General features: G+C 46.2%; 3 protein-coding genes across 4 annotated transcripts; 1 reads left to right on the forward strand and 2 right to left on the reverse strand.

Moving 5' to 3' along the window:
- Nucleotides 1–37,836: 37,836 nt before the first annotated feature.
- On the reverse strand, nt 37,837–66,976 carry LOC8024811 (splicing factor, proline- and glutamine-rich). 2 transcript variants are annotated; one of them, XM_029978686.4, is made up of 4 exons: nt 66,811–66,976; nt 60,977–61,002; nt 56,595–56,761; nt 37,837–40,030 (listed from the first exon to the last, which is right to left on the reverse strand). In XM_029978686.4, exon 4 carries the CDS (start codon nt 40,002–40,004, stop codon nt 37,992–37,994), a length of 2,013 nt encoding a protein of 670 aa, XP_029834546.1. In that variant the 5' UTR covers nt 40,005–40,030; nt 56,595–56,761; nt 60,977–61,002; nt 66,811–66,976; the 3' UTR covers nt 37,837–37,991. The 2 variants fall into 2 exon arrangements, with proteins under 2 accessions (XP_029834546.1, XP_042144068.1); XM_042288134.1 differs by lacking the exons at nt 60,977–61,002; nt 66,811–66,976 and having other exon boundaries at nt 56,595–56,768.
- On the reverse strand, nt 56,844–58,169 carry LOC120835933 (splicing factor, proline- and glutamine-rich-like). Its single transcript, XM_040208404.2, has one exon. The coding sequence runs from the start codon at nt 58,167–58,169 to the stop codon at nt 56,916–56,918; it is 1,254 nt and encodes a 417-aa protein (XP_040064338.1). The 3' UTR covers nt 56,844–56,915.
- A 185-nt stretch (nt 66,977–67,161) lies between the features above and the next one.
- Nucleotides 67,162–106,662, forward strand: LOC115318922 (UDP-N-acetylglucosamine--dolichyl-phosphate N-acetylglucosaminephosphotransferase). The gene is made up of 8 exons (XM_029978691.4): nt 67,162–67,462; nt 68,843–68,957; nt 71,144–71,357; nt 73,948–74,094; nt 78,793–78,877; nt 88,556–88,744; nt 102,141–102,384; nt 106,538–106,662. The coding sequence occupies exons 1-8, from the start codon at nt 67,314–67,316 to the stop codon at nt 106,601–106,603; spliced, it is 1,209 nt and encodes a 402-aa protein (XP_029834551.3). The 5' UTR covers nt 67,162–67,313; the 3' UTR covers nt 106,604–106,662.
- Nucleotides 106,663–144,179: the final 37,517 nt, after the last annotated feature.

Below are 144,179 nucleotides of genomic sequence, written 5' to 3' on the forward strand. Positions count from 1 at the left end.
CTTTCGGTTCCGAAACACATCGTGGCAGACGAACCCTCGTCGTCTGCTCCCGCTCCTCGCCGGAGCGAGGCATGACGGGATTGCAGTTTGGCGCACTCCCGATTTCCTCGGTGCAGCGAGTGCATGCACGCGTGGTGTGCCAGCGCTGAAACGAACTCGGAGTGCAACCACTCGTGGAGTGCCGGCTGAAACGAGCTGAAACGAACCCGCTCCACGCTGCGAGTGGGCCCGCGTGGGCACGAGTGCCGTGAAACGAACTCGCTATTATAGATCAACAGAGGGCACAGATAGCTGCGTGTCAGCCGTCAATTTATCTGCACAAAACCGAGATAGAAGTACTTTGATAAATGATAAATCGCAACGTGTGTGCTTGCTTGGTCAGTTTATTTTTTTCTTCAAAAGTGTTTTGTTTCGTCGGCGTTGGTCCCGCTCCTTCCATGAGGCGCCGTTCACACTCTTATTGCGACCGAAAGACCAGACCGGTTTTTAAGCCTTTAGCGACTTAGGACTGGATACGCCGCAGCGGAGCTGGTCAGATCGCAAGAGGCTTAAAAAGCGGCCTGGTCTCTCTCGGTCGTAAGATGTGAACGGGCCTTTAAGGGGCCCTGCAACAACTTTTTGAGTGGTTTTTAACTTGCACCGAACCTGAGCGCACTGAACGAAGTAACTTAAAGAAACTTTTTCTCAAATTTCGCTTTATTTTAAAAGTTATAGGCAAATTAGAATTACAAAAAGCAAGCAAAAAATAACCTCCTTCATGACGTCGTAGGTCCTGGCTTGAGTGGCCGTGAACTAGGGGAGGGATAGTGAGCTCATCGAGCGCTCACGGCTGCCGCGCTCCGTGTCGACGGCTCGAGAGGGCGCCACTAAAGCACGTGTTGGATAGGCTGTATGAAGAGGGCGGCTCGCATTGCTTTTGCTGCGCGATTAGACTAATTCGGCATAGCACTTCATCGGCCACAAACAACAGCAAACACGGGGTAAAGATCAGTTCAGAACTGGAGTCACTTCGCGCTGCTATACCGCCAAATGGCCAAACCGCCAGCCAAGCCCGCGCCGAAAGCCTTCGGAACGCTCGGAACCGGTCGGATCCTCGAGCCGGTGTATGACCGCAGCGCCACCGCGTACATCCGGGACCTTTCTACGATCGCCGTTCGTTGGCGACTCATCCCACTACCCTTCTAGTATGCGCCATTTTTTCCGCCGCTTGGTGGCGGGTTTGTCGACGGGTCTTTTCTTGTTTCCGTACCTTATAAACTGTATTTCTTTCTTCTTTTGATATAAAATACTGAACAAAATCTACTTTCATAAATAATTGAAACGGTTCGCGCCACTTATATTTTGTATCTCGACTATATATATATATATATATATATATATAAAAAAAAAAAAAAAAGCTTTTAGCGGCCCTGACCATTAATAAACCCAGGGCCAAAGACGTCACATATCGCGCGCTTTCGGCAATGCGGACCGCCCTCGTCGGTGGAGGAGGTTTCCGCGTCGTCCGGTTAAAATATGACGCACTGATATTGAGTCACTCTCTCCGTGCCCCAACCCCGAGACGTGGAAACCGCAAAAAGGGTAGACGCTTAAATATGATTGCAGGACCCCTTTAAAGCCCGTTCACACTTGTGCAACCGAGTACGACCGAGAGACAAGACGGTTCTTAAGCCCCTTGCGACGTCTTAGGACCGGGTGCGCTGCTGCGGAGCTCGTCCCAAGACGCCGTTAGAGGTTTAAAAACCAGTCTTCTCTGTCTCGGTCGTACTCGGTTGCACAAGTGTGAACGGGCCTTTACAGACATTGACAGAATGAGAAGGGCAGGGAGGTCTTTCAGCTTCCTACCTTCGACAACGCTTCGACATCTCGGGAGCACGAGCGTGCGCTTGCAGCCAAAGGGAACAAGCCGGAAGTTCGAGGCGCTCTGCCGTTCTCGACCGAGTCTCTTGCATGCTGTTCCTACATTCCAGTCGGACTTCGCAGTTCCCAGAGGGCCTATTTGCACTCTCTCCTTCATCCCTGATGCAACGTACAGAAATGGAGGGAGCCAGAACTATTTACCGCATCGCATATATTAAAATTTTCAAGCCCCCCCCCCCCCCCCACACACACACACACACAAAAAAAAAAGAAAAAAAAGCATGCGATATAAAGAGGTGCGACGTGATTAATTCTCATAGCCGTCGACACTTTGCAGAGATTTCGATTTCGTAGATTGTCGTCGCCGCTACGGAAAACCCGCTCTTGGCGCGAGGCCAGGGAAGTCGGGTGTTCCCGTCGGCCGTCCGGGCAGCGTATTCCGCCAGTAACGACGCAACGAGTCTTCCGCATCGTCTGGTTGAGACTTGTTTTCAAACATTACTCGCTCTATGCAAAATCCCACTTTGGCTGCATCCAGCTACTAGGGGTAATGTTTTATGGTTTTAGAAACTTCCATGATGCTTACTCGCTTCACGGATCACCGAGCGCCGGTCGCGGTCGTCAGTGGCACGCACGACGCCAATCTCGGCTGTGAGAATTAAACACAGTGCACCTCCGTCTTTTTTTTTTTTTCTTATCGTGTAACTTACTTCCAATACCACATGTAACGATGTAGCGCTTTCAATTATCAGTTTATAAGCTTCTAGACTAGAAACGACGATAACCGGTTATAATTGTAACGCTTCCTATCGGTTCAGTTTTAAACAAGCCTCAACTGCATGCTCGGAACCCTACACTGAACTGTCGAGAAAAAGAAAACGCGCTCACACACACAGGCAACGTTTCATTTGTCGAGGTTGCCGTGTTAAAGGAATAAAAAATCGTCAACACGGACGGAGTCAGTCTCGTTAGCCTCTTATGCGGCTCAGTAGTTTCCCATTGTTGGTGCACTTGATGCTGCAATGGCATGGACGAAATGCGCTACACGAATGAGGGCCCGCAACTTGTACTGGCGAAAATATCACCACCCCAGAGGATCGAATTCAGCCTCGATATATACATGTAGGCGAAAGAGCCCCTTGCAGGCTTCTACTTTCTCGAGGCTTGTAGGTTTTCTTTGCCCAAAGAATGTTATCCGCGGTTTCCCTGCCAAACAAGAACTCTTTCCGGTACAACAGAGACTTCAGCGTTCTTTACTGTTTTAGGGGCAGCACTTCTGGCCAGATGGAACGTTCTAAACAACCTTTACTAACGTGAAGAACCATTTTCTCCCAGACTGGTCTTTCATCCAAGAGTAGTTTGCTCCCGTAATACAATCGCTGATGAACTTCAGAGTCCCCACGAATATCCGCATCCAATCCGCAAAATCCGATTCATTTCTATCCGAATTCGCCAGTTTACTACGGATATCCGCGTATATACAGTGCTCTACCGGTTAGCTCAGAACTCCAAAGACCATTTGAGGCCAACTTCGAGGTACTTGTGTCAAAGTAAAGGGGCGCACTATAATTCAATATATAATGTGTTGAACCGCTTTCCTACGCGTAGTTTTAAGGAAATCTTACCGTCTTGGATCCACGTTGTAGTCATGGCGCTCGAGTCGCTTCGTCGAATGGGCGCTTGAACTCACCTGTCTGCAGATTCGAGCGGGCCGAACGCAACTATTGACGCAGCGACACTGTTCGCGTTCATGAATCAATTCAATGAAACAAAGAAGTCCGCAGGTTGAGTCGGGCGTGATGGTCGTAGAACTGCGGGTTCTTCCACGTGCTGTAGAGCTAGCCAGCGGATATCAAATGGTCTCATGGTCCCACGTCGAGGTGATGGTCACGTGGTACGACTAACGAAAGGAAAGCGTGTCCCAACCGATGCCCTCCTGGAGCTGACCCTAAAACGGAGAAATCATCTGGTAGTAAGGTGCTTGGGGAGAGGCGAATGACGTTCGATAAGTCGCGACCTCTGGAATGAAGTAACCGTGTTAGGGCCGCCCTACTATTAAAGGCAATTTGTCGACCAAATGGAGTTTTCTCATTTCCTTCCAACTCCACGTTCACAGCTCGGCCGATGGTTTATCAAGAAAAAATAACCACTAAAACATGTAATGCAGATATATATATATTTTTTTTTTTCAAGAACCACACGCATAAGCAGGAAGGCCGGCCAATCTCGTGTCTTCGAACGTCCCGATTGGCCCCAGATACAAATGCCTCTCAGCGCTGTGGGAACTATCCGCTGAAGACCCGCAAAATAAAAACATTGTACCAATGTCCCAGAAAAGCAGTAGAGACAACCGGCAAACTGGGGGCTTTTATTTCTTCGTCGCAAATATCGCCGATGATGGCGACTGCAGTGCTGAAAAATAAGGGTCTCCAAATTTCGAAGGGACAGTACCGACCTAAAAACGGGTCCAGTAAAGGCTGTCCAAGATGCTCCCCCCAAGCGTGTCAACATGAACTCGGGGGGAGGGGGGGGGGGGGGGGGGGGGGTAGAATAGTCGACTGAATAATAAACGAGTCATGTAATTATTATGGAAAAGAAATTTGGATGGGAGAACTCGACAGAACTGCCCACACGAGACAAGGGGGAAACCGCGAAGACGTCACGTCTTCTGCTGATGCTCGCAAGGGAAGAGGTGATAGCAGTGGGAGAGGACCTCAGAGGAGCAGCACGCAAAGCCATGCAAGGCAAAGCCACCGCGTCGATCGCTCCTTCGACGAGCACGTAAAGTACACACAGGACCTTAAAAGTTAGAACGTGCAGTTTCGGCCCTAGCCGTACCGGCAGTACGAAGAAGGCGTAGCCGGGATTTCATTTGTATTAAATCAAGCTAATAATCATTACGTGGAGGGGATTTCATACATTCCTAAGATACACCACCACTGTCACGTCTGTCGGGTATGGCAACTTGCAGCCAATCTATTTGCCTTTCATGACGAGACATTTTTTTTTCTAAAAAAAAACATTCTGGTTTTTCCGACACACAACCTGCTGAAAGTGGAATGATGGACAGCGCTGCACGAATTACTTCGCCTCTGCACAGTAAGACAGCGGCATTGCACCAGTTGCTAGTTACAGAACTCCGAGTTAACACACCATCCCTCATGTCACGTCCAGCCCACATCTGCGGTCAAATGAGATGGAACTCGTTGTCCAATCGCCTCATATACATGATACTTCATGGCCCGCCGGCCGAATCATGCAGCGGAACGCTCAGAATTCCGCGGTTTCGGTACTTCGCGAGTACTTAACCACCTCCTTGACCATATCACGTTGCCTACGAGCTCCTTCGCTTCTCGCGCGGCGCACATCATGTGGTGCCAGCCAAGTTAAAAAGCGAATATGAACCGCCTCACAAGTACATAGCTCCCAAACTTCGCGAGCAATCTCTCTCATCACCCACTTCATGTCCAGTCTGCATCAGTCAAATCTGATAGTACAGATAAAAGTGCAAAAAAAACAAGAAAAAAAGTTATAAATAAAAAAAGTTAGAATTTTTAAAGCTTTTGCGACATCTTTCTTGAACACCCGACGTCTTGTAGGGACGGCTACCTGAAGTCTCCAGTACAGAAGAGCAACAACTGGGCTGTGAACGGACACGGCATTCACTACTCGAATAGCAGAACCTTTCCAAGTTTGAGATCGCCTGGCGTCTGCCACGTAGTCTCGCGCAAGCACTGTATGGCGAGCACGAACTCTTCATTTCTTTTTCACCGTCAAAACTTGGGCGACCAGAAGCAGCTTCGAGTTATGCTGCGATCTCCGGGTCGACCAAGTCGACCGAGCCACTGCACTCGAACCCCCAGGCATTCCTTGACACCGGGGACGCAGAGGAGAAGTACTAGACCGCACGGAAGTCACCTGCTAGCCTCAGAATCCCCGGAAGATTCCGTCTTTAGGACTGGCAAGGGCTCGGAAAACTGCTGCACCATGCTGTTAGACGTCCGCGGCTCTAAAAATATACCGGTTATATCAACGAATGCCTGCCAATATTTTCCTAACTATACGCATTCCACTAATGATCCCGTACGCGTCATCGCCAAGGGGCCTAGTTGGGCAGGTACACAGCTATCAGGCAATTCATTTGCCGAATTACCTTTCGGGGCATCCCCGAAATGCCAATAAAAATACAAAGAAAATTTAGGATCGCGGGGGGGGGGGGGCACAGAGGTGCCCGAAAGTTGCTTCCTGAATTACTAAGGGGTGAGGCTCACGGTGCGAAAACGCAGATAATAGGAAAAACTGCGCAGGCGATTCGTTGGAAGCATATTCGAGACCCAGGAAAACTATGCACGCGCAATGTTTCAAAAAAAAAAAAAAAAAAAATGGTGGTTAATGACGACCGGCAAGCTTCTAGTTAGAACTGCGTATTTTGACTAAATAAAAACAAAATTGGACAAAGCTAATTATACTTACCATAAATGCCACGCACTTCAATAAATAATCCGACCAATTGGTAATCATTGATTTTTATAAAATTTTCATCCGTATGCTTACGCAATATTCAATAAAAAAAATTCGTTGTTTTTCGAAAACAATTAATTTTGAAGCTTTCCGCGCACGCCTCCGCATCACTTGCTGCCGCTCTACTGGCAACAAGCAGGGGGACTCGCTAAGTCAAATACTGTACCCGAGAGCAGACGACGCTCCCTACTCCACAGCGTTGTTTGTGGGCGATAGCACAAGCGTCTGTTGTTTAGTGAACTGCGTCCGGTTTAGGCTGTTTAGGCGGCATGCGATGGAGGGTGGGGGCAATCGGTGATGGGCTGTGGGGTGCAAAAACACCATTAAGAAATGTACTACAATAACACCACAGCGGGGTGCAATAACACCAGAAAGAAATGTAGCAGAGTGGCGTCTTGGTTTCCGACCGAGAAGTTTCTGCGACGGAAGTAGGTCCGAGCAGTCCGATGCGAACGCTGGCTTTTAGCGTTCGCGTCGTGCTAGCAAACAGTTCACACCTCACTAGAAAATAAAACACCTTTCACGCCATTCTGCTTCGAAGAGGCATCTGGGTCCATGTCGACGGATGGCGAATGCAGCCCCCCACGGGAGGTCCCCTCGGAGGCGATGTCGGCGGATTGAATCCGAACGACGAAGTCTAAAATCTCGTGCTTAAAATAGTAAAAAATTTGCTGGTTACTGCTTGAGAGAATCGTAGTCTTATTTCCCAAGGATGATAGCGGCGGCCTTCGGACTGCTTCTGACGCTGGGAGAAACAGGCTCAAGCTGCCCATGCGCTGATGCTTATACATCTGACGTCAGTAACAACAAGATGGCAGACCAGGAAAGTTTCAGGTTAGGTTCGGTTATATCGTATTTCTACGATTAAAAATCATTTACAAGGTTTTTAGGAAAATTTACCTGCTGCTCTAGGCTGTTTCTTGTGCTCTTTCAGAAACTATGTTTAGTTCAAAAAGTTCAAATTGACGACGGAGCTCCCCTTTCACTTCTGTGCGACGCGTACTTCTTACACGAAACATCACTGCATAATCTGACGTGGAATCGTCCATCAGAGCATCCTCGCCCTGACGTTCAGTTGCAGAAGCAAATGACTCCTTTCAAATTTCCCGACTTCCACGGGTTTTCCCTTGCTATTTGAATTAAACTTTCACTAAAGGGAATAAAAAATGAAAGCCGCTTACAACTCCCTGTAACGCCGAATTAGAGCGCAGCTCTTGAGGAGGAGGAGGGAAGGGCACTGGGGGGGGGGGGGGGTTAAACTAACCAGGGGGGGGGGTCACGTTACCTTGGGGGTCACGTGACCCCCAATGCCGATGATGTCATCACTGACGTCACTGATGACGTCATCAGTGACGATGACGATGCGGGTACCGATGACGTCATTAGTGACGTCACTGATGACTTCACCAGTGATGATGACGATGACGATGCGAATGTCGGTGACGTCATCAGTGACGTCGCTGATGACGTCATCAGTGATGATAACGATGACGATGCGGATGCCGGTGACGACATCAGTGACGTCACTGATGACGTCATCAGTGATGATGACGATGACAATGCGGATGTCGGTGACGTCATCAGTGATGATGACGATGACGATGTGGATGCCGGTGACGTCATCAGTGATGATGACGATGACGATGTGGATGCCGGTGACGTCATCAGTGATGATGACGATGACAATGTGGATGCCGGTGACGTCATCAGTGATGATGACGATGACGATACGGATGCCGGTGACGTCATCAGTGATGATGACGATGACGATGTGGATGCCGGTGACGTCATCAGTGATGATGACGATGACGATGTGGATGCCGGTGACGTCATCAGTGATGATGACGATGACGATGCGGATGCCGGTGACGTCATCAGTGATGACGATGACGATGCCGGTGACGTCATCAGTGATGATGACGATGACGATGTGGATGCCGGTGACGTCATCAGTGATGATGACGATGTGGATGCCGGTGACGTCATCAGTGACGATAACGTCATCGGGGGGTCACGCGACATCGGCGGGGGTCACGTGACCTCGAGGAGGGGGCCACGTGACCTCAGGGGAGTCACGTGACTTCGGGGGGTCACGTGACCCCCCACGAGGTCACGTGACCTTGGTGGGGGGCTCGCGCGGTGCATTATGGGACATTTCCCATGATGCACCGCGCGGTTACGCCGACGGCGACGGCGACGGCGACGCCGCTCAAGCCGGAAACGGGCCCCTAAGAGCTGCGCTCTAAAACTGGCAACTACTTCCAAAGCATGACATGTAGACTTTTCACAATGTAAAACAATTTACTGAGATTCTAAGGACCAGGAATAAAACACTGCAGCTCGAGCAGTCTTGGCCATGGTTTCGAAAACCTGCTGTTGTCTGCACGGGTTGTTTGCCTCACGGCAATGCAGCTGTGGTAAGCGGCTCCTTTATGAGTAAGGAATGCCTGCTGAGAACCCAAGAACAAATATCTTATGGAACGAGTACTCTTAGGACGGGGTGTCCGCAGTAATTGTGGTATGGCCAAGGTTGGCCTTACGAACACGATAATAAAAATTGAGATGCTCATATCCGATGAAAGGAGGAGTGGAGAGTCAAGTACTGGATGCACCGGAAACCAGAAATTACCGCTCCTGCAAACGAGCTCCAACAAAAAGACAGTAAAACATTACTCTAACTTCTAGAAAAAAAAAAGTTAAACAATTGGTTATAGTTTTTAGCGCTCGCTTCATGTAGTTAATATATCTATACTTTTTAAAGGTTGTAAATGATCATTAGATTTTATTTTAGCAAAAAAAACCTTTCACTGGCTGCATTTGGTCACAGACTGTCTTCTGGACAGTCCTGTAAAAGGAACCATCGGCCCCTTGTTTTTGCTGGGCGTTCTACAGGCACAGCCAAGTCTAAACGAAGAACCCCAAAAACTCGAGATCAGTGCTTTAAAAACCGAGGAACTACGGAAGTTTCGGTAAAGTAAAATTCATCCGCACGACGTAGAAGCACGGCCTTGAAAAGCTGGTGGCAGCAGCTGCAGCTACATTTGGGGGTTGCTTCTAGGGACGACTGATCATAACATCGTAATCAGCTATGACACACCAGCAAGACTCGGCACCAGCTTCTCTCGACCCGGTGAAAGTACAGCAGCCCCTTGATCGCTCCATCCGCGGGAGCGGCCTGCCGATTCTAGAGGGGCCTGGTACAGGCGTTAAGCGGGCAGAGCCGGGCGAACAGTTCCCTTTCTATTGCCAATTATAACGAGCGTACCGGCAATAGCTGTGACATAAATAACTCGGGCCTTCGCTGGACCAAAAGAGAAATCGGCAGGCCTCTCCTGCGGGACGGGAGGAATCGAGTGGCAGTAGACGCTGATGTGGAGCAAAAAGATCGAGCCATAAGGCTCAAACGCCATCTGATCTCGGAGCTTGAGGATGGTGTTCAGTATATAAAAGTCACCCATCGACGTCTTCAGAGTAAGCGCGGCGACGGAACGTGGTACTACTGTTTGTGGTAGCAGAGTGCAGTTGGAAGACACGAACGCACGCGCGCACATACGCCGATTAAAAGCGCAAGGTGAAGGCGCACTGTGTTCATTGAAGGAGCCGGTAATGCCACACACAACAAAGCCGACAAACAGAAACGTTGGTCTTTCGACGTTGACTGAGTGGACCTATTGGCTCGTAAGCATAGATTCGAACGAAACATTTCTTGCCGCAGTCACATTCGTTGCAGACTCGAAAAACGACAAGACTTTGTTTGGGGAGCGCTTTGCAGCGACTTAATAGCGGTCCAATGTTTCTTTACTATAATAATAATAATAAAAAAAAAAAAAAATTAAAAGAGAAAAAAAAGAAAGGAAAAGTCACCGTTTACATGCAGCAAGTTGTGAAAGCAAGGCTATCCGATTGTTTAGCACAATACTAACCCAACTAACGTATTCGGAAATGTCCGGGTTGGTCCAGTTCAGAGGTATGAAACATTTCTTCGACAGTGAGATTGCTACCGCTCAATATAAAGGGTACAGTTACTAGCATCCATCTCTGCATACATCCAATAATCCACCTATCGCATCAAAAATACATCTACAAAAAATAAAAAATTTAACCCAAAAACAAGCACACCGCAGACACAGACGGCCGAAAGTACCGAAAGTGCGGTACACTCGTTCGACAAACCAATAGCCAAAAGAGGAAAATGTGTGTCGTGTTGCAAGAGGATAAAGGCCCGTTCACTCTCTTGCGACCTCTTAAAACCCCTTACAACGAGAGGGTACACTGGCGCCATCTATTGGGTAGCAGTGTAAACTTGGCGGTCCGGCATATTTTCAATTTCTCTCGAGCATTATCCTTTCTTGGCTCGAAAAACTTTTGTCAACGTTATAAACGAGCATTTCTTATATTACGCATATTTGACCTCGGGAATACCGCAAAACCTTCGCTCTTGTGAAATGCAGTTCCAGGGTCACACCATAGATGGCGCCAGCGTGTTCTCTCGTTCCAAGAAATTTTAAGACGTATTAACAAGTCTCGGTTTCTCTCGGTCGTACTCGGTTGCAAGAGCGTGAACGGGCCTTAAGAGTACAGCTGAAGTCCCTTGATGAACTTAACGCTGTTAGGTACAACGGTTGTTTAACTCAGTGCGATACCCGCCGGGGCAGTCGATCGATACGCGTCAACGAGCCGCTTTCATCTGCAATGTTTCTTGTTTAACCAGGTTTTGATGGTTGTATGTGTAGGTAGAGTCACTAGATCCTGGGAAAGTAGCGCTAAGCTCTACGAATGGTCGCCATCTTGGACCGTAAAATGAGCAATTTTTCCTTGACCCCTCCGTTCCTGGTGAGCCCATCTAAACTCGCTGGTGACGGGTAGCTTTTTGGAGACTTATTTTGCATACCGAGATTTTACTATCCACGCACCGGCGAAACAAGGGTACATCTTCGCACGTACCGCCACCACACGCAGTGTCCGTGCTAAAAGACAGTGAAATTTTACTGTTTTGAAATACGCGAGAACAATATAATTGCAAGAGGTCCGTGGAGATGGGCCTGACTGATAAGTTGATTGCATATACAGTGTCAAAGAAAAAATCGTAAGGGTTCAGGCGAACTGGTGAATATTAACCGTGTTGAAAGTAACCTGAGACTGGGGTAGAGAAGAAACATCAAAACATAGAAGGGACAGGAAATAGACAGGACGACGTCGTCCTGTCTATTTCTTGTCCCTTCTACGTTTTGATGTTTCTTCTCTACCCCAGTCTCAGGGTAATTTCAACACAGTGCCAAAGACGCTTATATTGGCGAGGAACGCTTCCAGTACGATGATGCTCCATGGTAAAATCTTGGCGCGACTGGTTTAGAACGACCCTCTGGAAGCTTTGAAGATTTAAATAGACCGAGATGGCGACTTCCATGGCAACGTAGACAGATTAGCCAATCGCCTTGCGAGGTTTCGGTAGTCTGAATGTTAGTACCTGTTTGTGTCCGGCTAGCAGGTAGGGAAAGCAATGGCGCTATTTTCCCAGGATCCATACTTTCGGTGTAGGACGCTTCGGTGCACGAGCATTTCGGCGCACAGTCGGCAACGTTCGTGCTCACGGTCTCGCTGTTGGCGATTCAGGACGAACCCTAGGGTAGGAGCCACAAGAACTGTGACGGCTGATAATACATTTAAGTTTTATTGGCTTTTCACTTAAAGCTGTTTCCATCTCGGGAATGACGCATAACAAATCGTAAAACACAACGGTGTCACGTTTGCTCGACTTGCTCAAAAACAACGTCTCCTGAAAAAAGCCCGGCCGAAGTTATACTGCTCCTTTGCTCTGGTACATTAAGAAAAGGTCAATGGACCTCCTCCTCGAGTACGAGCAATACCACCAAGAAGACAAGGCGTGCGCGTTTCCTCCTCAAAACGTGAACACTAGTAGATCCCCTCGGCGTCCCCTAGGTAGCCCGGATGAGCAACATTGCCTGCTCCACCGTCTGCTTCAGTGGTCATGCTCAGAACGAGCTCACAATAATAGGCTGCCAAGACCGGCAATCTTGACTGCCATGCACGTTGCCAATGAACTGTGGAAGCTCGCTATCAGCTCGTGCTTGGCTCGCGGTCAGCAGTGGAGGCCGGACGTGGCCCACACTCTCGTCATGCTACAGCCTGGTTTTCGATGGGGTCGGGGATCTACTAACGAAACGTCAAGAGGAGGCCTTGTCTTCCAAGTGGTATTGGCATGGGACGCTATTTTCACGTGCCACACTCCTCGAACGATAGCTTTGGCTGCGCTTTATTTCCGGAGACTATCTAGGAAGTTGATTAAACTTGCTCACAAAGGAAGTGCCGAGCGTGGATGGCTCGGAAAACCGTCGCACGATTTGCGCGTGCGCGAGCAGCCCGCGTAAGCTTGGAACTGCCCACCCAAGTTAGTGCGCACGCCCGCCACGTACTGCAGAAAAGGTTCACGGTGTTATTGGCGAGTACACATCTCATCGTTCGTCGGCATCAGGATGTAAAGCTGCCTACGCTTGAACAGACCGTTTTGCTCTATGGAGATTGACGCTTTCAGCTCGCACCCAACCGGAGGCACCAATAGTGACCTTTCGTCTTGCAAAGATGCGCAGCTACTGAGGATGGCGACGACGAATCAAGGCAGATTGCGTCATGTCATTAGAACACCACGCCGTCAAGAAGGGCAATAGCAACTCATGTAATTGAGGTGATAAAAATGACCGGAATAAGAAAAAATATAACCGGGTCAGTCATGGCAACCTTGCCCAAAATAACCAGAGCCCGTGCACTAGCACTTGAACGTCATCACAGTGCAGACAGATATTGGATACGAATAGTGCGTGAGCGTTCGACCGGGCGTCGTGCCGAATCAAGACGTCGGGCTCAGGCCCAATGTCCGAGTTGGTGTCATGCGAGTGTTATGACGTAACGCGGGGTAGAGCAGTAGCAGGGGTGGAACTCATGAAATGTGCTTGGGAGCAGCCACGGGAGCAGCTAAAACAGCTGTTTTGGAGCAGGTTGGGAGCAGCTAAAACTACACTCTGGAGCAGGCTAGGAGCAGCTCAGATCAGTTTTCATTGCACTCCAGCTTGTGTCTTAGACAAGCACGGGAGCAATTTCAGTTGTGCTTAGCAGCCCAGATAAACATGAGTGGTTAGGGACCTAGGCAGATGGGATAACAGTGTAACAGATGCGAAAACTTGGAACTTTGTGAGCCTTGATATTTTCTGAGTGGCTTTCAGCTGCTCAAAATGCAAACCAGCACCGCTTATCGCACAGTCCACACGTCCTCGACAGAGTGATTTTATGTGCGAACCACATGACGTGCGTAAGCAACGAACGTGCAGTTGCGCGGAAGAACAGTGAAACAAATTTCGAGTTTCTCATATTGCGCAACTCAATATCGCAACAAAATTCGAGTTTATCCTATTGTGCAACTCAATATCGAAGCAGCAGACTACGATTAACGGAGTTATCGTATTCGAAGCGATAAGCAGGAGCAAGGTTAACGTATGCCGAGCAGATCTACCGCTCGCGTGAGAGCTGCTGGCCGGCAAGGTTTCGGATCGGACTGCGTTTCAGATCTATCAAATCATGATTTATCTAGCGGGATTGCGGTTCCAACTTCTAACGATGAAGTGCTCAAAGGAATCTTTTGCTCATTTGTTTTCAACTGACTGACGTCCGGATCCCGGGCTTCGGAGCTTCAGGCAATCTGACGCTTAACGACTCGACCTTACCTCGACCGACTTGTTTAACCGCTTATGGTTGAAGAATAACAATCCAGAGGCAGATGGTGTAGCGCTTGGAATCCGAACCCCGAGTTTTTTTCGCACACTTCCTACTCGGGATACACAGGGAGAATAAAGAGAAAAAAAGGATTGCAAGGCCGACCAAGCTAAACGCGATCATTGTTGCCAATCGAGTCGATAGAAACCGAAACCAAGACAAAATACAATTTTTTTTGGCGCACGTTTTCCAATTTGGTGCATAATGGCGCGAGGTATTGACTGTGGCGCAGTTTCCGAAACATGGCGCAGGATGGCGCAGACAAATGCGTCTGGCGCAAAATGGCGCAAATGGCGCAGCCGTTCCACCCCTGAGTAGGCTGTTCATAGGCCCCATTGTAACCCCAAGTAAAAAAAAAGAAAATGAAGTTGTGCGCATTGTTTATACGCCGCGCGAAGCAGTTCCTACATTTGATTGTCGGAGGAAGCGATGCGTTTGGCGTTCGCAACGTCCACGTCTTAAAGGGGCACTGACACATCAAAATCATATTTTTTTTTTATTATCCGAAACGATTGAAAACGATGCCGGGACATTACCCTCAAAATTTGAGATTTGGGAATTCAGTATTCGTGAAGTAAAAAAACAATTTCCAAATGCCGAATTCGAAGTTCCCGCGCGATCGGCGCCGGTGCCTTGACGTCAAAAATCGCGGAGACCTGAGAGTCGACTTCCTTTCACCACTCCCTGCTGTTGCCATGGCGACCCAAAGCGAGGAGGAAAGGAGCGAGCGCCCGGCGTTGCGGCGGACCGGTTTTGAGCGGTGTCGCCTGTTTTCCGTTGGAGGATACAAATCCAGGAGACGGCACGACAACGAACTCCCGGTTTTTGGTATTTCAAAAAGAAGGGCCGTAGTGCATTCGCAATTGCGTTAAAAAACATGTTTTAGGATTGCCGTAATTAAATGTTATAGAGATGTCGCCTATAAAGCTTCTAAATTTCCTGATTTTTGACGTCACCGATCAAAAGAAGCGAGGAGGCGAGACGCGGGAAAATCAAACACCAAAAATAAAAAGGCGCGCGCGCGCGCGGGAAAATTTTTTTTCGCGATGCGGTTTTTTTTTTGCGTGTCTATGACTGCAACGTGCATCGTTTTAGACAATAAAAATAAATACGACCTTTGGGGTGTCAGTGCCCCTTTAATAAACAGGTCTAATCTATAATGAGCCTGCACTTCGCTTAATTCTCCACATAAAAAGGGAAATTACTAAAGCTCCGTAGGGAGCCGGACTTTTTTTCTTTTTTCTAACGTTCTTAGGCAAAAACAAGTATAGACGTGTTTTTTTTTTCTTCTTGTTTTTAGTCACGGGGGTTCCGTATTGGTATGCGAGAAGAAAAAAAGATAAAACATTTCAACCTGGAATATGCGAGAAAATATACGCGAGACAAAACAACAACAATGTGACAATCTCGCATTGTTCGTAAACACCTTCCAGCGGCGTGGAGAAATCAAAACGATGTTTTACCGCATACCAGAAGTAATGACATTCAAGATGGCTGCACCCTTGTAGAAAAGGTGTTCATGGGCGCCTCCATAACCGACCGTCCGTTTGTTTCCTCTTACTGCGTTCGCTTACTTCATCATTGCCGCAGCAGGACAGGTTATTGCTTGCTATGTTCGGTGCTACTGTGTCCCTCTCCCGAGCATAGGCCATTGCAGAGGCTCGGCAACTCGGTAAAACAAGAGAGGGTTGGTAATGGCGGATAAATCTGGCGCGCATTAAAAGAGTCTATAGATGGTGTTGGTGACGGCCGCATAAGTAACGGTATAATAGCTTGTCTACTTAGCAAAGGGCCAAGCTGCGGCCCCCATCAGACAATTAGAGTGGCAGAGAGGTGCACGCAACGTCACAGTGACGGCACGTTCTCGGGGGCTTCCGATCCAACGCTCTCACTGGGCCGCAACTTTCGACCTTTGCAGTATGCTGAAAGGGACTCTACCAGTGGTGACTTTTACGCATGATGGCACATTAGTAGGGTTCTGTGTTTTTAGGGTTTAATTTTCTTCGAGTTCAGGGGTGGTTATTGAGGGGAAGGGGGGGGGGGGGGGGGGAGTTTTTTCGTTTCTTCTTTCTCCGGACAAAAGAAATCATCTGGGTTCAAGTTGAATCGCACATGTATCACAAGTGCATGGGATTCCCCAACCTCTGGGGAAGATATGTCACCAATACAGAGATGACGGTAATAACATTACTGTCATGAAATTACTTTGAGGTAATGCAATGAATTACATTTCTACGCTGACAATTCAGTAATACAATGAATTACTTTCAGGCAGCATTTCGAGAAAACTGCTCATTTCTTTTGTCCCAAATAAAAAAGTTTGCTAACTTGTATATAAAAAAAAATATTCTGCATATTGAAATTTAGTGAACGAAACATCAGAGAAAATAAACGACGGCCATCTGAGCGCGAAACCTCGCACGAAGAACTCTACGGACGCAGAAAGGCGGGCTGGAAAGAAAAAGGAGCAAAGCTTACGTGTAAAGACTTCGCTTGGAGGCCACGGATCACGAACTCCAGGAAATACAGATTCACGGCGTCACGTAATCACGACGAGTGTACTTCGTTTATCCCTAAGCTGACAGTGCGATGGGAGCTACAAGCTCACCATAATCAATCAACCACTTTCATCACCTGACCAACTTTCTCTGCGCGTTAATATGAAGATAGACCTGCGACTGTTCCAACGAGCACGTAGCTTCCACTCCACTGTCAGGTTAGGGATGAACGGCTCATGCCCGTGTTCCCACAGACAGAAACAAACGACAGCGAAAAGCCTCAGACCAGAGTCTTTCGCAATTTGAGAGGTTTTGTAGAATAAAGGAGGCTATGCTCAAACACGAGCATCATGCACGCGAAGGTACTTTGGCAGTCTTGCAATCGCTCGTGCAATCTTTACGAGCACCGAGCGACTGCCAAAGGTACCATTGCGTGCATGCTGTATGGGTTTGAGGCTTGTCGCTGTCTTTTGTTTCTGTCTGTCGCCCTAGTGGGACACGGGCATAATATAGGCTAGAAGGCGAAGGGTACAAGGTCAACACATTTTAAAACCCGAGAGAACAGGAGAAACAGATCCCCATCCTTCTTGCTCTTTCGAACAGCAAGGTCAAATCGTAAGCTTCGATCATTAGAAGCAACGAACGATCGGAGTAAATAATTATTCCCAAATGCCATGCCAAGGCCCCAGACCATTTCGTGCGTATCCTTAACATTTTTAAAAACTTTTTTTTTTTTTTTTTTTTTTGTAGTCAGAAAAGACGGGAATCCAGCAAAGCAGGTGCCGCTCGCGGTACGCCCGCTGCCTTTTTTGGGGAAGTTTATTCGGTGATAGAATTTTAGAATAGGGGGCCCCAACGTCTGGGTTTCTCTAAGAAATTGGGGGACACAAACGCAACACGACTGGCGTCGACAGCTTATACAATAGGGGTTGCGCAACGCAGCGCGGCGCGCTTACGTTTCCCGCTTGCAGCGCCAATGCGGTTGACGAGCGCAATTTAGCAAGCACTTTGTTTACAAATAATAGCTAAGGTAAATCCAAATCAATTCGGCTAAACCAAGAGAAATCTAAAATCAGTATAAATGTTGGCTGTATTCGGCAAAAATAATCCAATCTGTAGCGCTCCAATTTGGCGCTCGTTCTCAGATTTTGTGGGCGTTCGTGTGCGCTCTGACCGTCTGTCGCCGAAAATTTAGGCCTTCAACTATGCCGTGAGACGAACGCGAGCGAGCGTACTCTGCGAGCAGCCGCTTTATTTAGATCTGAGCTGCAGCGCTTGGATGCCTTGTTTTTCAGCTAGAGGTAACATGCCAGAAACGAAATCCCCTCGGAGCCACGGAGTAGCGATAAGTTGCCATGTCAACGGTTACCGCGTCCCTTTGGGCTTAGGAACGGCCAGAATCGGGGACGATCTTTAAAATGGGGCGAGCACACCGCCCATTCTTTGTGACTTGAGCGAGATAAAGCGAAGCGAAAGCCGGTTGTACCATTCATTGGCAATGAAAGTGGCTAATACACTCATCTCTATGACAATTGCTGGATTGCGCTTCGCCGCACCGAAAATGAAGCCACCGTCGGCCATCTTACAAGATATGCTCTAACGCTGTGAAGCCTAGACATTTACCATGGTTACCGTGTGTAGGTCACGTGAAAACAGAGGCAAAAGTCACGTGACCACCGCCTTGACAACGCTTCAGCGGCACTGGTAAGATGGCCCTACCGGTGGCCTCAATCGCGCAATGGGCTCGAAGCGGGGAAGCGCGATCCAGCAACTGTCATAGAGATCAGTGGGCTAATACTGCAGCGACCATGACGAATTTGCTCCGAAGCGAGCGGAAAGGATGCCGCCTTGTTTGCCGACGCAACCCGGCCCCAAGCAAATAGGGGCGATAGGGCCCCACGCTATTTCTCGAATTTTGCGGTAGGGACGAGCGCCAAGCTAAAACCCGAAACAGAGCTTGGGTTCGGCGCATGAGCATTGGTGAGGCCCTATTTCTTTAGGGCCTGTAGGGATCGCTTGAGGATTTGATCATTTCCTGGAAACTCGGGGTAATCGACCTTCAACCTCTCGGATGGGGCACCCCGACGGCTCGCCCAGAGGTTAGGGGGATGAGCGGCTTGAGCCCTTTTTAATCTTTGGCCCGCTAAGGAGACAGACATTCTTGCCTGTCGCCGCGAGGTAGTGGCACCCTCCCCGGCTTTGTCGTCACGGCGCGTTCCCAGTGACGGCTTGTCCAGACGGGGGACTGCTACAATCAGGTTTTAGCGATGAGGGGCGCCGGTCTGGGTCCACTTGGACTCCATTACGCTTTACTCGCTAACTTCGAAGGACACGGCGCCAATTTGTTTTGACGCGGCGAAGTGGGGAATGTTTTCCCCGTAAAATATCGCCCCGATTGAAGAGTTCCCCCAGGGGTTTAGCATTGTTTCTCTTCTTAGAAAAGGGAAATGACGAGTTCGGTGGGCTTTCTGTAATTGGTGGATGACCCGCTGGCACTGGGGCCAATAGAATTGTATAATCGTCCTGATGGGACAGGCCGTGTCAGCGGGGAGTTTTCTCGTCCGCGCTGGCGAGAAAACGTTGAGTTTGAACAAGCCCGTGCGCGGAGCAAGTTATCTCCCGCGGTCCGCGTAGCTTTGTCGCGAGCGACGAGCAGTTTCTTTGAGCCTCAATGTGCGCGGTGAGCACATTGCGCCGAGGCGCGTTTTTTTCGCCTTTCTACTGCCGTGAGCGGACAGTAGAGTCCTGTAACCAAGTTTGCCGTTGTCGTTTTAATATATTTTATTTTTATCAATCGTTGCGCTCGACTTTGAGCGTCTTTCCTCGAGGCTCCGCAAGCATCGAGCACCGAAGCGACCATCCAGCGCGGCAGTCCACGATCGCCCGGCCCTGACCTACGACTCCTAGGAAGGACCGGGACAAAACAACATGACCCTCAGGGAAGGGCATTTCTTTACTGGGCCCCGTTCTAAAACTCGCTAGTATTTCAGCAGATATCGCCACCGTTTGTTGGAAAAGAAAATTTTAGGAAGCTCGCGCCATCCTTTCCTCAACTGGCGACACTCCTGCCTAGGAATTATTCAGCCTCCTTGTGCAACAACGCGCAAGTGTTTGGGAATAATCTTCATTGAGAGGAATAAGCGGGAATACATCAACCAGCGCTCTTGGGAGAATAGGATTAGATTATAGATAGCGTCTCAGGCGGAGGGGAAAACTTTCACTTGACTTCTTGTAAAAACGAGCTCCCATGGCCTGACTTAACATAGTGCCAAGGACTATAACTTCTAAATCGGGACATAGCACCCTTTAACTAAGGATCTTCACCGTTGAATGAATCGCGAAACCGGTGAGTCGACTGTCTTTCTGAGTCACATCTAAAGAAGCAATTCATCACGTTTAACACTCAAGTCGTGTGCGCCAGTAAAACGACTGTTCAGTATGGTTCACTTTGAGGCGCAAAAGGCTGTTGCGGTGTAAACAGGAAGATCCGAGTTTTGATACATACACTGTAAATAAAATCAGCACAAATTACTGCCACAAGGTATTGAAAAGCAATGTTAAAGTAATTGCAATGCAATTACTTTTAGGAGGAGGTAATTGGTAATGTAATTTAATTACATTTTTGCAGCTTTCAGAAAATTAGCAATAACTGAAAGTGATTTTGCCCTCTCTGCCCGCGTTCTTGGTACGGGCTGCGTTCCGGGCCAACACAAAATAAAGCTGTAGAAATGTATTAAATCAGCTCGGGGGTTAATTATAGATATTAACCGAAAACACGGAACCATAATTATTAATAGGGTTCCACGTTTTCGGGGTTTATTTTCCTAAAAGTTCGGCTTCCAGAAGCGGCGCTTTTCGGTGTTTATTTTCAATTTTTATCGGGACTAACGTTAAAAAACGACTGCATATTTATAAATTTCTCACCACTTCCAGGATGCACGGAACTTTCGCCCGTTACCCAAATACTTGAAGGCCGTCATCCCGGTACCGACAACGGAAAACGGGGGCGGGTAAAGTATTTGAATGACAGACAGTCGGACTGTTCAGGATCATAAAAACAATTCTAAGATTTATTTCCCCGAAACCGGGTATTTCCTTTTCAAGGGCAGCTCTAATTCGGGTTTTCCCCAATTCCGAGAAAACCACTGTGGGGGTTATCAGGGTTTAACGGCATGTACCAAAAACACGAAACCTATTTATTAGTCGCCTACAAGTGGCGTGAAAAATACGTATGGGGCACGCCTCCACGGCTGTACAAGCAACTGGAATCTCACGTATCCGATATACAAATTTCAAGAGCAAGCAACAAGTTACTCGGAAAAGATCGGCTTGCGCACTTTTTCCGTTCAGCACATAAAAAATTTGAAAGAAAAAAATCGTGTATATATATACATATTTCGATTCGCAGAGGCTTGCTCAACATCGAAAGCGCGCAAGACAGGGCTATTGTAGTTTAGTTCTCAACTTGTATGCCAAATGGAGAAGGCAAGTGGCACACAGCACACACAGTCATCGCCTGTTTATTATTTGTTTAACTAAAACGTTATTATAATATGGGGGACTGCGCTCATATAGGGAACTGAACTCGGGGCTGGATGGACTCGACGGGGCGAGCATGCTGCTTTCGCCCGGCGGCTTTTGCTCTATGCGTGGCATTGCAGTGGCTGCTGCGGTGCGCGCAACGCGAGCGTGCCGTCAGGCGAAGTTCGTCAGTTATTGGTCGCACTATCACTCCATGGAGTTCAACCTTTGGGCGGTAAAATTTCTATTCCGTCAATACTATCTAAGCAAAATAATAAAAAGCGCGGGAGCGTTGGCGTTGCGCCCCGTAGTGTAAAACTAGAACCAATCAGGCATTCAAAATGCCACGCCATACCCACGCACGGTGCGACCATAACCCAAGACAGACGCAAGACAGAGTGAAAATGACAATTTGTTTTTCTTTTCTTCCAAGAATGTAAACAGAAGCAAGGACGGCTCGTGGGTTTCTGAACTTTCTTCGAGCAACGTGCCTCTTCCGTGAACGACTGAAAACAAATTCCCGCCCCCAGGAACACAGGTCGACGCTTGCTCTCACTCCCTGAAGAGGTGAAGTCGCCGTCTTCTTGGCCTCTCTTCCGGAATCGACGTACAGTGGCACTTTCGACGACAGCGGCAACTCCCGCTCACCGAAGGTGTGGAACTGCGACGTGGGCCCGAATGTGTGCGATACGTCTACGGTCTACCTGATCGACAAAAGGCGGGATCGCGGAGAGTGCGATGGACCTTTTTCGAGTACCCAGCGCCGCCTGGGAGGTATCCGAGAACTAGAAATGAGGGCCGACCCATCATGCCTCCGCCCGTCAAGACACATTGCCATTGGCATTGTACTTCTGTATTATATATTATTAATGACGAATTACGCGCGAAGATTGGTGCTGACTATGTTCGTCGTGCTTTTAGAAAATGGCGACAGCGGAAAGCGAGGCCAGGGGAGAGGATGCACGCACGCGCGTAAGTTTGCTGGAAAAGGTCCATTTCTCGTACACATTCTGGTGGTAGAGTGAGAATGCGACTTCTCTAGGTCGATTTTTCTATAGGGCGCCTTACATTGGTCGTATTATGCGTACTTTCAGCGTTGGTTATTGCACTTTGCAGGTGTAGTCATCAGCACAGGAGATAACACGCAATTAAAACTGCGTTATATCCAGTGGTCAGAAAACTTCCAGTGACCACTGGGTAATTTGGTACGTGTTTTGGCCCAGCCAGGTAGTTAGCTTGCTAAAAACTATACTCGCGGTGCTGAAATGCTGAAAACTAGTATATGCTTTGGTTTTGCTGCATAATTGGTTTGGCTTCAAACTTCAGAAGTGGAAAAGGAATGGCAACGGTCAGGGTCCTGTGGGATTTAACGCGAGCTTGGCAACACCTAGCTTGGCACCACTTTTTGCTGAGGTCCCCGAGGTGAAAGAGAGTATAATTTTCTTCCGTTTTATTTACACGTGCAAACGCGACTCCAAAATTAGATTCCTTGAGCGCATCACAAACGCGAGTTTAGTTCGAAGAATAAGCGCCGGGCACTTGCGTCGTACGGCATTTTTTCCCCCTCTGGAGTTTCAGCCATAATAAATAATTAGGGGAAGAGCAAGGGAGTGATAGGAAGAAAGTAAAAACGTACATTTTTTTTTTAATGCAGACATTGGTTACTTAAAGGTCGGTATGACAAGTCCACCTTCTCTAGATACTCCGTCTGGAGCCGAACGCATTACCTCTGTGAAAGCCTTTCCATGCCCCACCGGAACCACCTTTTAAAAGTGCCTCGCACCCACAGTTCCTCAATGACGGTAAAATGTCGTCACCGCAGGGGCTTTTTCATAGCCCCGAACAGGTCATAGTAGCTAGGTTCAGCACGTACATGCACGATCAAACGTCCGGCAGGGTGGTACGACGCATCAGTAAGACGGCTAAGCCGCTCACAGTGTACCTAGGGTGCCTTCATGTGCGCTTCGCACTGAGTGATGCCAACTGCCCGTTTCCCTTTCCCACACCCTCTTCCACCGCCATTTTGTTCCTCTCATTGTTTCCCCGTGCGCCGGAAAGTGGCCTTTGTGTCCATCGGTCCCCCCATCCGAGGGGAGAAATGCCAATCCTCCCTCCATGGGTTCCACAACGCTGCTACGAGCTTGTGAGATAAGCTGCTTGTTTCCGGGAGGGTTATAGGCTCCTTGCACTGACGTCACATCGCATACTTTTGCACACAAAGTAAAAGAAGGAGAAGGAATCTGCTTTTGTAAGAATTTTGAGTGACAGGTTAATGTTCTATAATCTTCTGGGAGGAGAATAGCGACGCCTGTGCTAACCCGGGAGGCACAAAGGAGGGTCCTGATAAGAGGGGAGCTCCTTCTTCCCCTCTTCTCTGGAGGGTATCGGAAATGACGTCTTGTGCAAGGAACCTATAGGCTTCTTGCACTGACGTCACATCGCACACTTTTGAACACCAAGTAAGAGGAGGAGAGGGAAGCTGCTTTTGTAAGAATTTTGAGTGACGGGTTAATCTTCTATAATCTTCTGGGGGGAGAATAGCGACGCCTGTACAAATCCGGGAGGCACAAAGGAGGATCCTGATAAGAGGGGAGCTCCTTCTTCCCCTCTTCTTTGGAGGGCAACGGAAGTGACGTCCTGTGCAAGGAGCCTATAGGCTCCTTGCATTGACGTCACATCGCATACTTTTGCACACCAAGGAAAAGGAGGAGAGGGAAGTTGCTTTTGTAAGAATTTTGAGTGACAGGTTAATCTTCTATAATCTTCTGGGGGGACAATAGCGACGCCTGTACAAATCTGGAGGGCACAAAGGAGGATCCTGATAAGAAGGGAGCTCCTTCTTCCCCTTTTCTCTGGAGGGCATAGGAAATGACGTCATGTGCAAGGAGCCTATACACGAACTCATCTCTGTTACGTCACGGCGCGGTGGTGGCGCGTCGGTCGCACTTCCGGTCTGGGGCTGTGGGCAGAAGTCCCCATGCCAGACGTGTATTCCTGCGTTGTTTTGAAAGGAACCAGACAAAAACCTGCCTCTCGTCAGAACGCCGGGACTGGGGCCGAACCAAAAGTGTCGAGAAAGGTTTGAAGGTCAGTTTTCATGCGCTCGGTTCGTCCGAGAACGCGGATATGTGCCGTGAAAAGGGAAAACCAGACGCCGTTGGACCACGATTGCTTGGGCGGGAAGCACTTTGGGTTGAATTCACGGATACTTGTGGTCATCAGATTTATTTGTTTTGTTCCAAAATGAACTTCGGAAAACCGTCAAGTTGTATGGACCACCTGCGGACTACGTTCAGTGCGTCTTCAAGTTCAAACGGTCGCCTAATCGTTCGAACTGTCGTCTGCTCTTTCAAACGTTTCTGCTTGTCGTCTGCTCTTTTAGAGGACACCGGCCCGTAGACCAAACGTGGGCCCGGTACTTGCAAGCGATAAAAATTAAGTGCAGGCCTTAAAAGGCTTAAGTTTGAAGGTTGGTAAGCAGGCTCGACGTAAACAGTAGATACAAGGAGATTTTGATCATTGTTACCAGTGGCCATCACCGACTTGTTATGCCTGATTCACTTGGTTAGATTCTGCTTGCGATTTTCAGTATCGACGTCGACCATCTCAGCTACGGTTCACGCTTTTGCAGTTCGAGCGACGTCGCTACTGAAAATTGCGAGCGAAATCTCATCATGCGAATCAGGCTTTAGCGTACGTTCTGCGGCGTCCACGCGGAATGAATCGCCGCATGTCAGATGATTCACGCGAAGTTTTGCGGTGTAACGAGCCTCGTTAATTTCGCTGACGCTGCTCAAGTAGTCAGACATCGTTAGGAGGACGTGGAATCAACAGTTCCAACGCGAAAAAGCGCGCGGGGACTCACACCGGCGCCGACAACATCGTATTTCAATGGTTTGTTTATGGGCGACGGCGAGCTTTTTGCCCACACCCCCATCGCGCATGAGCGGCGCCGGTGGCCTCCGCTAGGGGCGCTCCGGTTTGTTTGTAAACATGAGTTGGTGTATACACCAACTCATGTTTACAAACAAACCGGAGCGCCCCTAGCGGACGTCACCGGTGCCGCGCATGCGCCGTGGATGGTGGGCAAGAAGCCCGCCGTCGCCCATAAACAAACCATTGAACTGCGTTGTTGTCGGCGTCGGTGGGAGTCCCCATGCTCTTTTTCGCGTTGGAATTGTTGATTCTACGTCCTCCTAACAATGTCTGACTACTTGAGCGGCTTCAGCAAAACTATCGAGGCAAAACTTTGCGTGAATAATGTGACTTGCGGCGATTCATTTCACGTGGACGCCGCAGAATGGGCGCTAAAGCCTGACTCCCACGTCGAGATTCTGCTCGCTATCTTCAGTCGCGACGTCGCTCGGACTGCAAAAGCGTGGACCGTAGCTGAGATGGTGGACATCGATACTGAAAACCTCAAGTAGAATCGGGCATTACAAGTCGGTGATGGCCACTGGTAACAATGATCAACTTCTTGTATCAGTTTACACTTAGCCGACTTACCCCAACCAACCTTCAAAAGTGTTTTGAGGCCTGCACTTAGTTCTTATCGCAATTACCGGGTCAATGTTTGGTTTACGAGCCGCTGTCGTTTGAACGAACTGACGACAAAAAGCAGCCAAGTTTGAAAGAGCAGACGACAGTTGGAACGCACGCGCAATGGAGTACGGGCAAGAAACACCACGTCCCGCGTCAACAAACCATTCGAATGTCACGTTGTCGGCGTCTGTGTGAGTCTGCATGCTCTTTTTCGCGTTGGAGTTGTCGATTCTACGTCCTCATCGCAATGTCTTACCACTTTAATCGCCTGAGCGAAATCATCAAGGCTCGTTACGCTGCTAAACTTTGCATAAATAATTTGACGTGCGGCGATGTATTTGCATGACCGCCGCAGAATGGACGTACAAAACCATGATGAGACTCTTCTAGCTATTTTCGGTCGCGACGACCCTCGTGCTGCAAAAGTGTAGAAGGTAGCGGCGATGATCGACGTCGATACTGAAAATCGGAAGCGGGAACAGACAAAGCGTAACAAGTAGGTGATGGCCATCGGTACCAATGATCAACACCTTGTATCTACTGCTTACACCGAGCCTACTTAAGTCTTTTGAGGCCTGCAATTACTTCTTATTGCAATCACCGGGTCAAAGTTTGGTCTACGGGCCGCTTTTGTTTGAACGAGCAGACGACAAAAAGCAGACAACTTTGAAAGAGCAGACGAAAGTTCGAACGATCAGGCGGCCGTGTGAATTTGAAGACGCACTGAATCCGTGGGTGGTCCGGACAACTTGGGGGTTTTCTCTCGGTCATGTTGGAACAAAGCAAATACATCTGGCGACTACAAATTGTGGCCCGCACACGCAATCGTAGTTCGACAGCGTCAGGTTTGCCCTTTTCACGGCTGCTATCGACGTTCTCGGACGAACGGAGGGTGCAAAAACACATGAAAACTGATCTTCAAACCTTCCCAGACTCTCTTTGTAAAGCCCCCATCGCAGCATTTTGACGAGAAGGCAGATTTTTTGTCTCGTTTCTTCCAAAGGAACACAGGAATGCATGTCTGGCACGGCGACTTCTGCCCACCGCCCCAGACCGGAAGTGCGTCCGGCGCGCCACCACCGCGGCGTGACGTAGGAGAGTTGAGTTGGTGTATAGGCTCCTTGCACAGGACGTCACTTCCGTTGCCCTCCAAAGAAGAGGGGAAGAAGGAGCTCCCTTCTTATCAGGATCCTCCTTTGTGCCTCCCGGATTTGTGCAGGCGTCGCTATTCTCCCCCCAGAAGATTAACCCGTCACTCAAAATTCTTACAAAAGCAGCTTCCCTCTCCTCCTCTTACTTGGTGTTCAAAAGTGTGCGATGTGACGTCAGTGCAAGAAGCCTATAAGCCCCACGGATTATCACCGAGAACCAAAATGGCTGCTGGTTTGTCGGCGAGTGGTAGTACAAAGGGTGGCACCACCCTAGCAAAGCGCACATAAGGCTCCCTAGGTGTAGCGTGCATTCACTTGAGGACGCGATTGGCCGACGCCAAGTCCTCCAATGCGTAAAGCGTAATAGAAACGTGGTCACCGAGTTACTTTAGTTAGTTTGCCTCGTTTTCCACTAAAAGCTCTGAACTCACATCTGTGCACATACCACATAACGTCTTCAGTCTGATTTACATTAATAGAAATAGTGGGCAGCTCTGCCAATACAATAATGACGCTAAATTATGTTCCTCTACAGTCTGTGGCAAGGTAAGAGCAGGAAAAGCTCCTCCCACGCTATGAACCAGGCGGTCCTCTTTTTACACTTTAGCAGAGCGAACGCTAGAGCTTGGTATACGGAAGATATGCTAGCTTGGATACGGTATGTGTATGTATAGGGAACATATGCCAGAGAGCTTGGTGTATGGAATACGAATGCCATGTTATTTTGGGCGCGCTTATCTCCCTTGGGCTGGCTCCGAGAGCCACGATGAGGTTACTGAAATCAGGCTGATGTACAAGCATGGTGAATACACTTCAGTAGAAAAGTTAAATTAGGTCAGATTTCGTGCCATCGCGACCACGAGACACGCGGATAAATGGAAACTTCCCGTTGCAACCGACTTACGCAAGCGAGTGCATTGCAACAGGCGCTCCCGGGAAGGAGCGAGAAACATAGTCTGGTCAGATTCGGCCACTTTCCCGATTTGCGATCGACGAACTGATTCGTCCATCGCGCAAGAAGGGAGGGTGCGACCCAAATGTGCAAGATAAACTTCTACCGCACCGGGCATATGCGGTGCTTCGGGAAAGGCTCGCTGCCCCGCTGACAGTACGGGACGGGCCTGGCGCAGCGAATGAAGGCAAACCGAATATTACCTAGAAGTCCCGTTTAACAGGGAGTTTCTAACAAGCACTAAATTGATCATTAACTAGTATCAATAAAATGGTGGATGAAAAAAAAAATCTGTGAGAACAAACTGCCAGCCACGGGTCGCAAAAGGAAAAGCATACCAATTAGCTAAATAATAAACTAAAATGATCTCTAACTTTGTACTTAGTGGAAATAAACATGGTTTCAATTAGGAACTCGCTAAGCGTCAAAAACACCCAAATCAGTCAATTTTAGAAATAAAATAAAATACGTGTGAAGCGTGGGAGTGTTTCTGAACAGAATTTTTGAAGTCTTAGCTAAACACGCTGTGTGCGGAGGGCAAGTCGTCTGCTTCTTGCGCGGGAGTAGCGGTGACGCCATAAAGACGCCGAGCTCCGAGTAGGAGGATAGTGGGTAGACCTCAAACGCTAGATGCCTCTACCAACTATTTCTCGCAATCAGCCAATAAGAGCGGCGTTTTGACGTCCCCCCAACCCCTGTGCAAGAAGCAGGCGAAATTGCGCCCCGCATTAAAAGCGGTTTTCTTTCCTGAAAGGGATCAGAACTGCACAGAATGTCAACCAAGTGTGCTCGCTGGTAGTACGACGGTAACTTTACTTTCACTGACTCGCCACAGTCGCTGTATTGCAAACAACCATTCATGAGAAAAGTAGAAAAACGAGTAACGTTCTGAAGTTTTCTCTCGGGCGAGTCTTATATGCGAGGGCAAACCCGTCCTTCTCGATAACATTTTTGTCGCACGAAGGTCCAATGAAAATCGAGCGCGACCAAAATCACGCCTACCACAAAGAAAAGGAAGCGATCGCATTCCAAGCATCTAAAAAAAATTAGACCACGCTCGCGTCAATCTGCCAATTCGAGAGTTCGAACTTCGTTAAACTTGTCAATTGGCGGTTGTCGTCGATGTAATCAACTCCCCCCCCCCCCCCCCCCCCTTTTTTCCAGTTCAGAATACAAGGTAGTAGTCCTCATACTTCCACTATTTCCCTCGCAAGTCAGGACGCTAAGAGAAATGTCCGAATTGAAATAAACACAAGTGCTATGGACCCTCGACTTGAAAACTCTCATAACATGTGCGTGACTGTCCCGTGATTATTGCTTTTCCTTGAACCCGGGTTCGTCCGAGGCGTAGAAGTTGAGTCTACACTACCTGGGAAAAGCAAAATCATCTTGCGGCGCAAGGTGGTTGTGGTAGGCTACAATGCTATGTATGTAGCCTACCACAACCACCTTACGTGGTATAGTCACAGATGTACATGCACATTTTTTCATCTCTGCAGTCACCGCAGAGAACGGGCACCTATTGAAGCAGCAGAAATGGTACCACAGGAGGCCAATATACCATTCCTAGCCCAATGAAGGAGCTTTCGTCTTGAGTCCAGCCTGCTGATCACTGCAGGGTGTGTCGCATCCAGAGCTGTGCTACATGCAGGAAAGGGATAGAATCGGCCTTTTTTTTTTTTTTTTTTCCACCAAAAGCATCACACGTCCGTGGATCCTGTGAAGCCTCCAGGAAATGGCTGTCTTGAGCAAAGCCGTCTGGTATTTTTCCTTTTCCAGTGCCATACAAGTGATGTAAATTCTGGAAGCCTTGTAGAACTGAAGGCATTTTATCTTTCTGTTGTAGCTTCGAAGCCCCAATGCAACAGCATTAACTTGTTGTAGGCACACAATATCAAAGGTTTACTGGCCCCCCAACGCCATCGATGGAGGCACGAGGGGCAGAACTATACTACTTCTCTAGACACTGTCACAAAACAAAACAATCCCGTCGAACTACACTCAGTCCCGTTAGCTTTCTTCATGGCGGAAAAACACTACCAAGGTCCCAAGCTACTTATATCCACGACCTACTCGTTTGTTATGCAATGTTACGTTGTGCACGTAACATTGCTCGCTTTGGTCATCAGACAACAACAACAGACTGATATATTTCCTTTCCTCGCACACCCCATTCTGCAGGGGGGTGTAGGGGCAGTACTGCTTTGAAGCCCACCACATACTTGGGACATTTGGGCAAATATGTAGTTTTTCCGGGGCTATGATTAAGTTAAGGGCTGAATACTTCGGTTAGTGCAGGGCACCGGGTAGGAGCTGGTGTTTATGGAGAGTGCTATTTTATACAAAGCTGCATGACAGAATAGTGGACAAAGGCTGTGCAATCTAATTTAAAGCACCCCGTTTTTCCCAGAAGATCAAAGTCCCAAAACTACGCAAGACGTGGGTTTCAAGTAGTGACGGACCAAACTTTTGCCAAATCTAGGGATTCGGCAAAGCAGATTTTTTGCCGAACTCCTCGAAAGATTCGGGAAAAATACATTGTTACCAGACCTAAAAGTTGAAATATTGTTTATCGTGCAAAAGGTCTAGGATTTTTTTTAATGTATATTGACGCAGTTATTACTAAATTAGGCAATATTTTACAAGATTATAGTATCCGTGTAATTTTTGTATGTTTACTGGTAATTTTAAAATTACTTTGTGCAGAAGATGTGTGACAACGGGGTTGGGAAGCAGTGGGCGCAGTCACAATACGCGAGTTTCGGTTTTGAGGCCTCATCAGCACAAACCTGCAAGTGTGTGTGTTATTGAAAAAAAGGCAGTAACACTTTGTTCTATACTTCCTCTGCAAGTCACCGTTTCGTGCGCGAAAATGAATGCAACGGCTGTTGAGCCTGAGATAACAATAATATTGTAAATATGCATGTTCTTCGATTTGAGTCTTTGACGAGAGTTTCGTGAAAGTGTGCGTCCCATATTCGCAACGCCTCGTTTTTAACTTTTAAAATGCCGGTTTCCGATGTTAGGACACATTAGACGTTTAGGAAGATGGGAAGAGTTAGGAATGTCGGATATGCAAGGTAAAACACGATAGTTTTGTTTTGACATATGCGGAAAATGAAAACCGCGATATAACGCTAATTGAAAGCAATATTATTTTGTTCTGTCACAAACTACTTGTGAGCTGAAAACAGGATTGCTAAAATGGCGAGGAATGCTTTAAAGTATTTGACAGTCAATTTTGCAACTACCTCGCTGCATCACAGGAAAGATCAAATGAAAATCATGTTATCCCATCAGTTGTCACTTGCGCAGTGGACTGCGGCATTTTTGCGTCTATTTCTGGTCGATCTTTTGTTCTTGAGGCAGAGAATATTGAAGAGAACCACCCTCACAAAGGTTGACAAGCATACAGTAACCACGTCGCCTTCTCCGTACCTCGCCGTAACCGCTGGTCGTACTACTGTACGATGGTAACCACACAAATGCACGGCTTCCATTTGCAATCCTTGGCCCCGTCGCGTTCTCGCGCGTGCGCAGACGTTTGCCGAACTTTCCTTCAAAAGTTCGGCAGATTCGGTCCATCACTAGTTTCTGGAACACATGTACAGAGGACAAGTCACGGGGTTACCAACCATCTCAGATTTTGCGGGGACTATTCCGCCTTTTCATTAAGCGTCCCGGGTCCGCATCGCCCCTCTCGGGACAACTATATGTCCCGGATTAGTTTCAGGCCGTCCAGATAGAAATTTTGTGATCCAATGCTGCGAAGCAGTGAATCGCACGAAACAATGCTGCGGTTGCTCGCACTGGCTGCGAGAGGCTTTTGCCACTTTAGCATGCAAGCCACAGCGAGCCAGAAATCAGGGTGACACTGGTGCCGGGCAGCGCCTGTTATCATTGTCTCCCTTCCACCGCCCGCCCGCCCCCCCCCCCCCCGCCCGCCCCCCCCCCCGCCCCCCCCCCCCCCCCCCCCCCCCCCCCGCCACACACACACTTCTTCATTGAAGAGTTGGTAACCCTAGACTTTCTCCAACCAAACAGCTTTACTGGAACCTCACAGCAAAGAGAGTGTTTGCAACATTCCAGCAGGATGACCATACCTATCGGGTAAGGAACAGAGCAACTCCAGGACGACACCAGGGATTTTCATCGTCCCTTGACCGAAAAGATGTTGGGCAGATTGCTCCCCAACACGAGATTACAAGATGTTGAATCTAATGCCCAGCTGACAAATGCGATTCGAATCACTCTGCGCGCGATATCGGTTACCGTACAGGCAAGTTCGTAGCAGGTTCCCACATGTTCATTGCACCATAAAACTTGAACTTGCTATGTCCGCAATATCTGTTCCCGTGACACAGGAGTCCGTAACAATTCCGGCATGTTTAACGAAACGAGTTTTACCATGTCCGCGACATCAGTTTCCTGTAGTTCAGACCACTCAAAGTAGTTCTCAATGGAATGAAGTTCCGTACAAAGGATTAGCTGAAAGGAGCGGCACATCCCTGACTCGTCACCAGCAAGATGTTTTCTTCCGCAGCATCCACGCATTGGTGAAGTGTTCTGTAGCCCTCACTCCATGAGGCGTAGTCCTCGCTTTTGTGAGTTTTTTGCTCCCGCTTATGGTGAAAATGAGTCTAGTTCCAACATTTTCAATTAATACTCTCCCTCATTCTTATCAGCCACAATTGCTTAACGAAAATTCAAGCAGCTATCGTGAACAAGAGGCTTTCAGCTCTCATTGAAATATTTCTCCCGTGAATTAAATGTGTTATTTAGTGAATTTGCCCAATGCGAAGCCAAATTTCCACAGCTTTCTCGTAATGGAATGAGCTAAAACCATAGTTACTCCACCTTAAAGGTAGAAGAATCTCCCTGAAATATTATAGGGAATACAGAGTTGCCAAGATGCAGATTAGCAGACAGCGGTCATGCCTCTGTCAACCCACTCCCCATGATTCTAGAGCGTCCGAGCAATGCTCACTTTCCCTAAGGAAATTTGCTCCCAAGTTCCTAGGTGTTGTTACCAAGGTTTGTCGTACCATAGTGATGCCACCATAAAGGTAGGCAAGCACCTTCATTCAGGGCATTTAGTTTATCAGCTCTATATGCCATCTCACCGCATATGTAGAACACCATAAAAGGCACTGGCATGAAAGTGCAGCAAAGTAAAATGCCTTGTTGGCCTGAGCACTGGCTTTGTAAAGCTGACAACATGCAACTCTGTCTACTGAAACACTGCACAGGGCTCCTAGGATCAGGTGTAGGAGTACAATAGGTTGTCCAGAGGAAATTTTCAAGTCCAGTAACTAGCAGAAATCCAAAACTAATTTTCCTCCTATTTTGCATTCTATAAAGATGCCATAAAACATGGCTTTTATAGGAATGAAATTAATGTTAGTATCCTTTCAGAAAATCATGAATTTGTACTAAACAACAAGTTAAAAAAATTTTTTTACCAATATAAATTTTTGAATGCTATTTGACTTAAACACCCAATATAATTAGTCTGCTGGTTCGAGAGTGGCTTCGTTCGACTTGTTACTAAGCCTTTCGGTTTGCTGGTGTTACACCAATACCATCAAAGGACTACCAGCTGAACTTGTTACATTTTGTTTAAGCGTAACAGCCAAGAACTCTTATGTAAAACTGCACGCCCCGCTTTTCAGCGGGAAATTATAAGCATAGTTTTCTGAACTGTACTTTCCGATAGGAAGACAGGCAGGCCATTAATTTCCGTTCCCGATTTTTTTTCAAAGTGCAGATTCAGTCGAGGTTCTACATAGTACGCTAGGAGAGGGCCCTGCTTGACGTGCATTGCGCGACAGTTTTAGCGCAAACAATTAGTGCATTTCCGCACTTTAAAGGGTATTGGCGGACACCATGTTATTAAAGGGACCATGAAATGATTTTAAAATCGAGTTTCATCCACCGCACGTCGTAAAAGGTGTGAAAAGAAACACAAAAACACAAAAATAGGGAGCCCAAAAAAATTATTTGCTATAGAACTTTTAAAAGAAAACTGGACTCTTTTGCGCCTTCCTTCCTTCGCCTGTTCACTACGATGCATACGCAGAATCGGTGCACGTCAGCCGAATCCACATCGCCTATTGGGTAAGAGCCTACCTCACCAGCACCGCGATCGTAAACAATAAATAGCCGGCGAATGTTTCCTAAAAGTTTTGTTAAATAATATTCAGATCCACATTTTGTAGCATAATTAGAGATGTGTGGCGAAAATTGCCAAATTTGATAATGCTGAGAGCCAAGCGCCATCTATCGTGTGGTAAACGAAGCAACTACTGCGCGTGCGCAGTAGGGCAGGGCCGCCAGTTACTTGGGTGACGGCGACCGACGAACATTCATTTTCTTTGTTTTCCTTCCTCTCAAAACTCTGACTGACTGAACGTTTATTTTTCTACGTGTTCTTCCCGCGCGTGCCGACTTCAAGCAGCAAGAAAACAGTACTTAAAACAGACCACGACGAACAAGAACGCTGGATTCACCGACTCCGACGAAGCGTATAGGCCTAGCAGGCATTCCGACTCGGCGCTGCGTTGCTTCGTCGCAAGACCGTCTGCCTACGACCGGCTGGCGTGCTAAATGGAATATGCCCGCGCGACCCTTGTGGACCCTTCCCGTATTATAGTTTGATCACTGACCTCAATTCTAGATTAAGAGGTGAGGAGGTCAATCTCTTCCCCTTGTTTTCCGAGGCAGTGTTGACGAACACTCGTCGAAAAGGGACTCTCGTCGATTCTATCTTCTTGTTTTGTGTGATATAGAGCTGAAATAAACGCCGTATGGATTGCCTTCGTAACACGGTATGTACACTTTGTTATTGGTATGCCATTTTTATTCCGACAGACTGCACGTCACTGTCGACCCCGGTCCAACCTTTCTTTGCCGAGTGTCGCGTCAGTATCGAGTTGCAATCGTAAAAGAACGGTCCCGAAGCGCTTACCAACAGCGCGAATACAAGACTTCCATCAAGCGCGCGCGTCCGCTCCGAGTGTAAGCAGATATTTACGTGGCTCTTGCTGACACTCGTAGTTCAAACGTATCTTTTTTAACGTCGGCTCGCACGTCGGCTCGCTCCTGCATCTCCGAGGCCGCGAAAAACGCCACCTACGTCGCTTTGCAAACGACTGACACGGGCCGGCCCTTCTGCCAACAATGACGGGGTGGTGACAAGACTCGCTGCACTTCCCAACAGGCATACCGCCGTATGGGACTAGTCCCATGCTGTCGCTGTAGCGCAACATATCTCATTGAATTTCGCTCAGCTGCGATGCGGCGATGAGAGGCGCCGATTCAGGAAATACGTCGGTGACATCAGCGCAGTAAAACCTACCGGCGCACCCCAACTCGTTGCCGCTAACACTCCCATTCTCCTACTGCCGAGAGAACTTCCGGTTCCGGAAACGGTCTACGTCACGGCTTCTTTTGCGGTCAGTTGGAGAGAATGAAAAAGTCAATATTTCAATAATTTTTTGTGTAAAAGTTAATAAACCGAGACGAAAACGGATGCCTGTTCGGCATTCAGTGAACATTGACGGTTTAATGTAAAAGTTATCTGGAAAAAGTAAAAAGGTCATTTCATGGTCCCTTTAAAGCTGAGGTTAGTGCCCCAAATGAGAATTTTTTACAATATAGTTTTGATGATTGAAAAGAAAAAGGAAAACCGATGGTTGCTGGTTCACGCTAAATGCGTCGCGCCATGTACCTTTCTGGGAAGAGGTGGTAGGGAACGGCCTGGAAAAGCACAGTGCACGCACACAGAAAATGCACAATTGCCCATTGGGAAAAATTCTGGAGGAAGCAGACTGCCTCCAAGTATATTCCCTTAGCCAGCTCAGCATACACAAGTGGAGGGTCCTTGCATACTGCCCACTCAGCACCACACTTAAACTACCCTTCGAGCAACCGGGTAGAAGCACGCAGGGTTTGCTCACCCCAATAGAACAGGGCCTGTTCCCTTTTACACCTGGTATAAGTAGACCAGAGTAAAAAAGGTCGCCGATCCCATTGCCACATTTTCCAGCTAAGATTCAAATTAGACAAATGTTTAGTTGTCTAAACATTGCTTACGTAAGGTGAAATGAGATTGGTGCTGGCACAAGCACAGTTTTAACATGCTTTTAGTCTGAGCGAGAACTTGCCCAAATAAGATGCTAGGCGAAGCTGGGCTGATACCACAACCTTACATATAAAACCATGAAACATAGTACAGGCTGTATGCTATGCTGGAGCACCACCACATTCAGCATGAGTATGCAGATCGATTGTCCAATGTGGTTTTGCAGAGATAATTGCAAGATTGAGCTTATTCCAATATCATTCGCAAAATAGACACCTGTACAAGTAGTTTTAGAACAGTGTACCCAAAGTAATAGCGGCGTCAAGCATGTGCCGAACTTGAACCAGATCATAAGCAATCATCACATTAACAAATTGTGCAAGTACCCTACCCGCCTCAAAGCCTTTGTGTTGCACTTGCGAGCACAAGAAGTTTTCGAGGGCAAAGGCACAACCAACTAACTGCATTTGAAACCCGTGTAAATAAAAAGTCAGCTTACAAGACCACCGTCGCTGTGACCGTGACCTCTGTCGCATACTCAAGACGGCGATTTTTAATACAGGATGACACTGCACAGTTATGGTAGGTTGCGTGCCACAAGAGGCAAATGCCTATTGGCGAAGGTCAGTACGAGACTGCTCTCGGTGAGGCGACGTGGGCAGACACGACTGCTGAACCGCTTAGATTGCATTTTCTTATCCAAATTATACAAATATACTTTCTTCTTCCCCTCAAGTTACAGCCATTCACACGCACAATAAAAGATGCAATTGCATGTTGGCGCAAAGCTAGCATGAGATGCTTGTAATTTGGGTTGCAGAGGAGGCACGAAATTCTAGAACTCTTTCATAACCTGCACTAAACTTGGGTATCTTATACCAAAACTTGCAAACATTCCGAAAACTCGCAAACATTTCAAGATAAATAGGAAGCAAACAACCGCCATATGTCCACATTCTGAAGCTAGGAGGGCTGTGCCAATGCAATGGGAGGGTACTTGCTACACAACAAGCTTTTACTTGCAAGAGACTTCTGCAAAATCACTATGGACCCTTAAAGGGGTCATGAAACGATTTTCTTACTTCTTCCTCCTTAGCTTTAATCCTCAACTCAAATGCGAATTGAGAAATCACGTCGTTGTGACATTCCTTCGGCACCGGTGCGATGACTCCTAGCTTTTACCGTGCTTTTTATCCACAATTCCCCAGTGACAATAAATTCCGTCGGGGCACTCATTGGCCACGAACGCGAATCCAAATATTCGTCGATGGATTGATTGTTGACGAGCACATACGCCCGGTGACGCAGTTCTCGTGTCCAATGCGTGAGCTGGGCTCTGCTGATGTCAGTTTGGCGCCGGTGACTCGCTTTTGGAACCGCAGATGTATCATCGTGAAAAGGCGGAGAGCTTTCGAAGGCAAGAAGGTACAAAATAGTCCGCTATGTTTTCAAATGCTCGTACCGAAAAGCTGGCCTTTGACTTTCTAGCCTCTTTCTTTTGGCCAACTAAACAATATGCGATTAGTAAAGTCCCAATTTAAAATCATTCATCCCAACCCAAAATTTGTTTCATGGCCCCTTTAATAGAAAAATGATGAAGGTTCGCCTAAATTCAAGCAGCAGAATATGCCCCTTTGTGCTTTGGTCCGTTAACTCCTGGCAGATCATTTTAATCTTTTGGGGATTTCACAATGCCAAGCTTTGTAAAAGGCTGACATATGTGCTTCCAATAGAGATAGGAAGTAAGAAGGCACTGGGAAAAGGGCCTGTAACTACATAAAAAATATCCAGTCCTCGATGGATGCTCCTAGAATCCGACGGTGAGAAAGGATACGACCCCGCAGGTCCAAAGTTTCCGCGATGCAGGCATACGGGCAATCTACCGCGCATGCCGGAGCACGCAAATCAGGTCGGAATGCAGGCTGCTGGGTAGCTATGTTTTAATGGATGACACAAAATCATGTAGATGCAGACTTACGACGACAATGGTTTCATTACACGACAATGTCAACAGAATCGAGAGAGCACGAGGAAACAAAGACAAATCCCATAAAAGAGCGCATTGGCTGCACGATGGCTCAGTAGCGACGCCGCTTGGGATCTCTGTCGGCGTAGTCATCGACAACGGCACGACGGCCATCGTCGGGCCCGCCGAAGTGGCCAGGGGCTGGTTGATCAAAGCGGGAAAACTCCGTACGGCCGCCATTGTCGTACGAGCTCACAAAAGTGGCTCCCTCCACTTGGGGCTTGGTCTGGGCAGCCACGGCTGCAACGGCAGCAGCCACTTCCGCAAGCTGCGAGTGCTGCGAGTGCTGAGGGTGCTGGGGATGCTGTGGGTGCTGTGCCTGGCCCTGCTCGCGACGGGGGAAGCCCAAGATGTCCTCCTCACGCTGGCGCAGGAGCATTTCTTCTTGCCGGCGGATCTCGTCTCGGCGCTTCTGCTCCTGCAAGCGCATTTCTCGCTCGTGGGCAAAGATCTTGCTCTGTTCTTCCATGATGCGAAGCTGTTCACGCAGCAGTCGGGTCTCATGCTCGTAGCGGTAGTACTCCATTTCTTCCTCAAGCTTGCGGCGCTCGTCCTCGAGCTCTCGTTCCAGGAACTCCCGCTTCTGCTTCTCCAGTTCCAGCAGCTTCTTCCAGCGGCTGGAGAACTCAAACTCGAAGGTGCCCGGCTCGGCAAAGCGTGGGCCCACCTCACGCTCCTTGAGGAACTGTGGGTTGTTCTTGTTGACATTCTTCTCTGGAAAGCCGTCCTCTTCGTCGCGCAGGTCCAGGGGCTCCACCAGCACAGGCCGGGGTGAGCTGGTTAGCAGCAGGCAGCCCTGCGTGGCCTTCTTCAGGGCCGCCATGGCGCTCGTCTTGCGCGCAAACTCGACGATGCCCTCCCCGACCGAGCGGCCACGGTCGTCGACAATCACAACGGCGCGGTCGATTTCCCCAAAGATGGAGAAGGCGTCTTCGAGCAGCTCGTTAGACACAAACGGACTAAGGTTCTTCACCTTCAGCGAAGACCCCTGCGTGGCAAAGCGCACCTGCAGGTACTTGCCATCCCGGGGAACATTGTCGAGTGCTGTCTTGGCTGCCTCCGCTTGCTGGCGCTGCTCGTACTTGATAAAGCCAAATCCTTTCTGGGAGTGCAAGAACACCTCAACCAGCTCGCCGTAAGCGGAAAACAATTTTCGAAACTCCTCTTCGGTCATGGAGGGAGCAAGGTTGCCCACAAAAAGACGACAGCGAGCTCCGCTGCGCTTGGGCTGCGGCGGGGCCATACCCTGCTGAGGAGACTGTTGCATGCCACCCTGCGGGGGGAATCCCGGACCACCCTGGTAGCCACCCTGTCCTCCTGGGAAGGGGCCCGGGGGCATTTGGCCCGCCGCCTGGGCAGCCTGCAGGGCCTGTGCCGCCCTCAGCTCTTCCGGCTTCTGCTGCGTGGCATAGCGCACGCGCAGCCTGCGACCATTCTTCTCTGCGCCATCAAGTGCCTTCAGTGCTTTCTCCGCCTGGTCGTGAGTCTTGTAGAGCACAAAACCAAACCACTTGGTCTTGTTGAGGAAGATGTCGCGCACTTCCCCCTGCTCCTCAAACATCTTGCGGAACATCTCGTCGGTCATTACGTTCGGTACGTTGGACACAAACAGCTTGCAGTTGTCTGCGTTTTCGCCAGTTGGCTTGGAGTTGGAGTTTGGTGTTGTGACTGGTGTGGGTGGCTTTTGGTCCTTCTTGACAGGAGGCTGCTCCTGGGAGTTGGTCTGTGGCACTTCTTTCTTCGGTGTGGGCTGCTTCTGTGCTGCCGGCGGTGTCTGCTGCTGTACGGGCGGCTTCTGCGGTGGCGGGGTCTGTTGCTGTGGAGGAGGAGTCTTCTGGGGAGCCGGTGACTTCTGGGGTGGCTTCTGCTGAGGCGGCGGCATGGGCTGTTTCTGCTGCGCCTGCTGGAGATGTGGCGACTGCTGCTGCTGGCGAGGGGCCTGCTGCCCGTCATGCTGGTTGTAGTGGCTGTTGTGTTCTTCGTAGCGGCCGTAGCGGCTTCCTCCGCCGCCACCGCCGTACGGCGAGTGGCGGGGAGGGTAGGAGGAGCCTCGTCTTCCAGACATCTAACTCGGATATCAGCAAACCGAACCTATGTGTGCAAAAGGGGGTGATAAAACAATGTCAACTCTGCCCCTGTTCCTGGAACCCAACCCACTGTTCGCACGCTCTCCTCAAATGGTTCGATAAACGGTCAGGGCCCGAAGAATACAGCAGATAAAAGATATTCTCCAGAGAACAGCCGAAATAATTACATTCTTCTATCGTTGTAGCAAATCGCTTACCATAATTGATTCAAATGTTCCGTACAATTATTAAAGAATGCAAGACAAAAGCTGAATACCAGAAAAGCTATGCAGCAGCTTTTGATAGGACTTTGTACAGACCACAACTTTTAAATTGGAAGCCAGATATAAACCCCCCTAACTTAATTACACTTAAAAAAAAAAAAAAAGGGAAGAATTTTAGAACAGTAGAATGTAGTTCCTGAAGTGTGCATGCTTGAGAGTCAAGAGCCTGCTGCCTTGGTTACAAATGAACTGTTGCTGAACAGTTTACTTGTAACAAATGAATGAGGCAGCATTGCAGACAAAAGTATTACGAAGAGTCAGAGCGCAGCTTCATGCCTTGGTCAAGTATTTGGACAGAAAGGTCGAAACTACTGGGGCTGTGTTCCAAATCTTACCCAAATGGATCAGAGTTACTCCGGCGGATCGTATCACGTGACAGCACAGATTGAAAAATGCTGGACGCGGGTAGGTTTTAAAACGCCAAGGGAAACCCTTACCCTGGAGTAAGATCGAGTAAATTTTGGAACGCGGCCTGGGTCAAAGCTCTGTAACTTGGCCCTCCATACCTTAGAACAACAACGAAAAAGACTAACACCAAGTGGTTAGTCCATCACAGGTGTGATAGTCCTTAGCAGATAGTGCTTAACACAAGTGGATTTGAAAACAATGCCAATGAAACAAACATTGTAGGAGACTGGCAATGCAATTTTCAAAACAAGGTGTATGCTTTGAAAACTATGAAATGGTAAAAGCTAGGAAAAATCTACAGAAAACAATTTCAGACACAAATGAGCACCACAACTAAGTGCTGGTGTCAACAGCAGAAATTATTCACTATAAAACCAAACTGGAACAGAAAGGGCAACCGCCCCCCCCACCCCTAGGACAAGTAATTAAGTATCAAGTTTTCTAGAATTTTGAGGTCTGTCAAACAACTAAGTGCACTAAAATTGAATGCCAACAATTATACAAATCCCAAGAGAACATGAACCTCGAATAAGCACAGTGAACACACGAGCCCATTACCAGTGGGAGTATAAACAAAGGAATATTCTTTAACCCAATAAAATGAGGTTAGCTAGAAGTGTACGCCTAAACAAATGATCATGCTAAGAAACCAATAGCGCACCAGACTTTGAAGACCTGGCAAACTATAGAAGAGAATGACGGAAATATCAAGCAATACAGGTGCTTCCCCACTCCCTATGGGTGGGGGACTATGCAGTGTATGCACCGCATAGCAAATTAACCATTCGAATCTGTCCCTAAACGTTGGATACTGTTTAATGAACTCGCGGTTAGTTTGTTATTTTTGTCTGTCTCCCCCCTAACCAAGAAGAAAGCTGTTAAACCTATACCTTCAAGTTTAAATATTACTAATTACCTTCAACTATCCTAACTGTACAGAAAGACGCCAAAGTATGAACAGAAGTTCATGTACCCTCTATATTCGTACAAGAACCTACCACAAAAAAAAAAAAAAAAAAAAAAATCTTTAGAAAATTGCAGGAAAAAAAAAAATTTAAAGCTGGGAATCACTGCTAGAGAAAACAAAGATATGTATTGATTGAGTTTACTGGGGAATCAAGGCACACCACCTCTCAAAATAAATGCTTTAAATGCTAGAAAACAATCAGTCATACATTTCACATGACCATATATATATATTTAAGTAAAAGAGGCATGCCTAGACAGGTACCCGATTTAAAGAAATTGGCAATAACACGTGTTCCGCTGGAGCCAATTCCTTGCTAGTTCCTTTTTTTCCCCTCAATTTTGATGACCAAACTATTATATATGTTTCAGTAGCTAGACAGCTATTGTTGAAGGCCCAACGCAAAACCAAAAGAATGAAAAAAAAAAAAAAAAAAGAGATGTGCCTATTTATTTTTTTGATGAAAGAAGAGTACCGTATTTACTCGCATATTGGTCGATACGTCGTATAGGTCGACCCCCTAACTTCGGGACCCCCGAAAAAAAAAAAAAAGTTGAAAAATATAATACCGGGATTCGCGTATTGGTCGACCCCCCAGTTTTGATGAGGCGATTTTTGAAAAACAGGTCGACCTATACGCGAGTAAATAATTTCACCAGAATACCTGCATTCAGATTTTAATAAAAGGTCAAAGAAAAAAAAAAAAAACAGTAGTCAGATTGGAAACTATTTTGTATTCTGGTTTTGTCGTTTATCCCAACACTTGACAAGAATACAATTTTCATGTTAAATGGCATATGCTTACATTCTGACAAGAGAAAACTATTGCCCAATATTAAAAGGAGCCAAAAATTTTTAAATGCAAGACTACTAGACGAAACCATGTGGTTTTGAGAGGAGTAGAATCCAATGTTTAATTTATTATAGTGTCGCAAACCTTTTGTGAAATCCAGTCTAGCCACTACCGTCCTGTTTCGTAAATATAGACACCTTTGTTGCCACCCCTCTCTCTTCTTCCCCCCCCCCTCTCCAAAAAAAAAAAAAGAAGGTCCACAATATGTTTATAATAGCAAGACCAAAATGCATATGCATTAGCAAATTCTGGCTCACAAATTTAATAAAAGCACCAAGTCAGCACTTGGCATGGACTCTGGCCAAAACATGACTCATCACAAACATTAAAATTGCTGCTGTGCCAGCAACAATTTTAATGCTTGTGGGCATGCTCGGGATCCAAAACGTTGGCCCAGGTTGCCTGCCTGCCAAATCGTCAGTGGTCATATCCACTGAGGGGGGGCCAAGGGCAATTGACCACATGAGCATGGTCGATTGAGTGTCTTTGATCAGGTGTGTTGTGTAATTATCCGAGACGGGTAGCAGCAAGAGAATTCCTTCGCTCCACCCCTTCCGACTGCGTTTTATCAGCGGCGAAGCACCTCTCGCGGGGCCAATTGCCCTTGGCCTCTCTGTGGTGGAAATGACCACTGACGATTCGACAGGCAGGAAACTTGAGCAAACGCCTTAAATCCCAAACTTGCCACACACGTTCCAAGAATTTGCCGTTGGCATTTTTTATAGTTTATCTAGGCACAAAGTGCACCTTCCCCAGAAAAATTGCGATTCCGCTGAGTAATGACAAGGGAAAAACTAATTATTTGCCGATCTGCAGCTGTGTTTGGCGGTTATGGTAACTACGGTGGCGGATCACAGGGTGACACGCAGAAGTCAACGAAATATATATCCCCCTCCACAGATAAACTCGCCATCAGCCCCGTGGAGAACCAGCTTTTGTGTCGATCGCTTGCCATAACATAACGGTGGTGCTAATATTTGAAAAGTTGACAATCGTGGAGGAAGCGGCTGGGGAACACTGAGCCCCATGGGAAACTAGGTGGCCCGGCCCTTTAGAGACATCACTCGAAAGACTGTGCAAGTTGAAAAGCCCTTTGACCTTCATTTTTTAAAAATAAGGACTGGCATGCGCAAGAAAAAATGTTTTCTGTTCTTCATTCCACAGGTGAGAGCGATTATTCCCACAGGTAATTGGCCGAAGTCCAAAAATTGTTGCACTACCCCTCTAAAGGGGTCATTAAACGATATCAGGTTGGAATGTTCATGACTTTGCAGGGATCACCCGATTCAGAAGCTTCCTTATCACAGTGAAATTGCGAGGATAAAAGTCTAGTTTTTGTAAAGCTTGGTGACAGTTGTGGGATCGAAACTACCCGCCTGACGAGTCAAGTGCGGCTCATGGAATAGACACGATTAGTATCTGAGCACAACTTCGGCTCTAACAATCAATGCCTCAGAGGCCACTCGGTTAATGGCTCGTGTCCAACCACTGCGGTGATAAAAATAGACAAACTCTGACAATACCCCAATACCTGGAGCTCAGCAGGCGTTTTCTACTTTGCCAACCCCAGCGCCTGGCCATGATTAACGTTGGCAGCAAAGGATAGGCACCAGGCCATCTGGCCCCTTGTTCTGAATATGGATTGGGTAGTCTTCCGACACCGTAATAAATCACCCCGGAAAAAATAAAACGACTTTTTTTTTGGGAGAGTATGCGGCTGGAAAAGGATACTGAACAGAAATTTGGATTTCGCTAAATGAGGTCACAGAAGTGTTCAACGGGATGCTACAAATTCAAAACTTCACTCATACATCAATTCCAGTTCCAGGACTCTGACGATTCAATAGTCCTGGAACAGTTGAGAGTGAGGGGAAGCGGCCTCACTTTGGTTCACCAGCTCGATGGGACGAAGCAAGGAGGAGAGAGATTGAGAATCGTGACGCACGTCTTGTCAGCTGTGTTCAATCACACATTTCTTTTCCAAAAATGCGGCCATCCATTAGACACATCGCTGTATGAAGTGTTTTTGGGTTCTGCAGCATCCCGCATATCGCTCCAGCCCTGCTTTGTGACCTCAAAATTTCGGTTCAGTATCTAAGTCTGCGCACCTCGGGCCAAAGGACTGATTCATTCTTTTTTTAGCATTAAAACAAACTAATTCAGCAAAAAGGGGCCAGTAAAGAAAGAATTTTTAACTGCAGCGAAAGTGAATATTCTTTTCCAGCCATTAGTATGGCAAAAGTTAGCCTACTATACCCGTTTTCACCTCAAGAACTGTGGTAAAACAAGTCCGGCTCCTCGCAGCAGCATTACTAATTTCCCCCTTTATGTAGATAATTAAGATATATATAGGCGCATTTTAGATTAGATCAATGTTACCTTATCGAGACGTACAGGCTTCCAACGCCAAAAGCGTCGCTTCTTCCGACGACCAAATCCTGTAAGAACTACTTTGTGCAGTGTATGAACATGAACAATGTGCTAGACTTCCTTTTTTCTTGAGGTGGAAACACATAGTCGAGCCATTTCACGGCACTAAATTTAGAAAAGGGTCTTATGTAGAAGGGTCACCACACACAGACATACCCGGCCAGTCAGTCGACTTTCAGTAATGCAAAGTTGACTTGTTAATATTTTCGGTTCATTCAAAGCTTGGGTGTGGTCCCAACAATCATACATAGAAGTTTATAAAAAAAAAAAAAAAAAAAAAGTGCAGTAATCTAGATTTTAGCCAATGGATCTGGTTAATTCAAAAGATATTTTTGAGTGCTCCAAAAGCAACTTTGGAAGCCTAAAAAAAGTCCCGCGATTATGCTGCCCTATGTCCACAACCTTCATCGCGAGGGTGAAGCTACGCTTTATTGCTTTGATACTGTTCGCGCAGTCGGGTAAAAAGCGAACAAACGCCAACTAAACCGAAAAGCATGGCGGCATGCGCTTACTACAACTCAGGAAGCAAGTAACGGTTTGGCCGCGTGGCACACACAGCCAAATAAGCTGGGCTGTGTGCGCCACACAGCCCAGCACCTTCGTTCATTTAACTGTCAACAGAGAGACCGTAAATAAAAGAACGGAGGTAAATAATAATAAAAAAATTGTCAGCCAAAAAAGGTATAGCTTTGTTGCCTGTGGACAACCTTAAGCAAACGTTTAAGGTGTCTCCCTTCCGTAACCACTTAGGATCACTACAAAATGTCCATATCTGTGCATACAATAGCCTCAAGTAAAACGGTCACCTATCGTAAAATATTAGTGGTGAGAGAAACACTTATTCACATCTTTCGCCATTCCGCCACTCTCTGTCGCCGCGTATTTGCATGACAAACTTTGTTCTAATCAATATTTTGCATTACTTCACTAGATTGCGCTGTAGTTTCAATCTTGGACCGTTGTAGACTACTAGATTAAAAAAGTGGTCAAATGTGCCGAATGTTGCCTGTAGGCAACATTTGTCAACACAGGGTTAATATAGAGCATTTTAATGTCCCTGTCAAATTCAAATTACCAAGTCGTTTGCATAAAAAAAAGAAAGGACTGTGCCCATGTCAGTTACCAAGACGTTGAACTTGCATCTGCTTAAAGAACAACTCTACTTCACTTCTGTCTAAAAAAAAAAAAAAAAAAAAAGGAACAATAACAACAATGCAGTTCTCTTCAGCAACACCCAGGAAGACCACACGTCAAATATTACGACTTAAATCTGTTTAAATGTTTCTTAAGCGGTCCAGCAAACTTTGCAATTTGCCAGGTTGCCAAAATCTGCTGACTCGAGCGGGCGAATTGAGGTGCAACCAACAGCGTGGACGAGGCTACAGCAGGGGCGAAGCCAACTATGAGCTAAACGTCACCACCATTGCCCCTTTGATCGTTTTTACTTCTCCGGGCAAGTGAAATGGGTGACGTCAGCAACGTTTCCTCTCGGCGCTCAGCGGTGTCCACGTGATTGGCACAACGTGCCTGTGCAGCATGCTTCTTGGGAGCCGTCTGGGCCGTCTCGCCATCTCCCAAGTCACTACCACCGTCGTCGTCTCACCGTTTGCAATTATTGTCTCTCGGAGTTACGTTCAAACTACGGCCACCATGTGCGCAGATTTATGCCGCAGTTGTGCAGACGTCTGTCGTAGACATCTAAACAGGGTGAAGGATGTGGTGATGACGACACTCGTGCCTAGCACACCGCCCACCCCAATTTCGCTTGCCGTTGGGTAGAGGATCACGTGACATCTCACACCACGTGACAGCCATGTTCTTGGCGGCTCGAGGCCAATGTTGCCGGATGGAGCCAAAGTTTCGGTTTCGATTTCCGCTCAAGTTTATAATTAGATTTAACACTATACATCTCATTTTTCGTGAAGCAAATGACAGTGTTGTTTACTAGTGCTTTTTAATACAAAATCACTCATTATCTTAAAATCTTTGGAATTGAGCGGAGTTACCTTCTAAAAGAAAACCCACATGTCGATTTCACTCATTTACTGATGTAATGCTGTCAACATGGCAGTTATCTAAATTCCCTCCAGAAAACAGTGGAAAAAGTTATTTATCGGATACCATATGTGAATAGTTTTAAATCGGAACCAAAGCAAGGCCTTGGAGCAGAAAGTGTTAGCCCTAGTTGGAAAGAAAACATCAGAATTGATTATTCCACCAAACTTTTAAGTTACCCCTTAACTTGCCTTTTATAAAATAAAGCCATCAGTCTAAAACAAAACAAAAAACACCACCTGGTCACAGATTAAGCATGCATTAGGGGATCAGCCTCTGGTTTGTTGCCTTCTGTTAAGCTTTGAATGCACATGCACTGAAGAAATCTTGAAAATAGAAAGCTAGCACTAGAGGCAGAGTCATTCTTAATCTGTCAGCAACAAAGGTGCAATTCTAAATTCATAGAGTGAGTTCACCCATAATTACTATTGTATCAAGATGTCACAAATATTCTTTTTGTAGAAAAGTGCATAATTTGCGTAACAATTTATAATTGTACTCTCATTCAGTCAACTAGAATTAATGCAGTGGTGAAACATATTTCACACATGTGCAATTTTAAGCACAAGTCAGAAAGAAGCCTCTCTCAGAAGACCCTTCTGTAAGTAAAAACAGAAGTAAATGAGATGCGACATGTTAAGTTTAGTTTGAAGAGATCACGAAATGATTTTCCTACTTCAGGTAACAAACTAGTGCATAAAACAAGCCTTTCTTTCTCCCAACCTTTCTTTTTTTTTTTTTTTTACTGTTAACGGACACATTAGCCTCGTTTACATGAAAGCGACTTCAGCGCACCGACTCCACTCGTTCTTCGAACGAAACCGACGCGGCAACGTTTACATGAATGCGCACCAAACCCTACACGAAAGTGGCACCACGCCGTGTCAAAGCTCGAAGTTATGCACTTCCAGAACCGGTTTTCCGGTGACGTGGTGGCTTTTCGACGCATTCAGTCATTCAGTGAACGTAAAAATCGTGCTCGCTGTCTTCGGTGCTGCGGAAGAAGTTACGAGACGGAAGGAACATCGAAACCCAAGCGACTCAGGCGTTCAGGGCTCCAGACCGGGCCGCCGGGTCACTCGGGACCAGAGGCGACGTGTGTGCGCACGCTTTGAAGAAGTCTCTGCAGTTCGCCGTGCCAGACCTCGCCGATCGCGACCGGACCAACAGGACCCCGAGTCCGAAAGGCTCCTGCGCAGCCAGGACCGGCACCGAGGTAGAAGCTGCTCGTTCTGCGCTACCATGCAGTGCTCTACAGTGCTCGGAGCTCTCTGTGCCGTTCATACTTGCGCTGAAGCCTTTGGGACCCCTTCGGACGCGCAAGTCGTACTTCGCCAGGCTTGGACGGGGGCGCCCTCACCGAGCAGCTCCGCTATATTCCACTTCCTTTTGATGGCAATAAAAGCTTGCATTTGTTCCCAGGAAAAAATTGCGGGCGACCATACGGGACCGCTCTCCGCGCCGCTGACGAGGTTGGCCGCCGCCATGTTCTCAGCTGTCCACTCGCTCCCGCAGCGAGCTCATTCTCATTATCCTCCCCATTCCAAAATGCAATGCGACCTCCGTTTACATGGGCTGAATGAATGCGCACATGCCAACTCGATCCACCTCTGTCTGGTGGCTTGTATGCAATGCGCTTTCTTTGCGCATTATGCCGTTTACATGACCGCATTGAATGCGACAACTGGATTCGATGCGACTAAGTCGCATTCATGTAAACGCGGCTATTCAGTGCCAGCAACAAGGCCTACTTGTCGAACAAAAGGGGGATTATCTCTCAGCGGTGTTCAATCTAGTCCTCAAAACTTCTAACAGATTGTGGTCTCAACACAAGAAGCAGAAAGAGGGGCTATGCAAGCTTTTAACATGCTAAGGCTGAAGCGACTCGGTAACTGCTTAGTTTAAAGGAGGCACTGGAAAGGCCCAGCTTAATTTTAAGGGCTACAAATACCATTCTAACAAACAAGTCTACTCAATCATTGATACCGTCGAAGGACAGTAATTTTAACACCTTCATCCCTGCCTCCACATGGATGAGTTTACCCTTCTATCAAGTAGCCCTAATTTATATTAACAATAGATACTAGATTGCAAACTTCGAAATATAAAATCATCTCAATTTTTCAGGATGTAGTTAGTGCAAATGATAAGGCTAGGAAAGTCAACCACTGCAGACATGCTGCTAGGCATCCAATCAGTGACGATGGCTGCGGTCACAATTACCAGTGAATACCACTGATTTTAAAAAGCTAGCGAGTTTTAGATATTCCTCTCTATGCATAATAGGAAAAAATCCTATAGAAAAGTAAAGCAAACAAAAAGCAAGGAGTGCTCGAAGGCAAAATATGATGCAGATGGCCACTCCCCAATTTAATTAAGAGTATTTTCCCAGCAAACAATGCACTTCAACCAACATCAAGGTGATGCCCACTAATAACTTTAACAATCCGTAAGTAACCAACCTAGATTTAACATTACATCTGATCAGGGCTTTCCAATTTCAGCTTTAGTAATTATTAGGCAATACTGCCAACATGTCTGATTGAGTACTTTTTTTAACAGCAACTGTCGATGTTAACTTTTCTGCGCAAGATGGTTAAGTGACTTGCAGCGACAGTGCACCGCAGAAACTACACCAGCCTTGACAGTGTTCTATAGAAAAGTTGATGCCAACACCCAATAAACCCATTTCATGAGACTTTCCTGCCATTGTACCATTTCGGTAGCCACAATCTTGCCATACTGGTAAATCTTACAAATGTTTAAAACAATACGGCCTAAAAAAAAAAAAAAAAAAAAAAAAGAAGAGAAAAAGACGACTTTTGGTTATGAGTATTCTAATACTCTTCGCAAAACAAAATGCCATCCAGAAACATTAACAGAAGCACCATCACTTCCATGCTAATGGTGATAATAGCACCTAAAACCTCCAGTTTGTAGACTGGAGGTGGCATTCACATACCCTAATGCAGATAAGCTGCACTCTTTACACTTCTGTACTTAAAAATTTTATGGTGTGTTAGAGCCTCTTTAGCCACCATTAGTACAGCAGAGTCAGTTTTAGACAGAATGACCATATAGACTTTACATTGAGTATAAAGTTTCAATGGCATGCCCCTAGAGAGGTTAGCCCCTATCAAATTCATTACAAACTTAATTCCTGTCTGCACACCTGCCAAGATTGGAGAAATGAAATCCGGGAGAATTTTTAGTGCAAAGGGAAGGGGACAGTTTTTTAATAAAAAAAATTGACAACGAATGTATATGAAGATGTCATTACATTTATATTGCACTGCTCATGCTAGCGAGAAACAGCTGCACCTCGCTATCATTGCAGTCGTTTTGTTGCGACTACAAAAGCTCCTTGTGCAAGTGTGGAGAGGGTGAGAGAGATTGGCATTTTCCGGGGTTTTTTCTGTCGATTGTACAACCATACAAATAGGTCAAAATCTGGGCATCTCCCAGGTAATACAGAACAGTGAGTTGGATCGTGTGTGTTTGTCTTAGGCCTAAGTTTAAACATTACCTCGTTTGGCCTACATAAGAAACTACTACAATAATGTTTACACTCTAATAGTGAAGAACCCTCAATATCACATAAAACCTACGTACAAAAAAAACTACTGCCATAATTTGGTTATAGTCTACTTGTACAGACTATAAGACAGGTAGCAAGATAGAGACAAACTTCTTTGCAGGATGAGGGTAGACACACGGCAAATAAGGTTCCACCATATCACTTACAACTGGGAGTGTGCACGCAGTCCAAATTGGCTAGAACACTAAACCCAACATCTATATTGAACGGGGAGAAAATAAAGGAGCGAAAAATGGGCTGCACAGATGCTATTCTGGAAACTAAAATCCATTTCTTACTCCTGCATTAAATGGTTTAATAGCTAGAAAAATTCATTAACTATAAAATCAAAAGCAGGTGTTGCTGTGAAGTCAGCAAAAGCAGAGATGCTGATAACAATTTAGAAAAAAGTTGCATCTTTAGGCTAACAAAAAAAAAAAAAGCGATATTTATAAAAATGAATAAATAATAAATTACATTATCACATAGACAATGTCTCTAAGACATTGTCTACGTCCTAATGTCTTAAAAAAATCTCCCCGTTCTACTGTAGCAGAACACATAAAAACAGCTCCGTGTTATGCAAAACAAAAATCTTTGATCTTTTTATAAAGTAGTGATCACATCTGAAACAGATGCAAATGCAGTTCCGGCAATTATATTGAGGTATTCAATAAAAAACGGCATTAATGTGCACAAGATAATGAGATACCTCCAAACAAACATGAGCGAAGCATCTTGCTGCAGCACACTTGCAGCCTCACTACCGCAGGTGCTCCCGAAAAACAGTAATGAGATATCAACTGCACGCCGTGCGCTAGACAGGCAGGCTGTAAACTCCATTTGGGTCGCAAAACAGCCTTTGCCGAGTGCCCCTGTCAGAAAAGCGAGGCACTTCATCGGCGACAGTGTCTCCCACAGGGAGCCATTCTGTGGGCAGGTCTGAATTACAGTAGGTCGTAGACAGAACATCGCCAAAACATGTAGAAAGGTAGGATAACCTTTCCCGACCTATCTTAGTCTTAAACCCTCTCCGTACTACACCCATCAAAATCGATCGGACATGATCAACCATTGGCGAACCCCATTACAAAGCACGTGATGCGTTTCCGGATAAGTTACGGCATCTGGTGGATAGAGTAGACACTAGTTTTAGTTTACTTCTAGTTCTTTTTTGTGCCATGAAATGGCAATTTACCTTAGCCAAACACGCGGACGAGGAAGAGTGCTTCGAGCTGCAAATCGGATACTTCCATCGCAAGCCGCGCCTCCTTGGAAGCGTTAGAAATCTCGCAATTCAAGCGTGTCTAAGGTAAATTGTTTTTTGTGAATACAAGCACGAGTGAGGCAAAACGTTATGTCGGATCATCAGACTTTGGTACAGACAGCAATGATTTGTCAAACTAGCCCAAACATTGACAACTGCACGTTGTAAGGCGCGGTTTCGGTTATCATGTTCATTGCTGGTTTTGCATGGAAGTTGGGGCGGTTTGAGCTTGTTGTCAATGAGTCTTGTGGTTAGCTTAGACCAGGGGTCTCAAACACGCGGCTCGGATGGGGCGCAGCCCACAGGCTTCCCACGATTGCGAGCCCCTGTTCTCATGTTTCAAGCACCACATGTCTTGCGTTTTATTTTCATATTTTCATACGTCTTCACATCTTTTGCGCCACTCAGTTTTATCTTGAAGAGTATTGCTTGGTTTTAACTTTCGCTCCCCTGTTCTTCCTCATGTTCATAACAATGCCCTGCAGCGCTACGAGCATGGGTGTCTTGCTGCTGACGCACCTCGAATGCACAAACTCTTGCTCAGCAGGAGCAACAGTCACAAATAAAGAACCAAGCTCAGGCTTCTAGCAGACAAAAAAGAAAATGCTAGTAAAATATAAATATGGTCTTATAATAGTGCAATAAAAACAGTCGGGAAAGGAAAAGGTAGTAGGAAGGGGATTTGCATTTTTAGCATGAGCTTAGTGGATTCTCCAGTGAATTGAGCAACAGGAAAAGGACAGCGTGCTTGCATCGATTATTCGCAATATGTATGGGCCCAGAGTAGACGATCAGAGCCAAATACATACGGCGAAGAGGATCATTTACAATAAGCAGATAGCCAGAGCTGCCCCCTTCTCTAAAAAGATGATTGGTATGTCGTTAAGAGACCCAGCTCCTTTGCAACATTAAACACCAATGCTACTTTTTTTTTTTCCTGAATTTTTGAATGTACAAAGCCCAAGTGGAATATTGGGCCCCTTCCTGGCCTCGGTCAGAAACATCTCTTTTTCCCTGTGACTGGGCCTCATAGGCGGCTCTTACATGCATGTGACCGAGGTGCATTGAATCAAGACTTAACAGGGATTGAGTAGAAAAAGAAAAAAAAAAAGACGGGGTATGTGCGATTGGTTCCCTCTTGATGGGATGGTGTTGGATTGCACCCATGTAAACACAGTCATGGAGAACTTTAACCAATCGATTTCTACAAGGGCCACTAGTAAAGACTGTGCTTCCCACAGTTTGTCCTAAGTATGATGCAAATCCAAGACGGCTATAATGCAGTTAGTGGTAAACCACCAGACATATCATGGGTATTTATACAAAGGAAGTCAAACTATTATTATGAAAGGAGGGAAGACACTGTGGATGCAGCCTGTCTTTCAAAATGCTACAGTTAAAGTATCTGAAACAGATCCGAGGCACCAAGCCGTGTCAATGTGCTGGTCGAACCTTGAAGATGGGCAAGAGAAAAGCAATGATCAACCACATGACACACACCAAGTTCGCTGAGGATGCAATCAATTATTTTGTATCCGTATAGACCAAACTTTTGAAGCCTAATATTCAGGTGTTTCAACAAAAATAACCACCCAAGTTAGACTTCACATGGAAGCTACAACGGGTGCTATTTATTACAATTGCTGGTAAGAATGCTCGCGGCGTCTGTCACCAACCCTTAAAACAAATTATTACTGATAAATTCATACACTGGACGTAGTGCAATTGTGCACCTTCAGTTCAGAGAAACAAACACCTTACCAAACAAGTTGTGCACTTTTTTTCTCAAAGTTTTTGAATCTCCCAAATTTTGTTTGCTTATCCTTTAACCATTCTTTCCAAACAAGTCTGAGTCTAGGCATCATTTTTGTTGTTATTTTACCTCCAATATTATACAAAACTTTCCAGATCTAAAGACTGGTTAAAACACTTTCGTAGAGAAAAATTTTTTTTTCAGGTTATCTTCAAATATGGAAGTCAATTTGATCACCGTAAGAAACTCCAATTATGCAGGTGGTAACTTCTCATCATTGAACGATGTTCAGCGAAAAGGCATCAACCATTGTTGCCATTTATTTGCCTTGCTGTTGTAAAAACTCTATTCAAGGCCAGATGAACGATCACTAGAGCTTTTCAAAAGAAGCGCGTCATCCATATCACCCAAACAGTTTAAAAAGACCGGACAAATTTTTTTTTTTTTTTTTTGGTATCCAGACAGGTCTCGCGAGCACTCGAGGATGTAACCAGTCTTAGAACCCATACGAGCCTTCGATTATGCCAGAAATAGGAAGAAACAAATACTTTTTGGCCACTGCACGTCATTCAATGCCTGTGGGAGTTGCTGACCACTTAAAGATAAGAGCAGGTCATCCATGTGACACAGGAGACGTTGCGGTATGAAAGCAGAGGTCAGACCCCTCACCGGGAGTTCTAGCACAGCATACACTAAGAAGCAAGATGCCCTTGGCAGCTAAAAGGTGAAGACAGCACAAAAAAAAAAAAGACAAATGCTTGCCAAGTTTTTTTTCTATGGGTTTCCTGCATTTATATGTTCTTTCAACACCTTGTTCAACCATATATTTATAAAAGAACCAAAAGTAGTTTAACTATTGTAAAAGTCCGTCGACTGATATATGGTACACAACCCACAAAAGCTGCAAGTGAAAGCCGGTAGCCATCCTGCTACAAAGTGAAGAGCAGAAGCACCTTAACGAGACTACTCCTTTGCACTTGCGGCTCTTCGAAGAGTCCAGTTAAAACTAGAAAACAAGTCAAACTCATCTTGTACGATAAAAAAAAAAAGGAATGGCCCGGTCTAACATTTTGAGGGAGATGTTTCTTACTTGGCCCACAATGCATAACTTTGGGGCCAAAAGTGTTTTTTGTGAAAACACCCATCTGGTTCTACTTTGTTCAAAACTTTTGATAATTGAAAAACATTCATAGAAACACGCAGATAGAGTGCACCGGGCAGCTGCGCAACTATGTTAATGTGTGTATGCAACAAGCCGTTTGCACAGTCAGGTCTTCATAGATAACCAGAAGATATAAAAATAAATATAACACAAATAACAGCCTAATGTACATCCCCGACGTATGAAACTCTCCACCAACCGATGTTCAGAGTGTGCTGCTAGAGGTCCTCTCCACACAATTTAAAGGAGAAAACTGCTGTTCGTAGTGTAGCTAGCTACCTTCAAATCAAGTGGAGCATTAAATGCACTGAAAGTTGAGAAATCCATCGGAGGTCGCAACTATTATTAACTCGGCGAAACAAATTAGGGTCCAGAACACGTGCTACATGTTATGGTCGCATATACAACTGCATTTCCCAAGTGCAAAGGAGCACTTCTGCAAAACTCATAATATAGACCCTTTTACTGCTTACAAACATGGACTGCTGCCTGCATCCCAAGTGACTTCTGGATGCTCTGTCTTTGCAAGCCTAGGAAGGTTGCTCATGTAACGAGTGCTAGAAAGCATAACTGCTACACAGACAACAAAGTTGGAGATTTAGCGAGGAACTCTGGCTGTACGATTTAACGTCTTCGAAGAAACAAGTTGGTTTACAAGATTTTAAAATTTTGAACAGATCTCGCACTTTGTGGTTCTTTCGATGTTCAACTGGAGAAGTGGTAGTTAAATGTTTCATCGACGTTTCAATCAGCAGTGATAAGGTGGGCTTTGTTAATTTTCTTTTTATGAACCGGAAGTTTGCTGGGACATCAAAGACTGGAGCATGCCTAGTGGCATTTGCAAAGAAAACGGTCTATAAATTTATATTGCAGTTCATAAGCCCTAATAACCAGTGAGGAAGACTCCACGACTAACAATAAGATTACCAACTAATGATATTTCTGGCAGCAATGGTTCAGTCAAAGCACAGCTTTTCCTCCAATGATACAAAATGCTAATGACCGAGCTAAAAATCATAAAAGTAGATTCTAACTAAGAAATTTAAGAAACAACCTAATCAAATAGCAAAGGTGAGATATTTTAGACTTTCTTCATAATCAATTATAGCCGTAGTAGCTCCAAGCGAGCAGTGAAGAGGTAGCCCATTTGCATTACCAAAAGAATTAAAAGCGATTTCCGAGGAACGAGAGTTCATACTTGTTCCTTAACAAAACAAACAATAAAAAAAAAAATAAGGTGCAAGTTGGTTAAGGGATTTTTGCATAAGCAAATTTCACTCTGCACGCACAACTTCAAACTAGAGCTAATGTGTGCAAGATAGGGTACAAGTTTAAGGATAGTAGCCAAAGAGCACCACAGGTATCACCCCCCAAACATGCTGAAGTTTTACACACGTTTTATCAGCCACGTGAAAATCGGATGAAAGCTTGGTATGTTGAGGTAGTTTTATAGCATTTCAACTAAAATTGCCATAGTTGCTATCAGAGTTGCTCTGTGCACTTATTGCATATGCCTTATGAAACTATAAAACAAATCAAAATTTCCGCTGTATCGAGCGAGACAAGCTTACTCTGCATTTATAGATGGAGCTTCGTGAAATTTCACAGTACAAACCGAATGCTACGAAACTGAATGTTCAAGTAGTGACGACTGATGACCGAAAGACGTTTTCCGCCAATGAGATTGGCAATGGGTTGTTTATGACGAGTCCAATCATTGAGGAGTGCCAGTAGACTGTATATTCATTTTTAAATAAAAATAATTTAAAAAGCAGCGCTTTTTCAAGGAACCAAATCATAGTAAAAACAAGATCAAGCAGTGCAGCGTCTTACCGAAGAGTTATATTTCCCTGCGCGTGCCAAAGGGAGAGCCGCAGCCTGGTGAACCGAGAGCCTTACAAGCGCCCGAAAGCTTATATCCGGCACGACAGTCTCCGAGGGGACTAGTCTAGAGTGAGATGCAGTAGCTGGATCGGGGCCTGCAGAGGCTTAGCTCCTGCCTGAGAGAGAGAAGCAGCCATTAATGCACGAAAAACACACGGTCAAAGTGGGGCCTCGTGGCCCTTGAGAAAGGAGCAAAGCCAAGTGTCGAACTGCATGTAATGAAACCAGTACAACGTCCCACTCCCACACACTGCACCCCTCTCAGTCTGCTCAGTAGGGGCTCCGGTGGTGGTTGTTCCAGCCACCGGGGTACTGGGCATAGGGCAGCTGGGGGCCCCCGAGATAGCCCGTGTCGTAGCCAAGGTAGCTGGCGTACTGGTCGTGGGGCCCATCCTGCCAGGGCGAGCCCCCGGGGGGCCCGAAGGGGCGCTCTACCATCTGCTCCCTGCGGTATCGGTCCACCTCTTCCTCCAGCTTGCGCCGCTCTTCCGCCAGCACCTTCTCGAGCTCGTCCCGCTTCTCCCGCTCAAAGTCCAGGAAGCGCTTCCAGCGCTCGGCCACTCTGTGCTCCTGGGTGCCTGGACGGGCAAACCGGGGCCCCACCTCTCGCTCGCGGGCGTAGCCCCTCCCCCGGCGCGACACAGAGCGTTCGGGCAGTCCCAGCACCCAGTCACGGTACTCAAGGGGCTCGGCCCAGATGGGGCGCGGCTCGCTGGTCAGTAGGAAGCAGCCCTCGAGGCAGCGCTTAAGGGCCGCCTGCGCAGCCGGCTTGCGTGCAAACTCCACGATGCCCTCGCCCACAGAACGTCCCCGATCGTCCACTACCACAACGGCACGTTCCACCTCGCCGAACATGGAGAAGGCGCTCTCGAGCAGCTCGTTGGATACCCACGGCCCCAGGTTGCGGACGCTCAGGCAGGTGCCTTGCGTGGCGAAGCGCACCTGGATGCGCCGGCCCTCCACGGGGGCCTCGTCCAGGGCCGCCTTGGCCGCTTCCGCCGCCTCGTACGAGCCCATCTTGACGAAGCCGAAGCCCTTCTCGGCGTTCAGGAAGGTCTCCTGCACCTCGCCGTGCTCCTCAAACATCTTGCGCAACTCTTCCTCACTCGTGCTACCCGGCAGGTTGCCCACAAACAAGCGGCAGCGTCCCCCCGGCTTCTCGTCTCGGGGACGCACCCCAGCCCCGCCCTGCCCCATCGCCTTGGCCAGCTTGCCCTTGGCGTTGCTAGCGGGGGTCACCCGCAGCCGTCGGCCACGTCGCAGGTTCATGTCCAGGTTGGCCACCGCTGCCTCGGCACTCTGGGCGCTGTCCAGCTTCACGAAGGCAAAGCCCTTCTGCGCGTTCACGTACACCTCCTTCACCTCCCCGTAGGGCTCGACCAGGTCCCGCACATCTTCCTCAGACACCGTGTGCGGCAGGTTGCCCACGTAGATGCGGCTCCGGTCGTAGGCTGCCTCGCAGTTGTCCTTGGGCCGGTAGATGGGCGTGCGGTGCCGGCCGTCCCCCTGGTCGTGGTAGCTCATGCTGCACACCCTAGGCACCCACTGCACCTCAATCACGCACACCAGAGACACCCTCGACAGGCTCCAACCACCACCCGGCACGTGCACGTCCTCCTACAGACCGCTTGTAGCTACAACTACAGTATGTGGATACAGCCACACAAATTTCGCTGCGTCGGATAGGAAAATTAGTTGCTCAATTGTACCACAAATGAATCATATTTGAAGAAAAGCTGCCACCCATTCAAGGGATTGCAAACTGTTTTTTTTTTTTTTCCTTTGGCTAGAGCATAATTCGTAGAGCATAAGAGAATCTGAACCAGTTTACATCAAGTTCCTATTAAAAAAAAAAAAAAGCTTTTGAGGCTCACTTTTTTTCTTAACTACACTTTTCTTACCAGAATGGATAATTGGGCAAGTTTTTAAGTATTCAGCGACTATGAACAGATGAAGAGAGACTGGACGGCACAAACGCTTGTGCCGTCCAGTCCATTTCTTTATCAGTATCTAGTCACGCTGTTTCAGGCTGAATACGTGACGTGCCCCATACCACTGACAAAGTGCTTTTAGAGAAACAAACCGAGAGATTTAGGAACACTACAGTAAGCCCATACGCCCAAGTAGCAGCAAAATTAACGCCCTCTGCAGCAAACTGTCAATTGCAGCACTACACCCGTCAGAAAAGGTGCACCACGACGCTTCAGTGACATAACTGCACAAGGAAGGCCGTTTGTGTTTGTTCTTTATCGTGGTCTCTTTGAAGTGCAGCTCTAGCCAAAAAATTTGCCACTGCAGAAAATTACTAATTCATTGTGATAACAGCTCATAAAAAACTAGTTACAACGTAATTTTCATTTAGTTCCTGAATTGAGATAGCGATCAAGTTGAAGTATATGATGGTTTCAAAGTCGGAAACTTTTCGTAATTGGGGGAGCAAAAATCTAATTGAGTTCTATTCAGAAAATAACTACAAATTATGGGAAATTTATTTGAATCAATTTATATTTTCAAATATAAAAACTGGGGAATACAGAAAAATATTCGCAACATAAGTACTGCTCATATGGCATCAATAAAATATCTTCTTTTCTTGCTTTATCGGCCTATGCTTTTCAGATGTGGTTTTCTAGTACATATGTTTTCACAAAAAGATTGCTAGGGAAAATTAGAAACAGATGTCAGCTACTCATTAACATTTCATTATGCTGAACTTTTAAATTAGAGAAACATTTTCAACTTCTGCCACTCATTTGAGGTTTTTATGTGGTAATAGAGAGGCCTTTCCTGAAAGTCTAAGAAATCTCTAGGTCTGACTTATTTTTAAAGCTCTTCCTCTAGTACTTAAGAAAAAGCAAAAGCAGAAAGGGAAGAAGCAACAGCGTTATCAAGACTGTGCACAGAGTTGGAAACATGTCCTGGGATACATTTCTGCAATTACTTTTTTGCTTTGACAGTGTCTCTCTACCAAACTTTGGATTAAAAAGACTAAATTAGTAAAGAAAGGCAGAAAGATGTCCATGCCCAGAGAGCTTATTGAAAACCCTGTGTCAATACCTAGCTTTTAAGTTAGATGCTATAAAACTAGTAACATTAGCTGAAAAAGACAGTTAAAGGAGCTGTGCAACGATTTACAACGTTAAAAGAATTTGCATCTTCTACTTTTGACATTGTTTACCTTGCACAAAGGACACCAAAACATATTTTCTTCCTTTGAAATGTTGTGATTCCGCCACGTAATCGCGAAGGAAAAATTGGAATATTTCCCGAGCAGCGGCCATGAGAACCATGCGGTGTGATGTCAATAGGGGATTTGTAAAAATATAGCAAGTTGTACAAATACCTCCTCGATAAAAGGCAATTTTTCTATAAATCTTGTCGTTCCAACATAAATATAAATGTATGAAAAACCTGGTACTATCGACAAATATTGTACAGAGTTTTAGTGGCGCCATCTATCCGAGATCAACAAAACTGTCAGCTCTATCCACTACCGCAAACAGCCGCCAGATGCCGGAGGGGGACAGGGGCAGATCTAGACGAAAATGGCCGGACCCGGACGTTGGCACTTTCCTGAAGGAGTTGAGAGGTGCTAAAAAAACCTCAATCTTTGTCAATTTTTAAAATAAAAACTAGGACATGCGGCAAAAGCGTTTTTTCTTTTTAACTTCAAAAAGGTGAAGACACAACACTCCATAATTATTTAAGCAAAGCACTGAAATTGTTGCACAGCTCCCTTAAAATGCAGGCAGAGCAACTAGATTGCTCTGGCATGTTAATAACAACAGTTCAGATTGATGAGCAATTGGCACAAGTGTTACACTGTACCGCTTTGCTGCCTTATTCCTCCCTAAAATAAAAATATGCACCGATGCTTATTTTGTTTTCCCCCAGACTGAAACCCATGAAACAATACACAAACACGCAGCACTGACGTCAGGCTGCTGCGGTAGCGGTGCTTATAGGCAGGGCAGATGAGCAGACGCTCCACTTCTTGCGAATCTGGTTCCTCTACACGCACAGTGCCCACACCTTGTGTGGAAACTGCATTTGCCCACACTTCGTCAGGGCTTGTCGTTTTAAACAGCGCGTTGGCCTATAAGCACATCTGGCCATATGTTCCATATTATTCAACATTGCAAGTTTGAAATAAATGACCAAGATTAAGGACAACTATAATGTCTCGTGTTCTAAGAAGTTGTCATAGCTAAGGAAACATGCAATTGCATGTTCCAAGAAAGCCAAAAAAGCTTGACATTTAATTTAGATAAAACACCTAATCATAATCAGTACAGCTAAAAAAAAAAGTCAATAAAAGTATGCCTATTTACCTTAGGTCCTCCGCAAAAGTGCTGTCCTGCAGAAAAAAAAAAAAAAAGCATTTTTAAAGGCAGTATTTACCACATTTCAATTAATGTAGCTATCAGGGTATTCATATGGTAATCGAAATCTGAACCTAATGAACCACCGAGGAAGAAACGAGTCGAAAGCCACAAACCCCACTAAGCCTATCTGTGAACACTTGGCAGTAACAGCCTGTTGGTTGCGGAGGAAAAGCCGCTGCGGCGGCATTGCACTTGTGCATTCTCTTCCTTGGGAACTACAAAAAATACCAAGCCTACTTGCTAAACCTACCCTTGGCATAATTTGATTTTTTGGTCAGTGTCAAATTATTTGTCCTTATATCATTGAATTAAAATTCACTCTTGTGCTGCAGTTAAAGGGGTACTCCGGCGATTTTTTGAGCTACCTAACTAACTATATTTTCTGACTCCCCGGCCTTTACCCTTTCCGGTATGCTACTTAGTATCGCGAAATTCATAATAGTTATTGCGAAATCGGCAAATGAAAATGATGCAAAAACCAACATTCAAATATACCCGCACTTTTCAGCGCCGTGACGTCTGTGGAAGGGAAGCTTGCCAGTCGAGCGAGCAGTCTAAAAAATAGAATATGCCAATCATTCATTCAGTGCTGGAGCACGGGGACTGGAGCAAGCTTCCAAAGCATTCATTTCACACCATGACACTGCTTCGAATCAGTCGGGAACAAATTCTACAGCCCAAAGAGTGAACCCCTGCACTTCCACTGACGTCACTTTTTCGTTGCTGCCAGTAGAGACTTTCAGTTTGAAAAACACGGTGAGGACCAAAATATTAAATTCAATAACTTTGTGAAAAAAAAAAAAATTATTTTGACCTAATATTTGGGATACTATTTTGGCAATGTTGTTTGGCAAGTTAAGCCAAATTTCAAGCAAATCGGGGACCATGAAGAAATCGCCGGAGTACCCCTTTAAGTGTGACTGGGACTCTCCACTGCCTTTTCCAAGCTTCACGTAATTTACAAATGCCCAGAAAATTAAGGGGGGTTAGAAAAGTATTTTAAAATGCAAGCTGTCAAGAAAAGTAGCTATAATATCCAGCAGTGCATGTGAATGCTATGTCTGTCCTCTCAATGCAAGTTGCCTGTCCTGTAACCATCAACTAGACCCATTTTCACCTCAAGAACCGCAGTCAAACAAGTCCGGCTCCTCGCAGACCATTACTAATTTCCTCCTTATAGATATGTGCAGGAGAATGTTAGATATATTTGTTATCTTATCAGGACGTACAGGTTCCAAATGCATTGCTTTTTCCTTCAATAACTGAATCTCGCAAGAACTACATGGAACCGCGTTTGAACGATGCGCAAAACTTGCTTTTTTCTTGAGGTAAAAAAGGGTACAGTTGAAATACTACTGAGCTTTCACCAGCATCTGCAAGGTCAGGGCTTGCCATTTCTGGGGGCTACAAAATGAAAATGTTGTATGCCAAATATTCTGATATAGAATGTGGTGGACACTAACATAATGTAAGCCCCACAAAAAAGTACTAAGCTCTTAAAACTTTTTTTTGCCTGCATAGTATGTTACAAATAAACTTTACCGAAAGAAAAATAATTTCTAGCACAATATTCATGTCGCGACACTTGAGATTCCAAAACATGCCTTTTTCGGGGTCAAAGTCCAAAATAGAAGCATGTTTGGGAATTTTTCCTAAATCAAAGTTTGTTTGAATTTTTGTTTCAGCTAAGGTTTATTTTGGGACATATATGCCCTAGCTTTTCACTTAAAAAATATTTTTGGGAGTTCAGTGTCAGTTTAAGACAACTAGCATCCTGGCCTCTTCAAAGATGGGGTGAAGACAAGAATGTGATTATTGGGTCTAGATCAGGACAGCTAACCACTAACTGCTGGGTATGAACCCATGCATTATTTCGTTTAGCTTTAATATTTCTTTCACACATGGAGCATAGATAAAGATGTGGCCACCACTATCCCATAATCTTTCAATGGTGCTTGGCATTTGCCATAAATGGTACCACATGCTGATAGTCCCATTTAAAGGGGAATAAAACTTCTGTGTTCTTCACTTCAGCAATTCTAGCACAAAAAATATATATATATATAATGAAACCATCACTCAAGTATTTAACACATCTTTGCGGTCCTCCACCAGACAGCCATTTGAGTCAGCTGTGGGATTGCTACTCAATACTCTAGCAGAGTAAAGTGATTTCGGACTTCCACAGCTAAATGTCTTGGCTACCAATTTCTACCACAGTCATGAATATGCAACTGCATCTATATTCACATATTTGGGGTTCCATGACTTAGTGCCGTCAGTTCTGCTAGAGCCGCCAGCACTGTATACCAATGATCTTCCAACAAACAGGAATTATGCCAACTAAATGTCTGGGCTTCACTAAAGTGGAGCTATGGGGCTTTACTTTAGCAAATGTCATATCAGTTTAACCCAAGAGGATTTTCCCAAAGCATGCAAATCATTATCTTGCTCATTCGCTCAGACTTCTTACAGTGGACTATGCTGGGCTTGTGAAAAGTTAGAAAATAAGACTTGGAAAGAGCAATAACCCTTTAGGTTTTGTCCACAAAGCCGAACAAAAATCAACTGCCCACTTCTTCAGTGTGAAATCAACTTTGAAGAAACATATAAAAATACATTTTTTTCTAAAAAAAAAAAAAATCTAGTTAATTGCAGTGCTTTTGATCATGACATTGACTAGGCCCTTCATGCCTCACAGCTCAGAGACGAGCTGCCTAACTAGAGCGCAACAGAAACATTCTGCTCTCTAGCATTATTAAACTCTACAACCTTTTTTGCCGTTTTTGTGTATGACATGTTCAACAGATTTTACTCATTGTAAGTTTGTCTCTCTCTTACTATTTCATTTTGCGTGGTATTGCAGGTAGCTTGTTCGTTCTGATACCAAACAGTTCTTATCCCCCCTCACTATCCGTTGCTCATCAAGCAAACTGTACCGAGCATTCAGAGGATGCAGAAGCCCAGTGAGAGCTCTGTGGCAAGTCACTTTGGCATCCAAGTCTGTCCAGGCATGGCAGATACAGCACAAGGCTCTGAAGAAGCTTGGAAGCATCTGCCCAGAGCTGAGTACTGCCTTTGCAACTGCTGAATAGGGCTTTCCTAATATATAGATTTCAACTTAACAAATGAAAGCATTTGATTGACCTTAATGTGCAAGCGGCTAAGGTATTTTTATTTTACATATCCAAGTTACAAAAAGCTGGACAAAATAAATTTTAGCATTTCATCATGCTAATACATCAACTTTATTTTCTAAAAATAAAGCAGCCACTGGTATCCATTTTATATGTAACTGGTACCACCTGGTGGAAAATTGTGGTTGAGGATTTTTAGGATTGCCTGAGGAAGGCATGTGCCCAAAACGGTCACTTGTTCCTTCTCCTCCTTTTTGCATGTCTTATCTCTCTCTATTTCATTTTTGTGAGCGCATTAGAAAGGACAGGAAAAAAGGGTCTTAAAGGGCAACTCCGCTTCATTTTTGGTTTTGAAAAAACAATGCAGTCCTCTTCAGTATCACCTAGGAAGACCACACGTGGAATCTTACGACGCAGTTCTGTCTAAATGTTTCTTAAACGGTCCGGCAAACTTTGCAACTCGCCAAGTTGCCGAAATCGGCTGACTTGAGCGGGCGAATCCAGTCGCATCCAACAGCGCAGTCAAGGCTATGGCATGGGTGGAGCCAACATTGAGCTAAACGCCATCTACATGGCCCCCTTTTGCTTGTTTTCACTTCTCCGGGCGAGCGTAGCGCATGACGTCAGCAATGTTGCCTCTCGGCACTCAGCAGTGTCCATATGATTGGCGTAATGCGCCTGCGCAGCGCGTTTCTTGGGAGCCGTCCGGCCGCCCGCCGTGGTCCCGCCGTCTTCCGCGTCACAACCGCCGTCGTCGTTTCACAGATTGTGATTATTGTCTCTCGGAGTTTCGTCCACACTACGGACACCACGTGCGCGCACACTTATGCCGCAGTTGTGCAGACGTCGTCGAATGCCGTAGACACCGAAACGTGGCGAAGAGTGCGGTGCAGACGACACTCGTGCCTGCCACACGCCCGCCCCAATCCCGCCCGTCGTTGGAGCGAGGATCACGTGACATCTCGTACCACGTGATGGCCATGTACTTGGCGACCCAAGGCCAATGTTGCCGGGCGGAGGCGAAGTTCCGGTTTCGATATTCGCTTGTGTTTAAAATCAGATTTAAAAATATGTATCCCATATTTCGCGAAGCAAACGATGTAGTGTTTTACTAGGGCTTTTTAATTCGAAATCAATCATTATCCCGAAATCTTCGGAATTGCCCTTTAAACAAACTTAGGAGCAAAACGATAAGCCACAATAGGCACAAAAAGGATTTTGGGAGAGCCCAATCAAATCAAGATTCCACAAAGGTCTCGACAACTGGCCACCTCCTGTTTATGCTTGTACTAAACTTTGTGGGTGGGACTATTTTGCCGGCAGCCAGTGTGGGCTATTGTGCCAACAGCCAACACAATAACCCGATAAAAAAAAAAAAATGGTTTTGGACCGCACGTGTATTACTGTGGAATGTGTTAACACCCCCCCCCCCCCCCCCCCCCCCCCGGCTGCTCATTAGAAAAATATTAACCCAATTGGCCCACCCGGGGACGTTGCTTCGCAGCCGCCCAAGCACCGTTTGTCCTCCATTCACCTCCGGAAAGGGAATCCCATACCATTTAGTTCAGCAAAGTTTCGTCTACAACATTAGATTTTTCAGTGTTAATCGTAAAAAAAAAAAAAAAAATTGTAAATATTCCAAAATGCCTAAAAATATTGAGAAAAAAAAGCAAGTACTACACAGCGTGGATTGAACCAGGGTGCCGCTGCGTATGGGACATACACCCTAACACTGAGCTACTCTACAGCTTCAAATAGTCGTTTTCACAATTCGTATTGCACGAGACCCAATAGCGGACAACTGCCGGCCTTTCTTTTCCCGGGTTATTGTGCCGGCTGCTGGCAGAATATCCACTTTCGAACTTTTGCAAGTCGGAATTTTAAAGGAACAATATAACACTCGGTCACTTCAAAATCGGGAAGGTTTGTGACCCAGATGACGTTTCAGGTCGCTGTTTTTGACAGGTAGTAAAAAAAAAGGAGAGGGAAAAAAAAAAAAAGATTGACTAGAGTTTGGATGTTACGACTTCGAACTAGAAACCCAGCGGCAACTAAGGAATGCCAAAAAATAAATGTAAAGTTCGACAGCACCGCGCACTACAGTCGCGCACTTTTCGCCAGTAAGAACCGGTCTGTGCGACATGGACGCAAACGGCGTTAGGGTTAGGTATTACTACGAAGCAGAGGCTATGCGCAAAAATCAAAAGCGTTCAAATCAGCACAAAAACAAAACGAAATATCCTTTTCTCAAGAATAAGTTGAGTCGGCTCCGCCTATTTCTCTAACCAATGGCCAGCGAAGTGGCACTCTGCCGCAAAACTTGATTTGAAAATTCCTGATGAAATGCCGGCTAGCAAGGGAGGCGGCAATTCGCCTCGACATAGGTCGGGCAACACTTTTGCCTAAAAAAAGCCCGATTTCACGCAAATCAACACACGCCCATCCTAGCAACGCCATTTCTCAACGAAGGCAACACAAGGCGCTGTTTCCGATTCTTGACATCATCTACGATCTCCTTCCTAAAAGTTCGCAATGGCGGCCATTCGAGACAATAACGATTTCAAGCGACGCCGGCAAATGCCCGAATCCGGTGAATACGCCGCAGTAAAGGACGCAAATGTTAGCCCAAAATTAAGAGCTTACCTTGTCCTTCCAAATATCAGGCGCATACCATGTCAGTGACTCGGTTTTTCAGACGTTTAACTTCGTTTGAGTTAAGCTTCACACGTTAGCACGCTATGGCGGACCTTCTTGTACTAGAAGAATCGTTCTGCGCAGGCGCAACCAATGTTACGAACATAACATAAGCAGAGAAATATAACTATCTACTAAAAATATACATAAAATAGTTTAAAAGCCTAAATCAAAGCTAAAATTTAGGTAGTCAGCTCATATGAAAACATGCATTTAATTTATATTGCTAGAGTGGGTGTAAAGGTTTCAGTACCGATGACATTCATTTTAAATCTAGATAGCAGACCCCTACTGATCCTCAAAGAGCCATACATAGCCATAGTGGCCATAGCCCGTAGCTCGTTACTTTACTGTGCTGGCCGTGTTGGCTGCAAGATGTGCATTCGTGGGTGTTCGCCGGCGAAGGCGATATTTTTGTTTGAAGCCTGAACTAGTTTAACAGAGTATTCGTCATGTCTACAATAATCATCCTAAGCCTTAACGGCATCATGTCATTTCTTGCCTACCTAGTCACGCTGCGGCTCATACCGCGTTTCAAAGACATGTTTGTCGGTGCTGGATTATGCGGTGTTGATATGAGTAAATCATCCAAAACCAAAGTGTAAGTTTCTAAACTTTGATCTGCCTTCTGTAGCATCATTCACAATATATTTTTATTTAGCCATGAGAGCTACAAGTAAGTTATGAGGCTTCAGAACTAGCAAAGCAAATTTGTTATTGTGTTATTTCTGAAAGATCGTTGCATCTACAGAAACCAGCAAAGCAGCTTCGTTGTAGCGACGTTTCACCCACATCGCATTGTAGTCTGTCTCTTGAAATTGGGGTGTTTTACTACTGAAGAGCAATTTGCCTAGTTCAGTGCCATTACAACCTTGAAGCTTAACACGTGCAACGATTTCCGGACTTCGGTGAAAAATTTGTGGAAGTTGATTTCTGACACTTGTGAGGTAAAGAACAGAAAACCGATTTCGTCTGCGTGTCTTAGCTGTTGTGTACAAAAAAAGAAGAAGAAGAAATATTGGCTTTTCTGGCACCCCTCAACTCACTCCCAGTCTTCAGGGTCACACCTGGGGCCCTAATCTGGACACTTGGCGGAAAAGTCGGCGAGAAATCTGGCGGCTATGATTGGCCGGTGCCAAGGTCAAGTGCGGCGTTGGCCAATCACGACCGCCAGATTTCTCGCCGACTTTCTCGCCAAATGTCCAGACTAGGGCCCCTGGTCCCCCTCCTATTGGCGTAATTCGGGGTGCTGTGTAGCTTCCCGCTTGCTTTCTTGGAGGACGCTTCCTCTCCCTCTCCCTGCTGACATTAGCAGGCGTTACGCTCCAGCTTAGAGCCGAGCGAGGTCACGTAATCTTCTCGCCGTAGTTCTTTCTGCTGCCACTTGCGGCTGCAGGTGGGGGGAAAAAGCTCGACTTTTGCTTTGCGATTATGCAGCTTAATTGTGACACTTTTTAATGAATGAAATGTTTTATTTATCCTCCGGGACACAATAAACAACGTAAAAATGACAAGATGCAAATTCTTTTAATTTTAAAATCGTTGCACCCCCCCCTGTAGTATGGCAGTTGGGACCAGTTAGTTCATGATCGTAGATAGGCGCCGAAAAAACACAAGGACAAGAAGAGACGTACGCACTGTGTTTTTGATATGAGTAAATCATCAGTGTTTACGTCTCTTCTTGTCCTTGTGTTTTTTTTCGGCGCCTATCTACGATACTGACGGTTATTTCTACGTACTGTTTTCTTTGAACTACAACTTCTGCGGTGTAAACTGAAGGCGAACGGAACGCTCGCGGCACATAAAATACTAGCATGGCCGTTAATGCCGTCACATGCAAGCGAAACCGAGAACGCCTAGAACACATTGAAATTAAGCTCCAATGTCTCTTGCAGCTGCTAAAGAATTCTTTTTCTTTTTAGTGACATACGCACACAAAAAAAGATAATAACTCTAGTTCAATTGCTTTTTTTTTTTTCAGACCCGAATCTATTGGAGTGATTTCGGCAACAGTGTTCCTGATAACAACGTTCCTCTTCATCCCAGTTCCATTCTTCAATTACCTAACAGATGCTTCCAATTTCCCTCACAGTGACGTGAGTGTTTGCACGATTAACGTAAATTGTCTTGAAAGATATCCTCGAAACAAGTGAAACTTAGAATCTAAGGCTTGTGGAATCATAGTATGTCTCGCCTGATGGCTGGGACGAGTTACCCAAATTAAATTGACCTAATTTGTCAACTGCCACTGTGGTTTTTTGCCAATTGGTCACAGAGCTATTGAACAGTAATTTTTACTTTGATTAGTTACTTATTTAAATACAACCCTACCCTTTGTGTGCACTGGACCACCTGCCTAACTTGCTCTCAAAGCAGGCCTAAGAAAGAATTGCCCCACCCTAAACTCAAGTGCAAAGTAAAGTGGAAACCTACTTGAGAGTCACAAGCATGGATGCTATGACAATATTTAATCAGTCACACATGCAGGGGTCTTCTGCCTTCTTTAAAAGAACTTGTGACAGGAATGTAAAGTTTCATACATAATTACCATCTTCAGTACTCTACAATTTTTTGCAATCAGCCACTCTTTGCACTTATTTCTAAATACATGCTAGTACCACTTTAACAGGGTTTGTGGAGATTTTTTCTAAGCTGCCTTCAGGTCTGCATGTTGCTTTATATATCAGACATTTACTCCTCAACATAAATCCCAGTTAATGGTATAGAGCTCAGATGATCTGTGCAGTGACTAACTCTTGATTTTGTTGTTCCCCAGCACTTTCTCCTTTTGCATGCCACACCACATCTTATAAATAGGGTCCTTTGTTTTCAAACTATATTTTTCAAAAATCGGATTTAAAAATTGGCTGTTTTGTTCTGATAATCCCTGTGCTTTTCCTGTCTCTTTAGTTCCTATTATATGTTAGCTCCATTTATTGTACTGAACAAAGCTGGCAGTAGGGTGGTTTGCAAGCTCCCAGTGCCTCCGAGTATACTGGGATATCTAAATTAATAGTAGGGGACATCTCTCTTCCCAAATTTTTTCAAACTCTCCATTCGGATTGTACGAAGCAGCACGCATCAGCCAGAATGGCGATTCGGAATGCCTGCTTTTTATTCCCTCGTGCCCCCGTGTCCGTCGTGTCTTTCTATTCTTCCAGTGGTGCCATCGTTGGCTAGCTGCTACATCTTTCTCAAAAAAAAAAAAAAAAAACGAGTTTAGAGGTTTGTGTAAGTCTAAATATTGTGGTCATGTCCATATCGTTGTGGTGGCCTTCTATCCCTTGTTCCTCTTCGAAGCAGCGGGCGCAGCTCAGACTCAACTTGGCCCTCTATGTCAGCGTTGATTCCTGGCCAAAACAGGATATCTCGAGCTCTTCTTTTCATCTTCTCCTTGCCTGCGTGTGCTGCGTGCAGCAGGTTGATGATCTTTTTCCTAATAGCTGTAGGTATGACTAGCTTGTTGGATCGGAGTACAAGTCCATCTTCATGGATTTCCTCCCGGTATGACCAAAAAGGCCTTCCAAGTTGCGGCACTTGGTGTTTCTCTTCCGGCCATGCAGTCCGCGCATACTGACGCAGCGGTTGCAGTTGTGCGTCAGTTCCGGTTGCCTCTCGGATTTCTTGAAGGCGGTCTTGAGTAACTGATATGTGCTCTAGCGCGTTTACTTGGAACTTTCCTTGGCGCTGTTGTCGGCTGTTAGATGACTGTGGACATTTGCTGCAGCATTTTTTTGACTAGCTGCTACACGGATGATTTGCCACCCGTGGTGTCCAACAAATTGTGTAGTATAATACTTTAAACTTTTATCTTAAGGTGACCTAATGCTCTGGCATCGGAAACAATTTCAAATATCGACTCCACAAATACCAGATCACTCAAACGTTTTGGAAACATACTTCAAAAATATTTCAAGATGTAAGGCCGTGCATATACATACGTTTATTCACAGTATAGGGAATATTCACTGTCGGCCATTGCTGTGTGCACGACTGCTGAGCACGTGCTGACCGCGAGCTTTCACAGCTTTTTTGCAACACGCATTCCCTACCATCAAGATCGCCGGTCTTAGCAGCTTATTAATATGAGCTCGTTCTGAGCATGCACTCAGAACATCGCTCTCAAATATGGTGTTTAGAGAATACCCCCCTATACGAAGGAATTTGAATATCCTTGTTTTAAGCTCGCAGCAATGCCTGCTTGTCTGTCTGGAGAAGCCTTGTTCCGCACGTCAATATGTGTTCTTGGGCCAATCGGTGCTGGGGTAACTGCGACGTGCAGTTCGTGGAGCTGCTGGCAGCCCTGCTGTCCATCTGCTGCATGCTGCTGCTGGGCTTTGCCGACGACGTGTTGGACCTCAAGTGGCGCGACAAGCTGCTGCTGCCCACACTGGCCTCCTTGCCACTGCTCGTGGTCTACTACGTTACCTTTAACAACACCACCATCATAGTGCCCAAGCCTGCTCGCTTCCTGCTGGGGAACGATCTCTGGCTCGGTGAGTCCCAGACACGCTGGAAGTGCAGAGAAAGGGCTGGGTCCCACCGTCATCTCGTGTCTTGTACTTCCGACTAGGCTGAGGCTCATGAATAGTGTTATCTGTTGTGCACCATGTGCACACTCAGTGGTGTCGAAATGGGAGATGGGATCAAGCATTTCAGATATTTCTATTAAGCAGAGGGGAAAGGGGAGGGAAATCCCCCTCTCCCCTCCCGTTGCCTCTTTATCTTACAAACGCTTCCGACACCCTTGACCACACCCATAAATTTTATTAAATACAAAGTGAATTTTGAGGGTTGAAACCTTCAGCAAGTTTAAGTGCAAGAAAATTCAAGTACAATTTGGAGCCCCATCATTCTTCTGGTACACACACCCACCAACTTGCCTGACGCAAGAACGATGCACCAAGACAACCACGAAACACTTGTGGGAAAGCATGTTTTCAAACTACCCTAGGCCTTAGCTTGTGAGGAAGTGGTAGAGTACTACAAAATGTCTTTATTAGTCGCACGAAGGGCAAGGAGGAGTCTTACCAGTGGCTTCTTTCTCACAAGTGTTTGGTGGTTATCTGCATGCATTGTTAGTGGATTGGGCAAGTTCACGGGTGTGTATTTAGGGAGAATAATTTAGCTCGTTCTCTCTAAATGGGAAGCAACTCTCGCACAGTGGTTCATTCCACACATATACCTGTGGACTTGGAACACTCGGACTTGCACAAAGACAGTGGAACCCTTTTATCTGTCCGTGTGCCCTTACTATGGCAACAGTGCTGCCCTTTGGGGAGCTAAAGAATTACTACTTATCAGCTTTTCCCAGATGGCACAGGGAGTTGCAACGTCTCCCACAGCAACTGGAAGTTTCCACATTTCCTCATGTTTCATCGTTGTACCACGACATTGCCAAGGTCACACACGCAACAAGCAGGACGAGCTCATGGCGTGTGATGAGGTGAAGTCGAATCCGCCGAGTGTAGACCGGCTTGAACTCTCCCAAAGAAAGCTGCCCAGCGTTGAAACATGAAAGTTTTCTTTTGTAGTAATGTTCTGGCACACCAGTTTCTGGTTGTTTTCACCAGAAAACTTTCAGCTTTCACAATCTTTTTGTTATATCTGCTGCCCCACTTCTGAGTTTGACTAAAATTAAACTAAGAGTATAGCAGCAGCAGCAATCAGTGTGTATTACTTTGTTATCTTTAATATTTTGCTATTCCTGGGTTTGTTCCAAGAATAGGGATTGCTAAAACGCACAGTAGTCGAGCTAGCAAGTGACGTATAGACCCCAAACCGCCTTGGATCAGAAACCCTGTGGTGCCACTCGTGGGTTGTGTTCCAGATCTTACCCAAATGGATCCAATTTACCCCAGTGGGTCATGTCACGTAAGAACACAAGTAAAAAAACGCTGGATGCATGTAGGTTTTCAAACGCCAAGGTACAAAACCCTTACCCTGTGTAAGGGTTTTGTGTAAATTGTAACTGTGTAAATTTTGGAACACAGCTATAGTCATTACACAATGTTGCACGTTGCGCCTATATGGAGTCTAAGAGCCAACTCTCGCTGCCCGCACAGACGGCAAGCTGCCTGAGCGCATACCGGTTTTTCAAGGGTGAAAGAAAAGACCTTGTTTCCAAGAGTTCCTCAATCCCCAATGCCACAATTAGAAGTGGCATCAGTGACATAGAAGTGTTTTTAGAAAATTCTTATATGCTCTGGTCTTTTATTATATAACTCACATAGATTTTTTTAAACATCCAAATTCATCTGCTAGCGTTAAAAAGATGATTTTGGTTTCTGGGGGCCTTCTCCCTCAAGTTCTTAGGAAATTTTTGTTGTCTATGCAAGATGGCGACGTGGATCGGACTCCATGAGCGAAGTCAGAGCGTCGGATGTCGCTCCAACTGCGGGGCCATGATGACGTCGCACATTCAAATTTCTAGGTGACATCGGACGTCTGATAGTTTGCTAGATAATTGTAATTTTTCTCACTGCTGGCTTTGCAGAGTTTTGGGTTTCAATCCTCTCTTGGTCATCTTATTGCTTCACTTTATCTTTTATTGTAACTCTGACGCATTGTCAAGTTCCACAACCACATTCCACAATAAATGTGAGCTGTGGAGCAACGAACAGCATGGTTAGCATGGTCACCAAATGACAGAATGACATATATACATGTTTGAATCCAAAGCTGTATCGCAATGGCATGATGTACTACCGCACAACTAATGCAAAAACATAAATAAATGACTATCATTTTTATCATTTTCAACTAATAATTTAAAGATTAAATAAGGTTGAACATCTGTTCAACTTTTTTACAAATTTAGCATGATGATTTGTTGCTGATGCTACCCAAGAGTGTAGCATGGTCGTTTTAGACAGTCTAAAAACAAGAATTTAATCGCGGTTCATAAAATGCGGACAAAATATTTTGCCATAATACTTGGGAATCAACATCCGTGTGGTTTAATTAATATAAGAAAAGAATAAGATCACACATATACATTTTTTTTATGACTCTTTTAAGATGTAAAAAGTTGGATGGCAACTGCTTACCATGGAATAAATTTCAGTTCAATTCTGTCTCTTCCAGGTCCCCTCTACTACCTTTACATGGGTATGCTTGCAGTTTTTTGCACAAATGCAATCAACATTCTTGCCGGGATCAACGGACTTGAGGCTGGCCAGTCTGCTGTTATTGCGGCATCCATCATTGTCTTCAACCTGGTTGAGTTGTTTGGTGAGCTTCCTCTTGCATTTTTTTTTGAACAAATTTGCCTTCCATTCAGTTTTGTTTATTTTTGTCTAATCTAACAAGTTATTAAAGAATCAAGTTTTGTAGGCAGGGGAGGGGGGGGGGGGTGATTCTGGTTGAATGTTTTTTGTTTTTTTTTGCTGCATAGCCTATGAAAATTTTTATGTCACCTACACAAACATAATCTCGTTTATAAAAATCAGCATGGTTTTAGAAAGTCACTGTCCACCACAACCCAGCTCATTGAATTTACTCATGACTTGGCTGAAACAATTACCATAGTTACTCGCATAATTAATGTACTCGCATATTGTACGCACCGCCCCCCCCCCCCCCCCCCCCGCAACGAGTACCAATATTTGAACTTTCTTTTTTCCCTTGCGTAATCAAAGCATCTCCAATTTTCGGCTCCACCAGTCTCGAATTGCGTCCTATTTAGATAGCCACCAAGCCAATTTTCTTTTGCTGCCAAGCTGTCAGGCCAAGTCAAGCCAAGCCAAGCCACTGTCGTAATGGCTGCAAGTGCGTAGTGGCATAGTTGCGGAAGTGATCAACCATGAAACCGAGCAGCTCGCACACATGACGATGCTTGGGTTGAGGAATTTGCCAGCCCCGGACATTCTTCGCCTCTCGGATGCATTGATGTCAACAAACACGCCGTCGTTTGTGGTCCGCTTTCAAACTGTGAAATAGTGAAAGAGGTAAAGCCTAAGAACTATCGCGTCGCTCTCCGTGCTGAGTGAGCTTTGTAGGGCGCTTTTCCTTCGGCAAAAGGCACGCCGAAAGCGCCCTAAAAAGGTTCGCAATTTATAAAGCATGGTTACTGTGGTGCGCCCCCAACCAGCCGTGGGTGTGCCTCCATCAGTGGAGACGTGCCACAGTACCTTGCAGTGTCATATTGGCCCCTAATATGACATTTGTACGAAGTGTGTAAATGCAAAAATTCTACCCTGTGAAATGAACGCCCCTCCAAATATGTGTCAATTTTTTGGGGAAAAAAGTGTGTTCATTATGCGAGTAAATACGGTAATGAAAGGGGACAGACTGACGTAATTTACTTAGACTTTTCTAAGGCATTTGACAGGGTATCCCATTCAAAATTGCTGGCAACATCCTCAAAAAGTCACACTTCCTTCACCTTCTTCTTTAACGTTGTATATAAAACCGTCAGTTGTGAGTTAGCGCCTGTCCTGTCCACTTCTTTGTCTGTCCTCGTCCTAGCGCTATTTGTAATTTAGTATGTATAACCAACTAGCCCGCCAGAATATTTTAACACAAATTTTAAATTGGATAACTGCTTATTTAACAGACAGAGGCCAATACGTTCACTATAATAAAATTGACTCTGCTAAACTACCCATTACTCCTGGAGTGCCCCAGGGTCCGTGCTTGGGCCACTTTTGTTTTTGATTTTCATTAGAGACATATCATTTAACATAAATGTCCCACTTAGAATGTTTGCATATGATTGTATTATATATTACAAAATAAGGAACCACAATGACAACCTTAAACTGCAGGAAGCTTTGGGGACAATATTGAATTGGTCTAAAACGTGGCAAATGAAGCTAAATTATTATAAGACAGCCGTCATGACAGTCCCGTGTAAAAAAGAGCCGTTGCAATTTAATTACTGGAAATGCAACCTCTCAGACGAGTCGAGGAATACAAATATATAGGACTTGTTGTTAATACAAGTTAATACAATACAGTGTCTCAACCGGAACCAGCACTTGGAAGCGACTGTTAATAAAGCGAGGGCCACTTTGTTTGTGTTGATAAGAAAATTAAAATTGGCTGATTCAGATACTAAACTTATTGCCTATAAAAGTTTTGTTAGAGCTGTGTTAGAATACGCCAGCTCAGTGTGGCACCCTTACACGTAAACTGGTGTTCTCGGGCTTGAAAGTATTCAGATACTAGCGGCTCGGTTTATTTTTAATAACGTTCGTACAGGAACCTTATCTACAGAACTGCTTCTCAGGGCGCAGCTTCAGCCGTCAGCAAAAATTAATAGATTCAAAATACTGTATAATACTTTAATGACACTATTCAAATCTAAAGCTTTAGCTACTTAGAACCATTACAGTGAAATTTGTTTAGAACGAACCCACGTACAGCGAAGTATTGTCGATATCAAACTCTCGGAACATTTAAATAAAAATGCATGTAATAAGTATGTTTTATAACGGACAACATATTGGCTATATCGAACTTTTTCTCCCAAAAAAGGCTTCCAAAAACGTGCAAAGAATCGTCTTCTAACCTGTCTCTTCCCCCAAAAAAGAAGTAGGAAAGAAAGAAAATTTGAGAAGCTCAAGTTGCGAACAAAATTGAACGAACAGAAGCGATTCAGAAGGGGAGATAAGCTAAATAAACAAACTGTACGCATGCAAAAAAAAAACAAAAAAACATATCAGCGCATTGTTACAATGCAGAAGTGAAGAGATGAGGAAGAAAGACGAGGTATTGCCTTACAACGAACTGATCTTGGAAGTTGGTTGTAAATGTTTTTTTGCTGTATCAAACTACTTGCTATTTCAAACTGATCATAGCATTTCCTGCTGTTCGTTATAAATGGGTTTGATGTATTGACAGTGTCCCAATGCCTAAACCAGACTAGAGCATTAAAACAATACAAGTTTAAGAATGACTGTTTTAGATATTCTTTCTTTCCTTAGGCAATTCAAGTTTGGAATGCGCTACCAAACGATATTGTCATCTTAACACCTGTTGAAAATTTCATTACTGTTATGTAAAGTTTGCTTACCCGAGTCTTTTCTTTTTTTGTTTTTATTTATGACTACCTTTTGTTGTATGATGTACCCACTCCTACTAAGGCTCCTTAACTGGAGCCAGTAGCATTCCCAAATAAATAAATAAATAATAAAAATAGTCTAAAAGCATGACACTAGAAAAAATGTGGGACGACACGACACATCTGTTTCGTGTGTCATCTCTATTCCTATCTACCACAGCCTCGGTGTTTTAGTCTATTATGTTCAACCATCACCACCTCGTTTGTGCCCTAACTTTCTGTTTACCTCCATTTTACGGTGAAGGAAGCTAATTATTTTAACCACCTTGCCAGGCATTCCGAAGGCTATAAAGTCTTTATGAAGGCACTGATTTTGCGATGATGGTGTTGTGCTATGTTCAGTCTAGAGCTCTCTGAAAGTCTACCTGCCCCAAGAATTAGAGCTCTTGTTGACCTGAAACAGGGCCTCAAATAACTAAGAACTGGCAACCTGTCCTTGCACACGTCTCAGGGTGCTTGAATTCCTTCAAGAATTAGGTGTAAATTAGTGGTAGATATTTATGTTTCCGTAGAGCAGGATCCCTGTCTGCTTTCAAGTAAAGTATGTTATGTCACCACTGTAGAAGGGCATTTGAGCAGCATGACAGCTAACCTGGGGTCTTTAAAGGGAAGATGGGGCGCTTCTACATTTGAGAAAAAAACGCTTGAATTGTGTCATTTGGCCTTTAGAATAACAGATATCACAATTATATTTCAATGCGACACGCCGGAGAGCCATAAGAGCAATTTGAAAATAGGGCTGAAGCCCCGCCCCCCTAGCCTTGGCAAGCCAAAAGATCCGTCGATGACGTCACGGACAGCGACTCTCTCTCGCGTTTTTCTGGCGTTTAACAATACTTGAGCGGCAAATGGTTTCGGTATTCGGGTTCACGAGGTAAAAATACACTAGAATTCACTTCTAACTCATTTTTTTCAAGAAGCTCCGTAGCTTCCCTTTAACATGCACTGAGCAGTAAAGGACATGTGGAAGTCATACCATTGTAAAATTTAATCTACAGGGTGTTTTTTTTAGCTGCACCAAATGGTTTTAATAAAGGAAGGAAAAGTTATATGGATGCGGTTCCAGCTGCATGTTTAAATGGCTTGGCGGACATTAGGTGGGAATATAACCATCACAATTATCAGATTAATTAACTAAAATCTGTTAATTAACTTTTTAATTACTGTGATTAGGATACATATTTTTACAAACTTTGAGGCGCTCGTATGCCAAGACTGTTTCATTTTGTAGAATTTGCATAACCAGTTTGTGTTCCGCGATATTTGTCACCAAATTTTGTACTTTTACCCGGATACTGTAGAAACGTTTGGCTGTAATGCCACCTTTCGTGGGTTTACAGGATTGAGTGGAAAAAAGTCGGCAGCTAAATATATACACCCTGTATATTGAAACTGGCAGAAGTGGGAAACAAACTCCTGACTTGTGAGCTTGCAGTACAAGCTTTCTCACAATCAGCGTCAAGGTGCAGTTAGATTATTCTTGATATATAATATTAATTCATTGTTTATTACATGCACAAAGTTTCATAATTTTTACAGTGCCTGTAGTTACAAAAATTAATTTTTTGTAAAGTTTGTATTTTGCATTTGAGGTCCTTGGGCGGCGGCAGTCATTACAATAAAAGGTGCTGCGCTACCAGTGGGAGCAACCTATAGTTACGGGCAGAGTTAGCCAGCCCACACTGCTTTGTAGCCATATCCATTGGCTGTTGGAATTTCTTGAACCTTGTTGGAATTTGGCATTTTTATCCGAAACCTTCATTTCCACAATCGAATATTGGAAAGTTTAAGCTACTGTTGGGACCTAGATTGTAAGTGTACTTATCTGGGTTGTAAATTGGCATGGGCACTTTTGTCAATCACAGGAGACTGCTGGAAGAACCACCTCTTCTCCCTGTACCTGATGCCACCATTTCTCAGTACTACTCTTGCACTGCTGAGGTACAACTGGTGAGTATTGGCCTTCTGTGTTCCTACTCTTGTCTTTCTACGGCCACTCACGCCATAGAGGGGATGGAGCACAAGCTGGAATTTCTATTTCTGACCCGACCCGGACTAGTGGTGACCCGGCCCAAGCCCCACCCAAAGCCGACAGGGCTTTTAAACAGCTTATAGTGCAGGACCGGGTATAATGCGGCTTTTTTAAACCACCGGTTCGCCTCCCATAGAACTCCATGTAATTACCTACCGCTTAAAATGCAGGCGCGCGAAGGGAAATACCGGTTATAGTGCGGTTTCTGGAACAGCCCGCCGACCGCGCCGACCAGTGCCGACCGAGCGGCGCAGCGAGCACGCTTCCCTGTGCGACACTAGATAACGGCGCTAGCCGCAAGCGGCACTCGCGGGGCAAGGAGGTTGCTTGAAGAAGCAAGGAGAAGTGAACAGAGAAGCTTCAGTTGCCATAGCACCGGAGGGACGCACGCACGTGTCGTTCACGTACGCACGCACGTGTCGTTCACGTGCGTGCGTCCCTCTGCTGCGTCGGAAACACAGTGTCGGAAACAACCGCAACGACAGACCAATCGCAGGTTGAAGAGAAGTGTTTGCACGCGTTGCATGCCAGTCGCTGGCCGGCTTCTTCTATCCGCAAACATGGCGTCGGTTGTGATCGTCGACGTAGACGACGTGGTGGAAGCTCATCGTTCCACATAAAAGCGCTATCCTTGACTGTGAATTTTCGTTGTGTGTCGCTATGATAACCCAGCATGTACTAGAAGGGAAGATCCACCTATTCGTGCGGCGATGTTGTGGCGGCAATCTCAAGGCGGCAGAGACGCCCGTGTCGTCGTGTTTGTTTACTTCGACTGCAGTGGACCTTTCTAAGCATTTCTGTCCTCGAACATCGCCCGGATTTCTTATTTGGAGCATTTCATGCCTGTGCTCAAGTTGAAGGTATTACTGGCACGTATCGTGTAAAGGATGCAAATTTTGACGCGTTTTCATCACCGGAGAAAAGTGATTAGGGTTAGCAATCCTGAACGCTCGCAGCGTCCGTCCGCAACCCGCAACGCCGTTAAAAGGCTGCGCCAGGCGAAAGTCGCTCATTTTTTTCAAAATCTGTGACACACTTGAGAGAGAAGTGTACTAGTCTGGTGAAATAAAGACTTTCCTCAAACTAAGCTTTATTTTTCACCTAACATAAAATAAGTTATATTACAAAGGTAGGTTGTCTCATGGCATGTATTTTGGACTGAAAAATTGGTGTTTTGGTTATAGCGCGGTACCGCTTATAGTGCGGATTTTCGCGACTCCCGCGACATACGTTATATGCGGTCTACACTGCATAGCTTATTTACCAAATTATTATTATTTACATGTTGATTATAACATAGCAACCTGTCGCATCTCACCATTATACTAAGGCGGATTCGGACAGGTCAAAACTCAAACCCACTCAAGATACTGAAGATAAAAAAATGTAGACCAAACCGTCATACGAAGAAAGGTGAAGCATAAAAATAACAAACTTGGAAGGGTGACTACTGACAATATCGCAGGGTCAATATAAGTTTACAATCATCAAAATTATGAAGAATCAAACTAATCTGAAGATCCAGGAACAAAAGAAGGGCAATTCAATGACTATTTCACGTGTGCGTCCTCAGGTGGGTGCCCCATAGCACCATTCACACAATGGAGAAACCCACAGAAGGATGTGCGCGACGTCAGCAGCTAGTGCAACTCCCTACTCAGCTTCTTCGTCCACTCTGGAAGCTCTGGAAGCCTTGGACTCGTAGCCGACAATGCACCAAGCACCTTTTTTAGCTTTAGCTTTTATTGTTTTGCGCAAGCTCACCTTACTCAGTCCACAATATTTTTTATGCAGTTCCTAAAGTAAGGGTGGGGCCACAAGGGCCTTCAGTTTTCCTGCCTGCTGCCCCACGACCTTGGGGTATCTTCAACCTCTCTCCTCTCAGACAGCCTTTTTAGAGCTGAGGGGTTTTTGTGATAGCATTGTTGCTTTTTGCATTTCCTCTTTATTTTATTTTTCTTCAAACCTTTAGAGTCAATAGGTTTGTATTTTGTTCCTTATCATCCAAGTTTGGTGCGAGCCCAGGAAAAGTTTTTGGTACAAACTCGAGCTTGGCCCATGCCCGGGGAAAACGGTCGCTATTCGAGTTGGCCAGGCCTGGGTTTTCAAGGTGAGATTGGGTCAGCGCTAGGACGTGGTTAGGAGGTGTCTCTTCCAGAGGCCCATTTGTCAGTGTTCACCACATTCAGTACGACTTCAATGATGTGCTCATGGTAGAAGCTCAAGTACCGTTGAGGTCGGGGAACATACACTAATGCCCCTATGTATGAAATAGTGGCAAAATTCATTGTTTAAAATTGCGCTGCGGGGGGAAAAAAGTCAAAATATTGATACCTGTCGTTGGAGTGCGTTCATTATGCAAGTAAATATGGTACTTGTGAAGGTAGGACAATGCCCTCCCCTGGTCATGGAAATCCCAGCCCCCTCCCCTCGAAAATAATTCCTGGCTACGCCACTGCACACATCATTAACATTCTATGCTCCGTTTTCGCGACTTTTGACGTACCAAGATAACTTTCTCTGACAATGCGCCAAACCTTGTTTCAAGCGAAATGAAAAAATTTTGTCACAAAAACAGCATCAAGCACCACACCATGTATGCCATATTATCCAGCAACTAACAATCAAGGAGAACAAATGGTGTGCAAAACTAAGAAAGCCCTCTTGAAGCTTACAGAAGGAACAGTTCAGTGGAAAATGGCCAGATTCTTGTTCTGGCAGCACATGACGGTCTCATCTTTCTCAGGGAAAACACCTGCTGAAGCAATGTTCAGCCGATGAATAACCACACCCTCTGATCTCATGAAGCTATGGCCTACAAACGAAGACCGAGAAGTTCCCAGAAATGGAGTAACGGTAGATTATTCTATCGGACAACCCATCTACGTGAGGAATTTCAGCAAACGTCCGACCTGGCTACCAATGGTAAACGTGAAGCCAATGGGAATTCACTCATTCCAGACAAAATCAATGACTGAAGACTTCAGTGTCGACATATGGACTGCATTCGCCGTCGACAAGAGAAAAGAGGAGCTCCAGACATGGAAGAAAAAACGTCTTCCTTCATAAGCTACCCGAACTCTGAGATTGCCAACAAACTACCAGCTTTCAGACAACCGGAATCACGCGTCCCGAATTGTGTCCAATTTAGCTAGCCACCGGAAACAGTCCAAACAGAATACCAATTCAAGCACTAGATTCGTTTGCAATATCAAGCAACCAGCACATTTGCAAGACTATGTTTTAAGTTTTAACCCAGAAGGGGGAAACTGATGCTTATTGCTAGTATCCGGTGGCACGCTCAGCTGTATATCTTGACTATGCTTATAATAACTCTCATACGAAGTCTAACCGCCGAGGTATCTGGCGGCAGGCATCACCTGGACTATAAGAACTTTCCTATGAAGTCCAACCACCCAGGCCCCGTGGCTCCGCTCGCACGCTTCAAGTTTCATTTGTGGAGAACGGCTGTTACCAGTGTCTCCAGACTCTCAACGTACGATGCAGCGTGCAGCTTGTTGCGCTGTTTTGCTACGTGTTAAATAAACGCGTTTACCTGGAGTAGTATGTAAAAGAATATGAGAGAAAGAAAGCAGACCTGTCGCGAGAAAAATGTGCAAAATACTGGAGTGGCGGCTACCGTAATAAGATAGAATTAGGGACTTTTACTGCTGATGTGCTTTAAGCTTCCACTTAAAATGGGTACTCGAACAGTAGTTGAGAAACGAATCTTAGTGCAAAACTTCAGTTGGAATAAAGCCTCTCTCCCCTCCCATTTTTACGCGTGGTGGTTTATTTAGCCTGTAATTTTAATTTCTGTAAAATGACTGCAGAAACGTGCATATGAGTTAAAGTAAATATATCAATAAAAATGCCCCCTTCCAAGTTTTAAAAACCTACCCAGCTGAGTACTTCAATATTATAAATTGCAAAAAAAAACAAACATACAAATATTGTGAATACCTACACTTGTGCTTTGAAATTGAAAGTGCTCTTTAGCATGTTGGTACCAGAGTGAAGACACTGCTCTTTTGATCGATCTCTACACGCCACAAGGTATTGTCCTGCTCGGGTGCGTGTACTGCCCCCCCTCCACGCGGGACGCCGCCTATAAGCTACTCGACGCCTCCCTCACCTGTGCATTGCTGAAACCGTACCGTGACGTCCTGATCATTGGTGATTTTAACTCGCATATCGACTGGTGGAGTCACGACGAACCGTTTCCTGGTGATGCTATTGACGATTTTCTCCTGGACACAACTTCCTCAGCTGGGCTTCTGCAAGTCTGCCACAGCCCCACTTACCTGCCTCGGAGCAGTTTCCTCGACTTGGTCTTCACTACGGACATCACAAAGGTCCTCTCCTGTGATGTTTATCCCGGCCTTAGTGGTAGCGACCATATGGCTGTGGAGGTGTCTTTCGCAACCTCCTTGCCCAGAAAGGGCCACTTTGCTCGTACTACTTGGAGATTTCATGAAACCGACCATTCTCACCTTGCTAATCTAGCTCATCTCGCGCCTTGGTGCATGACCACTGGGGGAAGTGACTGTCTTTCAGACTTTGACTTATGGTGTGATTTTGCGAGTGCCATCCAGCGCGAGTCCATTCCTCATTCACTTCGTTCTACCCGGAGGAAGAGGGCTCCCTGGATTACGCACGAGATTATAAAAGCGGCCAGTCAGAAAAGAGCGCTTTTCAAGAAGGCAGCGCGGCTGCAGTGTGCAGAGACACTCCGGGCAGCAAAGGACCTTCAGAGAACGCTGAAAGCTGCCATCCACACTTCTCACATCAGCTATGCCCGCAGCGTCGCACTCAAGGCCAGGGAGGACCCAAAGCTGTTCTGGTCGTACATGAGCAGGTTACAGACCAGTAGCAACAAGCCAACCTTCGTGAACAACAACGTCCCTCTCACATTCCCACGGGATATTGCACAGTCGTTCGCCCAGCACTTCGCCGGTGTTTTCAACGCTGCTGAGCCCACACCAGACATTGACCGCCTCGTGCAAAACATTGAAGAGAACACGCCATGCCCTAGCCTCCTGATGCCCGACATAACTCTGTCACTCGAGCACCTTCATGAAGCTTTTCGACAAATTAAGCCCTCGCTCTCACCAGGCCCTGACAACTTCCCACCGGCATTCCTCAGGCTGCTCTGCCCGCGGGTATCCCCATCTTTGTTATCAATATTCCAGTCTTTCCTGGACACGGCTGCTGTTCCAGACCTCTGGAAGCGGGCCTTGGTGACGCCTATCCACAAAGGGAAAGGCAAGCCTGTGAATGACGTCTCATCGTATCGGCCAGTCTCAGTCACTTCGATCCTGTGCAGAACTTTTGAGCGGATGCTAAATCGTACCCTTCTAGATTATCTGTCCGCCAGCAACATACTCTCCTCGTCGCAGCATGGATTTAGGCCAGGAAGAAGCTGCGAAACTGCCCTGGCCACCATCACGCACTACATAAGCGATGCGCTGGACGACCACACTTCCACGGACCTCATCCAACTAGACTATAGCAATGCGTTTGACACGCTGGACCATCACCTTCTTCTCCAGAAGCTCGCAGGGGTTGGTGTACACGGCTCCCTGCTACGTTGGATAGCTCGCTTCCTTATTGGTCGCTCTCACAAGGTGGTGTTCCACGGGTCTTCGTCTGAGGACTTCACCATTTCCTCGGGTGTGCCACAAGGCTCTGTGCTGGGACCCACTCTTTTCTCAGTGTATGTTAATGACATGCCGAAGACGGAGAACACCCTGCTTATCCAATACGCCGACGACACAACCATTTTGTCCCGTTTGAACCACCCTTCTTCTAGCTCCCGCCTTCAAGACCACATCTGCCTAATTGCAGACTGGTCTGCTGCCAACTATCTATGACTTAGCCTCACCAAAAGTGCTGCTATGCGCTTCAGTAAGAAGAAGAGTGTTGACCCCCCTTGCTATTCTTTCTCTGGCACTCCTGTGTCCGTCGCCACACACCTTCAAATTCTGGGGGTGACCCTTGCACCTACTTTGGATTTTACCTTACATATTTCCAACATTGTGGCAAAGGCACGTCGAACCCTCGGGTTCGTCACAAGGGTGTCGCGCTCCTGCGGTCCGGAGGCCTTTCGGATCCTCCATACCGCTCTGGTGCTCCCGCGTTTAGAATACTGCGCTTCCATCTGGAGCCCCTACCAAGCCCACCTCTCTCAGCGTCTGGAGGGGGTCCAGCGTCGCGCAACACGAACTCTCCTGTCGCGGACGGACCGGACGCTGGTCACCCCCCAGACCTATGAGGATCGACTGAGGCGCCTCAGCTGGCAGACATTAGACCATCGACGGGTCGTTGCGTGTGTGAGACTGTTGTGCCGCCTCCTGGACGGTTCACTAGAGAACACTTATCTCAACTCGGTCCTCCGCATTAGTAAGCGGTCCGGACAACCCGAGCTGCTACGGGCTCGCACAGTTCGCCATAGCCGCACGTTTCTTCCAGCTGCGATCGAGGCCTTCCTCTCGGCGCCCCTGGATGTGCGCTTCCCCATCCCAGAAGACCGGGCGGGATCCGCGCTTCTGTGCCGAGCCTTTTCGCAGGCGCGGAATTGATTGTGTGGGGAAGTTGCGTTCGGGCCGGGATTGCGGGACGCGCGTTGCCCTCGACTGTTGCCGTGACGGGGGGTCCTGTCGCGGGGGGTGATTGGGATCGGGACCTGGCTCGCCCTCCCAAGGTGTTGGGCCTTTCTCGGTCTCTCCCTCCTGGCAGGGCCCCCCGTCGCGGCGATGGGAGTCGCGCGCGCTTCGCGATTTCGGTTTGGACGCCCTCTGAGGACACTCGGGCCGTGCTAGGGCCTCGTAAATGCGACCGATTGCGTAACTCCCCCCCTCCCCCTTTTATTATTGTTATTATTATTATTATTATTTTTTTTTTTTTTTTTAGTATTGTGTGTTTTTTTGTTTGTTATGTTGAACTTTGTTTTCGTTTCCTGGGGGTTGGGCCAACAGACGCACCAGCGTACGGGCTTCCGCCTTTCTGTTTCGCCTCGCACGCCCCCAGGAAAACACCTGTCTGTGCAAATAGAGATTATTATTATTATTAGCTTGAGCGGAAACTAACTTCACTACCGCATTTATAAAAAAAAAAAAAAAAAATTTTTATTTATAGTATTTTTTTTTTTAATTGGAGATTAATTTAAAATTAAGACCAAAAGAGGTAGACCTGGGACACTTCTGAGCATACTTTCGAAGCCCATCACATTATACCAGGCGCTCAACCATTTTAGCCACTCCTCGTATACACTCGCTCGATGTGTGCACTAGTGAGAGGCAGTGAGAGGCGGACAGGGAGCATGCGGCAGACATGATAATCAAGTGATCTCATCAGGAGTACGAAGCCCTGGTTTTGTCTTATCAGAGTAGCTGCCATACTAGTATTTTGCAATATTTTCTCATCACTTTTCGCTCCTTACCTCGCTGACTTCATCTGGAAATACAGACAATGTCAGAGATTACCAGCCAGCGCAATTGACGAGCGATTTCTAAATCATTTTCAACCTTAATTCGAAGCGCAGCTGACGCTATGAGCCAATAAGACCAACCAAACAGTGTCAAAGTGTGACATGGCATTCGTCCATCTTTCTATACATGTTCTTTCATCGATTAGAACAATCAAGTACTGGAAATGCCTTGTGACATGCTTTTAAAGCAATAGCTTAAAAAGCCGATGACCACGCACAAAATTCTGTAAGGCAGAAGATCCTCCTCACCCTGAAGGAGGAGGTAACAGGCAACAGTGGACAGGGTAGAAGGGGGAGAGGAGGAACCAGTGGAAAAGTAGAAAGTGCGAACTGGTCGTCAGTCTTGAAGACCGACGACCAGTTCGTCTGTCTTCAAGTGTAGAAGAGCCAACGCCGGTGAGACGGGAAAATCCTGATTCAAGTAATTTATTTTCCTAGGCAAGGAAAATGCATGTTTTCTTTGAGGCGAGGCGAGGCGGAAGTGTAATTGAACCCCCGACCCTTCGGTTGTAAGCCAGACACATTACCCACTAGGCCACGCAGACAGTCTTGAACGGCTTGAAAACGAGTGGGGGTTCAGATTTAGCTTTCACATTTCACTCTTAAAGATGCACTAAAGACGTTTCTGAGATTGTCTGTTCTTGGTGATAATTTATCTTACTGGCTCCAAGCATCCTAGAAATCCAAAAATTATTCTTGTGCGACGTCTATTTTCCTACTAAAAGTGAGATCGAAGTTCGTGCCACACCCCTTTCTGAGCGGAAAAATCTGGAGCACAGAGCTCAGCGGAGGCACCAATGGCTTGACGACGGGTGCGCGTCAGCCAATCCCAAACGGAAGCGCCGGCAGCGAAGGTACCACTGGCACCTCCACTGCCGGCGCTTCCGCTTGCAATCGGCTGACGCGCGCCCATCGTCACGCCGCCGGTGCCTCCGCTGAACTCTGTGCTCTAGTTTTTTTTTTGCACAGAAAGGGGCGTGGCACAAACTTCAATCACATTTTGAGTAAGGAAGTAACGTCACACGAGCGTAATTTTTCAATTTCTGGGATGCTAGGATCCCGTAGAATGAGTTATCACCAAGAAGAGACAATCACAGAAACGTTTTTAGTGTACCTTTAAATGTAAAACTTAAGCGTCCTCCTGTAATTTTAGTATGCGTGTTCATAGTTGTATGTCTTAGGATCTTCGACTGTGCTCTGACCTAAGTAAGAGGAAACAAACTATACGGTGAGTATGTGAGTAGAAACGTGGTGAAATATATATTTGTACCATTTTTCTTTCTTCCTAGTTCTCTCAATAATAGAGTCGACCAATGATAAAATAATTATATGTTTTGCTATGCTTAATTAAGCCTTTTTTGGTGCAGGTTTGGCGCAATCAGCAAAAATGACATTTTGACGCAAGATGTAGCAGAGTTTTGTTCATGGCGCAATTCGGCACAAATGGTGCAGCGCTGCCATCACTGAATTTATGATATAGCAATCTCGAGCTTTGTAACTTCAGAGAACTTGGGAGGGCGTATTCCTATTGATGGACATTTTAGCGGCTATGCTGGTTTTTGCAGGGATTTTACGGGGATTATATTTACGGGCTAAATGAGCTATTGAGCGTAAAAAGAGGAGGGGGAAGAGGTTTATCTCAACTGAAGTGTCACGCTATGTTACATTTTAGAATTTTTTTTAATATTAATTGTAAGCGGTACTCACTCTGACCTGAGCCTTATATCTAAAAAGAAGGCTGTCTTTTTTATTTAGTGACTCAATCACTTGTTGATTTTCAAGTGATGAGCAAACAGATGTTGGCATCTGCTCCAAAAATGTCAGTGGCTGCTTTATACCAATATTTTGCGTGCTACAAAACCCGCTACGAAAAATTCCAATGCCATTTTCATCGCTAAACATTTTTTTTTGGTAATGGGTATGGATCTCTAAGATAAATTAATCTTGGAGTAGCTAAGAGAGAGTCAACAGGCACCTAGATGCTTAAGGAGTGGTCTGGTCACAAGGTCACCACTGCATATCTGTCACACTCTTCCCATGATGTTGAACCAACACTCTGATCTAATCCTGCGTGCACTGTTGCAAGGTGTGTTGTGCGTGTGTGCAGGTACCCGTCGAGCGTGTTTGTCGGGGACACCTTCTGCTACTTTGCGGGCATGACCTTTGCTGTTGTGGGCATCCTGGGCCACTTCAGCAAGACCATGATACTGTTCTTCATCCCACAAGTGTTCAACTTCCTGTACAGTGTGCCCCAGCTGTTCCATTTTGTGCCCTGCCCAAGGCACAGGCTACCAAGGTATGTGTACTTGCCTTCTGCCTTATGCATTGCCCATCGTTGCTTCAGCAAAGTTAACCTGCTGGCAGCATGCTGAGAAGCTGGTGATTGCATTTTAGACACCAGTTTTGGTAAGGATTGAAGTGTCCCTTTGATGTGATATTTCGGCTGCGGCCATATTTTGCCTATCTAAAGCAATATTTTGTATTTGTTTTGGTTTGCCTCTTAAGCGGAGTTGCCCTTTCATTTCTGACTACAAAATAAAAATGCTAAAAATGAAACTTCATTTTTAAATATTTTTCTTAGGGGTTCTCTAACAATTTTTGGAATGGTTTGGAATTTGCACTGAGACAGCCCTTCAAATGTAGGAACACGGAGGAAAAACTTTTTTTTTCCTGGAAATGCTATTTATTTTGGGAGTTGTAAGCAAATTACAGTTACAAAAACACGCGAGCCATTTTAGCTCCGTGTCCAATTATCGACAATTGATTGAAGGGTTAGAGCAAAATAACTGGCCAATTGACGGCGGGATAGGGTCATGGCTGCCATGGCAAGGAAGGAATGGATAGTTACCATATTGGTTATAGCAGTTTGCACGCTTTGCATCGTCCTAGATTCAGGATTCGAACCGGATCTTGCTGATGTCATCCACTATGCCACGCCCTGCCGCTGTGCTGAGAACAGCCCAACAAAACTGAGTCCAGCGCGGTCTAGCACATTCTGATCTACATTTTTTTCTCTTCCGCTGATCGGCAGGGGAGAGTGGGGAGGTATGCAACAAATTTTTTATGATGATTTTTCGAATTTCTTATTGTACACGTGGGAACAAGTTGACAGAGTCTAAATGGAAAGTGAAATGCTCTTCACAATTGCTGAGTAGCATGGTGTGCTAACTCAACTAAGAAGTTTACAACAAAATGGTTTCCAACAACCAAAATTTGTCACATTACACCTTTTTGCAAGAAGGAGTGGGGCATTAATTGGGAGGAATGGAACAGATGTCAGATTGCACTGAAAATGTGTGCTAAGGAACATTATAGGCCAACAGGTCGACATCAAACAGGAAGCACAATGGCAGTCGTCTTGTTCCTCAAACTGCGGTTCTGGAAACTTTGACACAATGTCGATCTTTGGTACGGTGCTTATATCTACCTGAAGTGGAAAGTGGAATTTCCAGCTATCGTTTTTCCTCCGCATGAAGTTCACAGTGAAATAAAAGTTGCCAGTAGTACTTTCAACTCTACCGGTGAAAGACATAACTGATCTTTTGGTACAAAACCTCACAAGGATGAGGTCATCTTTTGCAAGTTTGACCTCATCAGTCTGCCAATTAATTTCTAAGAGCTTGAGATCCCCATTGCCACTAAAAGACACGTCACTTTCAGGGTTATCATACTGAATGACTGTCATACAGTTGTCATCACTTGAAAAGCTGGACACTGCTCGAATCATCCTTTTTTTGCCTACGATGCTTCTTAGCAGTCCCCTCCGCCCTAAACAGTTGTCACATTTCTTGAAGCTTCTTTCTTTTTATCCTTTCAGTGGTTTCTTGTTCATTAGCAAGTTTTATAGGGTATCGGTCGGCACTTTGGTCCTCCCTTTTTTCCTTCCCCTTTGCCCTGTTTTGCGTGGTACAGCCTTTGGATAAGGATGACTGCTGCTGGGAAGAATTGCGGTTGTGAGCTTAGTTGCTGCGCATGCTGCTTCCTTGCTTTTGCACATGTCGGCTTCACCCAGATTGTTGCTGCTTTCAGTTGTGTTGAGGAAAGTGTCGGCACATGAAACCTCAGCGAGAGAATCACGTGAACCGCTTGCATCACTCATGATGATAGCTGTTTCTGGAGCGGTATTACTTTCTTGGAGGGTGCCTCAAGTCGGTCTGTAACAGAAAACAAAGTAGTCCTCATCCGTAAAGGGTTTGCTGTTGAATGGGCAAATACCGGTCTTTGGAAAGCATGAAATTATGTTCTTCGGTGTGTTGCTGCTGACGTGTACGCAGATCCCACAAGCTCTCCAACGCTGTGAATAGTGATGGTCTTCCTTGAGTTGTTTAACAGCCACTCGTTGCACACCGCATTGTATTGAGATTTCAATGGTGCGAACATCGACACATTAAGAGTTTGCAATCAATGGCTGCAGTGAGGGGGGAATGTAAAGAGGCAGACACCGCTCTCTTTTGCTTTGTTGATAACGCCAATGCTCACATAACTTTTGTGATTGTCGAGACCTAAGAGGATGGGGTCTTCCTCTGAGCACTTTGTGTGTCTTATAATGTGTTCTAGTGTGTGGGAGCCACTGGTTTCCCTCCTCTGAGACGGCGTAAGCCGTGGACGTTCCAACCAGAGTCATCCGGCTTCGAGCCTGCTCGCTCCGTATCATGTCGGGGAGAGTATGCCACCATGTTGGCCTACGGGAGGCACATGGAGGAGTTAGCACTCCCCCATGCGCCTCCCGTTTTCGAGGGACCAGCGAGATTGCGCGAGAGAGTCGGGCCTTCCCTCCTTCGAGTGGACAGCCGTCTGGTCGAGGAGGCCTGGATTGGACTCTGGGCTACAGGTCGAGTCGCGGCGTACGAGCTCGTCCGACGGGCGATGACTTAACGCTAGCGTTTTCCCTGGCTCCGACAGTTGGCGTCCGCTCCTCCTAGTGGACGTTTGTCTGCGGGGAGCCCTTGGCCCGAACTCCTGTGACGACGGGTAGCGGCGTGAACTCGGCCCATTGCCGATGACTCCGCTCGCAATACTGCTTTGGCTCTCAGGTCGGCGGGCAATGCGGGCACTCTGTGTCTACTGCTAGCTTGACCACAGTGTCTTGTTGGGGACCCCTGTTTCCCAATAAACGCTATTGGATACCGGGATCATCGTTGTTGGCATGGCGTTGGCGAACCCGGCGTGGCGACCGCCCTCGCTGGTAGCCGTTGGTTGCGCAGTGGAACGAGCATCGGTTCGCGTTTGAGCACCGGTCCCCGGATGTAAAGGTACATAATCCTCGCCACAAAATGCCGCCCAACATGGGGCCATGGCACCTATTGTTGTTGCGGCACTGCTCCGCCGCTCCATGCCAGGATGACGGAGCCTCCTCGGAAATGCTGGCTCCCTTTGTGTGCCGCCATGATGCGAATCCCGTGGGTGTCCGGATTTGGGAACCACATCCAAGAGCCAACCCGGAAACAAGAGTGAATTACGATTTGTTCATTTTCTTTTCGTGTCTTGGTGCAGGAGACACTTTGACAACGGATTCTGGGGGGTAGTCTTGCCTTTCCTGAAATTCTATGATTGTACCTGTCCCCTCTGGTGATGCGCGTCGCTAGCTACAGTCACCCCACTACATGACAGTTGCCGACTCCGCTGCCAACCTCCACCTAGTTACAGCGTTGCCGCATCCGGTGGCATCCTCAGACCCTTTGTGCCATGGGAATCACGTTGCGTTGACCCTTGTGGGCCTCGCAACGAATGTTGTTAGCAGCAAAGAGCTTCTTGCGGGTCAGCGGAACAGTCTGAGTTTGTAAATATGTGCGTTTCTTTGACATTGAGTTGTTGGACCCTCAGGAAAAGTCGGGCAATGCGTCTGCCACTAACGTCGCCACATAGCTCGTAATGCTGCAGACGGGCTCCGGGAACCGTAGGCCATGCATCTGCCGGCGTCCAGAAGCAGTTTTCATACTGTGGGCGCACGTGCTGTACTCCACTTGTATTGTGGTTGGGAGGGTTTTCTTCGGGATAGATTTGTCTTGCTTACAACTTTGAGCTCCTGCTGATTTCCGAAATTAACGCCTTAGTGTTATAAGTGGCACAACGCACTAAAGGCGGAGTGGCTTTTTAGCCACCACGTTTCTTGCGCTTCGCTAGGGATGTGTTCAGCTGGAAGATTCTACGGAGTTAGTCGTTTTTTGCCTGACGGTCACTGTATGGCAACCATGAATCACACAGCCCTGTCGCAGTGATCAGTTTTATATCTCTTGGCTCCCGCGGGGGTGGTCTCCAGGGGAGCCGAGAGATATAAAACTGATCACTGCGACGGGGCTGTGTGGTTCATGGTTGCCATACAGTGACCGTCGGACCCACTGTGAGGCACGCCCGTGTCTTAGTAGCGGAGTTGGATAGGTGAGTTGAGCATTGTAGGAAGTTACTGGTTGGCGTTTCCCTGGCCGTTCCATTGGCTGACCCATTTACTGGTTTCATTTATTCCCACTAACTTCTAATTGGCAGTTCCAGAAACTTCCACTTGATCCAGGGATCCAATTCATTTTATTTTTATTAGGGGCGAAGCTCCTTAGGGTCTAGCCTTGTCCATCCGTCCGGCGTCCGTGCTCACATTGATTGCCATCCCATCTGTGTGTCATGGATGAAACATTGCATGTAGCCGCTCAACGTCTATACAGGAGAGGGCGCTGCGATCAAATGCATATATAATCGCTTTAAACTTTGCATGCATTGGCTCAACATTTATAGACGATAAGGTGCTGCAGTCAAATGCTCAAATGCGTATATAACCACGTTCCATACAACACATTTTCTTTCTGACATAGACCGTTGACTTAAGCAGTGGAGATGCATTCCCACGGCTTCTAGCGGATCCAAGTTGATCCGCTAGAAGAACCACTGGCTCTGCATTTCACTGACCATAAAGCAGTAATAATGAAGTCGAAACGCAACCCAGAACTCAGCACTACCTATGAGCAATAAAAAAAAAATCAGCACTATCAGCACTACCTATGAACAATAAAATCAGTATCATCAGCACCACCAGAGCTTTGCCCCAATCAACACCATTTACCGCGTGGAGATGTTGTGATTTTTGGTTTAAGTCTGCGGTGCGAAAGTGGGAGCAGACTGAGGCACATTATTTTTATTTCTTCTTCTCTGGCCTCACCTCATCTAAGTCCCTGGTACAGAGAAAGTTACAGGGAAGCCAAGGAAGTTCCTCGTCTGACGAGGAACTTCCTTGGCTTCATTCGACGGCACTGGCTTGCATCGCCCCTCCAGTGTGTCGTGAAGTCCGGTACGTTGAATATTTACGGCAGCGGTTCCGGGGGCTGCCGAGGCCCCCGACTCAAGATGTTGTATTTGTAAGCGCGACTGGCACCCGTGCTGTCAGCGTGGAGGTCTTGTATTTTGGGGGTTTGAGAGCCGAAAGGGGTGCCAAATGTTTTAAGGAGGGGGGGGGGGGGACTGGGAACCACTGGTTTCCCTCCCCCGAGAAGGCGTAAGCAGCGGACGTTCTAGCCAGAGTCGTCTGGCTTCAAGCCTGCTCGCTCCTTTTTGTGTCAGGGAGAGTGCGAGAGCGTAGGCCACCATGTTGGCCTACCACCTCGCACTCCTCCGTGCGTCTCCCATTTTCGAGGGACCAGTGAGATCGCGCGAGAGAGTCGGGCCTTCCCTCCTCCAAGTGGACGGCCTTCTGGTCGAGAAGTCCTGGATTGGACTTTCGGCGACGGGTTGAGTCGTGGCGTACAAGCTCGTCCGACCGACGATGGCTCAACGCTAGCGTTTATCCTGGCTCTGACAGTCGGCGTCCACTCCTCCTAGTAGATGTCCATCTGCGGAGAGCCCTGGCCCAAACTCCTGCGCGATGACGGGTAGCGTGGCCCACTGGCAATGACTCCGCTTGCAATACCCCTTTGGCTCTCAGGTCAGTGGACGCTGCGGGCTGTGTCTACGGCTCGCTTGACCGCAGTGTCTTGTTGGGGACCTTTGTTTCCCAATAAATGCTGTTGGATACCAGGATCATTGCTGTTGGCATGGCGTTGGCGAACTTGGCACGGCAACCGCCCTCACTGGTAGCCATTGGCTGCGCGGTGGGACGGGCATCGATTTCCCCTTTGAGGACTGGTAATCCTCCCCACAAGTGCCAGTGGAAACAGTTCCACGGACATCCATCCTGATCGACTGGATAAACCCAGACTTCTGGCTGGAGCACCGTTGAGAAAGAAATTTTTATATATAACTCTTGGGAAGATGAAAACCAGAGGCATGGGCTTGCCTATAGCATTCACAGTGCACAGTACGGTGACCAATTCACCAAGCTCTGCAGATGTCATTTGGCCGACTTGCTTCTCTCCACGTAATCCAACAACCTTTACTGGATTGTGTGTGGTAGTAAATCCAGTCTTACGCAGTTGGAGATGCGGTCAGGAGTTAATTTGTAGCGACCGTAAAGTCTCTTCAGTTTGCGGAGCATCCACATTGCTTTTGTTGAAGCCTGTGTCTCGTCCAAGGCTAGTAGCTTTGGGGGATCAAAGTGACAGCTCAGGGTGGCGCTTCATGAAGCCCATAAACCGGTCCTTGCCAGCCAATTTGTTGATTCCGCACGACGCTCACCACTTCCTATTTAAGGCGTTTGCGTACTGGTAAGCCAGTGACTGAACCTGCATGCTTGTGAGACCATAGTGCATCTTACTTGCTCTAAGCAAGTAGTCTCTTGAATGTTTTTCATTCTCTGCTGTGAAGGCCATTCCACAGACAAGATTGGGCTTGTCACTCTCACCACTTGACTCATGTTCTTTTACATGTCGAGCGGGTGACGATTTTGATATTTGTAGGGCGCGTGCCACTTCCCATATTTCTTTTCGTTGCACACCATCTGCACTACCCCAGATATCATGCTGTTTGAGGCTTGAGCCCTTTCGGAATGTTTCTTTTTCCATTTCCTTGGCATCTTTTGGCAAATTGGAATGAATTAGATACTAATAAATAAACCCTATTTCAGTAATAATGAGTTCAACTTTGCATATGAGTTATTTTTTTAATAATTCTAAATAAATTATTCTCACACAGACATATACTATATGTAAAACATGTTTCCAATTACAAGAGCATGCTGTTTCAGAAAAAAGTTATTAGAGAGCCACTGAGGTCTCGCAAGGCAGTCCAAGTTTTAAAAAAAAAAACTAATAATTAGACGCCTAAATTCAAAACAAACAAATCAGAAGATAATTCACATGTATTATGAATTAATTGATCTGCGAGTTAAAGTACCAGTCTTGACGAAAGGAGTAGTGGGAGAGTGTCCCTTACCTTCCTCCACCTCGCTGTCCCGTTCCTTCCAAACTGCCTTACATATGGTACGATGCCTACAGCAGCACCATTAGGCGTTAGGCTTAACATAGCAGTGGACTAAAGCACCTTATCGGCATATCTTTTCAAGGTAAATTTACTACAGGTGTCCGTCCGTCAAACCTTTTCGGTTCGAGAACCAAGCAAAAAGAATGTCTACTACTTACTTTTGAGTGACGAAAAGGCAATTGTCGACTCACAACGGGAAGACCACGCTGAGCAGGTCAACCACCATAGAGGTGCCCACTGTCGAGCAGGAAGTCATATGTGTGGAGCTTTGCAGTGAAGAAATATATCCATTGTCCCACTCCTACTGCCGTCCCTTTCCTCCCCACTCTGCTCTACCAATACAATCGGTGTAATCAAAGCAGTGATTTGGGTCTGGGGTTGGCTGCACCTTGAGAAGTTAAAAAAAAAAAAAAAAAAGCAAATGATGTGGATAACGAGTATTTGTATTTTCACCCGAATGTCACACAAATGTCGGCGGAAAAAGATCACTATACCGCGCCCGTCGAACTAGCTGAGCGCAAATCCGCTGGCCGGTTTTTGTTCGGAAGAATCGACGCTCAGCATTTGTTGTGTTGAGTGGGGACGGCTGCTGGTGCATACAACTAGCAAATGATCATACATGGCTTATAAATGAGGTCATCTCGAATTCTAATTAACTCTACCTTTGGCACGTCATCCAGCCTCAAACTTTTGCCGGCATTTCGAGCAAGCATGTCCAGCTCGTTAGCTATGAAGCTTCTCTGGGTAGCGCTAGTAGCATGCACTGGCTCATCCATTTGAGCGCACTGATGTGGAAACCAAAACAAAAACACACAAGGGCACCAAACTGACCGGTGAGAATGGCTAGCAAACAACACACGGCAAGAGCAGCAGATTAAAATGGCAGAAATAAACATCCCAAATGGCGATTCCCGTATAGGGCTGATGGGGCGCTCGCATGAAACCGGTTCACAGGTCCCATTGCCACCGGTGCTGGGAAGCAAGCATTTTAATAAGAGTGTTTTTTTTTTGTTTTTTTTTATATGTTATTTTTGCACATTTGAAACATCTCTTTCTCTTTTTTAACCTTCCTTGCTAAGTAAAAACAACTTTTTGGAAGAGTAACAATACTTCTTGAAGTGGTACACTTTATTTAGCCCTCATAAAACAAATTTTGACGGCTCTTGCCAACGCTGCCAATCACAAAGTCGGACAATAAAATGTCACCACTGTACCGCCAGCTGCGCGTTTCAAACACACTGGGGCGCCACCAGACGTTTTGCACTATTTTCGTCTGATCAGATTAAAATATGACGTGCTAAAATTTCATGGCTGCTCTTTGTTTCCCAAGTAGCCCAGGCGATTGGTGCAAGGGGAGTGCGTCGTCCTCGGTGACGATGCGATGCTCCGCAACGGTGGTTTGGCGCACCTTCGACGACATTGCGAAGCAGTCGCTGTATTCGGCGAGGAGGTCAATCAGCTGTCGTCGTTTCGGGCCTGGAAGCTTCGGGTCGATGTCGAGCTGCGCTGGCGGCGAAATGTCTTGCTTAGGCGGCGATGATTCGTCAGTTGTCGCGGCGATTTCGGTGGAGTTTTGAAGTTCCTCGACGTGGCCCACAGCTTTGCTTGATTAATACAACACGAGCGAATATTTTTAACAAATGATCAGCATATAATGACACCAGGTATTGCTGGCTTCATGGCAACCACATGCTTCAAAACTGGTTTTGCCTAAATAGCTACATTTATTTTTTTATTTCAAACTTATAATAAGGTGCATTGCCTTTTTAGTTTTATTGTTATTTAGTTATACATCAAAAATATTTCTTTCAGCTTTCTTTTTCTTTGCGTGATGCTTTTATACCATAGGTCTTGATCCAAGTTGCATTGGATTATTTACTCATCGAGGTGGACAGTTAAATATCTTTTAGAGATGAGAGTGACACTTTTAATGCCTTGCTTTGATGTGATACGTCTTAGCCAATGGGACGTGTTTTGAGTGATGGTGAGTGATGTGCGCTTGAAAGCTCTCCAAGCCGAAGGAGCACGAGTCAGTGATGCCTTACCTTGCTGCCTGATGAGATGTGCAAGGACGTCGGCAGGTTAAGCATCATTCTGAAGATATATTGGTTGCACGGCTATGCAGTGCAAGATCATGTGGCAACACAAACTCACGGGTTGCCTTTGGCTCAAATTTTTCAAACTAAAATGTCTCCCTCTGTACTTCTCTCCAAGAGGGGCCTCTCCTACCAGCAGACAGAGCTTTGGCATTCAATACTTGCTTAGGTTTGCTTTGCACATTTACTTTTATTCTTCCTTTCTTCCTTTTCTCCCCTCCTTACTTTATGTAGTTGCCATTGAAACATCTGTTCCATGTTTTTTTTCACCTACTTTTCGTTTCCTTTCCCAACCCAGTTAAAATGCCCAATGCTCTTATTTCTTAATTGCCAGGTACAAAATATGTGATTTATTTCATATCAAACCCATCTTTCTTAGCCTTCATATTCATATTGAAAACACAAGCTTTGGGGCCTTCCCTCATGTAACAAAACATGAATGCAGTGATGCGATTGCTGCGCCAATCGCGCCAAACTGAGCCGAAGTGCTTACCCTGCTACATCCTGCTACATTTTACCAAAATGTGACGAATTTTCACCATCGTTGTGCCAAAACTTCATTTTACTTTAATAATACTGAAAATATAATAGCTCAGGCCTCGTTGCCCGGCCAGTCCAATAGGATATGCTTATGCGAGTTTTCAGAACTTTTCATTATCGTCTCAAATACCATACTAATCAATCGCATTTTTTATGAAAGACTGACAGTATCCGAAACTTTTGCAATAATTCTCACGTTCGTCGTCTCTTTCATTCTGGCCTCGTCGAGTGCACTTCTCACCGCGCTTTCGTGTACTACAGAGAAGCGAAAACCGCAGAGTAGGCATTGCGATTTTGCATGTCTTGCTTTGCCACAGCGCACCCCCATGTTAAAGGACCACTGAAAAGGTTTTTTTAAACAGTAGTTGGGACACACGTGTCAAGAAATAAATTTTATGTAAAAACAAATTCTTTTAGGGCAATATTCACGGTTAGAGACGCAATTTAGTCGGTAGTCACTTCATTTTCCCTTGTTTTCTTACTCGGCATTTTGAGCACCCGGAGGAGAGAAGCTGTGTCCATCACGTTGAGGTGTAGAGAGTGTATGACCATCTCGTTGAGATGGAAAGAGTTTGACACCTCCATGACGTCATGGGCTTTGCGCGCCTAATTCAGACTTAACTAAAATAAATCTCGCGCCATCAATATTGGTCTAACAAAAAAGAAAATTTTTGCGTAAAATTAATTTTTTGATGCATGTGTTATTCGCGACTCCAGCGTGCCGCTCGCCCTCCCGCGGACGAATGGACAACCAGAGGAGCGGGGACGGCAGCGGCGACGGTGGCTCGGAAACGGTGGCAGGGACTGTCGGCCTTGATGCGTGAAGCCGTTTTAACGAAGAAAAATTAGCGCGTTAAAAAAGGAATTCTTGTGCTCTGCCTTGCAACAGTCTTGCACAAAGGACCGGCAGGTCTAATTTCATTAGGGACTTTTCGTGTATCGCATACGCTGCGGATTTCTGGTCTTGTGCATGGCCGCCAGCTCAATCTGTGCTCAACGTGACGGAAAACGCTCCCCTTAATAATGAAGAACTCTATAGTACAGTCTACAGAAAGTCTATTCTTTGCCATAAGTAAGAGAAAACTCGTCGCGCAACGGTATGTCGAGCAATACAAATCGGGAATGGGTTCGCGTTTTAAGGCCGCTACAAGGAACATGACCATTTATTCCAAACACTTTAAAAAGACAGGATACTCATAGTTGCTTTCAGGTAATTACAAAGCAAATAAAGAAATGCTCGAAGCATTTTAAGTGCGTGTGTGTTAGCCAGCCGTTTGTGACGAGAGCTTAGAACGCGCAGTTTTGGTCAGAGGGACGGCAATGCAGCAAATAACACGGTACAACAAATACACAGTATATTAAAATATTTTTTTTATGATAGAGCAATAAATAAAATCTCTAAACACGCCGATTATGTTAATAGGCAGCTTTTGCATAGCGTAAATGACTAAAAAAAAAAAGGAATCGGGGGTTTTTTCGGCCCTACTGCAGAACCTCGGTATTTTTTGTTTTGTTTTTCGTTACCCTTTGATGCGTATTTTAGCTGTTTAATATCTTGTACTGTGCTGTCATCAAGCCTCTCGTAAAAGTTGGGGCCGTCAGTTTGACATCAGTGGGCTGCACGGCGAAATGAAGTTTTGGAGTGTCGTATATGTGACAAGCGGTGTAAGGACACCAACATTTTTATTTTTTAGAGTGAGGAGCACGGCAACGCCCCTGGCGCACACTGAAAATTGTGCTCCAAAGGCGCAGCGCGAGCTTACGGTTGGAGTGCTACACCGCACGGTAGCCTGCGGTAACAAACGTTTTATCAATAACCATACAATAGTTTGATTACGTGTTGCAATACACTAAAACCGAGACGGTGAGCAGCGAGTTGTGAGGCTGTGACGCGAAGACACCAATACTGTGAGCGCTGCTCTTTCGAACCTTGACGGTCAGCGTTCGCGGCTCTCTTTTTAACGCACTAATGGCCAGGCAAAGCGCAAACATATCTTCATCACCCTCAAAAATATTCTGCCACAAACAGTAACGTGGCCAGTGCCTAAAACGCGCTCGCTCACCACAAAGCTTCGCACTTTGAGGTTTCTGCAACTTTTAAATAACAGCATGCTCGTTTTCTTAACGTGCATCAACATCCCCGTCACATGTTATATGATCCCTCCTTAACCGCTTCGCATTCGTACACAAATAAATCGTTTTTAGCGCGCTGAACAGCGTCAGCGAGCAGGCGCACGGGATATCCTGGAGAATCTGTCCCCGTCTCTTCCGCCATATTGGAACTACCGCCCCGCCACCTATAGGTCGTTGGAGTTGCGAATAACCACACTGTTTAAAAAAATATTTTTTTTTTTCTTCAGTGTTTCTTCAAGGGGAAAGCACTCTTCCAAAGCGAGGCACGACACAATTCCTGAATACAACTTTGGCTCATATATATGATAGAGTGCGGTATCCTGACGGTACTTTTTTCAATTCGAGATGCAAGGATACTTTGAACTTGAAGGACTTGAAGGAAATATTAATTTATGTGCTCAATAATGTTGCACTATATCAGTGGGATTCAGTACCTAAAATAACCATTTAAAGCAGTTTGTGCTGTCCACTCACCTTCTTGTCACCCTGTCTGGTGCCTCTACACGCAGCTGAACACTAAAGCTTTGTGTTTGAGGGACTCCTGCTGTGCAATTGATGCTAACAAAGGGTTTTATGTAAGGTTAGAAGGCAATGTACACATTGCCTTTTAGGTGGACAGGTCGAAACATTACTCTTAACATAATGTTTGCATTGGTATTAATAAAAATGAAATGTGCTCATGCTACAAAAATTAGTTTTGCTGCTTCAAAATGACTCAGACCAATCACATCACTGTGAATGTAGCGGGGTGAATTTCCTTGTACGGGGATTTTTAGATGCTTGTACAGTAACCATGCTGTATCTTTTGAAAGATTTCCTTTTTAGGGCGCAGCTCTTGGGCACCTGTTTCTGTGTTTCGCGGCGTCGCAGTCGCTCTCGCCGTCGGCGTAACCACTTTAAATTTAACAGGGAAAATAGACATCATGTGACCTCTACAGCAATTCATTTCTTTGCTAAATTTAGCGGGGAATCGATGTCATGTGACCCCAACAGCAATTCAGTTCCCCGCTAAATTTAGTGGGGAATTGAATTGCTGTTGAGGTCACGTGACATCAATTTTCCCACTAAATCTAGCGGGGAAACTCAGTTTGTTTATAGGTGACGTGACACACAGTCATGTGATGTCATTTTCCCCGCTAAATTTAGTGAAGAAGTTTAATTGGTGTTTGAGTTCACGTGTCAATTTTCCAGCTAAATTTAGCTAAATTTAGCTGGAGGAAAGAAGAGGAAGGGGACAAGGAGGGGCATACCCTCCCATTTATACCCCTTCCTTCTCCTCATGAGCTGCACTCTAATTTCGCATTACAGAAATTTGTAAACATCTTTCATTTTTTTTTCTTTACTGACCTTATTGTGTAACAATTTTACTACTTTAGATATTGATACCATTTCCTAGTTATGAGAGGTTGTACTTGACCTCTCGATTTCAAGGATTTTTCAAGTGCTACGTACTAGTAATGCGAGCAAGCCCAGCAACGGTCCGTCTCGTTACAGGCTTCGGTCGTGGACGCAGATAAAAGGGACACCCTCTCTTGTGTCAGTGTGGCGATTTACTGCTCTACAGAGTTGGTTCCACCATCCCAGGTACAATGCGGGGGAGGACAAGATGGAGGTGAGCACAGTCCGGTTCCGGCTGTCCTCCCTGGGCCCCCTGGGGCTGCTCATAGTGCGGGTCTACCGCTGCCTGGGCCTCGTCAGCTACGCCGAGGTGCCGGGCCCTCACAAGGATGAGGTGGAGTGCAGTAACTTCACCCTCATCAACTTCGTGCTCGTGCTCACGGGCAGGTTGCACGAGAGGAGGCTCACCACCATCCTGCTCCTCATTCAGGTCGGGCTCCCTTTGATGGCACCGTGCTACCACTCGCTCGCTTGGGGGTCATGCGACCTTAGGGGGGTCGCGTTACTTGGGGGTGTCGCGTGACAGGAGGGGGTCACGTGACCTGGGGTGTCACATGACCTGGGGTGTCACGTGACCTGGGGTGTCGCGTGACCTTGGGGGGGTCACGTGACCTGGGACGGGTCACGTGACCTTACAGTTACGCCGACGCCGCTCTAGCCGGAAACGGGCGCCTAAGAGCTGCGCTCTAAAAAGTGGGACCGAAACTGAGCAAAAATTATTTATGTGGATTTTCTCTTGTTTTGCTAATTAGTATTTATGTAAAAAAAAAAGTCAAGATGTCCAAAATTGTTATATAATTTTACACAGAAGTCATGCTCAGTTTTTTAGTCCATTCTGCTCTAGGATTTCACGATGTTGTGTTTAGATATTCGGAACACAAATATGTCAATAAACGAACTGCGTTTATTTCCATGTCTAAATACTGTTGGGGGGCTGGAGATACTTTTCAATTACTGGTTTCCTTCAATTAAAAGTATCATGCACCAGAATAAACATAAATGTCTTATGGCCATGGTTGTGGCAGCAACAAAAGCGGCTATCTAGATTGCCCGAATTTTTTGAAAAAGTTATATCATTCTTGCTAATTATCGCCAGATTATGGAGCCACCAAGTTGGTTTGACCAATTCGATGTCAAGGCCAGCCTTGTAACCTCAGAAACCACCGAAGTTCGAAAGTATGAATTCGACTAATATTATACGTGAGCTAAATGACATTAAAAATGCATGCTGTGGAGGGCATTCTGCACCCAGCAGCATGTGAATGTTTGCAAGGGTTGCACCCACAATAGACCCTTTTCAAATGTCAGTATACCCACTGCGTCCAGAGCCAAACCTGCCGCTCGAATGACGACATTGCGCAGCTCCTTCCACACCAAAAAAAGCTAATGTCTCCGAGAGTATAAAGCCAAAATACGGATAATCGATTCTGTCAAGTTAATCCTTGTATGTCGCCTTCCATTCACGGAGTTGAGGGTGCTTGATTTAGGTGATTTTGTTCTCTTACCACCGCCATCCAGGTGAAAATATTGGAGCTTTTGACGACTGCCACGAGGGGCCTCTGACTGTTGGAAAGGGTCTGTTTTATACATACTTCCAGTGTTTATAAATCCAAAACCCAGCATGTGTTTGTTCGTCACTTCAAAAAGCCACTGACGCACGTGGTATTTGCACAAACATTTGGGATGACCCTTGCCAAGAGCTCTTTATTGGAACGGTTTATATGTTGCATTACACAGGTAGCATGGACATAACATTGGTGCTTTTTGGCATTTTGCTTCGACATGGTATTTGCCAACACAAAATTTTTCCGGCTACGTTATTGACCTGAATGGACACCCTCCACCACACTAATAGTTTTCACCATGGCCTTTTAATTCTAACAATAAAATTTATAAAAACTGCTACTCACTTGTTTCCATTAACCGTGTTTCATGTGTACATGCTAGCACTTTTTGTCTATACTTGATCTAAAATTCTCTTGCAGGTATTGATTTGCATGCATGAATTAAATTGAACACACGTCTAATGACCATATATTTGCAGTGACACTGCAGTGGTTGTTGAAGGGGAGGGTGGGGTGGCTGCATCCTCCCGGTCATGGAAAGGAGATGGCTCCCCAATTGAGGAGCCATTGGGTCTCTGAAGAACATGAGCAAACCCCGCCAAATTTCTAGGGCGTGCTCGGTTGGGATGGTGGTGTCAGGACAGGCCCAGATGTGCAGGGATGAGGGTACTGGATGTCAAAGCCCGTTTTTGGGGTGCAGTATACCGCGAGCAGGACCAGAGGTAATGGAGCAGGTCTGCCCTGGACTGGCAGCTTAAGCAGGTATCAGGTGTAGATGACACTCTCCCCCTGTCGTTCCCGTGGAACCATTGCAGAAGATGCGGTGTCACTAGGGTCCCCGTCTAAATTTTGCGAACCAGAATGGCTTCCCTACAAGAGAGATGGGAAAAGGGTATGGTGCGGATGGATAGTGGCTTAGCAGCCATAAAGAGGCAGGTGGCACGCCTGGATTTCATAGAGCGCAGGTCGTGCCAGGGGTCAGCAATGATCTGGGAGGGGACAACTAGAGACAAGGAAAAAGACGACTCCCATGGCTAGCACAGAACGGGGATGTGTGAGCGCGAGCCTGTGGGCTGTCTCGTTACCAGGTATGCCACTGTAGGCAGGGACCCAGCGTATGATGACTAATGGCCGGATGATCTCAGGGACGTGATGGCTGCCTTGAGTTCTTGCAAAACAAGACCAGTCCCAGTCAAAAATTCTTATTGGATCCAATTGGAATTCTAACTTGCTCCACTGGATGTTTTGGTTTGTCCTGCAAGGAAGCGTAGTATCCCCCGAACTCGGTGCATAGACGTATTCCCGTTAATGCCTTCACAGACGGTTATCCATTTTTCAGAGGTAAGGGTGGTGGTCTGGTCCTCTATTTGCCGTTGGAGGATCTTCAACTTGTTTTTGAGGTTATGTCTGTGACTAGATTTGCACTACTTTGCCAATAGGTGCAGTCTGTGGTTCGAGATCGTTATAAAATGCTTGTCCGGGTCTGGACGGTGGTGCGGGACTCGGATGCGCCAGGTGGCTTGTTGCTTGGCAGCAAGTATTTGTCGAGGTACATGTGCAATATCGCTACTGGGAGATGTCTCCTCTAGTAACTGGCGATATTTGTCCCAGTGTGCCAGAAACACCATTCTTGATGTGCAATTACCTGCTGCTGGTCCACGTGTGCCTCAGATTTTGATCCTGGTAACTATCGGAAAGTGATCGCTCCCCATGAGGTCATTGTGAAATTGTCATGTGACACTGCATGGGTGTGAGGCCCAAGTCAGGTCAGGTGTGGTGTCTGTTTGGCGGGAAGATTGCCCAAGCCATGTGTGATCATCGGGGTGTTGAGTAGACTAAAGGCCTGTCCAAATAGGAATCGTGAGGTGACATGACTCTGGCATAAGTCATATGGCAATCCGCTTCTGTTTGTTTTATTTGCCGGGAGGAAAGTTCCCTTTGTCAAATTTCACCCATGCCCTCAACGGGGGCCTTGAGCATGCTCATCGCGTGGGTCTAGACAGCCACTCACAAGCTCTGTTGACTGTCGGTCAATCGCTCAAGGCCTCCGCTTCTCTTCAGGTCCCGAAAATGGAAAAGGGAATGGCTGTGTTTGAAATATTACCCAAATAGATCCGAGTCACTAGGGAGGGTCATGTCACCTGATAACACAGATAGATCGACACTGGATGCGGGTTGGTTTTGGAACGCAAAGGTACAAAACCCTTCACCCTGGAGTAAAATCTAGTTAACTTTGGAACACGTCCAAGGATATGAGGGCCCAGCAGAACAAATGGACAGCACCGGCAGGTGGCGTGTGACGTCAGGCCCGACGAGCACCGAAATCTCCGAAAAGCGGAGGGAGCGAAGAGGAAAATCGTGATTTTGGCTTGGTGGTGTTCAACCAGACGTCAAACTGCAGGACGCTTCAGCTTTTACAATTTTTGCCAGAGTCGTGTCTCCTCACGATCCCAGTTTGGACAGGCATTAAAATGGTAATTTTGGGCAGCAGCCATTATTCTGCACTCCCTGGGCCTGCGCTTCTCTTTACCCCATACCACACAGGAGTACTTGGTCTTGAAGGTATAGTCCATGGAAGTGTGATATAAAACCAAGGTCATTGAGCGGTAGTTGCCCCTTTCTGCAACTGTACTCAGGACGTGCGTACAGAGAGAGGTCTAGAATGGTGTGTTGAGGTGCTAATTTGACCCTGCAACCTACCATAGTGGTGATGCTGGTAATTCAGGGTTTTGTGTTCAGCTGGACGTGCGTAAGCATTCTTTTAGAAATACAGGGCTACCGATCGAGGTGGCCTTCGCGGGATCTTTGTAGGACGGTACTAGGTGAAGTGACACCTTCTGTGCTGTTACCACAAACCAGTGTTTTGGGGCACATGTTGTAGACAGTCTTACATGCCATTTAATCCTTTCATGTTTTCCTTAATGTTCATGCCCCCATCTCCTGGTCAATTTTTTTCTTTATTATTTTTTAATATATCATACTTCACCTTGCATTTAATTGGTTTCAATCTCTTTGCAGGTTGCATCCAGTTTCTTGGCATTTGGAATCCGGTACGGTGTTGCGCGGCTCTTTTACGACTTTTAAGAGTACATTTTATATGGTGCGCAATTAAAGTTTTTGTTTACTCGTTTGGAACATGGCCACATGTGTGTGTTAGCCTTTTTTTTTTCCTATACTACTATGTCATATAAAAAGGGGTATTGCTTGAGGCATCCTTGGCATTTTATGAGGGCTAGTGTCAAAACTAATGTGACAGCTAGGTAATATAGGATGTCATAAACCCCAAGGCTCACTGTAAAATAGGCCGGAAAAAATTGGCACCTGCATGCAGCAATTTCTAAAACTTTCGCCGAAGGCCAAGCTCAGTGGTGGATTTTAGCTCGTGAAATTGTAGCTTCATTCCTGTGAAATCTGAGGGTGCCAACGTAGACGACCCGAGTTAACTGAGGGTTGTGCTTGTGGTGCCCTCTCCCAGTAGGATCTACAACTCGACCCTCGGTAACTGGCAGTTCCATCTGCACTGAGAGAGCTCGGCCAGTAGGCAAGATGTGAGCCCTACTAGATCTGGCCACCTTCGCAATAATGCAATATGGTGTTGCCTCATCGTACTACATTACCAAGAGATGCCAACGCTGCCTTTGGTACTGGTAATACAAAATGACAGAGACAGGCCTTTTGATTTCCCACTTGGCAGGCTCCCCAGCCTTCGTCCCTAGATAGCTGACACCGCAAACATTTGCCAGACACTCATTGTAAACAGCACTGGTCTATCAGAGTTCTGAGAAAGGTGAAAAGTCAACTGTGCAATTGGGACCTTTGTGCTTTTTGTGTCTTCAGGCACCTACCAACTTCCTAGTCTGTGCAACATATGCTTGAGCAACGAGGGATGTACAACAGCAGGTTGTGTCAGGCAACATGGAGAAAGAAATTGAGGAGAGTTTGGGAAAGACGATAAAGGTAAATTTGAGAAGATGGAGAGTAGGGGATGCCGTAAAATACCAAGTATGCACTGACGTCGCAACAAGTTCCCACCCCCACTTTTGAAACATTTGAAGGACATATCAATTGCTTGTCCTGGCATATTTCTGAACCCACCAAGCTAACTGAGATGCTCCTCCATGCCAGCTGCTTCTCCAACAAGTCAGTGTAAAGCATGAAAGCTTTACGTGTATGCTCTTGAGCGCCGGTGCAAAGGAGACCTGGTGGCAGAGCTGCTTTAAAAATGGAGGCTCCCTACCAGGTTTCTATACTTCCCCTATAATGTTCCGTCAGGTCAAGCAAGGGCCTACCCTACCATGTGCCCCTTCGTCTTTTCAGTTTTTAAATGTAAAAGTGCCCAGCCCCATTTTTTAATGCGAAAGCGTTAACTGTCCCATGGAGCGAACCGACATCATCAGCTTTTAAAGCCATGCCAAACAGCACCTTCCCCTGTCCCAATGGAGTGAAGCCTGTCGTCTGTAGCAGAAATCTAATGGATAGGCTCCCATTGGCTGGTATGCGTCATAATTTTAAGGAACGAGGCTCTCATTGGCTCTCGCGCGGCATAGTTCCAAAGGACGCCACCAGAGAAGCCCTCTCTATGGCGGTGCAGCGTATGCGGCGGCCTGGCCACCGGTAAGAGGGTGCGCCTGTCCACAGAGCTCGCATGGGCAAATTCCGGAGAGGCTGCACAGCCGAGCTCAGTGTAGCGCAGCTACTTCACGAGAGCGTGTGCTCAGCTGTCAGCCGCTACCTCAGCAGTAGCGAAACGTGGCTGTCGATGCCAGTATGCCGCAGACAAACTAAGGGAGCTGTAGAACGACATTTATGCTTTTGCATTCACAACTCGTAAGAAGTGCTTAGGTATCTTCGGAATTTTTTTTTTATTATCTCCAACTTTTGGGTGGGCGCCTGCTCAGTATTTTACGGTGTAGACAAACAATTTTATATAATGGTGATTTGTTTTCTGAGAAAACAACAAAAGCAGGAACAGGCAAGAAAAAGAAATTGCTAGTTGGAGAATTATGCATGTTCAAGAAAACTATTACCACCACATCTCTGAGTCAGTCTGGGCATTTTGGACTCCCTATTTTTGTGGAGAAGAGGAAGAGTTCCTTTGTGAATTTTTGCTGAGAAGAAAAGTAGAACAAGTATAAAAGTAACGTTCCTCGAGAATACAAAACAAGGATTTGAACTAGAGGTGTATGAATAGTGAAATTTCAACTCTAATAGAGTTAGAATCGCATAGTGGCCAAAAAGTTGAATATCAAATTGAATATCAGATCATAAGTTAAATGGCAATGTTCACAGGACTATAAACGGTTCTGTGTTTCTGGAGTGCTTCACTGCAGACCACACCAAAATACAATAGCATTGTTTGTCTTCAATGAAGGTTGGTTATATTGAGCTGATAAGAAGAATAAAATATCTGTACATTTTTATTGAGTCACTGCCTCTGTTCAACTATTTCCTCTTCAGGCCGCCCCTTCCTCTTGCGAGACATTGTGAAAACTGCGGCATATCCAGTGAGCGCCCCTTACCGCGACCCAAACATATGTGCCGTAAGAAAAGAAAACGGCATGTAATAACTACCGTTTTACAAGTCTTTCCCTTGGCACAGTGGTTGAGCGTTGTCCTCAAAATACTGGGGTCTTGGATTCGATTCTTGGGGGATGCTTAGGATTTTGGTCTTTCTTCTCAATTTCTACTTTAATCACCCTCCTGCATATGTGCATGCCCTTCGTGTTACAGATGATAACTTTCATGTAAAGACTGCCCAAAGAAATTCTAGTGCATTAATATTGCATTTAAAAGAATATTAATCACGTGACATCTTGCGGCATATAGCCCTGGCACCTCGCTCGACTCCGCAGGGAGTCACAGGTTTGTGCAAGAGACCGGTTCAGTTATCAGTGCCTTTTGAACTTTTATAATTGTTTGCCATATTATAGACGTAACAAACGAGAATATGTTTATAGAGTGTGAAGAGCCGGCTGCAGGTGATGCAAGATCCTTGACTTCAAAATGGCAACGTGCTGGGGCTAAGGTTTCTCCTCGAGCGCACGCAAGACACTGGGAAAACGATTGCTTTGTTCGAGAAACACAAAAAAAAAAATACAAAATGTCTCCCAAAAATGTAAAGAGTCTTTTTCACTGCAACAATAAACTATGTATCGCTGAATGCTGATCCTTCACCCAAATGTAGCTGCTAGCCTTCCAAACCAGATGCCGGCATTTCAGAACTGGTATCTCATTCAAAAGTGACGTTCTGAAAATTTCAGTGGGAAAATGGCGCCCATTTTCGGTAACTGGCGCCATTCAGCTCTATGTATTCCATTGTTCCATTGAAAATATCAGAAAATCATTTGTAACTATTGAATAAGGTAATGGTTAGTTCTAGAACTTTGGCGTCTGGTTCGATTAAGAGCTACGTTTGGGTGGAGAATGAGTTTTCGGCAATGCATATATAACGTTTTGCATAAAAAAAAAAAAATTAAAAAAAAATATACACCAAAACAAAACAAAAACATTTTGCTTTTATTTACATTTTGTACATTTTGTTGAAATGGTTTGCTTGTCAAGGCTTCTGAAAGCAGGCTTGATATAGATTGTACACAAGCCTGTGATTACTATTTCACCACAGGAACAACGCAAATAAATGTAGAACTATTCGTAAACTCAAATACTAGGAACCCGAAAGTCAAACGTAATTATTTGGACCAGTTATTCTCAAATGGGGGTCCACAAAGGCATTCTAGGGGTCCACGAAGCCCTGCCTCATCATCGAGCCCGGCAATCAAAGTTGTCTTTTCTCAGGTCGAGAAGAAATGTTTCAGTTTTCGGGCCAGTTTTCTCGTGTGTATGTCAATAAGAGAGGTCTACTTCACACTAGCCCTTAGTTATATCCATTTATTCAATAATTATTATATTTAACATATACATTTCCCCTCCCCTCACGGTCCTCAACACGAACAGGGTCCTCCATCATCTACGTTGATCCACAAGGGGTCCGCGAAACATCAATGGTTGAGAACCACTGATTTGGACGATCGTTTTTCAATTCGAATTCGAAACTTAAATATCTGCACTCCCCTAATTTGAGCTTCTCGGGTTACCACAACTGTAGTCGCTGCCAGGATTAGAATGGTAGGGAAGTTCTGGCGTTGTCCAACCTCCACCATGACTGTCCTGCATTTGTTTGAACTCTGGCATCTCGCGAGCCTCGAGTGTACATGCCAGCCAAAGCACCACAAAAGGCGGCGAGTGCTTGCTGGAGGCCGGGCAGTCACAAGACGCCCTGTCATGCTTGCCCTGCCGTTCTAACCCTGTCGGTGACTACAGTAGCAGTATTCTTGGGGGTTTTTGAATGGACTAAGCAGTAACAGCTCCGAGTGAGGTTGTGAAAGCATTCCTACAAGTTGAAGGAGCTACGGCCCTGCAGAGGGGGTACGATGCTTACGCAAGAAGCAATAGGGCAGTGGTGCTCCGACTGACAAAAGTAATAACGTGACGCATGTACGGTCTCGGAAGTCGAGCATGTTGCTCCGCACATTTTCGAGCTAGGCAAGTCCTTGACGTCTGCTAAAAGAACAATGTGTGGAAGCTTGCTATCAGCATGTGATCACCTGCAATGGATATGGCTATGGTGGCTCATGAATACCACCTGCACATGATATATGCAAAACGTACGAAATCCTGAACAAGGGGAGCCCTGAACATATTTTCAATGTTTTCAATTAAAATGTTAATTTCTCGCTATGAGTTACGAAATCTTCCAAAACGGATATATTTACATGCTATGCATTTGAACACACTCTTCATTTACTAAACTTTCTCGTGTGATGTGGACAAGAAACATTTACAGAGTTTTTCAGATCTCGGAGGCAAAGTATGAGGCATACCCGGGAAGTAAGTTCCCTTGATGCATAAGTCCTGCGAGAGTATCCACTTCTGAGTAGCATACACAGCTGTGCTGCCTCATCTACCATAGCCTGACGAAGTGAATAAACAATTCCGGAGAAGAAATGCTTTACAACTCCTGATCTTGCAACACATGCCCCTGAAGCTCTGAAATCTTTACAAAACACTTAGTTACCAAAGGTTATATTCACATTGGATGCCAAGTGTTGACTTGAGACTCTGGCAGCAGACTATATGAGCAGAGGATCCCATAACTTGTGTCACAATACGATAAATGTCTTAACACTGGAAGGGTCCTGTAAATTGCGGATTAAGGTATGCTAAATTAACAGAAAATTAAGCATTTCACTAGCAATGCTGCATACCTTTCTTATTTCTAAACAGAACTCAGAATCTGGACGTGCCTAGTATGTATGACAAAGTTGACTCTTGCCAAAGCAAATTCTAGTTGTGCATTGCTATAAGTAAGTTTATAACCTGTAAGGCAAATGTAACATTTTGTAAAAACTACACATGGAAAAAAAAAAAGGAGGGTAGGAGGTTAAAAACGGGAAAATATAGTATCCCGTCCTCGTCCTTTATTGTGCCTTTCCTCATTTTGTTACCTGTATGTGGTTGGGCCGTCATAGCCTATATAAATATAATAAGTCGAATTATGTCTCACTGCAATGGTCAGACGAAATGTACAAGCAAAATATTTGCTATTAATTTATTTAATTGCTGTTCTGACACGTACGACAAGCGAAATTCTCCTCGATAACGCAAAGCGATCGTATCCCCGTAAACTCGTAACGTTAGAAATACATTAACTAAACCGTTCTTGTATTTCAAACGCTATGCAGATTACGGGGAAACGATCGCATATTTGCGTTATTGAGAAGGAGAAATTTCGCTTGTCGTACGTTTCAGTAGAGAAATTAACTAAATGAATGGCCACGATTTGACCATTGCACTAAGACAGAATTCGTCATATAACCGCGAGCTTTACTGGATCCAGATAATGCAACGCTTTCGTTCGGTCCTTGATATCAATAAGTCAGGAATTCGATGCATTTCTAGCTTACTTGCAACATGAAACACATTGAAGTCAAATATAGAAAATGCACTTAGATAAACCAAACGGGGAGCGCGCTGCGCCGTTGCATGCGCGTGCCTGTGCAAGCGGCTGTCGCAAGGACGTTGCGAGACTGTGAGCACTCAGGCGTGCGCTCAGTTCAAATTGATGACTATACATAACTGAAGACCTGCTTAACTCTCGCTCTCTCTAAGCGCTCTAGCAATTTTAAAATAGTACCTTCGGGATCGCACAACTTCCTTGCAGCAGCTACGATGGCCGATGTGGTAGCGGACAAATCAGCAGCGCACTCGAAATGCGCACACAATCTCGCCGGCTAGCGACAACAACATTTGAATCAAACACGCGTGTAATAAAAGTGCGTTTACTTATCTAAATAATAAGTCTGTGAATATATGTACAAAACATGCGTAATGATAGCAAAATGAACGATAGCGACAGTTAACTTTGTTTACCTGCTGCTAGCTATGGCAACCATAAACATTCCAGGCTCGCACTAAATTTGGAAGCGAGCATTGATTCGTCCAGATGCCTCGAGTCTCCGTCGCTTGCATTGGTCACAAAAAGTAAACTTTAAATTGGCTAAAAAGAAAGTCTGAACAAATTAACGCTCCCAAAATCATTACAAAAAGCGAAATATTTGTCGAAAAATAATAAATTAAACTTACCCTCGGTTGTAGTTTGCTAAAGAGTATATCTGATTGAGGTGAGATATGCCAATATGCCGCTCAAAACAATTTATTTTTCGTTTCACAATGCGTTGTAAGACTGATATATTGGTGATTTTAGTACGAATGTAAATTTAAAAACTGGCTATCACTCGAAACGAAAACTTGTAGAAGTCGTCTGTTGCCAACTTCCGGAAAAGGTTAGATTATTCAAGATGGCGGACCCAGCGTCGGAGACTGGACATCGGACAGGTGAGCAACTTTTTTTTTTTTTTTTTTAACTGTTGTTGAGCGGTATTTGTGAACACAGACTTTTGATCAAAGCGACATACTGTGTGACCGAACGCACGATGCTGATTGGAGACAGTGACATTGCAAAGCGAACTTTCCAATCTAATATGTAATTCTTTCGCGAGCGGTACGGGACGGTACGCGCGCGATCACCGAACTTTGAAATCGTCTGCTCGCACGCATATTGAAGTTCCTGCGCGTGTTTTGGGACTGCCTTCTTTTGTTGCGCTATGATAAGAAACTCGTCGCTGTAATCTCGTCACGATGCATTTTGAAGCTGCACGGATAAAAACTTTCAAACATGCGCGGCCGGCGGCCGGCGTGCATCGAGCATAGAGCGTGCCGCGGACAAGCCCCCATGCCGCTGGCCGTATAAACATTGAAACAATTTCGACTTATTTTCGTCGCACATTAGTTTTATTTTATATTTTGGGTAACTTACCAATATCCACAAATACAATAGGCACGCTATTTTTTTTTTGTGCTTATAATTTTATTTTTTGATCTTCGATTTTAATGTATTTAAAGTTGTATCCGCTCTATCTTGCGTTTAAATTGGCTAAAAATGGACGAATCAAAATGCGTTCATGTATGAGGCGAAAGCCGGCGGGATCAGCCTGTTATTATTTATACTGTAATATATCTTGAGTACATTTTTTTTTAAGGCGCTGGTTTTGTTTTGATTCCATAATTTATCTAAGTAACCTAACAACTATGCTGAATTTTCCAAGAGAAAACACACGCACGCAAACACAATACACACTCGCAAGACATGTTTTATACAAAAGCGGTTTTATTTTACTCAGGGGCTTCCCTGACTTTCGTACAGTAAATCACGTTAACGCGGAACTGCAAAAAAAAAAAAAAAAAAAAAAATAGTTTGGCTTACATGTGCCCTTTTTTTTCTTGTTTACTTTGCGTTTTCGAATGCACTTGTACGTTTGACAAATTTTCCATTGTTCGTTTTGTATTAGGAGATTCCATCCATCACCTATTCTGACTGCTTCATTGTCATTTGTCTTCTTTTGCTCTATGACCCCAACAAACTCCATTTTTGTGTGTTTAACCTGGGCACAAGGAATATATGGTTACAATTTAAATCACAATAAAGCGCAAACGCTTTTTTTTTTCCCTTCCTTTTACTGCGTACCGTAGCTTTCATTTAGAAGCATTCCTCGTTGAATATTCTATCCGTCAAGTAGGATGCTATGTTTTCTCTGTTCTCTGACACGGCCATGTAGTTCAGGGGAAGAATGCAGAATTGCGTTTGGTCGTTCCAGATCCAAGTTTATTTGAATTCGCTGTCGCCCCTAATCGCGTCAAATTAAAATGCGTTTTGAATGCTCCAGTTTTCATTTTATTTGAATTTGCCGTTACCCACAGTATGTATCTTGCAGGAGTCGCCATTGCTGGGTACAGACGATATTCCTACTTGTTTCTTCGAACTACAACGTGTGCGGTGTACAACTAACACAGCGAACCGAACGCTTGCGGCGCATAAAATACTGTCATGGCCGCGAATAAGGTCACATTTTCCCTTTTGTGAGCCAGGAAAGAGCGTATACGCGTTTCCATTAATGGTTCAAGAGTTTCGAGCTCGCGTCTCCAGCTCTTCTGTTAAACCCTTACAGAATTTTTAATTTATCTCTTTGTAACTACCATAATGTTAATTTTTTTATTTGTCTTAGGGGGGGGGGGGGGGGGGGGGGGGAGTTTTCGCGGCAGCTATGAGTTGCTCACGAGTCACAACGAAACGAATAGATTTTCCATCCAGTAAACATGAGCTAACTATCCCGCAAAGCACTTGGGAGGTCCAATGGCCACAATCTATGGAGAAAGCTCAGCTAAGGATGAGGCTAAAAATCTGTTTAACCGTGTTTAACCCCCCCCCCCCCCCCCCTCCTCCCCCTCCCCGGGGGTGATCGGTGGCCGAGAGGGCTAGCGTACACGAGCTCGGAGCACGTGGAGCAAAACCCCACCCCTGCCCGTTTCGATCTGGATGAGCATCGTGCTGGCGTGCGGTCGTGTATCACTACTGCGTGGTGCACGTTAAAGACCCCAGGCTAGCGGTTGTACTGCACTGGCTAAATTGCTCATCTGCAGCTGACAGCCAACTTGCCCGTTGAAGGCAGTACCCCGCCCCCCTTTTCCTCCTCCTAAAAAAAAACAAACAAAACAACAACAAAAAGGAGCCGTTTGTTTTGGGACAGTGATCGTGACGCTTCACGTGCTTGCAAGGGCACTGAAAGGTCAAAATCATATTTTTTATCCGAAACGATTGAAAACGATGCCTGAAAATTCGAAATTTGGGAATTCAGTAATTGTGAAGTAAAAAATTAATTTCCCAAAGGCCGAATTTGAAGTTTCTCTGCAGTTCGCGCCAGTGCAGTGACGTCAAAGGTTGAACCGTCCTGCAACTCGAGTTTCTCTCACGCCTCCGAACCGTCCCGACCCGCAGTGTCGTGTTCGCCCGCGTCCCGCGATCAAACGCTCTTCTCGGTGCCTGCCGCCTACCGCGTGAGAAGGCGACGCTTCACTTTCGAGTTGAAAGTTCTTTTAGGGCCCTTTCAGCGATCTCGAATTCTTTGAAACGGTGTGAGGTCGAAGAGAACGCGCAGTGAACTTTTGTGAGCGACGTGAGGGGCCGCGTCGCGCCGGTTCTGCGTGAAAGGCTGCCCCGGCGGAGTCGCAACCGAAACTACGGTACACAGTCACCGAACGCAGTTGTCTTGACCGTTTGAGAATTTCCTTTTCGAAGTCTGGGAGGTCGTCGGGCATTTAAAAGAGAGAACTTCGTCCGATTCCCCGACTCACCGATCATCCTCAGTGCTACACTCTGTCGAGCGCCGTCAGCGCCGCCATGTTTTCCGAGGGAGGATAAAAAGCCGGGAGGCGACATCACCCCGGACTCCAATTTTGGGTATTTCAAAAGAAGGGCCGTAGTGCGTAGGAATGTCGCTTACAAAGCTTCTAAATTTCATAATTTTTGACGTCACAAATAAAAAGAATCAAGGAGGTAAAAAGAAAAAAAAAAACGCCAAAAATTAAAAAAAAAGCGCGCGCGTGAGATTTTTTTTTTTTTTTTTCTTTTTGCGTTGTAATGTTTTTTGTGTGGTTATGACTACAGTTTGCATCGTTTTAGACAACAAAAATACGACCTTTGGGGTGTCAGTGCCCCTTTACGTCACGCTGAATGTCACAGCGCGGACACATCAATCATATCTTAAAGGGACACTGACAGGGTATTTATGCTCGCCGAGGTTTTTAGTTGTACGTGACATATGAGAGCTCAACTACCCAGAACAGAATTTACGGCTCGAAATTCGGTTTCTTTCCGCCCGAAAACCGCCGATCAAGAACTGGCCGGTTCGAGTCTCGCTCACTCTCTTTTCCGCGGTCACGGGCCGTTTTCTAAGGTATCGATGCGACCACCAAATTTAATCAAAGTCGTGGGTCACTAAAGGCACACACTCAATATTAAAAATAGAAAAAAATATGAAACCGATTTTTTGTGGCTTCTAAAAAGCTGCAAATACGTTGATTGAAAAAAAAAGTTCCACAGACAACCGGAAGCAATCTGTGCGTGCGTCGTTTCGCGTATCGTGGGACTCGCAGGGATGGCGATGGCAGCGGACGACGGGCGTGGGACCTCTATTTCAAAACTGTCGTTCGCGGTATCGGCGAATTTTGTCTGCCTTTAAAAGAGAAATTTGGGACTGATCAAAAGAACTGGTATTCATCCCGTACGACACGCCCGATCACCAAGCCGATTTGCACGAAGACGTCGCCGAGCCGTCGCTCCCTTCTCGTGGCTGAAGACATCGCTCGCGCAAACGTCAAGCACGACGTGTCTACTTCGAGTTGAGTGTGCACGCGTACGATTTCTTTACTACGTGAGAATGTCGCCAATGCGCGGTGCATCCCGACTTCGACCCGGGAGTGCTTTTGCTAGAGGAAAATCGGCAGCAAACTTTCCAACTTACAGTTTATCGGCTGAATTATTACTAAGGGAAGAGATTCCTCAATTTCGGTATGCCCCAGTAGCTCAGTGGGAAAGACGTCCGCTTCACACGCGGTAGGACCGGGTTCGATCCCCCGTGAAACCTTTTCTTTTTTCTTTTTTTAAAATATTTTTTGATGTCTACATTTCTTTTTCTTTTTAAGCAATTATCACTGAAGAAACAAAAAATAAGAAACAAATGTTGTGGACGACACGTCGCTGAATTAAATGGTACGGGATTTCCTTTTTGACACCTGCGAACTCAATGTAATCACTTTCCACAAAATGCAAGGAGCATATAAATCAGGTAGCGTCCGCTTTCCGAGGTGCCCATAAATGGTCTACAGGAATTGCAGCCCGCCATTGGTCCCGATCCCTTTGATCTTTCGGAAACTCTGTCGCACAATGCCACTTCTGTTTCGGACGCAGGGCATGTGAGCCAGCTCTTCACGCAACATCTTGGGTGTATTCTTTTCGGAGCCGATCAAAATTCACCACGGGCACTCACTACTCATCTCCAACTCCTCAATGTACAAAATAACTCATCTTGGAGTACAGAACAACGAGCGGAACATACATAACTGCAAAAGAATCGCTCGGTGAACAGTTCCGGTATGCCGGATGTCGTCTGCTACGGGAAGGAGGAAAAAAAAAAAAAAAAAAAACACGGTCGGGTGTAGCCACGTGACTTCCGCCAGTCACTCTCTCCACTTCTCCGACCTCCGTCGGGTTTCGGTTTCGGTTTCGAGCAGTTGCGTCTTTTGGCTTTATTAAAAAAATACGCTACTCTGTTGCAAAATATTAATTGGGTAGTCCTCCGACACCATAATTAAGCGCCTGGCAAAAAATTAAAAAAAAAATTTGGGGGGTGTCAGTGTCCTTTTAAGCGTCGATGATTCGCCGAGCTCCCACCGTAGATTGCGGGGATTGGTTCTCCCGCCAAGTGCTTTGTGGGAAACTAGACACGCAAAATTTCTTACAATGTGCGTTGGTAGCCACGTTGGTTTTTATTATTTGTGTGCCTGAGCAAATCCCTGCAGGCACGATTTAACGCCTGGTTTGCAGCTAACGCGTTACATTCTATGTAAAGAGGTATAATTGGACGTATGTACATGTGCTTCCGGTGGCAGGGACTCTACTCATCTGCGTATCTGTGGGTGTGTTTGCTTTCTTCAGGACCGTTTTTAAACTCATTTCCCGTACTCGCGACTCCAGCCCACCGTTTATGTAGCATCACAGCCTTTGCTCCAGAGGTATTCACTGGCAGCCATAGTTGAGTCCGCTGTTGCAGAGCGCGAGCTCACGATGTCCCGAGCATCTATATACATTATAGCTCTCCAGCCAACGACATTGCAACTGGATGTCGGGAACCTGTCGAGGTTCGAGTTCCAGTTCGAATTCCTTGACCTTCCAACCGGAAGTTCGACTGACGTTCAACTTTCGTGGTGGAGGAAAAGTGCAATATTTGTTGGAGGTATCGCTTCACTGGTTCGCATTACTAACTAACGGGAGCATTATAAAAGTACCTGTTTGTGCTTTTACATCGTGCAGACATTGGCAATCATTTCATAAAATATAAAATAAAACTACCTCCTATTTTTTTTTTTTAAGTTTTTCTTTTGTGTAGAAGCCGGACAGCAGTGTTCATAAGTCGAACTTGGCAAAAAGGGCGAAGGTTTGCCGAAACAGCCGACCTCAATGTTCGACAAATGTTCGTGACAAATGCTCTCGACATAATTCCAACTTTAGCTGATAAGAACGCCGAAGAACGGATCAACATGCATGCGCAGCTACGCCCTCTGTCGATATGCCAGCTGGCTGCTGGTTGTAGGACGCGCATTGTTGCGCGGAGCCGTGCCTGACACACCCCGGTGAAACATGGGCCCGGCGAAAAGAACTTTCCTGGAAAGTACCTGTCGTGCACTTAGCTGGCCATCGGGCGGGCACGGCGGGGTCGTCAACGTCGCGCGTTCTAATGTCATTTGAATGGCGCACAAGTGTAGGGGGGCAGGGTGGGAAGCTGGCGCGTGGACGCATCGCTTTCCGAAATGACAAAAGTCTATCGCGTCGAAGCTCTTCAAAGCGGAGGGGGGCCAAGAAGCAGATGTGTTTCTTCCTTCCTTTTTCTTTTTTTGCTTTTTTTTAGGAGGACAATCTTGATGGGTGTTATTTTATGCTTATTATTTTATTACGATTATCGTTGTATCGCGCGCGTCCCGGGGCGAATCGTTCGGATTGTGTCGGCGTGTTGCGTTAAAATATCACGCACTTCTATGGAAACTCGCTCCTCTGGGAGGGCGAAGGGGATAGTAAAATGGTGAGGGACATTGAGAAGGGGCGCTGAGAGGCTGACTGAGCAGGGAAGAAGGGACGCGGGACTACGATTCTAAGGACCCTGTGTCCCGAACTTTCACCGAACTCGAGGTTCCAAAAAAGAAGGAGAGCGCGAGTCGCGTGCCTTTGTGCACGCCATTCTATATTTTTCACCGACGGTGCTGCGAAACGCGGTGCAACGGTGAGGTCGGGAGGCGCGTTCCCGACGCGTGCGAGCACCGTTTTTATTACTATCTTTTCTTCGCATTATACTTTATGCTTCAGGTGACGCAAGGTCAGGGTCTTTCCCGGATTCAAGTTCGAGGTTGAACATTTGATTTTTTTACATCGTTAGTTTATTCGTAGTACGGAGGAAAAAAATTGTTAAAAAAAAAAATAAACGAGAAAACTAGGATATAAATGGCGGAGTCTCGCCCGTACGGGTAGCTGCTGCCGTTCTCGCTGCCCGCGACTGTGGTAGGATGGCAGCGCTGGGAAGGCATTTGCGGCGGACTCGGTTAGTGCGGTCGTCCGGTAGGAATCGTTGCGACGGATTTCCTTTTCGGGACCTCCGAGGAGTCGTGCAGCTGCGATGATGCCCCGTAACGACGAAAACGTTTGCCCGGCAAAGGAGAACAGAGAGCCCGACGTGTTTTGTGCTCGTGGTTTCTCCGTGCGCGGGTCGACCACTCGACATCGGCCCTCGCGGCTCTAATGGACGCTGCGGCAGTTTACTCTGGAGGGGAGGATGTACGGGACCGCTGAAACTTGACTGAGACGTCACTCTCTTCTCTTCGCGAGCCGGTTTTGAATGGAGCTTTGGCGTTGGCGAGCGACACGACGCGTCGTGACTTGTGTTATGCAAATATGCCGACGTGGCGAGCTGCGTGCGAGGAAAAGCGCGGATTTGCGAGGTGTTCTGGAGAGAGCGATCTTCAACATACGTGCTCGTAGGCGTGCCTGAGCGTGGGAGCGCCGCCGACACTTATGACATACGCGCTTACGTCCAAGGAGGTCTGTATGTCCGTTGGATGCGCGTCTGGGATCATGAGACGCCTCTGAGGTGCGATGTCGTCCACATCTATCACCAGCACTTTTTTTTTTTTTTTTTTTGTTTGGAGAGGGGGGGGGGGGGGGGGGGCGTCGTGAATATTTATTATTTATACAGCTAGAGGTTCATTGTAGCGCGGCAATGCAGCCAGTGCAGGGCGATATTTTTAACCAGGGGTATTTGATGGGCATTACTCAGGCACACACGGTGATGGGCACTTTCTGCCTAAGTGGTGGTAGATTTTGTATAACTAGGGCTATAAAATCCTCGCCTAATATTCCCATTGTCGCTCCGCGCAAACGTTATCCCAGCGTGAACGAATAAGAAACAATGGGCGGGCCTCGTGGCCAGTATCAGGATAGAATAGACCAGTGGTTCTCAAATGGGGGTCCGCGGACCTTTTGGGGTTCGCGAAGTCATCCTAGGGGTCCGCGAAGCCCTGCCTCCCGGCAAAGTTGTCTTTTTTCAGATTGAGAATAAACATTCCAATTCTTGAATAACTTTTCACGTGTATGTGTCAATAAAAAAAGCCTACTTCACACTAGCCCTTAGTTATATCCATTTATTAAATCATTATAATATTTAACCAATAACTTTTCCTTCCCCTCACCACGAACGGGGTCCTCCATTATCTCCGCCTATTCACAAGCGGTCCGCGAAACATCAGTGGTTGAGAACCTCTGGAATAGACGATCACCGTTGGCTTATTAATAAATCCGGGGCTTATTGTGTCCGGCTACTCGCATCGCGATTCGTTTTTCGGCCTTGTTATTGGCTAATACAACAATCTCCTTGACTGCGTAGCAATAATGAGATGCTCGACTGTAGATGAATCGATGAATCTAGCCGTCCGTCTGTCGGTCTTCAATTTTGGTCTCGTAGGTGTATCCCACAATGGTTCATTAGGATTCCATTCATCGAGAGTTGCGCGCTAACCTGGCGTTTACCTGCTCGTGTCCAAACTGCGGGTGGGATAACGCTTCCTCAACAACTCATCTGGAAAACTGCCATAGCGCCTGCTTTGAAAAAAAAAAAAAAAAAAAAAAAAAAAGAAAAAAAAAGCTTTGATCTGTACTCGAGAACCGAACTAATGGCGATTGCAACGCCGCCATTTCTCCCGCAGCGGCCACTCCGGGAACTGCACATATGAACGCATGCGCTGTTCGCTTGCTTCGGGATCTCGGAGGCCATGCTGCACGTATCAGTTCAGGTCAACGTTAGTTCAGGTCGAGTCGCGCATGGGCCGATGGCTCCATGGCTCCAATATAAACGAACTTTTATGGTTTAACTGGTCGCTAAAGGGTGGCGCTGTTATCGCGTTTAGTTCGGTCTCGGTGGGCGCGAGCGGTCCGGGTTTCAAGGGTGAGTTTCCCAACTGAGTGTTTTTAGTAACGTTTTTGTGAGACGACGTCACATGGTGGTGTAGTCACGTGATGCAGAGAACCGAGAACTTGGTCCGTTTTGAAAGCGGCAACCAACTCTCTCTGATAGGGCGCGGAACTTATTAAAAATTAATGAGGATGTCAGAAAAAAAGTTGCTGTCCCCGCTGACGAATATTTGCAGTCATTGCGGTATATTGCGCGAGCCTATAGTCAATAATGTGCGGCACGATTAGTTCCGTGTTAGTACACATGTGGTCCTTCAACAATGTTGTCGGCACTGAAACACTGAGCGTGGTAGTGTACGCGTTAAACATCCCAGCGAATATATATATATATATAGACAAAATGTTTTCCTGAATGTTTGTTTACGCCAGTTGTTCTCAGCCATTGATGTTTCGCGGACCCCTTGTGGATCGGCGGAGATGATGGAGGACCCCGTTCGTGGTGAGGGGAAGGGAAAGTATAGGTTGATTATGATAGTGATTTAATAAATTCATGTAAGTAAAGGCTAGTATGAAGTAGACTTTTCTTTGTGACATATACACTAGAAAACTCACCCAAACAAATTGGAACGTTTCTTCACAATCTGAGAAAAGATAACTTTTATTTCCGGGCTTGACTGATGAAGCTGGGCTTTGCGCGGAACCCCTTGAATACCTTGCGGCCCCCAAAGGGTCCGTCGATTCCTATTTGAGAGCCACTGGTTTACACAATAGTATCTTTACCCCTGATTTCGATAATTAAAGTTCCGCATGCGCCGCGTGAAGCGTGTGACTTTTGTTCAAATGTCTCCTGATTTCAAGATGTTCAATGCAACCTACACTATATTAAAAAAAAAAAAAAAAGGTGTGTTTACTTGACACGGAATCACCTGGAAAATCATCTATTACAAATGATTTATGAGGAGCTGACTGTGAATGATATACGTTCAGGTCGAAATCATATTATCGGTCTCGTCATTCACCGAACTCTCTTTGTTGATCTGCTTGGCTCACCGGGTGCACTGCGGCAAAATAGACGCAGGGGAAATTTTCAGAGTGTGTATATATATATATATATATATATATATATATATATATATATATATATATATATATATATATATATATATATATATATATATATATACACACACACGCATCCGTAATTTACCTGCGAGTTTATGCCGCCGCATGCATTTTCTCTGGTGGCGGAAGCGCGACATTACACCTTTTAAATTCCGCGGTATGTATGGCCTCTCCCGGCGATTTTCCACATATTGCACACGTGGAGCAACTTTTTCTGACCTCTTCTTCTATATATCTCTTCCCTTCGTTCTCTTATTATTATTACCTTTGGGGCAAGCACTTCTACTCCGCGTTCCGCCGTGGGGTTTCTGTACCCGCCTCACGGAGATTAGACACTTGGATCATCTCATTACCCTACCGGGCGGCCCGTCAGGCTGCAGCATCGCCCGATAAGAGCGGCGAGAGAATCACTCGCGAGGCGATAAACGCGAGCATAATTACGCGACCGTGCGTCGCGTAATCTCTTTATTCTTTAAATATAGGTCGATGTTTCTCGCGCAGCTCATTCGTTTAGCTTCCCGCAGATTCTCAAAACGGACAGGTCCCCATCGCAGCGAAAGACCGTACACTGTTCCGGTTATTTCGTTTATTGCTATTCACTTTATTCTTCATAAGGAGTAGTGCACCGATCGACGGAGTTCGTCGCCTCCCCACTGGTTCCCGGTTGTTCTTATCGACTGAGGTGGCGGTCTTGATGGTAATGCAATTAAATGCAAAGGTGCAAGCGAGCTGGACAAGAATGACGAAAATAATCTCTGGATAAGGGGAACAAGGGGGACAAAGGACAAACACAAATCTCCGAACACAGCTAGGTGACTGCTGCGCGACCAAAAACATCCGCCTGTCACCTAACTGTGTTTGGAGATTTGTGTTTGCCTTTGTACCCCTTGTTCTCCTTCTCCAGGGATTATTTTCGTCGTAGCGGTCTCATTGGCTGCCGAATTCTTGACTGGTGCGGCCGCTAACAAAAAAGCGATTATTGTCGCTACAAATGTACAGTGCCCCTCAAACTTAACGCCGCCACTCGGTTACGCTCGGTTACGCAAATATTGATCTATTGCATGCTACCCAAAGATAAATTGGTCGCTGCAGCTGCTCGAATACCTTCCCCTGGTTGGGTTCTCATCGGGGACGCGAATGTTCACCAAGTAGTTCGACCACTAGGTTCAGGAATAGCTCAACAAGTGAATAAACCGGACGATCTAGTGGCGGCGTTAAGTTTGAGGGGCACTGTACGTTTTGATTTGTGCGCCATAGAAGTAAAAGGGGGTCATTTGTTTAAACGCGTAGTCTAAATAAATTCTAATAAAAAAGCCCCCCCCCCCCCCCCCCCCCCACACACACACACGTATTTATTTATTTCTTAGTAGAGGTTGTAGATTTTAAGTTAGCGTGTGGGTTGAAGGGTCAGGAAATAATTTCTTTATCTATAGAGTCAAGGAAAAATAGCTTCGGTCTATTTTGTACTTTGGTCGCCGGATGAGCTAAGGGATGGGGAGAAAGTCTGCTGTCTTTTAGAGACCTCGACTTTCAAAGTTGAGCCTCAAAGGGCCTGCCGCGCTCACGTGAACGGAAAGTTGATTCTATTTGTTTTGTTGCTGGAGTCGACGCGGAGATGAACTTTGGGGGTAGACGCGCCACATTGGCCCGCCGTCCGTTCTCCGGGGGACGGACTTGCTCTGCATGACTGGAAACGTTGCAAGTCATGCCATGGAGTCACGAGATGCCCACGGCATGAGATTGTTCTGGGATGCAACGATCAGGGCTCCTGATGCTTCCAACAGTAAAGTTTCATAGTAAAAATGGCACCGTGGTACGGCGATTTAGCGACCACCCCTAGTGTGCATAAAGCTGGTGGCGATGGTCTTGGCGTGCAAAAAACGACTGCACCGCCTGGTGCAGTGCTGGAGGCCCATAGGCGACCTAAAATAGGCGACGAAAAGAAACTAATTTCCACGCAACGTAAATAAGTAATAGGAGGAAACAATACGGTCATAAAAACTGCAGGTGACGGGGAGATAAGAGCTCGCGGGGGGCGTGAGAACGCCGAGCTCTCGTTGGAAACATTAGTTGGTAGACGCAAAGCCCTTTGTCGCTACTCGCTGTTCGAACGCCGACGTCTCCCTCGCGCTCTCATCCTCTTCTCCATCAGTTTCTACCCGTATAGAAGTAGTGCCACGAACGCTAGCAGTTTGCATTTTTCGATCGGGTAATAAAGTATTTTGATATTTGCTTTTACCCCATGGCTACCTCACAAGGAAGCATGGCTCCGGTATCAGAGGTGGCAGAGGTGAAGTGAAAGTCCGGAGAGACGTTCTGCAGAATGCTGTATGCGCACGAGAAGTCGCGCGAGCAAGTCATCCCCCGAAGGATTACGCTAACGCCTGTGCCCTTCGATATGCCCGAATCTCGATTTTATAGACATCTTTTACCGAAAGTTTTTAGAGCGCAGCTCTAGGGGGCCGTTTCCGCCTTGAGCGGCGTCGCCGTTGTCGGCGTAACCGCGCGTTGCATTATGAAACGTTTCCCATAATGACGTCACTACGGCCGCGTGTGACGTCACGAGTGACGTCGTGAGGGTCGCTATGGTGACGAGTGGCGTCACGAAGGTCACGACCTTCACAGTGCCCTTCAGGAGTGACCTTCGTGACGTCACAGAAAGGTCACTCGTGAGCCTCGTGGCGTCACGAGGGTCACGAGAGACGTCACGAAGTCACAAGTGACGTCAGAAAGGTCACAACGAAGGTCACGACCTTCACAGTGACCTTCACGAGGCAGGCCTTGATGCAGGTCACAAGCGACGTCACGAGGAAGGAGGGAGGAGAGGACCGGAAGGAGGAGGGGAGGGTACGGAGGTGGAGGGGAGGATGCCCTCCTCTTCGTACCCTCCCCTCTTTAAGAGCTACGCTCTAATTCGGCATTACAAGGAGATGTGAAGTCTCATTTTTTTAACGATTTTTGGCATACACTTTATTTGGGTATAATTTATTAAAAAGCGAAACGTTATACTATAGCCCATCATATTTTGTGACTTTGTCGCTTCTCTCCCAACTGACGCTGTTTAACAGGATGGAACCTGCTCACCCTGTACCAGAGTGTTCACGGGGAAATTTCTACATCGCGACTGTATACTCTTGGCGAGAATGAATGTCCACTGGCGCTTGAACCTTACTTTTCGGCGGATTGTGTGGGTACGATTTGCGTGCAACAGGACTCAAATGCCAGTGAGCGGTCGCTGTTCGTTTCGAGCCCTCGTGTGCCAAGAACAAATTTCGGGGAACCCGGTGGCGGCGCGCAGCCTCGAAGGGCCGCCGCCGGCTCTTCGCAGGGCGCGTGCCAGCGGCACCTGACAAAGGGCGCCGGGCCTCGACGGAGTGGGGGGCATGACAGGAGATGACAGCCCCGGTCGACGGCGGCACCCTTTGGCTCGGGCCTTCGCCGGCGACCTGGCGAGGCATCAGCGCTGTCGCTGCCCGGCCGCCACCCTGCCACCCGCACTGACCCGATTTAGATCGGAGGCGACCGCCGTTTACATCGGCCCTGCATAGAGACACTGCGCGACCGCCGCTTAAGGCTGTTTCACAGATTTGCGTTTGATTGCATTTGAGTGCGTGGTGTGGCCTTGAGCTCGCTTGCGATCGTTTACGACGAGAGTGCACGCTGGCGCCATCAATCGAGCAGGCAATGAAACACTTTCACCATCTCTTTCGTTTTCCCCCATCATTCTTCCACGACTCGAAAAGCTTCTGACAGTCCTATAAACGAACATTTCTCATAGATAGCGTGTAAACTTGATTTCGCATATACTGTAAAGCCTTCAGTCTAAAGTTCATGGTGTAAGATATTGCCGCGTGCGTTGCGGAAGTGCAGCAACGCACGCGTCTACCCCGCGGAGCATCAGAGTTCAAACTCCGCTGGGTCCGGGTGTTTACTTTATTACTCTGTACTCTCCTGGAGAGTTCCAGTCGCGTGTATAAAAACAGCAGTAATTCGCGCTGTCTTGAAGCAGTCGCCGTCGCCCAATGTACGGTTCCTTTTGGTTGAAGTTTGTTGGCACAAGTTCACACCATAAAACGTTTATTTTTAGTTTTACATTTATCTTATTTTCGGACACTGCGCGCGTTGACTCTGCCAGATAAAGTCCTCTCCTCGCCTTGGTTGCATACGGCGTCGCCAGATGGCGCCTCGATAAGCGGCTAGTGGATAGCTTGTCGCGGACCCAATTTCCCATGCTTCTCTGTGGGAGAGATGCTTGTTTTCTGGGTGTGCCGCGTCATGGAACTTGGCACTTGCGCTACGCGTGTTACAGCTTCGTCATTGGCCCTAGTTTCGCACCTCAACGGCGTCGATAACGATCTCTGACTCGGTGATCCAGCCAGCGCCCGTCAGGGGCTAATTTATGGGTCAGGCTTGAAGGGTTCTGGTGAGAGGTCTGACGTCACGGTGTACGGATTTGACGTCATGGTTGAAGCGTTGCCCAGAGCTATTTTGTCGACCTAATAACTTGCATTTCAGCAAGAACTAGATATTTCTTCCTAAAAGAAAGTTAATGTATGTCGTTTTTTTTTTCTATAAAAAAGGTTTCCTTTTACTTTCTACCTTCTTACCCCCCCCCCCCCCCCCCCCCCTTTAGCTGAGCAGACGAGCCGACGCGTGTGCTAGGATGCCATGGCAACCATACACTTTATTTTATTTTTGTTTGTTTCTATTTTTCTCAGTTGCGCCGTCTTGGCGGCAGAGACGCTATTGGCATAGACTACACTCTTAATCGCGTAACATTTAGCAGAGGGTACAAATGTGTACCTTATACAATAGAGTCAAGGCCACCATAAAAAATCACAGGCGACCTTTGCCAAAAAAAAAAAAACTTTTCCACAAGGAAAAAAAAAAGACGGAAGTGGAGCGTTGCGCGATTTATGTCGGAGTGGTATCGCCTCACGATTGTTCTAGTGTCCCGTTTGGACAGGCCTTGAGGCGTTTCGAAATCGGTTGAGAGAAACACAAAATTACGTGCTATGAATATATCTCAGAAGCCCTTTTACTTTTAACAAATCCTCTAAGTTAGTTTAGCACCTGGTGGCTGCCTTTAAGACCAAAATTGGAGCATACCCTATAAGACGAGCAAGTCTATGGTCAATTCACACATTCTAGTTCATTAGCCAAGTGATCGTGACGGTTAAACTCTCCACCATCGGTCCGCCGAGCCCGATGCACAGAGTGGAGGTAGTGCTCGCAGGAAATGGTCACTCCTTTCTTTAGGCTAAAATGTGTGCAAATGAAAACAAACACCCGGTGTAAGATATAGTATATAAACTTCCATGCAGCACTTCCGAAACAATATGATTTTTTTTAAAGTATATTACTTGATTATTAAAATTCAACTTTAAGAACGTCTTTCCTCCCTCTCCTAAAATCATGTTGAAAGCTGACTGCATGATGCTATTTCAAACCCTTGTTATTTTTCTGTTTGCCTAAAGGGACACTGACACCCCCCAACGTTTTTTTTTTTTTTTTAATTTTTTGCCAGGCTATTTATTATGGTGTCGGAAGACTACCCAATTAATATTTTGCTACAGAGTCACGTATATTTTTAATGAAGCCAAAAAACGCAGCTGCTCGGAACCGAAAGCGAAACCTGCGCGCGGAGGTCGGAGAAGTATAGAGGAGAGAGTGAGTAGCGGAAGTCACGTAACTACACCCGACCGCGCGCTTTCCTTTTTTCCCTCCTGATTTTTTTTTTTTTTTTAAATTATTATTTTGACCGCTCGCAACAGACGACATTTGTTGCGGGGACCGTTTCCCGTTCGATTCCTTTGCAGTTGTTTGTTCCGCTAGCTGTTCTGCACTTCAAGATGAGTTGTTTTGTACACTGAAGAGTTGGAAATGCGTAGCGAGTGCCCGTGGTGGAATTCCCGTGATCGGCTCCGAAAAGAATACACCCAAGATGTTGCGTCTGCACAAGTTTCCGAAAGATCAACGAGATCGGTACCAATGGCTGGTTGCAATTCCTGTAGAACATTTACGGTCACTTCGGAAAGCGGACGGTACCCGATTTATATGCTGCTTTCTTTTTGTGGAAAGTGACTACATCGAGTTTGCAGGTGTCAAAAGGGAAATTCCATACCATTTAGTTGTGCAACGTTTCGCGCACAACATTTTTTTTTTTTTCTGTGGTAATTGTGAAAAAAGAAATGTAAAGTTGGCAAGATGTTTAACACAAAAAAAAAGAAAAGAAAAAAAAAGAAAGCAAGGAAAAAAAGGTAGGTTTACGTTTGGGATCGAACCTGAGTCCGCTGCGTTTGAAGCGGACATCTTTCCACTGAGCTACTGGGGAAACTCTTGGTAATAATGTAGCCGGTCGAATGTAGGTTGGAAAATTTGCTGCCGATTTCCCTCTAGCAAAAGCATTCTTGGATCGACGTCGGGCAGCACCACGCATCGGCCACATTCGCACCTATAGCAATGAAATCGTACGCGTGCATATTCAACTCGAAGTAAGCACTTCGTGCTTGACGTTTGCGCGAGCGATGTCTTCAGCCACGAGAAGGGGGCGACGGGTTGGCGACGTCTTCGCGCACATCGGCTTGGTGATCGGGCGTGTCGTACGGGACGAATACCAATTATTTTGATCGGTTCAAAATTGCTCTTTCAAAGGAAGACAAAGTTCGCCGGTACCGCGAACGACAGTTCTGAAGTAGAGGTCCCACACCCGTCGTCCGTTGCCATCGCCGTCCTGCCCGCGAGCCCTACGATACGGAAAACGACGCCATGTTGAGAATTTTACGCAGTGAACGCACATAATGCTTCCAATTCTCTGTGTAACTTTTTTTTTTTTCAATCAACGTGTTTGCAGTTTTTTAGAAGCCACAAAAAATGGGTTTCATATATTTTTTTTTATATATATCTTTAATATTGAGTGTGTGCCTTCAGTAACCCACGATTTTGATTAAATTCGGTGGTTATGTCTAAACATTAGAAAACGGCTTATGACTGCGGAGAAGAGAGTGAGCGCGACTCAAACCGGCCAGTTCTCAATCGGCAATTTTCGGGCAAAAAAAAAAAAAAAAACTAATTTTGAGTTGCAAATTTTGTTGTGGGTAGTTGGGCCCTCATATGTCACGTGCAACTAAAAACCTCGGCGAGCATAAATACCCTTTCAGTGTCCCTTTAATAAAAAAAAAAAAAAAAAGATTTAAACGTCTACATACTTTGAAATAGCCTTGAAGGACGGTACCCGGCAAGTCGAACGACAAATATGAAATAATTACTTTCTTTAAAAATATTGAATACATATAAAACGAAATCACATTACACTAAACAAAGAACGAGCCAGTATCTCTAGAGAGACATAATGGATGGAAACTTGGTCAAAGTATAACAATGCATTACAGCAACAGCAACAACAACATTAACAATAATAATAATAATAATAGTGCAAGATTGATTGCATAACGTGAATTACCAGATACCGAAGCATGACGAGGAAAGCGTAGGAAAGCAAGCGCGCTTTCGAGAGAAGAGTAAAATGAACGAATGAAACTATCTCCCAACTTTCCCTCGAGCATTTTAAACGTAAGCGTAACTTTCCATTCCCGCGATAGGAAAGGTCCCGTCCTCGCACTCTGACTGGTACCGCCTTGATTGCCGGATATCTTCGTTGGGCCGCTCGCGCTTCCCAGGGGCGCGTAAGCAATACCTCCCAAAAGGCAAGGCCTCATATCCCCCGCCCCATACGTCATCACCAGTGGCTCCACACAGCGCCTTTTGCGTCAGCAGCGCCACCAGCGTCTCACAACGAGGACGCACGCGTCTGCTGCGTTTGCGGCGTCTCCAGCGTGTTTGCCGCTTTGGGCGGGGATTCACCGGCGATGACGTCGTGTGTAGGCCTTTTCTTCTAGGTGGAATCGGGGTAAGGCACCCGAGCCTTCCGCGTACGCGCGCACACGTGGTCGGGAGCCGCGCCGAGCGGCGGTAAATTACGCGCGCGGATTACGTGGAAAATTTACGGAAGCGCTTTGGCGGTGCCGCGCGCCGCCCCCTTTGGCGGGACTCGGCGGGGAGCGGGCGGGGACCGGGGCCCGCCGTCTGCGCAGCTCGAAAAGGGCCCGTGGGAACGGCGGCCCCCGACAGGTGCCCGGCCAATCGACGCCTGCGCAGAAATTTGCGAAATCGCCGCTTCTCGAAAGTGCGTCGCCGTTCATCGCGTCGAAGGACGCGCCGGAAACGGGGCCGCTCAAATTTGTGCGGCCTTGCCTTTACTCCAGGCGCCCGTTCATCTCGGGGATCGTCCTGTATCTACGCTTTGCGCAAATATTTAGTGGAAACGAATCTATAATTTCATTTTCATTTTTTTTTTTTTTTTTTGGGGGGGGGGGGGGGGGGGAGGGTTGGTATTAATCGATGCGAGAAAGTGTCAGATAAGTATATGGAGGTCACTTGAGCAGCGTCCTACAGTTTTCGTTTGTTTCTCGTGCCCGAGTCCCCGCTCGAGCGATAAGCAGAAACAACCGACGTCGACGAGCCTCGGCTTGCAGTCTCGGCGCTCGTGAAGTAAGCACGAGTGAGTGCAAGCCTACCAAAGAAACCTTCGTGCGCATGCTTGAGGCTTGAATGTCGGTGTCGGTGGTTGTTTCGGTTTGTTGCTCTAGTGGGACTCAAGCGTTACGCTTCTCGGAAAAAGATACACGTACATGCTCACAGCGTGACGCAACCAACCTAAATAGAAGAATCGTTTTGTTTGTTGCTTTTATTGTAATAATAATAATGATATAATAATAATATTAACAAACAAACAGCAACGTTCATGTTATTTTTAAACCACTAGTGGGTAGAACATGGTCACTCAAAGCACGAATCTCAAGAATACTAAAACAACAACAAAAAACGATTTGTCATTCAAATTGATGTTTGGACTATAAATGAGAAATTCGCTCTGACTATGCGTGCAGTGTATACCTGCTAGCTTGGACTTCTCCGTGAGATGGTTTGCTTTTCCATAAGGAAAGAACACCTTGAGTAACGGTTCATAACGGACCTTTTCCCAGTAAGCGTCTGTATCGTTCTTGTGTGGGCTGGTAAGAATAGACAACTCGGGTATCAGGATAACAATGCCTTGGTTTATTCCGTGTTGTTACTTATATAGCCGAAGGTGGAAAGGGGTTAGTGTAGTAGAGGGCAAGGGAAAGGCACGTGGCAATGGAGCATACAGATAGCTTGTCCGCCTTGATCTGATACGATACATCCTCCTTCCCAACGGTCGTTCACCGCTAAGCTCAACACCTCTGGCTCGTTTGCTGGAAGCGCTCGTCATAACCCAATCGCTCCGGAGGCCGCTTCTGTCGTGTTGTCCTTCGCGGTGGCTGAACCGTTGGCTGCTGAGCTGCCGCTTGTAGAGTCGTCGTAGTTGCCGTTTGTAGAGCCGTCGTGATGGTTGGCGCTGTGGATGTCATTCCGTGTGATGAGGCCCGGTCGTTGTCCGAATCTTCGTCGTCTGACAAGTCGACCTCGCATTCTTCCTTCGTCGCTAAAAGGTGTCGACGGTTGCGCCGAAGTACGGCATTATTCTCCGTACGCACGTAAAAGGACCGCGGCCCGGCTGATCCAACTACCTAGGCTTTCCGCGCCCATGACGCTCCATTCAGGCGTACCACGTCGTCGTTTTTAAGGCGGGGCAGCACCCGCTCGTTGTGGCCTGTCTGTCGGTGTTTCTTGACCCGTATCGCAGGAAGGGGATCGAAGTCCGGCACGGGTGTGCGCAGCCGCCTTCCTTGCAGCAGCTCGCCAGGAGACCGACCATCTTCGACAGGACATGCCCTGTAATTTAATATGCCAAGCCAAAAGCATTAGTTTGCAGCTTTCGTTTTCTTTAAGATGCGTTTGATTATTTGTACACCCTTTTCCGCGAGCCCGTTAGATTGTGGGTATTGCGGGCTGGATTTCACATGTTTGAAATCGTAATGCTTTGCAAACAGCGCGAACTCGTGGCTGCTAAACTGTGGGCCGTTATCTGAGCATACCTCCGTTGGGATGCCGTATCTCGAAAATATAGCACTCAGTCTATCAATAACCGAGGTGGCTGTTGTGTCGGGTAGGAGCTCCACCTCTGGGAAATTGGACATCGAATCGTAAACACACAGATAGTGTCTTCCGGAATACTGAAAGAGATCGACACCGACACGGTACCATGGTTGAGTGGGCGTTGGTTGTAGAATCAGAGGCTCTGATGGTTGCTTATAGGCATATGTTCTGCAGGTCGGACAGCTTTGGATCAACGACTCGATGTCAGAGTTTATGTTCGGCCAGTAGACTAATTGCCTAGCCCTAGCTTTGCACTTTACCGTGCCAAGGTGGCCTGCGTGAATCCTCTTTAACATCTCTCTGCGCATGCTCGTGGGAATTACTACTTTCGTTCCTTTCAAAAGTATGCCGTCTACTACTGAAAGTTCGGCGGCAACTGATTTCAGCGCCCCTTCCACTTCGTCTCCCCTCCCGAGCTTTCGTAGTACTACGCTAAGATACGGATCATTAGCGGTTTCGTGTGCAAGTTTCGCAGCCGTTTTTTCACTTACGAGTGCTGATACGACTGTGACGGCGTGAATTTCTACGTCGCCCGTGTCGGCGGCCCCCTTGTTCCCAGGAGCAGGAGATCGAGAAAGCATATCAGCCAAGGCCATCTGCTTGCCAGGAACAAATATCAACGTGTAATCGTATTTGAGCAATCGTAGGAAAAAACGTTGCACTCTTGGCGGCATATCGGCTATGCCTTTCCTAGATATGTTTATCAGCGGGCTGTGGTCGCTCTCGAGTATGAGTGGGCGACCATACACAAAATGGTTAAACTTTTCGCAACCGAAAACCAACGCCAAAGCCTCTTTTTCAATTTGCGAATATCTCTGTTCCGATTCACTCAGCGCTCTCGACGCGTAAGCGACCGGTTTCCAGCAGTCCCCATGACGTTGTAGGAGTGCGGAGCCAATGCCACTTTGAGATGCGTCTGAAGTTATCTTCGTCTCCAAACCTAGGTCAAAAATAGCAAGCAGCGGTGCCTCGCTTAGCTCCTGACATATGGCTTGCCACTCGTTTTCATGATTAGGTGTCCATTCAAAAATGACGTCTTGTTTGATCAGGGAACGCAGAGTCGAAGTGCGCTGGGAAAGTGACGGTAGATACTTGCTAAAATAGTTAACAACCCCGAGCAACCTTTGTACTGCCAATTTGTCTTGTGGCTTTGGCATTTTGAGAAGACCGTCCACAAGGGCGGGATTGGGGCTAATGCCTTTGTGGCTAATGATGTCGCCCAGGAACAAAATTTCTTGAACGCCGAATTGGCATTTGGCTGCATTAAAAGTTAGGCCCGCTGCTTCAGCTGCCTTTAGTGCATCGTGCAGCCTCTGGTCATGCTCCGCCCTAGTCGCACCCCAGATCAACACATCGTCCACGTATACACGTATGCCAGGAAGGCCCTCGAACACTTCGTTGAGGGCTTTTTGAAACACCTCACTAGCTGACGCTATGCCGAATGGAAGGCGTAGAAAGCGATAACGGCCGAACGGCGTGGCAAACGTGCATATCTTGGATGATTGCTCGTCCAGTGGGATTTGGTGAAACCCTGCGTTTGCGTCTAGACGCGAGAAAAACTTCGCGCCTGCCAAGTCCGCTTCAATATCTTCTCTACGAGGCATTTGGTAGTGTTCTCTTTTCAGGTTTTCATTAATCCTTCTGGGATCCATGCATACCCGCAACTTGCTGTCTTTTTTTAGTACAATGACTAACGGGCTTACCCAGTCCGTCGGGCTGCTGACCTTCTGAATGATGCCTTCGCGTTCCATTCGGTCCAGTTCTGCACGAAGAGGCTCTCGCAGCGACAGGGGAACCCTTCGAGCTGGCTGCACGATTGGCACGGCGTCCTTGCGTAGCACCATCTTGTATTCTTTCGGGGTACGCCCGGTTCCGTGGAAAAGCTGCGGGAATTCCTCGAAGACTGCTTCGGTGTTGCTCGTCGACACGCCTTCAACAGCGCGATTGACGATGCCTAGCTTCTCGCTAGCTGCCAAGCCCAAGATAGCGCTGTGGCCGTTCTTTACCACGAAAAATTCGGCGCATATCTGGCTGTCGCCTACCGTCACGGGCGATAAAAATGTACCGACGTGCTTGATGACGTTGCCACCGTAGGATCTCAGAACAGCGCCGCTGGGTTTCAGCGTCACGGTCTTGAACTTGCGGAACACTGATAGTGGTAACACGTTAGCTTGTGACCCTGTGTCAACTTTGAAACTTAGGTGTTTGCCTTGAAGACACGCGTCCACCAGCCAGTCGCGTTTTTTGTTGGCGCTGCCGACTGCGACATCCAGCACCTCGAAGTCGTCGTTTTCATGCTGTACCTCGTAAACGGCATCTTTCTCGCGGCAACAAGATGCGAAGTGGTTCCGCCCATTGCACGAGTAGCAGGTCTTTCCGTGTGCCGGGCAGCGTCGCAAGGCATGCCTTCGATTGCAGCGCGTACAGTTCGGGTTGCGCCGGGGGCTTGTCGGAGCGTTCTTGCTGGTCTTCATAGCGTTAACGTCGAGTTCTTCACTTGCCTTACGCCAGACTTCATTTTGACGAGCTGATGTTTCTGCCGCCTTGCATAACGTGACGACCTTTTCCAAGGTCAGGTGTTTGTCCCTGAGCATCTTCTCTCGAAGCTTCGGCAAGTTGGTTCCAAACACCACTTGGTCGCGTATCATCTCGTCTGCCATGGTCCCGAAGTTGCAGTGCTGCGCTTGTCTCTTCAAGGTACGTAGAAACTGCTCGAACGGTTCCGCCTCGCCCTGCAGACGGGAGCGGAAGACGTATCTTTCGTGAATTTCGTTTTGTTGCTCCACGCAGTATTCTTCGAATTTGGCAGTCACGGTGGCGTAGTCTTCTTTGTTTTCTTCTTCGGTGAACACAAAGTTGTTAAACACGTCCAAGGCTTCCCCTCCCGCCACGCTGAGCAGCAGGGCTGTCTTTGCCGCCTCCGATCTTGGCTTGTCGGTGCTTGCTGTGGCTTGAAGGAAAAGGTCGAACCTCTGACGAAACAGTTTCCAGTTTCTTCCTCCATCAGCTGTCAGTTGTAATGGTTCAGGCAGCCTTAGGTGCTCCATGACGTCGACCTTCACGTTCGGTTCAATCCCACTTCTGACACCATGTATCGTTCTTGTGTGGGCTGGTAAGAATAGACAACTCGGGTATCAGGATAACAATGCCTTGGTTTATTCCGTGTTGTTACTTATATAGCCGAAGGTGGAAAGGGGTTAGTGTAGTAGAGGGCAAGGGAAAGGCACGTGGCAATGGAGCATACAAATAGCTTGTCCGCCTTGATCTGATACGATACAGCGTCTGCGCATACCTTTTCCCTTGGCCTTGCCTCCCTCTCTCGCCATTTTCGGAGGACATTCTCGGCACCTGCCACGTATTTCGTCTTTTTTTTTTTTTTTTACAACTTTTTTTTGAGCATCGGTGGGCATGGGGTATTAAAAACAATGGGCCGCCCTTCATCTGTAGTTTGCTGATAACTCCCAAGACGGTTCTCGGTAGTCGAAAAGGGTCAATTGTTAGAGCTTCTACGCGATGCTAGTTAACCTAAATCGCTTCTTTTTTTTTTTTTTTTTGTTCCACACTTTACCGGACGAAACAGCATAAGCTGGATTATATGGAACATAAAATCTAACTGGATTTCTTGCTGGAAACATGAAATCCAGTTCCAGTTTATACCGTTTTTTTTTTTTTTTTTTTTTTATGTGGCATACGTTTTTCTTCGATAATGACATACTTTCTCCAAAGGTTTGGTTTCTTATAGAAAGACAAAGAACGCGACTTTTTTTTTTTTTATTTCCGTTGTCACTCCCGATTGTTCTCAACGGTTTCCTTCTGTAACCCTTCTCTTTTTCCCCATGCTGCCCTGGACAGCGTCCGGTTCATACAGGTAATGTCTGACCCCTTTTGCCATGTCCCTTGCGCGGAAGGTAAGGTCCCCCAGCAAACTTTCTATTGATTCCGGATTTAAAATACCGCTCCCCGCAATGGATAACGCTTCTTGAATGAATCATTAATGCGGTACTTTACTCCAATTTTCGTTTGTTGTTATTAAGTAAGATTAAAATAATTTAATGGCATTATAATACAGAAAAAAATAACTATCTAATGAGCATTGCATATTGATATACATCAAGCGATTGCACATGTCTGCCCGGATGAATCACCTCCGACGCGATATATATATATATATATATATATATATATATATATATATATATATATATTCGTAGTTCCTGCGTCGCATGTGAAAACCAATAGTCACCCACTATTGACGTTGTGTGGAAGGGGGGCTAAACACAAACTCATTGTTTATAAACATGTACGTTTTTGCCTACGTGAGTAGGTACTGTGCATGCGCGGAAATTTGAAGTAACTGAAGATAGAAGTATCTGCCCATGTTTTGTTCCACAGCCCGGCCGGCGTGACGGCCTGAGCTTGACGTCAGAAATATTAGGACATTAAAGGCTACTTCCACCGCACGAGGTCTCCTCCACCCGTGAGGAAATTAATGTTGTGCTAAATCTGATCGATTTTTTTCTTACCTGAACATGAACATGTATGATTGGTAATGATAGGATCAAATGAAGGATAAATAAAATAGTAGTCGACTGGATATAATGTTAGGAGAATTTGAAATACCTTAGCGAATGTTTTGTTCAAGTTCTGAAGGACGTGATTAAACTGTGAAATTCTTCGGTGAGGCAACAAAGAATTCGTTATTTAACTGTGCTCATCAACAGAAACTTAGACATAGTTTTTTGCAGCACAAGACAAGGTTCACATGTGTGTGATAAATATACCTTCCCTAAATGAAATCTAGCCTTAATCGTCGAAGTTATTAGCATTCCTCCATTTGTACACTGCTAAAGCTTTGTTAATTTGGATCGAAACTAGTCATGTTTTTACTCTGGCCTCGAAATGTTCAGTGTTCGTACAGGAGGTAAAATATAAACAAATTGCACAAAAAAAAAAAAAAAAAAACGATTTGCAGCTGTGTCTAATCGAGGGAATTTATAAGTCATCTCGCTGTACGAAAATACTTTTTTTTTTTTAATAGGGAATTTGAAAAAAAAAAAAAAAAAGAATTATGACCGTTGATACACCCTGTTGGTCAGGACATTGCATCCTAGGCTGGACTGCCCCGGAGCGAGTAGGCGTCGAGAAACTGACAAACTTCGCTCGGCGCCACGTTCGTTTTTAGCACTGTGCTACAGTTGTTTCGACGCCGCGTGCATGGAGCGAACGCCACCGGGTGAAATTCGTCGCTTATTAGCAGCATTTCTATCATTTTTATTTTGAAATATCCGCTGCAAGGTAAACGTCAGCATTCACCAGATTCATCAACGTCCGCCAAGCTCAATTTTTTTTTCTGCCTTGCGCGCAGACTTTTACGTAACGCGTTACCTTGTAATCCATTACATTTTACTGTAATTTTGTAACGCTTCGATTACTTTCTTTAAGGAGTAACGATCTTTGTAATTTAATTACTTTTTGCTGTAATTGATTACAAAGTTACCCATTACCATTTTTCGTTTCTTTTCTTTTTTTTTTTTTCTTGGGGGAGGGGGGGGGGAGAGAGAGAGAGAGAGAGAGAGAGAGAGAGGTTAGATTTGCTGGAGTCGCTCAGTTCTGGACACCGGTCAATCTTCTTTTTCGAAACCACTAAGCACGGGACCGCGAGGATTAGTAGGCTACTTCACTATGCTTCCTTTCCTGGGTACATTCTTTTTTTTATTTATCGGGGACTACGTCCGGGTATGAAAAATGACATTATCCAGCCTCTTGTGAGCAATGTATTTAAACAGCGCTCTTTTTATTTTATTTTATTTCCCCGAGGGGGACTGGGTCTATTGGCGTCACTGACAGCTCCAAACAAAAACGGTCAAAGCTTCTTTTTTTTTATTCTTTTTTTGAACAATTGAGCGCGATACTTTAAGGATTATGCTACCGTTGTAAAAAAAGTTGGATGAAAAGTAACGTGGGAAGTAATCGATTACTTTAGAGTAATTTTTCGATTTCTTTTTTGAAGTTGTAATTGCAATTGTAATCGGTTAGTTTTTACAGGGAAGTAATTATAATTCTAATCGGTTACTTTTTTCAGTAACGTGTGCAAGTCTGCATGCGCGCTTGGACTGCCGCGCTTTGAGGTTTCGTTTTTCCCTGCGCACGCGGTTGCGCTGTGGCGAAGTGAGATTCGCAGGATCGCGATGTTCGCTCCGCTGGTGTCGCTTCTCCGGTGAGAAGCGCTCTCACGAGAGCTGGTACTAACGCCGCGACTGTGACTTTGCTAAAGGGTGAACTCTATTGAGGCGAATATGCTGCGAAAAATCGAGGAATTTTGCCCGACGGCTTTTGCATTGGGCCTGTCATTAGCACAATGGCTGCTACGTCGCGCGCAACGCGAGCGTGCCGTCGGGTAAAGTTCGTCAGTTATTCGTCGCATAATTCGCTCCATGGAGTTCAGCCTTAACTCCTCGGAAGTACGAATATTGCGATGAACCTGGAAAATATTCGAAAATACGAATATTCATAGTACGTTCGCCCTATGTGCGCTTGCTGGTGTCACCCGGTGCTTGCCTGTAAAAATAACATTCACAAACTTGTCAGTAGAAGTGATAGTCTGTTTAAAAAAATGCAAATAGTAGGTTCCTCCCAGCTTATATCGTCATTTCTTCAATGCCATCAGCACCAGCAGTACACGCGTCACAAAAAGCGGTGTTTACTCAGGAGTGATATTTTTTAAATGCGATAGCACTTCTTTCGGCAGCCTTTCCGGAAAGATTCTGCCCTGTTACTCGAAACGAATGCGCATGCGCGGGCGAGCATGGTAAGGGGAGAAATCTAGAACAGAGAAGAAAACTCTGAAGGTACCCCAAGGGAAATCGAATGTCCGCCATTGTGCACGGAGTACACAGCTTCCAACAGAGGGCACACTTTCGAAAGGGGTATAGTGCTCGTGGCCAACATCCGCAATACGTTGCACGAGCTAACTGGGATGTGGGGAGAGGAAGGGAACAACTTGGGCCTGAGTTTTAGTAGTGTCAAGTCTGGAGTGATGGTGTTTATCGACGAAAATTAGGAAACCCGTAAAATAGAGGACATTGAATGGACCTATACGTACAAGAATACACACGTATGGAGGTATGTCACAATGAGTGAAGAAAATAAATATACGCAGGAACACGAAGAAAATATAATTAGGAAAAGGAATGTAAGTTAAACTAATATGAAACTATATCCGTTTTCACCTCAAAAACCATAGTAAAAAAAAAAAAAAAAAAGTCCGGCTTCACGCGGAGCGTTACTAATTTCCCCCTTTATGTGGATAATTAGGAGATATGTAGGTGAATGTTAGACGTTCCAAACGCCAAAAGCATCGCTTTTTCCTCGAACGACCAAATCTCGTAAGGTCTACATACTTCGCGCCGCGTATAAACAATCCGCAAAACTTGTTTTTTCCTTGAGGTGGAAGCAGGTATAGTGTGGAATTATAATAGATATGAAGTGGTCTGGGGCATATGGAAAGGAGTGATGGCACGCCTGGGCTCTATATTTTGGCAATAGGATGCTGTGATTAAAGTCAGAAGTTCAATAAGCATCGGAAATTCGACGAAGGAGCGTGGGTAGATTGGCAGTGGGAGCGTTTGGGAGGGAACATACTAAATCAGGGGGCACATGCAAGGGACATGAGCTGGTCACCCGCTGAGAGCAGGGAAGGGGGGGAGAAATTCGTAAAGTGAAATTCGAACCAAGGTTAACTGATATGGAGGGTAGGCAGGGTCCTTCGGTTGTCTCGCCTCCAGCGCGATCGAGCTTCCTGCCTTTGATAATGCTTCGGCGTCTCGCGTGAGTCTCGGCGTCTCCTTTTCGTCTCAGCTCTGCGGTCCAGAGGCCTCACAGGCTCTCTCCATGTTGCTCTGATAATGGCGTCCCGCTATGAGTACGAACAACAATAGGCCAACTCTGCAGACCATGTGCGCAACCTATTTTACAAAATGAGCGCCCGAAATCGACTACGAAAGAGAGTGTTCGTCAAGAAGCTAAACTTATGAGAAACGATACGGTCGCCGAAAAGCTCATTGTATTCAGTCTGCGAGCATTGTTTCTTCGTTTGGTGGCACTACGATTTGCAATTTTCAAGCGAGGCAGCTGGCCGCCGCCGTGTCACCGCTCTTGCGGGAAAGTCCGTGCAATTTTCAAAATTGCCAAAGATATGATCACACGCACGCTGCACATGCTTGCACGCATGGGGCACCGGTCGGGACGCCAGGCATGCTTGCAATTGTCTATTCCCCGGCGACCATAGCTGTGTGTTCAACTGACGAGCGCGTGATGACAACAAGCTTCCGCAGTTTTTTTGCAACGTGAATTTCGCACTATCAAGATTGCCAGTCTTAGCAGCCCGTTAAAGTTAACTTGTTCTGAACATGGGCTCTAAACGTCGCTTTCAAATATGGCGGCCCGTGAATACCCCCTATTCGCAACTCCAATGCTATACTTCGTTTCACCTTATGGTGTACTGCAGCGAAGGCTACAAGCGCGAGCTCATAGAGTTGGCAGCTGCTCTTCAGTCACGAGAGCTTGTGCCGTCGAGATGTGCCCCAAAGCGAGGAGCTCGCGCTTGTAGGCTTTCCTGCGGTACATCATAAGGTGAAACAAAGTATATATAGATGGTAGGGCGGTAGTCGCAAGATGGCACAAGGGGCGGGGATAGATTTTTCAGGATTTCCCGTGCCCCTGCTCGCTGACGCTGGTCGGTGTGCACATCGCTCTTTCTCGCGTGGCTTGAAACGTGGTGGCGCCAGTGTGCAAATAGCCCCCAACGACTTCCGTGGTTTGAACTAGACGGCGGGTTTCGCAGTATTTTCGAAGTCAAATATACACGCTATCTTCTGGAAATGGCCAGTTATAGCTCTGTCAGACTTCATTCACTCTTATTGTGAAAAAATGGTGAGTAAAATATTAGGAAATGTACGTGAGCCGGAAGTGTGCAGGGGCTGTCCATTAGGTGGTATACCACTGAATTTGTAGCTAAACAAAAAAAAAAAAAAAAAAAAGGTGGGGGGGGGGGGGGGGGCAAAATGATAATTCATTTGGCTACAAATATGAAGCGGTCAGGGGCGGGAGCATACATTTTTAGAAAAAAGTGTCTATACTATACCTTTACCGGGTGATATTTTTTATTTGAAAGAGATTTATTACAAAAAATCTATAAAAGATGCACTAATACGGCTTGTGCAGTATGTGGGGTGGCTAATCTTTGCGATAAGTCGGCTAATTAACTAACATTTGTTGATTAACTTTTTAATTAGTGAAAATAGACACATGGCTCAATTAGAAACGTAGAGAACTTTATCGAAAACCACTAAATCAACTCTTTTTAGAACGACTTGAAGCTCGTGGGAAACTCGGTGTTGGTTGCTTAGAACAGGTAGGACGGTGGCCATGGAAGTCGGAACCCGCTAAGGAGTGTGTAACAACTCACCTGCCGAAGCAACTAGCCCCGAAAAAGGATGGCACTTTAGTGTCGAGCCTATAGATTCCCCGGCCACTGCCGGTAGATGCACGCCAACACGGGGGAAGAGGGGGGGGGGGGGGGGGGGGGGCGCCTAAGCTGCAGCGAGTAGGAGGGTCGCTGCGGTGAGCGTTGAAGGTGTGGGGCGTGAGCCCGCCAGTAGACGCCGCTGGTGCAGATCCTGGTGGTTCAGACCAGCGTTCCAACATGACTATCCGTAGGGTCGATCGATTGCGCCGTCATCCCTCAAGCGGTCTTAAACTTTTTAATGTTAAAGATAATGTCAACCCGCGACACTCTGCCCCTCCGGTCACAGTCCGATCAGCGGCATCAATGCCCGATTGTTTACGTCATCTCATCTTGCTGTACCCAACTCAGCACTTTAGACACGCAGGCACCAGGCAGCAAAACCTGGGTTGTCAACGTCGACACGTCGTTCCGCAATCCGGAGGCAACCATCTTAGCCCGGTGAACGCAGTGCTGCTTGCACTGCTCCGGAACGTCGCTGTTGCTAAAGCGGGGGTCACTCTGCTCACGCATCATACAAAAGACAGTGTGCGAAGACGGGTCACTGCAATATCCGTGGTTCGAATGCCGCATGACAAGTTTCTCCTTGAACTCATTGCCTTGCGGCATTCGAAGCGCGGATCTCGCGGTGACTCGCGTTCGAATCTGTATGCAGACTGTCTTTTGTAAAATGTATAAGCAGTGTGACCCCGGCGAAGGTTTCGTTTTCCTCGTTTTACAAAATGAGTGGTAGAAACGTCATTGCAATTGAGATATTCTGCACGTTTGGACTGGGAGAAAGAATTACAGGCGACCTTCGCTGCCACTGAAGCTCAATCAACTCAACAACGTTTATTAACCAACGCCGCGCGACGTGCTCAAAAAACGGAACCGAAAGATGAGTCGGGAGGGCGGAACTTTTTCTCCCGTCTGCCTGGAGAAGGAGAATATCGTCTCGTTCTTCCCTTCTCGTGTACGCTTGGAAGCGCGTCAGTAAAAAAAAAAAAAAAAAAGAGAAAGAAACGCGGCGTTGCAATTTTTATTTTTAGTGTATTACAGATGACGGAGATGTTGACGTGCTTTGAGAAAATGAACTCGTTGATTTTAAAAGCCCACGGAGCGGGACGAAACAATTCCTCTTTAAACGCACTCGCTTTTTTTCGCTAAAACTGCATGATGCGCGAACGCGCCGGCCCAGTACCATGCGGCAAGAGCAGCACCAAGGCCGACAATGCCTGCCGCCGTCTCCGCCGCCGCCCCCCCCCCCCCCCCCCCCCCCCCCCCCCCCCCCCCCCCTCCTCTGGTTATTCGTTCGTCCGCAAGAGAGCGAGCGA

The sequence above is a fragment of the Ixodes scapularis genome, unplaced genomic scaffold, assembly GCF_016920785.2.
Source record: "Ixodes scapularis isolate PalLabHiFi unplaced genomic scaffold, ASM1692078v2 PGA_scaffold0__279_contigs__length_252992795, whole genome shotgun sequence".
NCBI classification, from domain to species: domain Eukaryota; kingdom Metazoa; phylum Arthropoda; class Arachnida; order Ixodida; family Ixodidae; genus Ixodes; species Ixodes scapularis.

Bases quoted from the DNA above. Each gene is read 5' to 3' on its own strand.
- LOC8024811 (XM_029978686.4), bottom strand. From the start codon at position 40,004: ATGTCTGGAAGACGAGGCTCCTCCTACCCTCCCCGCCACTCGCCGTAC.
- LOC115318922 (XM_029978691.4), top strand. From the start codon at position 67,314: ATGTCTACAATAATCATCCTAAGCCTTAACGGCATCATGTCATTTCTT. The intron at 67,463-68,842 runs GTAAGTTTCTAA...TTTTTTTTTCAG, and splicing joins AAATCATCCAAAACCAAAGT to ACCCGAATCTATTGGAGTGA. The intron at 71,358-73,947 runs GTGAGTCCCAGA...TGTCTCTTCCAG, and splicing joins GGGGAACGATCTCTGGCTCG to GTCCCCTCTACTACCTTTAC.
- LOC120835933 (XM_040208404.2), bottom strand. From the start codon at position 58,169: ATGAGCTACCACGACCAGGGGGACGGCCGGCACCGCACGCCCATCTAC.